We start from the raw sequence: 140,566 nt of genomic DNA, 5'->3' as shown, positions 1-140,566 counted from the left end.
TGTACAATGTACAATATGTCCCTGTGATTTGTTCATGTTTCTGCTGCTTATTATGGTATAGTTATTGATATATTCCTGTATCTTCACACTGGTACATTTGTATGCAAAGGTTTGGGCATCCCTGGCCAAATTACATATTTTGTTGGTTATTTGGAGTGAAAAGAAGTAAACATAACTTCTGCAGAAAACTTAAAGTATTTCTGCCAAAATAAATATAAAGGATAATTTATATTTGAATAACAAAAAAAAAAAGTTTTTGTGGCATGTGCAAAAGAGCACCATATGAAGTCAGTATTTAGTACATTCCCATAATGTTACTTATAGGATTATGAAATTAGATGATGCTGAAGTTCATCACACCATAATGCCAGCTAACCTTTATATAAAGCCATTGATTGTAAACCTTAGTTTAGACACTTTTTCACTTTTTAACTCTAGCAAAAACTCTAAGCATGAACCTGTCTGAAAATGTCTGAATTTGAGTTTTCACTTGTCAGTGATGTGAATAATGAAATTGTTATTGAGTTGAGATCACTTAGTTCATTTCATGCTCAATGTCAATATCCCACTGTGTGTGTGTGCAGAAGTGTGTTTATGTAATGTGTATCACAAGGTCACCTTCTGCTTATGCAAATCATGCTTGTGCTTTTTTATATGAGTATAAAAAAAAAATAGGCAACTGTGCAACAGTGAGACTTGTGCATTAATTAAGTGATTTTTGCTAGACCCCACTGAAGCATCATGGTCAAGTGGCCCACCTGACAAAGAGATTTTCTTATTATTGCTGGGAAATATTCTGAGTATTATTTCAGACCTCTGTGGCAATCTGTGTGGTGACAGCTGACACTAAAGTCGAGGAGCTGCTGATGCTCTGCTTAGCAGGGAGATTAATCCGATGAGATTGTTTGTCAATGAAAGGGGCACAGGAATTTCGACTGAGACTTAGAGCTCCAGAAAATGTGTTGTTGTATGTTGGGATGAGATAGGTTTTCATTTTTCATTTTTTTAGGTAAACATGTGCAGAATATTTAACATATACAAACCACTTTAAGCTTTACAGTTTTGCTGTTGTTGTTGTTGTTGTTGTTGTTGTTGTTGAGCTTCCAAAATCTGAGCAGTGAACACTGACCTTCTCACACTCCTTTCTAACTTAATGTTCTTGTCTTTCTGTTTCACTGTCTTCACTCATATGTGTTATTGAGGTGAATGCTCATCTGAGTTATTTACTGGTGGCTGCTATTAATGCAGGTTTTACACTGCAGAGACCTATCCTCGGCTTTCCTCTACTCAGTTCTCCTTCCTCCTCCATGCCTTGCACCTCTGACACTACCACTTAGGCCCTGGTGGGGGTCAGGGTTCACTCTCCCAGGTCGTGTAAGTTTGCGGTGTGGGGATGGCAATCAAGCATGAGACAACTTTTTACTTCCTGGGTGCCAGAGCCAACAAGCCTTTCTCGCCTCCTTTATTAATCCACTCAGCAATCTTAAAGTTACACGTAAAAGTTTAATGAATTTTCTTTTGCCATGTCACATTACTGCTGGCATCATTAGGGCTTAGGTCAGCAAGGGATGAAAGATTGCACCGCTGTTGTATTGATCCTTTTCATCCACCTCAAAGGACTGTGCTGATATGTCTGGTAATTTGTGTGAGTTTTTATGTATAATGTGCACTTGTGTGCCCTGATGTCTTTTTGATCAAAGTTGAAGCCAGTTCAGAATGCAGCCGTACTTAGCAGGTCCTATTTTGGCTGCCAGCATCATTCTGCATTGATTGTAAAGTCCTGATTAATATTGTATAGAGCCTGGTTTAGCTCAGGTATACAGTATAACCTGTATATCTCATGCACATCACTCAGCTGAGTGCAGTGTTCCAGAGAACATCAGGAATGCCTGGTTTTAAATGCAGATTACATTCTTATTTAACTTGATCAATCTATACTTTTTGAGTGTTTTTGTTATCTTTTATTACCTTATTATCTTGTTATATATATATATATATATATATATATATATATATATATATATATATAATTCATTATTTTACTGGGATGGGCAGTATGTTGGTGTATTTATGTATTCTGACACTTTTGTTTTTCTTATTTAATATAATACCTGTGGATATATCCACTCCAAATTTATGCACAAAATGTGTTTTGATGTCTTTTGACTACTTGTAAAGAGTATGCATTCATAGGCATATACAAAAATGTGTTTATCAAGCAAAATGTACAGGGAACAAATTATTCAGACACCACAATTTACCAACATTATTAATTTGTTGCAAACCTGTTGTTGGCAGTTACAGCTTCAAGATGTCTACAGCAAGACTTATCCTATTACCTTTCTTGCAGCATTGTGGTTTAATTTTGGCCCATTCCTCTAGCCAAATTGTCTTCAATTCCACAAGGTTAAAACAGTCCCTCTAATGGACTAACTTGCTAATGGAATCAAGTCAGGAGATTGGCTAGGCCATGTAAGTCATTCTTGAGTTATTTTGATTCTAAGTTTGGGGTCCTTGTCTTGTTGAAACATCTATTTTCTCCCCAGATTCAGTTTCTTGGCAGATGAGATTAAATTCCCACAGAAGTGCTACTGTAAGGTGTCAGAACACACAGTATTGTCGTACACAGGGTTGTTGTACCCACTACATTGGACTATTGAAAAAAGAGAAAGCGGGAGGAAAGTAAAAAGTTTTTATCAAAGCCTGTGAAGTGTTAATTAACAGATTTTGCCTTTGGTATGAAGGCAAGTTGTAGTTCTGCAGGAGCTGACTGCTCCAACACTACAGCCAAAGAACAGCGAGGCTGGGACAGGCAGCAGGCTCCATTCTCTCTCTCGCTCTCTCTCTCTCTCTCTGACTCTCTCTCTCTCTCTCGCTCTCTCTCTCTCTCTCTCTCTCTCTCTCTCTCTCTCTCCCTATTTTTGGGGGTAAAATGATTAGATGTGGATTCATGTTAGTGTTAAAATATAAAGTTTCAGTCCGGATTCAGGAGTTGTACAGCTGAGAGGTGCAGTTCTCCTACACTGGACCCAGATAATGCCCCCTGACTAGCTACCATGCTGTCTTCATTGGTTTATATTCTTTGTCACACTGTTCTTCTGTTTCTGTTTGCCTATTTTACAGACATGACTTGATATCTGTTCAGTGCTACTTTAAATAAATATATTTGAATAGCATTTATGTTTCTCTATTGTGTTATAATTTTATTCTAGTAACTGGTGTTAAAAATTGGTCTAACCATCAATGAGTCGGTGTGTTATGATGGGGCGTGTTGTGGGCCGGGTGTGGTGGTCCGCTCTGGCCCAGAAAGTCCAGGGCTACTTTTTGATCCCAGTTCACCATTGATTATTGCTATTAATGCTAAATAAGGTATGCTGAAAATTTAAATATCGATGATAAAACGCTGAAATGAGGGCCCCATTCCTACATTTTACCTAGGGCACCTAAATCACTAAATCCGCCCCTGGTTTTAATGTTAAATCTGATATTCAATTTAAATGAGCTTCTATTTAAATAAAATTATTATTATTATTATTAGTAGTAGTAGTAGTAGTAGTAGTAGTAGTAGCAGTAGTAGTAGTATTGTTGTTGTTGTTGTTGTTGTTCTTCTTCTTCTTCTTTTTATTATTATTATTATTGTTGTTGTTGTTGTTGTTGTTCCAGGTCACACATGTCTTACTAAAATAAAGTTGGAAAAGGAGAGGAAATGCACTGGTCAAGAGGCGTAGATTAAATGATATAGAATATGACAATATCGCCCTCTGGTGCTGAAAATAAGACAACATCAACTCTGGGTAAAAACTTTACATAAGACTACTCCATCTGCAAAACAGTTTCCCTGTCTCTGTTGGATTGATAAATTAGAAACATGCAGGCCATAGCCCTGGTATAGGCCTTCCATCCTAGCATTCCTTTCACTACTTTTAAGCCTTAGTTAAACACGTTTTCATGGTTTTACAATGAGCCTCATTTTGAATTTAAGCTATTATTAACCTCTTTTCTTTTACTTCTGCAAGACCTAAGGCCTATTATCCAGTACGCACATCAAAGCTATGTACAGTGATAATTATACTCATGAGATGTGGAACCGTCCACAGTTCCTTAAGACTAATTCTGTGTGATTACAATAAATGATCATATATGATTAAGTATACTCATATGATTTGGCGAATGCTTAAGGGTTCTTAGCTTCCTAAATGGATTTATTTGGAAGCCTTTCTGATAGAAACACAGTTGTAGAGATCTGTATAAAATCTTTAAGTGTTTCTTCAGAAGAACAAAAACACCCAATGGTACAGAAAGACAAGCAGTTTTAGCCTGAAGAAATATTATTTCTGGCATGGGCTTTATTATTATTATTATTATTATTATTATTATTATTATTATTATTATTATGTTTTACATTCAAAGTAATGACAACATCATATATTAGTGTCTGTGATGGAACATGTGAAGACACTACAGCAGCAATCACCACCTCAGCAGCAGAGGGCAGTGTGTTTCCATAAGCTGCCATTAGGTTTCTACCCGCTTACCCGTGGGTTATATTAATCATTACCAAACAAGTAATTACAAGTGCAAGTAATTGTGTACCTTTCTGCATTTACGTACTGCAAAACAATTCAAAATTTAAAAAGATTTTTTTAAATGACATTTCCACAACACATTCGAAAGCTATACTGTATTTCATTAGGAGATATATCTCAATATTTAACCAGCCTCTCTATAATTAAATTCAGTATGTGTCTATATTAGTGCATTGATTTATTTATTACTACACACTGTACAGTGTTGTGCAGAGTGCTTTACAGCATGGTCTGAGGTGGTGTCCTCGATGGGGGTGTCCATAGTACCTCCCTCGGCTGTTTTAATGAAAGGTTTCCTGACTGTGGCGAGGCCAGCAAGGCATTCTACAGCTCAGAATACCCAGCCTGTGACCCAATGCTGTGGCACTGAGCACAGGGAGGAACACCACACTGGCTCAGGAGATCAGTCGTTATCCAGAACAGTATGTGTCAATTTTAAACATGGAGAACAGACTGAAAGTGAACAAGCATGAATTATAAACACTGTTTAGATTTTAGATGCACTGCCAAGTTGTCTAGCATGACAGTGACCATGATGTGTAGCATTCTTTCTTAAATTTTAACACTAGTTATAAACATAGTTTATTATGAAGTTGGGCTGAAGAGCACCTCACTTGACCCTTGGGTCACAATATATGAAAAAAAAAGAAAATGCCTAGCTAAAAAAAAAATCCCCACAGGGGAGACGCCTCTGACAATAATAACCCGGAGTGGCAAGTCGGGTTCTGTAGCAGGCAAGCGGAGCAAACCGACCCAAACCAGTCTGATGCACAGGGCAGTGGCCTGGGTGCTGCAGCAGATGGTAGCTGGGGTTAAATTCAGCTCTGGGTGTAACCGTACATAAACAAGCAGAGCAGACCTCAAACAGGGCTTCTGGATGCACCACTGCCTGCTGTTTGGGAAGATGACTTTGGGAATAAATTTATCTGATTTACAACCTGCTGCCCCTCCACATAAATCCTATAGCTGGAAACTGCTGCCCTGCAGGTGTGTTCCCCAACAGTGGAAGATGGTGTGCACATGGAAGCATAGAAGAGGAAGCAGAAAGAGATGTATGGCTCTGTTGCTGTTGCATGGGTTAACATGCCCTATTCCCTAGCAATTGACACTCTTTGAAAGACAAAAGAAATGAGTTCAGTGTAGTATATGTACGTTGTTTCAGAATTGTCATGTTGAGGAGCATGCACCTGTGCACCTGTTCCACTAGCTCAGGGAAAGGCAAAGAACTAGTGTGTTCAAACATTAACATTAGCAGAAAGGGGGGTGTGTGATCCCTTCCTTTGTGGGATGTCCTCTATACCGAGTGGTCGCCTTGGAAACATTCTGTGGTCATCACAAAGAGACCAGTGTGTAGAGGCACAGACGTCTTGGCCCTCATAGTGATGTTCCCACTCCAAGCAATGATGTAATGTTTTGGAATGATCAGAGCATCTCAGTGAGAAGCGCAGCCTTTGTAATGCATGAGTGGTTGCTGTGGATGAAGTTTTGTGAGACAGTTTTCTTGTTTTGGACAGTGTGGTTTCAATATGGCTGTCTATGACCCATGCCAGGCGTATGGCTTAGACATCTTTTTTTTTTTTTTAAAGAAAAAAAAAATCCCTCACACTCTCACATTGTAATTTAAAACACCAAATTGATAGTTTGCAGCCAATCCCTGCATCCTCTATGATTTGTGTTCTGTCACTTTTTGTTCTGCTATGGAAATATTTATTTGTCTGTCCCCTCATTTCCCTTTACTCACCGACCTAATGAGGAGCAAATCCTTAGCCTGTATGAAGGGTTGAATCATGCAAAGTGGGACAGTCCCTGTGTCTGATGTAACACATTACATAATCCAAAAACCACAAATAAACATCCATATGGGATGCCAGTGTGGCCACTTGTAGTAAGAGAAACTGCCAATTTATGGCAATGGGAATTTTTACAAAATTGTAACGTGGAATAAAGTTTAAATAGCCTCTATTCCTGCCTCCCACAAACAGAGTCTGCACCAGGCAAATCTCACTTCACATAGGTTCTTTTCCGTGAGAGGAAGGATATGGATTTCAGACAGGTCAAGTCTCTCCTGTGGCCAGTAAAGCACTGGACCATTTCTTATGCAAATTAAGTTTTCTTGCATTTAAAAAAAATAATAATAAATTGTTGATTTACTTTAATAAAGTAATCTAAATGATATAATATTTAGAGGTCAATGGAAGTCAAAAAAAGTTTAAACAATTAAAAACAACAATAACAACAACGGTACATGAAGTTAACTTAAAAAAGAAAAGCAAGTGCTGTAATATTCAATAATTAAATAAACAATTATTTATAGTGGGGGGTACAGTGACTTAGTGGTCAACATGTTTGTCTTGCACCTCCAGGGTTGGGGTTCGATTCCGGCCTCCACCCTGTGGAGTTTGCATCTACTCCCTGTGCCCCAGAGATTTCCTCCAGGTACACTGGGTTTCCTCTCCCAGTCCAAAGACATGTAATGTAGGCTGATATTTCGGTATTTCCAATCAAGTGTGTGAGTGTGTGTTTGTGATTGGGACCCGCTATGGGTTTGCACCCCATCCAGGGTGTCCCATGCTTCATACCCCAAGTCCCCTGGGATAGGCTCCAGGCCCCCCGAGACCCTGTGAGGATAAGTGGTACAGAAAGTTGATGGATAGATTGATGGATTATTTATTGTGTGATTACACTTTTAATTATACTCGTGTTTGACTATTTGTCCTAGTTTTAAGAAATAATAAACTCATGAATTTAAGTGAATGAATAAGGAGTGTGTCCAATGAGAGGGACCATATTTATTTGTTTTTAAGACTTTGGACTTAATAGGTAGAAAAACTAAGTGAAGGTCTAATTAACAAAGTAAGAAATAGAATCAGTTCAAGAAATTAATCCAATGTCTGGAATAATGCCCTAATTTATTTTGCCTTTATGTCAAAGTGAATTGTGGGTATTATGTAATCTCATGGGTACATAATTAGAGCTGACACTAAGCAGTGCAGTGGGTGGATTTCATTACTGAACTAGACATTCTCTAAAATTAATGCTCTAAAATCATAGTGCACTAAATGGTGACTGGGGTGCAGTTACCAAACCCTACGTTTGTATTAGGATCATTATTCACATTATTGGTTGAAATCATTAATAAAAGTCAGTGGGTGGCGCTGTTAGGCTTGTCAATGTTGTTCTTTCTGTTTCATATGAATTTCTGTTTTAGGGAAGCATGGCACCGCTTTGCTTTTTGGATTATACGAGATCTATCTAAAGCACACGGACGCCTTGGACAAAGCCGCTTTGTGATAAGAGCAATTAGTTTCCAAGTGCTTCCGGTTTGCAGAATGACATGGGATATCTACGTCCTAAACCATATAGGTCTGTTGTCGCAGGAAATAGCACAAAGTATGTCAAAAGCCTCCATAGGAAAAGTTTCCAAGAGTCTCGGATTAGTCGGTAGGTGCTTGGATCCGTCTGTTCTATGCAGTTCCATAGTAGACTATATATAGGCGATATAAGGAGTAGCATTAGTAGTAAATTCTCTTGAAAGAAGCCTAGGTGCGTCTCTGAGTCACTAGATTACAGGAAATTTCAGAAAGTGCGTCGCAAAAACTCTACAATCCCCTCCCCTAGACCACCAAAACACTCCGCCTTGATCATCAAGCCCCTCCCCTGGAACAACTGTAAGGCATTTATACACATGTGCGACGCTCGCCAAAGCGCGACACTCCCCACACCCAGGGCTCACTGAGCGCTGAAGTGAACAGAGCAGTGCGGCGATCTATCTGCTCTCTCATCTCTATCCACTATAAGAATCTCCTAAGAAAAACAAAAACACAACACCAGCCGTGGATTTATTACTGCACACAAGGATCCCTCCCGGTCCGACACAGTTTTTTGAGCTTGAACTTGCTGAAGAAAATGTCGACTTCAGTACTATCTTCCATTTACGACTTCGACCTGTTGTACAGGGTAAGAAAATCGCTCCAAAAAAAAAAAAAAAAAAAAAAAAGGATAGTGTGTCCGTGTCAAAGTTGTTTTCACTGTGCATATCTCAAGCCTCATGTTGACGCTGTAACTTGAGAGCTGTGTGTCGGTAACTAATTTTGGCAATAGTGTAAAGACTAATACATCACTGTAAAGAACTCCTGACTAAATGATTGTGTTGTCTTTCCAGCAGGAGAAAAGCCAAGGCTCTAATGCAATGCACCTGAACAACGTGTTGGATAGGAGAACCGTGGGGATCCCGCTCTCCACCTCCAATAAAAACAATAACAGGTTCAACGCGGGCGGCTACTTCCGGGCTAACTCCATCAGCCACATGGACTCCATCAGCGGTGGCAAGGAGAGCCCTACACCAGCATATATGAATAAGGAGAACAAGTTTCGCGACCGCGCCTTTAGCGAGACAGGGGAACGTGGTCAACAGCTGCAGGAAATGCTCCAGCCCAAGCCCGGCTCTCAGATCAACTCCACCCGCTATAAAACCGAGCTGTGCAGGCCTTTCGAAGAAAACGGTTCCTGCAAGTACGGCGAGAAGTGCCAGTTTGCGCACGGCTATCACGAACTGCGCAATCTTTCCCGCCATCCCAAGTACAAGACCGAGCCATGCCGCACCTTTCACACCATAGGTTTCTGTCCATACGGCCCGCGCTGCCACTTCATCCATAACGTCGACGAGCGCAGAGCCGCGCCGAATACACAGCAGAGACTCCAGCGAGGCGAGTGCGCGCTCCCGACCGACAAGGAGTCCGCTCCGTTTTTCACGCACAAGGACAGACCCAGGTTGCACCACAGCCTGAGTTTCTCGGGTTTCTCAAGCTCTCACAGTGCCATGATCGAGAGCCCTACGTCTCGCACGCCGCCGCCGCCCACCCCCTGCGCGCTCTCGTTCTTCGAGGACTCACTGGCTCCGAGTCCACACTGCTTAAACGCCTTTGGGATCCCCGAACAGGACCTCAAAGCTTTCCTCGCCCCTTTAATCCCGCACGCCCAAAGTGCTTTCAGTGGGCAGGCCTCGTACGGGCCGCAAACGTCGCCTCCGTTCCCAGTGAGCTCGTTAGCGCCACTGCGCCTTATCTCCGACTCCCCGCCGGTGTTTGACTCCCCACCAAGCCCTCTGGACTCCCTCTCGGACCCGGAGAGCTTCGTCAGCGGCTCCCGCTGCTCGTCCGGCACGATCAGTGGCTCCGAGTCGCCCAGCCTGGATTCAAACAGACGCCTGCCAATTTTCAGCAGGCTGTCCATCTCAGACGACTGATTATTATTATTATTATTATTATTATTATTATTATTATTATTATTATTATTGATTTATTGTTGTTGTTTTTTATTATTATTATTATTTCATATTATTGTTATTAATATTTTTATTTTATAATAATAACTATAATAATTATAATAATCATCACAGATGGTGTTTGTTAAGCAGGTCACCCCAAGCTTGAGGGTTTAAAAAAACAAAACAAAACAAAAAAAAAACAACAAATAACCAAGAAGGTGCCTTATAATCAAGGGCTAATCAAGGGCTCTTGTTTTTGTCCGATAAAGTAGCTAAATCGGGAAAAACGTGTGATGTGCCTTGTTTTCACAGCGCCCCCATACGGCGTGTGTCAGTCAGTGCAGTTTTTTGCTGCTGGTGGAATGTCGCTGCATTTATTAATGCGTTTTTAAGTGCTATCATTGCGCTTTGCTACATGCTATGAAATTTATTTAACTTATTTATTGTCATGTGAAAAGTATGGCCTCTGTGGATCAATTGAGTCCGTGTAGTATTTATCAAGTCCAAAGCAATACATTTATATTTCTTTTTAAATTATGATTATGATCTCCATTGTTAATCTGGAATCACTTGTTTTTTTTTCTAACAATAATATATTTTTGTTATATTTGGGGGGGTAAATGTGTTGTAAATAAGTTAATAATTTATAAAAATGTATGCTATTTATTTCAGTTTTGTTTACGACGTGTTATAAGAGTGGGAGCATCTAAAGAGGCCTCATTTCTGGGTTAGTTTGGGGTTGTTGTTTTTTTTTTTTTGGGGGGGGGGGGGCAGAGGATCTCTGGGCATTTGATTTGTATAGGATGTATAGGAGTCTTTACAAGGTATAATGTTGAACTAGCCTTCACAATTCAAACCTTCACAAAACATAAGGACGATACAGACAACCAAAAAAAATCACCTTTGTTTGCACATAGTTGCACTATTTCAGTCAAGTGCCAGGGAATGTAGCAGTCACTTATTATCTTGATGTTAACCTTCTAAAATGTGCCTATGGAGTAAATGATCTCACATACTGTAGATCAGTTTAACTAAGGATTATGTTTTAGTGCCTATGTCAAGCAAATTCAGTTGAATGTAGTTTTTGTTTATGTAGATCAAGATGACATTGATTTAGACTATTTAAATGCTTTTATTCAGTTAAGATCGTTTTTGTTTTGGATCATTTTGAATACACCATTCCTTATAATATGATTACAAAATAAATACAGTTTGTATTTTTACTTCATATAGATGAACTAAACTTGCTGGTCGGGGAAGTACTTTGAAAATATGTTGTATAATGTAGTTAACTTGTGATGATCAGTTGGACTACTTGGATTGGAAGGTAAAAAAACAATAAGTTTGAATGTAAAGACAGGTAAGTTTGATTCATGAGGGATTGTGTATGCAGAGGCATCAATTTGTACTTTGAAATATTTTACATTGATATCCTAATAAAGATACCTTTTAAATAAAAGGAGGAGAGTTGAATATTTCTTTACGAATACAAAAGGGATGTGTTTTAGTGTCAGGATGGAGCTCGTTCAAATTGAAAAGAGCTCTTATTGGCATGGGAATGATGTAAATGATTGACCAATCTCTATTCTCTATTCTCTGTCTCCCTACCCTCCCTCATGCCTTTCTTTGAGAAGAACACCTCCTACAAAGTCATAGAGTTTGGTACACTTTCAAAAGGTTGAGAGAGCCAGACTGGTCTCCTGTGAATAGCAAGTAGTGTGTGTGTGTGTGTGTGTGTGTGTGTGTGTGTGTGTGTGTGTGTGCATGTGTGTGCATGTGTGTGTTTACACTCCAAAGTATGTGATCCGTTTCTAAACCACACATGCAGAATCTTGCATATTGTAGTGGATTTCAAAGTTTCTTCTGCTTCCTTATGAAGATTAAGAAATAAATAAATAAAAAACTGTCAGGCTAATGATAAAGATAAATTAAGTTATCAGAGTCAATTTATCACACAGGAGAGCAATTAGAAAAACAGTCAAATGGGAGTTTGCTTAAAGATAAGGTGGTCAGCAAATATTAACATCCTTAGACCTTCAGACAAAGCTCTTTAACTTTGTGCAAGCATTGCGATGGAGCTTTGGCCAGTGTGAGCTGAATTTGTACAAATGTTTGCTGAAGCTTGTGTGAGATTATGTTCGAATGTCTGCAGGTGTGTGTGTGTGTGTATGTGTGTGTGTGTGACTAAGTGCAGATGTGTATGTGAGGAAAAAGTGGCCGTCAGCCCTTAATGATCCTGGCATTACAATAGCAGGAAACATACTCTGTTCCCTGATTAGGGGCCCTTGGGAACAAAGCTGTTCTTCATTTTTCTTTCCATGGCTTCCACACAAGTGTTTCATCTAGCGTTGCTTTATTTTAGCTCTGCTTCAGTGAGAAGTAGAATATTCCTATTTGACATGCTGAAAATAAAGAATTCTTGAATCACTAGTATAAAACATTTCTTAAGACTCATTGTCAGTCCTTGGCAGTGTGTGCAAATGCCCACAAAGGTAACAGTTTAAAGTTTTCTGAACAATACAGATCAAAGAACTTCTCTTAAAATAGATTTCTCGAAGGCGCTTTGGATAGAAAAATGTTCCTAAGTGTTCTACTTGGAACCCCCATGAAAGGGAAAGCCTCAGTTTTTATGTTTTTAATTGGTTTTAGTGTGATGCTGAAATATTTTTACTTGTAGGACATTAACATAAAGGGTTCCATAATAGTACGTTGTCCAACTGGGAATGTTGTGTAAGCAACGTTGTTTGAACAGTCTGACATAAACTATTACATCATGTCATCATGCATTTTATTAGCACTACTTAAAACGTAACAGCCAAACTTACATAGAAACTTAATCGAATACATCATTGAACATTCTGATAACATTCTTTGTAAACCCTTAACAAGGGGTATAAAAGATGTGATGGTCACTTATTAGTACCTTATTCAAGGTACAGAACCATAACGGTAGACGTTGCTGACACAGCCTGATAAAAAAAAAATTAAAAAATCAGGTTAGTACTGGAGTTGCATTCCCACGCCTAGAGGATTGCGAAATGCATGCTTTCAGCTTATCTCTGAGTAGCCATATGTGAAGGTTTATTCAGAATATACCTCGTGTTTTGAAGTGCATAATTTGACATGGTGGCAAACCATGATGGGTAGGATGATGTCAGCAGCTTTTATTTGACCATACAGTGTGGATTATTTGCATCAGGTGGATGCAATCAGTATTCAAAATAAAGCTTACATAAAGTGGATCTAGATAAAACATGTGGCAAGCTTTCAGGACGTGAACATTATTTATGTGGGTAAAACATAGCATGGCAAGGTTATTTAGTGGAATGGTGGGTAAAGCATAACAAGGCATGAAAGATTTTCATGAAAATTAAGATTTGGGGTGTGAAATGAAGCAGCTATGAGTAATGCTACTTCATGCACTGTTAAGAAATTGAATAGCACACCAGTACCTATACATCACTACAAACAAGATAAGAATTGGAGCAGCAGTTCAAGAAGCTGAGAAATAGGCAGACTAAGAGTCACACAAGGCTTGAGCTAGTAATATGAGACACGTCGCCAAAAATTATTATTTAGTACCATGTTTTTCAAAGTGGGGTCCAGAGGTCAATAAAACATAGCCACAGGTCTAAAATTTTCTAGCTTTGTTACAGTTATGGAAACCACAACCCACCATTATAAAAGCTATGCCAATGAATAATGCCAAGTGGACTCTAATGAGAATCTTATTAAAATTAGTTCGATGAGTGGAAAGTTAATTTAAAATAATGACATATTATTACTATTATTATTGTACACAATAATACCCACTTAAACAACATGTCTATTCTTTTATATTTGGTTTATAAAAATACATCTGAACTGAGGGGGCCTGTGATTTTTGAAAGGGGGGGGGGTGTCATAATACTATGCAATAAAATCATAACAATAAGATTTAAAGTATTATTTTTAAACAATATATTTAGTATGTTGTATCCAACACGTATTTAAAAAGAATAATGTGGTTAAGTGGTGTATCTTATGATGATATTAATAGCGAGAAAGCTATCCCTTTCTGAATTTGATATAAATCCTGTGCCTTAAAAACTGCCCCCACCTACAGCGTTTGTGTATCCTCCCTGAAGCATCAGTTATACTCATAATATGCAGTTATTATTCATGACATCTCTGACCATTATTTGCCAAATCTCCTTGATATATCTGTTATACCTCTGTCAGATGTCACACACTGCCTTTCGTCAGAAGAGACTGAAATGGTCATGGCAAAACTTTTCAATTCAATTCAATTTTATTTGTATAGCGCTTTTTACAATAGACATTGTCTCAAAGCAGCTTTACAGAAATCCAAAAACACTGGATGATGCAAGCTCTGGTTCTTAAATTTGTATATATAATTGGTGCTGTGTAAACCTGTTTATTGAATTTCTTTCAAAATTGCAAGTCTTCTGAGCTACCTCCTAAAGGCTCAGATATTTACTCCAAATAGCAAAACGTGGACTTTGAAGGCTTTAGGAAGGTGGGGGAGTGCATGGGAGAATTTACGAGAAATTGGGAGTGGTTGTACTTTTAATAAAAGGCCACATTTTCAGGAACAGGATGGCTGTACTGAAGGCTAGAGGACCATGCTTCGGTCTGGCTCGAGCTTATCTTTAGTAGTGGTGCACCTGTGACAAACGAACTCGCTAACTGTGAGTTTCCTGTTTTGTTGACAGAAGTGTGTGCATGGTGTGATCCCTGGTGCCTCCTTGCACAAGGCAAGGAAGTTCCACCCTCCTCCTTCTCTTCCTCTAGTGTTGGAGTCATAGAGCCCTGTGTGAATATTTCCTCCCTTAAAGAAAGCACTGTGGCCATAACCAATTCAATGCAAACTGCTTCTGTGGCAGCCATACAGTTTAGTGATTGTCTTATCTGAAAACAATCAGTACAGAACACAATATAGCACACTGACTAATGTAAGACTTTTAAGAGTGCTTACTGTGTCCATATAGACATAAGGATAAAAGGTGAAATCATAAAGATAAAAGTATGACAGGTGAATGATAAAGCATTTTGCTCCCAGAATTTGCTCAATAAAAAGGAGCTAATGTTAATGTTTAAAGAGTGATAAACTATAACTTATGGAAGGGATCTTCATTACGTAGATATACTCTCACCAAACACTTTTATAGGAACACTTGTACACCTGTTCATTCATGTTCAAACAACAGAATGGGGTAAAAATGTGATCTTAGCGACTCTGACCCTGGTACGGTTGTTGGTGCCAGACAGGCTGGTTTGAATATTTTAGAAACTACTGATCTTCTGGGATTTTTAGTCTAGTCTAGAGTTTACACACACACACACACAAAAAAAACATCCAAAAACCATCCAGCAGTATTGCGGTGGAAACACCTTGTTGAGAATGAGAATGGCAAGACTTGGTCAAGCTGACAGAAAGCCTATGGTAACTCCAGTAACCACTTGTTACAACCATGGTGCACACATCTCAGAATGCATAACATGTCAAACCTTGAGGCAAATGGGCTACAACAGAAGTAGACCACATCAGGTTCCACTCCTATCAACCAAGAACAGGAATCTGAGGCTACGGTGGCCACACTCCCTGAAACTGGAAAGTTGAAGATTAGAAAAAGACCAGTTATTGATGTTTTCAGTTTCAGCGAGCCTGTGCCCACTGTAGCCACTTTTATGCATTGCGATGCTGCCACAGTTTTGGCTGATTAGATAGCATTCTGCTCCCAGATATTGCTCGGTAAACATGAGGAGTCAATGTTACTGTTTAAAGAGTGATAAAGTCTAACCTATGGAAGGGAACTGCATTATATAGATATATTTACAGTGCAGTGAATTCAGGTACAAACATTAACAGTTAAGTGCAATGAATCTGCCACGTCATGAGGCACAACAATGAATGCAAGGGCCACTCCAAGAGCAACATGCTTCATTTAGGTCTAAACAAAAGGAAATGAGAGGTCCCATCTGGGATTTGATTTGACTACTATAGCACAGAACAATTGAACAACCTGTTTACTATAAAGGCCATGTTTTCGGCCTGCAGATGTGATTACTTAATCTATTCGGCTGGAGTGAAATATAGCGAGCTAGCTGAATGGAGGAAAATGTTCCATGGTTGTTAGATGATTAGGTTAATTAATATGCAGCTGCACTTTGGCTGCAGAGACTTTCTTTTGAGTTTCTTTTTTCTGTGTGATGTCTCCAACTTGAATGCTAAATAGGTCAAAAGGCATAATATGCAGCACAGCACACACACTGCTAGGAGCGTACATTGACGTCAATGTGAAGCCTGCACAAAACTGACCTTGAGCTTGAGGCTGATGAGAGAGAATGGCTACTCTGTTTCACCTGACTTGAAATGAGATGTTCACGACCAATCATTAACTTCCCTCTCATATAGGTCAAAGAAAGAACTACTTGAGACCAGTGTTTGCAGACAAACATAGGAGATCAGTGCCAATTTCATGTTCAAGTTCCCAGTAAATAGATTTATTTATCAGTATTATGCTGCACAATTTTCTATTGTATATCTACTGTACTTCTGAATTTTGTTCAAACTTGAAACTCCTGCATGTTTCATGACTGAGTATTAAATATACGGCTCAAATGATGGTGTGTATCTCAATGTGATATGTGTGAGAGGGAGAGAGAGAATCTGGCAGAATGTGTGTAATCTATGACCATGTCAAGTTTAATGTTGTATAAGCATGAACCAGGAAACCTCCAATCAACTGCCTGAGGGCTTCACTTGAATAAGTCTGTTGATACTTGTTTAATCCTATGTTGGGCTTTCAAGGCATAGTTGCCATGTCAGGTAATTGTCAGGTAATAATTTCACAAATTATATATATATATATATATATATATATATATATATATATATATATATATATATATATATATATATATACACTTATGTTTGCTGTTACCTGTAGGAAAACAGCTGGTTTTCTGCAGTGGCACCTGCATTGACTGATCCCTTCATTGATGCATGGTCTGTGTTTAGATGTCTATCAGACACATTTCACCTGAAAAAACACTCTTTCATTCAATATTCTTACAGGTGCAAGATGTTTGAGGATTTTCCTGCACTTACTGCCAGTTTCAAATCCCCCCACAACATTTCAATGGGATTCAAATCCAGGTTTTGTCTAGACCATTCCATAACCCTCCATTTCCTCTTTTTCGCTTCAACTTTCAGACAGATGGTCTCACATTATCTTCAAGCACTTTTTGATATGATGCAGAATTCATAGTTGAATCAATGATTGCAAGCTGTCCAGTCCCTGAGACAGTGAAGCAACCCCAAACCATAACATTTCCACTACCGTGCTTCACAGTGGTATGAGGTGCTTTTCCTGAAAAGCTGTCTTTAGTCATCACCAAACATGTCTGCTGTTACTGTGGCCAAACAACTCTATCTTTGATTCGTCTGTCCAGAGCACATTATTCCAAAAGGCCTGGTCTTTGCCTATATGCTCATTGGCAAACTGTAGTCTTGCAAAGGCTTTTTCCTGGCACGCCTCCCATGCAGGTCAGATTTGTGCAATCTCTTTCTGATTGTAGAAGCATGCACTTTGACACCAACGGTTGCAAGACTTACTAGCAGATTCTGTGATGAAATTTTGGGGTTCTTGGAGACTTCTTTTTGCATCAGATGGTCTGCTCTTGGGCTGAATTTGCTGGGATGACCAGTCCTGGACAAATTGTCAGTCGTTTGAAATCTGCGCCATTTGTAGATGATTTTCCTTACAGTGGAATGATTTATTTCAAATAATTTGGAGATATTTTTTAAATCCCTTGCCAGACTCATAGGCATCCATAAGCTTATTTCTGAAGGCCTTACAGATCTTGGCATGATGACACCACACACCTCAATCGCAAAGGGAACACCAGACATTAGATATGAGAGGGGTATAAATAAGACAGGTTCCACCTGCACTCCCTAAGACACCCAATCTTGAACAAACCTGATTCTTTTATAGATTTGAAGGTGTGATAAATGTAGGTGTGTACTTACTTTTTCCATGTGACTGTTTTTGTTAATTTAAATTAAATGAAAATTACTACAACATGTCAATTTTATGTGTCATTTGATAGAGTGTATCACCTTTACAAATATGCCCTGCTGCAAAGAGGATCAAATGTTTGCTTGGCCACGTATGTCAAAAAGCCAACATTTTCCATGGGGTGTACATATTTTTACACATGGCAGTAATTGGAGGCTTAAAATAGGGACATCAACCCATTTGCAAAAGAAAATGCCATAACTACATATTAAAACCAGTAGAAAAGCAACTGTTACAAAACTATAATTCTTCCAGTATATTTTCAGCAGTGACAAAAGCTTGAGCTTTGATGACTGCAAGGCTAATGGTGTTCAGTTTGGTTGGATTTAATTTAGTCACCCAGTTTTTGTCCAGTACCAGGTGTTGTAGTGTAGTAACACTCAGTAATATTCACTCTGTGTCTGAGAGACCAGTAAACAAATATAAGTCAGGGAGAGCTGAACTGTGCTCACAGACACACCAAAGCATATAAAACAATATCCTGCCTTATAGTATAGGACTTTGTCCTCCATGAACAGCAAGATGAAGCACATCCACTGCACTATATCCTAGACAAATTGTATATTAGTGATAAACCTACTTATGCTCTAGGTTATTTTGCCTTTCAAAAAACAATCATGAGCTATAAACCCTTGTGATGAATTTATGTATGCAATAATTCTGTAGGGAAGATCCTGCACTGGCTTATGCAGTATATGGAGCATGTATATTTCTTTCACTTGTACTTTTGGACTGGAAGAGCTTTGTGTGCAACCTTTTCTGCCCCTGATCCTGGATTTCTATCTCCGGGTATGCGTGGGAGGTTAAAGGTTCATGCTAATTGAGGTGTGTAATTTGGGGGTGGGGGGAATGGAGGGTTATAGTGGAACTGACAATCAAGGGTGCCTATTAGCATTTTTAAACAGGCCAGTACAGTACTGCAGTAACTAATCCAAATGTAGAACTAAACGTACCCTGATGAACTAACAGTTTGTAATATAAGTGTGTAACATTTATTGGCACCCTTTTAGTCAATACTTTGTGCTACCTCCCTTTGCCAAGATAACAGTTCTGAGTTTTCTCCTATAATGCCTGATGAGGTTGGAGAATACACGGCAAGGGATCTGAGTCCATTCCTCCATACAGAATCTCTCCAGATCCTTCAAATTTCAAGTTCCACACTGGTGGACTCTCCTCTTCAGTTCATCCCACAGGGTTTCTATGGGTTTCAAGTCAGGAGACTGGGATGGACATGGCAGGACCTTGATTTTGTGGTCAGTAAAGCATTTTTGTGTTGATTTTGATGGATGTTTTGGATCATTGTCCTGCTGGAAGACCCAACCACGGCCCATTTTAAGTTTTCTGGCAGAGGCAGTCAGGTTTCCATTTAATATCTGTTGATATTTGATAGAGTCCATGATGCCATGTATCCTAACAAAATATCCAGGTCCTCTGGCAGAAAAACAGTCCCAAAACATTAAATAGACACCACCATATTTAACCGTGGACATGAGGTGCTTTTCCATATGGCTACCTCTCTGTGTGCACCAAAACCACCTCTGGTGTTTATTGCCAAAAAGCTCTATTTTGGTTTCATCTGACCATAGAACCCGATCCCATTTGAAGTTCCAGTAGTGTCTGGCAAACTGAAGACACTTGAGTTTGTTTTTAGATGAGAGTAGAGGCTTTTTTCTTGAAATCCTTCTAAACAACTTGTGGTGATGTATGTGACTTCGGATTGTAGTTTTGGAGAATTTCTGACCCCAAGATGCAACTAACTTCTGCAATTCTCCAACTGTTATCCTTAGAGATTTTTTGGCCACTTGAACCATCCTCTTCACAGTGTGTTGAGACAATATAGACACACGTTCAATTCCAGGTTGATTCATAACATTTCCAGTTGGCAGGAACTTCTTAATTGTTGCCCTGATGATGAGGATATAGCCACTTCCCAATTTGTGAGACTCAACAACCTTTTGCTGCACATCACAACTATATTCCTTGGTCTTACCCATTGTTATGAATGACGAAGGGAATTTGGCCTATATGTTACCTCATATTTATATCCCTGTGAAACAGGAAGTCATGGTTGAACAATTATTTGTTCCTAGTTTCCCGGGTGTACTGTAAATGTAAAATATTAATGGGAGCATACTTCAAATATAGTTTTCTCATATGAATTCATTGGGGTGCCAATAATTGTTGCACACATATATTTAACAAAGAAATATTTTTTGATAAACCTGTGTTGTGTTTGCAATTGTTTGATATCCATGAGAGCAGAGTATTGTAGTGAATTTTTTAAACAAAATATCAAAATATTAAACATTAAAGATCAGTATTATTATTTATATAATAATATAATAATAATATATATATATTTACCAAGGGTGTGAATATTAGTGGAGGACACCGCAAACAAACTGTTGGCAAGTGTGCTTAAAATCCAAAAAAAAAAAATCACCTGAACATGGAGAATACAGAGCCGGTGTTAAGTAAATATGATTAGATAAGTATATAAATCATTCATTCATCTTTGGTACACACTTTATTCTGGTCACAGTCATGGTGGATCTGAAACCTATCCTGGGAACACTGGGCATAACATAGGAATACACCCTGGATGGGAGGACAATCTATTGCAGAGCACCATGAGCACACATATTCACACCCAAGGGCAATTTAGCTTAACTAATCCACCTACCAGCACGTTTCTAGGAGGTGGGAGGAAAGCAGAGAACCCAGAGGAAACATACATGTTCTTTCTTGCCAAAACAAATAGCACCAAGGGAGAAAACGCACCATGGTTTTATTCGATTGGACTAAATGCTGCATATGTGAAAACACTCTAAGTTACAGCCAGAATGACAAAATGTGGGATCACAGATTTGTTACAATACTGCTGAAAAGTGCTAAATGCAGATGGGGTTTTCAAGGAGTTTGGACTGGATATGGGAAAAGGGCGCACAAGAAAGCATGAACACCTTTGTACACACACACATTAGCCATTAGGGCTGGTGAACTGTAGTGAAGTAGAAAGTTTGCAAGGTAACATATCATTCACTTAATTCTTGTTGACAGTCAGCTCAGGATAATGTTCAACAATAAATAACAACAGGATATCCAAGACCTACAAATCATTAATGAGGAGTCAGACTGTATGTAGAGACTGGAGACAGAGGAGTGTGTGATGATTCAGGAAAAAGAACAGATATCTTCAGGGCCTTCTGGGCTTTATCAGTTAATCAGAAAACCACACAGTTTTTGCGTGTAAGGCATGTGCTCACGTCATCTCATGATATGTGTGTGGGTGGTTGAGTTGGGGGGGGGGCAATGGGGGGAGGGGAGGGTTGTATTTATATCTTGGCAGGGACCAAATGTACAAATAAAAACAGCAGGTTTTATTTAAAACAGACCCTAAACGTTTCTATTTGGTTGCTGAGGTTAAGGTTTCAGCTACATTTAGGTGTAGGCAGAACATAAATTTTTCGTTCTTTATCCTGCTCAGGGTCACAGTGGTTCCAAATCCAATTCAGGTAACACTGGGCGCAAGGTGGGAGAATTCACCCTGGCTGGGATACTAGCCAAAATTGTGCAATGGAAGGTCCACACAAGGACAGAAAAAACAAATGTATATGTGTGTTTGCGGTTATGTATCATGAGCCACAAACCACATGCCTGATTCAGAAATAGATTTCTCACTTTCACATGTTCACATTGTATAACATGTGCTCTTGTTTTCATATGAGCTGTTTCTGAGTGTAACTCTACCCTGTGTGGTGAGTAAAATAAAACTGGTATTACAATTGCATGTTGTGTGTCAGTCTTTCCTAAATGATGGCCAGCAGGACCCTTTACAGTTTGTTATTCCCCTGTATGATAGGCTTCATGATTAGGTGATGCTTTGGCACGGGCATAGAGGAGTGAGTGCAAAATTACATTTTGCCATGCAGCAGTGCTCCAGAACTGAGACTGGAAAAGTACTGACATGCATATGCTGAAGGAGGCAAGGCGTCCATCCATGTTTATTCCATTCATCTGCTAGATAGTCATGCTAGAGAGAGAATGTTTTTTATATGCTTGACTCACAATGGAAAGTAAATCAACAGTGCATACTTTCCTATTCCATTATTACACAAGCGAGACTAAGGACAAGTGCATATTCATGTACATAAAAATACTAGGTTGCTTTGACGTGTGTCTTCTCGCTCCAGTGACTTGTTTTTTACTTGTTCTGACAGCCTCTCCCAATCCCCCACAGCAGATAACAGCGTAGGACCTGACTGACATGCTTCTGCAGGAGCATCATCACAGGGCCATAAAATGTTCAACTGCCATGGAAAAATTTCCGCTTTCACACGCACGCTCAGGCTAAAGCTGAGAAGGATTAGTGTAAATTACTGATGCCTTCTCTCACGTGAACTGTGGAAATACCCTCATGCACAAGTGTGAAGTATAAGTTCAGACAAGATGGCTTTCTAAGATGAGATCTCTTATTGTATATCCTTATCACTGCTACCACTGCTAACCTTTCGAATTAATGATTGACTGCATGATACTGTGAACCTCTGAAGTTCAACAGCAAGAAAATTGCAGCTGTTACTCTGTGAAATTTGCCATGATCTTAGTCAGCTCTGACACAATAACTCAAGTGTAGTGGCTAGCAGATGTGTAAATATTTGATTATTTACTTCAAGGAATCGGCCATGTTTAGTCTAGTTATATGTAAAAACATAATTCAAACCCAATTCCTCTCTCATAGCTGCACTGAACATGAGACCTTCTGCTGGATTCTTAGGTTCTCCTGGCCATCAAGCTACAAACGTCTAGACAAAGTAGCATGATTATCTGTCAGACATAAACTGACAAATGGATTTTGATTTGGCTGTAAGTTGCACACACAGTTGTTCAAAAAGATAACCTTAAAAAAGGATTTGGGGATTTTGGAAGGATGTTTGTACTCCTTTACAGAAAAAAATGGGCTCTTCAATGGTTCTTTGGATGGTTAATTGGTTTTACTTGGAATATTTTCTGAAAGGAAACCCCTCTTATTTTTTTCCATAGATTTTCCATAGAGCAAACTAGAGAACCAGATGAATAAACTGAAGAACCATTTAGAATGCTTTTTTTTCTACTTTTTTCTATTTATTATTTTTGACTGATGCTAATCAAACACTAAATATCAAAAATTGGTTTGTGTCTCTTTCTGACTTCTGCATCATTATATGCCAAGAACTGTTAATTAATATTGTACTATAAAGAGAGAAGAAATTTTAAAAGGATAAAATACCCTTTACCTATGTAATAACTTTATAATCATTAAGCAGAACTGGACCTTAAAGAAGACCATCAACCACCAGGTCTGTTTCTCCTATATCCTCACAAAAAACAGGTTCCTCAAAGGGTATGTGGATGGTTCAGGATTCTAGTTTTCACAAGGGGTTCTGCTTGGAATCTTTCCAGATATTGAAACAGTTGCTGTATTCCACATAGGACTTTTATTGGTTCCCCCAGATGGGAGAACCTAACAACCCTTTGTTATGTGTTGAACGGAAGAGCATTCACATCCAAAAGGTGTTGAGGCGAGAGATCAGAGACAGTTCTCTTTTTAAAAAATAAAAATTGTACTCTGTTTATACACCTTACTGGGAAAATTACATTTGCATTTATTCAATATGCAGATGCTTTAATCTAAACTGATTTAAAACAGAGAAGATACCAAGTTTGCTTAATGGTCTCTGGTGGAGCTTCGATTTGAACTCACAATTTTCTGAAAACTAGTACAAAGCCTTAAGGACTGAACTATCACTGCCCACATATCTGACCATTGACAATTATCTGTCTTTGAATCTTGCTTTAATGATCCATAGAAAAACATAGGTTCTTATGACAGGAGTTTGACAGGAGTGCAAAAGAGAACCAATAAGAAATACTTTATAGATTGATGTATGGCTCATTAAAGTGACGTAGAGAACTATGACTAGAATCGCATACCTTATCCAGCAACAAACCTTGGCCTGCATTATGGCCTACAGTATTAGCACTGCTGAATTAAAGGAAATATAAACCCCAAGTGTATCTGTGTGGTGGATTTACAAAAATATTTGTATTTGTCAAACCTCGAGGCAGGTTGGTGGATGCTGTGGCTGGCTCGAGGCTGATGGAGTGGAAAAGTAACGGTCTTCTCCCAGGAGGGTTTTGCTCATCTGGGCACGCTCTGTAGAGCTCTCACACTGAGCTGCCATTACTCAGCGGGCAAGCGCTATTTCAGCTAGCACAGCCACAAGGGATTGCAGTGCAAGCAGAGCATACCTGCACATCTCACCAACCCCCCAACTACACAGAGAGACTTTAGAGAAATTCCAGCGCAAGTAAATATCAGAGTCAGTATCATCACTCTATTAATCAACATAGAGTCTTACAGCAAAGACGTAAAAGCTTACACAGCAGGTTATTTAACTTTCCTTCAGAGTGCAAGGATTGGGCTTTGGTACATATTCAGCAATGTAGGTCAGTTTATTTACACCTGTGAGCATTCCCAGGAATAGAGTTACTGAGATATTTTCTGGCCCTGACATTATCTCTCAGAATCTAAACTGACGCAACACCATTTGTCAAAGTTTCATGCATCTGGGGATTGTTTTATATTATGTGTGACAGGAAACTCTGCATGAATTTAGAATGAAGTGCTTAGTTCACTCCCTTCAATTCTAGAAATCCCTCAGCAGTGTTTTATCTGTGGAACGTTGAACATGTGTGATTGTCGGACTGGGAACTGTGTCAAACTCCAGCCTCGGCCACACTGTCAGCACGTGAATGAATAAATGTGCCACGTACAGACCTTAGAACCCAATGAGGCAAGATACACTGAAAACAAAAGGCCAGACACTCAGACAGAACCGCAAAAGTTAGTCATTACAAAATTATTTATCCCCGCACCAAATATGTAAGATGTAATAAAAGATAATTTGACAAAAGTCTGATGCCTTTGTCAAGTATGTAATGTAAATGTTCCATTTTCAGAAAATGTGCCTTTCCTGTACCAGACAGACTAAAGAACAGTCTACTGTATGGAGCTTTTTTGATACAGGGGAGTGATGGAGGGGAGTACCACTCTCACAAAGTCCAATAGAGACATCTGCAATCTGTCGCCTCTAGCATACTTGCCCCATCAACCTTCTTTTCAAACCAGAACCTCTGCCAACGAGGGAATAAAAAAAAACCTAACCATGAATTCCCAGTGCTTGGCAGTCACCACATTCACAGTCTCCTTGTGTCTTTTGTACTTAGTCTCCAAAAGATTTCTTTTTTTCCCCTTTTCTCCCTAAGGCATAGAGGCTTTCCCTCTCTTTTTCTCGCATTCAAGGCCCTGGAGGAGTCACAGGCGCTCTAATGAACAGCATGACAAAAAACGGCATTTACATCTCCAGTGAATGTGGCCCCATCAAAATTAAATTCAGGATCCAGTCCATTCTTGCAGATGAGCGCCACATGCTGTATAAAAGACTGGAGGAATTTTTTTCATTCCATAGCATACAGAAGGCATTTGAGATGCTATATTGTTCTGTAACACAGGCATTTTAATTCCTTTAGTTATTTTTTTTAAAAAATGTAATATTCAAAATGATAGTAGTAGTAGTATTTGGACCATTTAAATGTTAATTCCTAACAGATTAGGAGGCCCCTGGTCCAGATCAGCATAAGAACACAGCCTCTATCTTAAGCATTCAGTCAGAAGGAAGACCTCTCTTGTGCCTCTGACCGGACCAGGCACACCAGCGGTCAGACGCAACAGTAATGTGCCAGTTGGCTGCTCCAGTCCTTGGAACTGAAACCTCATGGGATTGCCTAAAATTGCCCTCCCTGGCTGTCATGGTGACAGACATGCGAGTATTTACAGCTCTGTTTTCTCTTGCCTCTTGTTGCTCCTCCTGCTGCTCCTCACAACACACAAGGCTACATGGGAGGGGTGCTTAAACTTTTGTGGAGGTTTTTTTTTTTTTGTGGTTGGTATTCTGGGTTTATTTTCCCCTCATTGGGCCTGTCTGTGTTGTGAATCCCATTCAGTGCTTTATGGAGACTGACCAGGCAGGAGGTTTGTGCATTGTTTTGTTTGGGTCTTTATAAGGTCCATCTGGACAGGTCTGTTGCCCAGTAAAGCATCAAAAGCAGCCTGATATTTATACAGATACTTCCTTTAAAAACCTAGACATCCTTAATCATATTTGATACCTGTAAGCTGTGTATCATGTAAATCATCACCCTAATACTAGTTTCCTCAGAATCAGCATACTTGAATGTGTAATCTGTGTTGTTGTGGTTTTAGTGCCTGCCCTGTCAATGCTTCAAAACGTCATACTTCACACTTTTCAGTTTGCATGCATGGGTAATGGTCTATTAGACAATAGGGTCCTCTTTGTGTGATTTTGTTCTTGTCTAATACGAGACAACAGATTTGACATTTCACATCTACTTCATCATTTACTTCATTATTAACTTCATAACATCATTGGCCAGTACCTTGACCAAGCAATGTTTTATAGTCTTCAATTGTCCATTTTCTGTGAGCCTGTGCAAACTTTACTTGTTTGTGGCTGAAAGAAGAAGTGGAACCCGATGTGGTCTCTTTTACTGTTGTAGCCCAGTCACCTCAACGTTCAAAATGTGAGAAGCTTTTCTGCTCACCACATTTCTAAAGTGGGATTATTTGAGTTACTTTGTTACTTTGAGTTACCCCCCCCCCCCCACACACACACACACAAACACACACACACACACACACACACACTTCTGAACATTAACTGAAACCTTTGACCTGTATCTGCATAATTTTATGCGTTGTAGTGCTGCCACATGACTGGCTGATTGGATGATTTCACTAATGTGCAGATGTGCAAGTATTCCTAATAAAGTAGATGGTGAGTGTAACTGATTCAGTAAAAAGTGGTAGCATGGTACATAGTCAGTTGGGAGGCTGGATTATCTGTATATCAAACAAGCTAGATTTCTAGGAATTTCTAACTCACAATATACTAAACTTGTGTGTATGTGCTTGATTGACTACCTTTAAATGTATATAAGGAAGTTGAATTGTATTTCCAAATCTTGCGAAACCAACCATAGGAAAATATTACATCATGGCAAAAATTGATAACTCTATCAATCTCAAGGTAACTGCAAGTTTCTAGTGTGATTGTGGCTTTACAAAACATTAACAAAGAACTGTGAAGTTCATCAGAAGCTGGAAACCTCTTATTCGAGTATTATTCACTAGTGTATATAGCAGTATTTGAGTTTTTATGCTGAGAAAATCGTTCAGAAGAACTCAATTATGAAACTAAAATACAAGAAATATCCAGTCTACCCATACATAGTAAGGCATTAGCAATGAGTGACTAATTTCAGAAGGCCTATGTCTAAGATTAGTTACAGTCTCAACTGTGTGTAACTGTATAACTGAATTAACCAGGGCTTGATTGTAGAGTTTGAGTTGGTGTCATGCAAAACAACAACAAGCCAGAGTGGCCTAGCACAGCTGAGATCGTTAGGAATTGGGCTGCCACCCTGTACGTATGCAGATCAGCTTCACAGCTGATTGTGGAGCAGCAGGCATGCCCATGCGTGTCTGAAACAGGCAGATTCACTCCTAACAGCTGAGACATGCCTCCCATCCTCTCTCCAAAATAACCTGGGTGGTACTACTCCCTTCAGGGTTAACAGAATGACAGTGGTGAAGGTGATTGTGTGTAGTTGGTTTACTCATAAGTAATGAGTGACCTCCTAAATCAAACTGTCAAAATCAGTGGTTCCTAGAAAGGGGCGTGTGTGTGTGTGAGTGTGTGTGAGAGTGTGTGTGTGAGTGTGTGTATGTGTATGTGTGTGTGTGTATATACACTTTAGTAAATATCTACATAAGTGTGTGGTGGAATTCACACAAACTTGTATCCAGAGCAGCTGTGACAAAACAAAACACACACACACACATGCGCACACACACACAAACAACAGTTTGGTCTAGGTTAGTCAGGACAGCCTCTCATGAAGCCATTCCAGTCGTCTAACCAACCATGTGGCAAGTGCAAGGTCAAGACCTGTGCTGTGAAACCCTAGAACTCTACCCAATGACTGGTTAGAGGCACTGAAGTGAAAATGGTGCCATTATTACAGGCATGATATAAACGGAACACACAGACACAAAAATACCACAATAACAGGACCTTTACAATATTATCTTAAAGAAGAAATAAATAAATGAATACAGTCCACGATTAAGACCCATTTTCCTTTTTGTCTCCCAAGACAGAGATTAAGGTGCACTCTGGGAATAATGATCCACAGGAATGCAGCGCTAACCCCTGCATATGCTATTCACTCCTCCAGTGAAGCTTCCAGAGCCTCTTTTGATGTTCAGTTTAATGCAGACTAACAGCTGCATGCCTCTCATGAAAGCCCTTTGCTTTCTTTCTGGGAGAAGAGAAAAAGAGATTCTGATAGGAAGCCTGGCAGTAGCAGGATGAATAAAGCAATCCCTGAATTGCTCCTTCAATCATTTGCTAGGGAGAGAGGTTGGCAGCCTTACATGGATTAGGCACACACGAATACGTGTAAGAAATCGATTTACCTTCTAGTTCTTTGTGCACACTTACATTGTGTGGATGTAGAAAGCACAACTTTCTTGTGTTTAAGGTCTTACACCTCAGATTGAATTGATTTGATTAAATTATATATATATATATATATATATATATATATATATATATATATATATATATATATATATATATATACACATACATACAATGTGTGTGTGTGTGTGTGTGTGTGTGTGCAAAGAAGGCTGTGAAAAATTGTCTTTAATGTTTAACCTTTTGAAATTTTGTTCAAAAATAGTCTGCTGTCATGGATATCAAATAATTGTAAACACAACACAGGTTTAAAAAAGAAAATGTTTGTTAAATATAGGTGTGCCACAATTATTGGCACCCCTATGAATTCATATGAGGAAAAATATATTTTGGTGTGTGCAAAATGTGCCCACAAGAATAGGAAATATCTGAGAGTTTTGACCTTGTGGGGACAATATAACTGCTTTTTTTTCCACAAAAAAAAACTGCAGCTTATTTAAACAAAAATCTAAATTATGCAAAATGTTTCCTTTTGGTTATTGATGTAACCAAAGGTTACAGGATAGGGTTAGACTTAGGTGCAGGCATAGCATTAATTGGTTACAGTAATAATTATAATTATGTCAATAGAAGGTCCTCACAAGAATAGTAAAACAAACGTGTGTACGTGTGTGTGTATGTGTATGTGTGTCTTTCAGGAAATCTTTCAGGAAAGAGGATCTGTGTCATGATGTCACTGTTAGTGCTATGTTGATGTGTTTCAGTTCTTTTTTTTCCACTCTTACTGCCCTGTTCACTCCGCCCATCATCCAGCCTGCAGCTCTCCCCTGAGCCTGTTACATAACTAAGTGACGGCCCCTTGCCCCTTTCCTCCCATCTACACACACCCACAGAGAGAGAGAGAGAGAGAGAGAGAGAGAGAGAGAGAGAGAGAGAGAGTACTGTGAAATATTTCTTCTGGATAATTCAGCGGGAGATTAAGCAAGCTTTGGGTCAGAACCTTCTCCTGACTGGATTCTCTGTGTGGGTCTTTATAAGAGGTCTGGATTTTATCCTCCACTCCCCCTGTATCCTGCACTGACAGCAAGCACACAACTCCAAGCCTGTAAACCTCTTCCACTCTGCCTCCATTTTTGGCTTTGCTAGTTAGACACACAACAGAGCAAAAGGCCATGTCTCAGAGAGAAAAGCAGAAAGCAGAGAATGGCGTTTAAAAGGGAAAGCTGTAAACAGTTAACATTTTAATGCAGACACTGAGCATTACTGTAAGTCGGAGGATATAATAATGGCAAATCCAGATGGCTAACCTTTGTCATCATGCATCACTTTGTTCCGTTTTATTTATTATTTTTTTTGTTTGCCTAGGTAGTTGCTTTTTAAGCAATACTCAGTTCATAACTTAGTTCATAATGCAGAGACAGGCTCTTCTTTCTGTGTTTATATGCCTAATTAAAGTTTCAAAAGGCTTAGTAATTATTTCTTGTCACAAAAGAGCGCTGTTCTTCCCTAGCCCCAATGTTTGACATTTTAAATTGCTGATATTTTTTCTACTTCATTCCACTGTACCGTCTCTCCAGTGGCTGCTGGATCTCCAGAGTGATATGTGCGTCATCAGCAGGTTAATAAATCCCATTCTGAAATAATATTTATGAGAAAAGGAGTTTATATGCCTGTGGCAACAGAGACAGAGTGGGGAGTTGGAGGGAGGACAGGTCAAAGAGACGATCTTCTTCAGGTGGAACACATCTGGAAGGAAGATTCTTCAACTCTCAATGCTGGCCTCCACACAATGTACACTAGACAGAATGTGTACACTGAACTTCCAGGACCTGGAAAGGAAAACCACGAATGTAATCCAGGCCAGACATACATATCCATCCTCGCCTTTGAACTGCAGTAGTTTAATAGGATTTCACATTAGTGTATCCAACTATAATTTATACACAAGTAACAAAATATCATATCTAATTAGACTTTCGCTAACAGAAGTCATACTGTACTATAGCAACAGTTCTAAGGGATTGCAATATATGAAAGGAAATGTCTAAACTGAAACGTCAACAATTGTGGTCATTCTTTTTTGCAACTTCCCAGATGTCTCTCTGCAGATCAATCCATACCAAAAATAACTCTGAATTTACAAAAGCAGAGAAGGAAACAGATCGCTACAGATGGTACACGTTATCACAGTTTACAATAGCCAATTACCCCACACAACTTCACTCCAAACAAGTCAGGAGTGATTTTTCATGGAAGGGATTATGACTAACATACTCAGTATGCGCTTTATTTATGAACCCATGGGAGCCATCTTAGAGAAAGTATTTTCCAGCTTGAGTTTTGCCAGCTGTGTGGCACAGGCACTGGAAAGCCTCAGACTGCTGGTAGTCTTATAATAATCTGAGATCAGTCTCATGACTTCTCTCATAATGATACTGGTCAGGGTTTGGGTGCATGTTCTAGATTAACATGAAAGGGCATCTTTTAGCCAGGGAAAGCACCAGGCATCTCTCCCAGCTCATATCCAAACCAAAGAGGAGCTGTTTTAAGAGATTCATTCTCTTGCCTTGCCTTTGAAATTTTCTGCCAGAGCTTTTGGGCACAGATTCTCCTTTCTCATTGTGTTTGATTTTGAATTTTGACAACCGATTCCAGCGGTCTGCCAACCAGACACACAGCTCTGTGCATGAGCAGGACTAGGCAGGGTAGGGTCATCAGATGGACAGCTCAAGGTCAGGTGTGACAAAGCGAGGAATCTGAGCCAAGGGGGCCAAGTGAGGGCTTTACTGAGAGCAGTCATTAGACTGTCAGGGCTAAACCTCCCCCAATATGACAAACGATGTAAGAGTTGCTGGAGTCTGCCATTAGTCCAAATGATTTGACGTGCATTTTTGACCTGGTCATGATAACACAACTTCAAACTTCACTGCTTTCGTACAGGAACTATTTGAATTTTAAAGGGAACAAAAGTGAACAACTATAAAACTTTGTCAGTAACACAAAATAGTAAAAGGGTCAAACACTTCAACATATTCTGGCACTTAATTCTGGTATTGCTCTCAACACATTGTGGCTTTTCAATGAGCCAACTAAGGATAGAGTGCCGGGAACTGTATTATAACTCATAAAGAGTTTGGAAGCACCAGCTATTTAGTTTCCTGTAAACCTTTTACATAAATCAAAGACTTGTGCACAAATATCATAGATTGTAGTCAGTCTGATTCCTTGGCACACCATTCAAGTCATCTTTCCCTACTCTTAAACATATTATATGGTATTTGTCAATCCTTATATAATATAAATATTACATGTTGTGTTCTATTTTCTAAATTCTAAAAAAATATTTGTAGCAAGTGGAAGTTCATGAATGGCTAACTTGTAGCTTGTTTACATAGCCTGCAATCACCCTGTAGTCAGAACAGAAAGCCATAAAAGCCATGTTAGGTTAGTCCTGGTGGTGCTGACCTGCGTTTCTGCTGAAGAGGAGGACATGCCTGTCTGAACCCTTGTCCACTCCACTCGGACCCTTTTATTGTCCATCTTGTGTCATGGGTACGTTTGTTTACACTCACCAAGGCTTTCCTAGACAACACCCCTATGCATACTTGTGTAAAAGACCTCTCAGAAAAGTGAATTAATCTAAAAAACAACAACAACAACAACAACAAAACAGTTGTTTAAAAAAAAATTGAATAATAAGTTGCAGAAATAATTTACTGCATTGGATGCAACACTAATCTTGATCATGAGTCATGACAGTCTACTTTAATTCACTAGAAACCCATGAAAGCGGGGGAAAACAGTCTAATCTGGACTAACATATTCTCTGTGTAAAATTTTACTCACTCTTGTTTTGGGAAGATACATAAAACAACAACATGGATAAATTGTGATTAAGATATATGTACGTAATCATTTATGTATTTATTTGTTTGTTCATCCTGGTGAGGATGAACCATGGTAAATCTGGAGTCTATCCCAGGAACACTTGGTTGTGAGGTGGAATACGCCCTGGGTGGGATACCAATCTATCTCAGGGAACCATGCGCACATACATGCACACCTAGGGGCAATTTAGGGTAGCCAATCCACCTACTGATATATGTTTTAGCAGGAAACGGAAAAACCTGGAACAAACATGCAAACACATGAACAACATGATCAGAATCTCCACACAGACAGTAACGGGATCGAACCAGGGACCCTGGAGCTGTGAGGTGGCAACGCTACCCACTGAACTGCCATATCTATTTATCTATCTATCTATCTATCTATTTATTTATTTATTTATTTATTTATCTGAGATCAGAATAAATATTGGAAATGGGAACAGAAATGGGGTGCCAAGGCTTACTTTAAGGCTGACAACTTACTACCCTGTGACACCCTGAACACCCATGACCTTCTATATCAATGTAGTGAAAGAAAACATGCCTTTTTACATGCGCTGATATCCTTTTGACTGTATGGTCCATGGAGATCACACAGTTGACTCTAAATTTCATCCTTTTTGGAGGTAGAAAGTTGTGCTCTTTCTCCAGCATGGCTCCAGGAGATAAAAAGCCTGCTGTGACTCTGAGACTTTCTCCTCATCATTGTGGAGACTCAAACAAATATCCCTACGTCCGTAAAGAGACACACAGATTCTAGACCACAGACAACCTCACACACACACACGTGCACACAGAAACACACACAGCTGAAGCATCAATACACAAAGAGGGCCTAAGAGATGGAGCAGTGCGGCTCCCACAAAGCCCTCCAAACAGAGCTGTGATTCATCCTCTTATCGGCTTCCAGGGGCCCATGAATGGGTTGCTTCAGAGGAGCGGGGATTCTGGGTAATCTGACTCGCTGCAGTTTATCTCTGGGGTTGGGGGGAGTACGGACTCAGGAGACTCAGGCTTTGGATGAAGGGGTCAGGAGAAGGATCCAGGCTCTTTGGGGAAGGTGGCCTTGCTGGAGCTTGACAGATGCAGATGAAACTGTGTGATGTAACCCTGCTGGGCTGCAGATGTTTAAAGGCACAGGAAGCAGCTCAGAGATGGGGGATATGGACTCTTCCCATACCACCCCTTACCCCACCAGGTGGACAAACCTAGATCCCTGCTGAGGACCCAGGTTCAACACAGCCTGATCACTTCCTCTCTCAGGAATTGTGGCTCTGCACCCAGAGGTAATATAGGAAACTGGCCACAACAAAACAGCCTGGTTAAGTCAACAACATCCTTCTCTCTCATAGGCTTCTTCTGCTTGCTTCAAGCTTCCACTTTTGCTCGTGCCTTCCAAAAAAGCCAGTACCTATCTCTGTCTCTAAACCTGTTGAGTGATGCAGAAAACAGAGTTCAAGATGAGATGGGTGGTGAAGGATGGAAAGTCGGGATCTGAGGAGAAATCTTTCTGCCGCTCTAAAGGTGACAAGGACTGGGGCTGTTGGAGGGACTTTGTTGATAAGAACTCAGGAAAGAAGCAGGAATCCTACTGATAATCATTAGATTAGCAATGATGAGTGAAAAAGGTGCTCTGCTTCATTTCTTTGTCATCTGTATGGCTTTTTAAATACTTTTACCCAACCTAGACACACGTCCTCATGTAACAAACCAACACAATGGTCTAGTTCTGGTCTTCAATATCAGATTCACTGTCCATAATAGATGTTTTTATTCATAAGCGCTGCTCTGAGGCTTTTTGATCCATGATCCCTGACCCTGCTAGGATCTCTGCCCACTCTTAGAAAGAAGACTCGGGGAGCTCGAGAGTGAGAATTCAGGCTTCGGAGAAGAAAGAATCAGCTTTGCTTTAGCTGTTATGCAATTCAGACTCTTTTTGACATGCTACATTCCAGTGAAAAACATGAAAGACTGTCACGTTGAACATCAGCTCCTGCAATGTACTTTTCCTACATGTCTTTCACAGCAGATTCTCCTTCAAGCTCCAATGGACTCCATCTTGAATGTACTCTTAAAGCAATAGTTAGACAGAAAATGAAATTTACACAATTTCCTCCTTCAGCCAAGACACGCTGGCAAAGGTTGTAGAAGTATACAAAATTCCTTATTCAGTGAAAAAGTGTAAATACACATCAAAACAAATATTCTGGTAAAAACTAAATACAGCTTCAAAATCTTTACTTTAATTAAGGGACAATTAAGGTACAAAAGTACACACTCATGTTTATTCATAGCATGAAAGTAAAACTACAGGAAAGAATTACAAACCAGAAACAATTCTGTGCCTCAGTTTACACATGGATGTGATTACTGGCAGTACATGAACATGCCTTTCATAGAGAACAATGGCTAATGCTAACTGACAACAGCTATATCCCTAATCTCTAAAATGTTAGCTAGCATTCTAATAGCTCTAACAATGAACGTTAGTCTGCAGGCAAATTGAGAACGGTCACATTTTAGATAACTGCTCAAGTAAATAAAAATGCAGCTAACATTTAGATAGATTACACTGTCACATCTGTTACAGTTTATATTTGTTAGGAATGTTAATCAACTGTTCAAAGTGGTATGACGCTAAAATCAGGCACCTTATAACTCACAAAAATAAATATCTTACAGAGAAATATAATTAATAGAAAGGAGAAATCTTTCTTTTGAAATGTAGTAAAATGAAAAGTAAAAAAAAAATAAACTTCAAGTAGAGCTACTTGAAAACAGATGCGTAAAATAAAAGTCCTTTGTGTACCTTAGCTACCAAATAAGGGTAACTTATAATTACCAGTTTAGCATCATGAAAATTGCTTGCCTAAGTCATAACAAAGCTGAATCTGTGTCAAATTGTTCAATAATCATATTATAATATAGCTTCAATTTGGTTTGTAAACCACATTATCTTTAATACAGACTTGGTCTATGCATTTATAATGCTGTTTGTGTACAAATGATATTACATAGCCAGGCAGTTGTGTTTGAAAGTAAGAGTGAGTGAGTGAGTGCATGGTGATATTGTTTCCATGATATGTGCATGAAGCTGGCAGATATAAGCATTCTTACTTGTTAGCTATATTAACCATGTAGCTCCATTGCAAATCTAAAGAATTTCAGACATCAAACATTTTGGCTGATCGGCCACATTTGTCGTAAGTCTAAAACTATGCAAATTTAATTTTATTCCCAAACTGTTCCTTTAAGAATGTGCACCTTATTTTCAATTAGTTATTTGATACACCACCACAGAGCAGTCAGATCTCATTCTGTGCCATGTGTTTTGTAACTTTATAGTGTCTCACAATTTGAGCTGGTTTAGCTTTTGTTAAAAGTAAAATTTCAGTTGCTATAATAAAAATGCTTCTATAATACTAGAAAGGCAAGATAATGGCCAATGCGTTCCCACTGCTTGGTTAAATAGCCCCCGTTGTCCTATTCCTAATCGATCTGCATCAGTCAAAATGATGGAACGGACCAACATTCACAGGTTTCTGCAGTAAGTCACTTTTAAAGTCAGGAATGTGTGGGTCAAAATGATTTCCAGATGTGGTGAGGTTTTATTTTAAGTGAAACTGGCACTGCTCATAAATTAGGTTTGCTTTACAGGGGTTGTAATGGGTATAGGCTATTGCTTTGATTTGATCCAGTCAGCGCAGACAATATGTTCTCTCAGTGCACATCACACTGCAGTCCCATTACCAAGCAGTTCTATAGAATCCAGGGCCTTTTCAAAGTAGAAGGCCTCAGTGAAGCCCTCTCAACTTTCCACCCTCAGCATGTGGAGCACCAAACTCTGACATGCACCTTATGATCAAGGGTGTTGTTTGAAGGAAAGAAAATCACAACAGTTTTTCTTTCATTATTTTCATTTGATAAATATCCCAATGTTGCTTTTTGTCATTTAAGGCAGGCTTGTGATCTGCGTTGATGTCTCACATTTATATACACAGCCATAAAGAAGATATTTGGTCCACCAGTGTTCTCCACCAATGAGAAAGTCAAATCAATTGCAAAACCAACTAGTTAGGGAAATTGTAGAATTATTGCAACCCTACTGAAGCAAAACCAATTAGCCTGATGCTCAGCAGTGAACTGTTGCACAGCAGAGACAGTGGTACGGTAGGTAATGGCATAAGATGACATAAGGGGTATCAAAGGAGATTAGATTTGGAGATTTGGTTTAAAGAAAGAATTGTTTTGAGAAAAGTGTTCAACTTTTCTGTGTTTCTGAATGTTAACTTTGATATTGTCAATAATAAAAGCTAAAAATAAAATAAAATAATCATTGATTTTTGCACCAGTAAAGGTTAACTTTATGGTATGCTTAAGCTAGTAATAAAATAATAAAGTTGACTATTTTCAAAACAGCAAAACAAATTTATTAATGAACAATGCATCATGCTTTTATATATATCTTTTTTGTTTCGTTACATTTGATGTTGTGGAACATGCACGAAACATCCACAAGTTATAGCAGATATACCGTAGTTGTTCCCTTACCAGCCTCTCTTTTCCTCTCTCCTGAAATGAATAAGACAAAATATATCTTGTCATGTTAGTGAGACACTGGAATGTCCTCTATGCTTAACACTTTCCAATGATAGAAAACCTACTTACGAAGTGCCAACACTGGGCACTCCTACCACACATAATAACTAAATATCTCCGTATAGTAGACTTCACCATATTGATGAATATGCATTTTTCTTCATTAAATAACAATGTTTTTAATCCATTTATTTGCCCTAGATTATGAAGTCCATATGAATGAGTTGTTGTAGAAACAGTACAGTATTATAACAAGTGCATTAATGTAAACCTATCATATGAATTATAGCTTGCATTACTTTCTGGGTCGATGTTTTAGAAAACAAATCATCACTTTCTGACTAATCATAGTTGAGAATTCAACAATGCTGTGGTATAATATTGAATAATAGTAGCTTTGATATATTTCTACAGTATGTCCATTATTTGGGTTATGACAGCTTCGTGTAACAACAGATTTACCATAATTAGCAATTTATCTTATAACCGCTAGATAACCAGATTATGAGAAATTAGAGGTCATGTAGCCGTTTCCCTCCCCATTCCCAAACAAAACCTACAGTAGTGTAATCTACAACTGTGACAGTGTTAACAAACTTCAGGAATGAGTTACTGAAGGAGTGTCTGAGGATTTTTCATAGGAGTGTGAGTAATTTTGAACCCTGTGTCCTAATACTGGTCACCCAACAATAAAACTGAGAACACAGCTGGATTGACAGGGGTAATGTATACATACCTGGTCTCTGAAACATTGATTCACTATTTTAATATCTGCATGTTGTGTGTGAACAAATGAGTGTGAGAGCAGGAGGAATGGAGAATAACTACAACACAGGTCTGAATTAACTATGGGAGTGGCTGACCTAAATATTTCAAAATGAGATAACTGACGTATATCCCTAATGAAATCTGGAAGTTCTACTTTTATATAACTTTGCTATGAAAGATAAACATAATAAAGGCAGCAATTAAATATAATTCATGTAGACAAATGACAAATCTTCCAATTAGTGTTCATAACTCAGTCTCAGTGTTTAAGTCTTGGCTGAAAACACATTTGTTTAGTCAAGCCTTTTGTTAATAATTTAGGGGTGGGGGGTGCTCTCATATCTATTACCTTCTGGCTCTTCCATTTAGTTATGCTGTCATAATATGGCATAGTCTTGCCAGAGTCCCTGCTTGCACTCTGCACACAACCACACAACCCAACAACTGTCCTTAACCATTATGTGACTATGTGACAAGGAGGATACCTAATATACCTAATAATAATAATAAGAGTTTCTCTCTCTCTCTCTCTCTCTCTTTCGCTCTCGCTCTCAATCTCTCTCTCTGTCTATACACATGCTACTCTTGAGATACCAGTGATCCTGACCCCTTTTACTCTTCAGATTTGCCTGATCCATCCTGATGCCCTACTTCTGGTTCTAGTTCTCATCCATTGGAAATCTCTGTTGTTGAGCATGGCTCCATATGGACAGCATACAGATACATGAGATTATTGTGGATAGTACCACTTAGAAACCTTGAAGATGGCTTTGGACTGTAATTGATATGAACAGTTTTGCTATGATGGCTCAGGACTGCAATTGCCACAAACAAGTTTTGCACTAAGGTCTCCATCAGTGAAAAGTTGATAACTTCAACAAAATAGACTTCATGTTAAAACAATAAGGAATTTCCTTGTTACACAACTTTTTGACTACATGGTTATTAGAAGGGAATTATTTATAATCGCACTATCCGGTGTCACCCAGATGAGGATGGGTTCCCTTTTGAGCCCAGTTTCTGCCTCATATCATCTCAGGGAGTTTTCCCTTGCTTGCCACTGTCGCTTCTGGCTTGCTCTTTAGGGCTAAATTTATGCATTTAAAATGTTTATACGGAATTTATATATTTCTGTAAAGTTGCTTTGTGACAATCTCCATTAAAAACACTATACAAATAAAAATTTAATTGAATTGAGACCTGTATGTATAATTATATAAAGTATTCTAGCTATAGATGTTAAAGTTCCCTGAGGCCTTAAAGCATGAATGGCTGGATTATGGCTAATTAGCCAGCTGATTATGGTATTTGGGTCATTGTGTCATAAATAGACGCTTCAGCTTTGCACCTACTACATCTGACACGCAATTTATAGGAACTTATACTTTCAACTTAACATTAATTGGGAAAAAAAGGTTTCTAGGCTCTGGTATACAGTATTTTGCTGGCTTTAGTAAACAAAGCCGTTATCTATTTTACAAGCAGTTCACTAGCTAGTTGCGTATGTAAAAACACTACATATAGTAAATCTACAGTACTTGTTCTGTAAATGTACAGTAGCAAAGAGCAATATTAGTAAAAAGCAAAGTTAATTAATGAACTTACCCTTGAAGGAGTCCCCAATGTGGCGGGGGGGAAATTCTCTTCTTCAGACTCTGTCAGTTTGCCGTTCAGACCTACAGACTAGCATTTTCGCAACTTAGCTTCTTGCCATTTTGTACTAATGTATAATACTACAGTGATATCAGTACTTGGGGTAGCTGGAGTGAGGAATGGGGTTGGGATTGAAAAGGCACATGGGACTGTTTTCAATTTGCAGGTTCATAGATGCTTGTATTTTTAATGAGTATAAAATTGTACAGATGTCTCAAGGCCACTGAACAACTATTCAGCATGCAAATATTATTCAATATTATTATTCGATATTATTCAATCATGCTGGTATAGTATCATTAACTGTTTCCTTGTTTTCCACAATTTTCACAAACACTACTTGAGTGATAGCACCCCCTGTGGAGAAACATCAGGTGTTAAACACATAAAACACAGGTAAGGTACTTGAGATGCATTGAAAATGCCAAGTGAAAGGTGGAGAAATAGTATTGTTCTTTATTTACTGTATCTCACTTGCCATTTAATTATCTGCGTCATAGTGGTTTTTAATTTTGTCACCACTCATAACCAGACAGAGTTTCCTGAGACAGATGGGCTTATCATTACCTTGATCATAGATTAGAGAAGCATACCAAAAGAGTATGCTGTGTTTTATATCATTTTCTATTTTATATTCATTTTATTTTGAATGTACTACTGGGTTAAATTTTAATGTACTATATCATGTCGCTGTAGGGTGTAGCCTATCGATGAGGGCAGCTGTTAATATCTGTGATAATAGTTATAGAAATGTGAGATATTTCCTTTTCTCTGTGTCTCACTTTTTTCCAGTCTCAGGTGAGGCTATGATTCTGTTCTGGCAGGCAGTGTGCTGTATTTGGCAGGCTTGGATGGCTGTCCAGCTCCCAGCGCTCAGATAACACATGGCTCCGGAAAGTTCCACAGCCGGGCGCCTGCTTTGTTGGGGTTATAATGATCGAGGAGCTGATGGGCCAAAAACACAGAAGCCCCCAGTGAGAGAAGGCCACAGTGAGATGGAGCCTGTGTAGAGGCCCTAAGGCTGCCCTCTCACTCTCACCTTACCCAAGCCAGAGTGTCCCTGCTCTCATACACTGATCTGATGGCTGAGCACAACCATGAAGAGGTATGCGACAACAAAGCAGCCATGGCCAAGCAAAATGAAATGGTTCACAAAGATGTAGAGATTGTCTGGGGCTTTTTTTCTGTTTAATCAACACTATCTTCAGTGGCATGTGTGCCTGGTATTTTGTGCCAGCTTCTGAAAAGAAATCTCCATTGTTCACATTTCTCAAACGAGCTCTTAATGATCATTATGAAAGCGTAATTAACAGCCTGCCATGCGGTTTAGCATGGTAATGACAGAAGTTTTGTTTTTTTCATGATCAAATTTTAATGACCAGTGAGCACCCCCTAGTGGACGTGAACCAAGACCAAGACTTTCACATGGTCTGTATAAATAAGCACAAGTTACTCATTGTGTGTGAATAATTCATATATTGCATATGTTAAGTGGTAGTCTTTTATTAATCTTACCTCACTCCAAAAATAAACAATCCTTCCAAATGGGATGCCATTTTATTTGAAGTGAAAAGAATGCTTTCACTGTAGAACTCCTTAAATATTTGGAAAACTTACTTTGCCCTAGACTTGGCTTAAGCTTTCCTCCTCTCATTTCTTGTTTAAATATTTATCTGTCATCCTACAGTGTGCAAGTGTGATCAGTTCTGCAAATTAATTTCAACACACTCCTAAAGCCTGACTCTCAATCCCGTGAAAGAAACAGCTCAATGTGCACCTCTCTGCCTTTCCCTCTCATGACTAACAATGAGAGAAGCTATATCACATGACTAGGACTCATGCTCTGACTAACCACTTCAAATCCGTACTCAGCTCCAAGGCTGTCATGAAACTGGGAAATAGATATGGTACGAATTGAATGATCCAGATGATGAGGAAACAGTCAGCACTGGAGTTGAAGAGTGCACTCAGAAAGGGTCTGTATACACTGCCACCCAGGGTTCAGCTGGAGATTGAATCAGGCTGGACACAGCTTGCAAACGATTCTGCAAAAACAAACTTTAGTGGGCCCATGTTTGCTCAAGCCCATGCAGCTCCCTCTCTGCCTCACCCCACTGACCTGCTTCCTACAGTTCAAATGCACTTATTTAGCTGTTTCTATTTCTAAAAGCAGTTGTGTATTTTCATGAGGAGTGTCATTAGAAAAGGATTATTTACTTTCTAGAGTAGGGTATATGTGTGTGTGTTATTGATCAGAAGCAGGTTTCACTTGTTAGGAAATCATGTTAAGTTGAAGCGAGCCATATGTGTGTGTGCAGTCTAGTCACTTTTATGAAGGCTTGAACACACTTTCAAATGTACCGCACCATTCCACTGGGTCATAGAAGAACTACAAATCCAACAGATAGAAATGGCAAAGAAGCTTGTTTTAAAAAGGGTTGATATATGTGGAGAAAAAAATCATATGCTTTTCTCAGTGATAACTGATCTGTCTGGGCTACTGCCAAACTACGCAGTGTATATAAAGACGTTCTGTAGATCACACTATCAGTACAGGCCCAGAAAGCAAGTAAAGAAGGAGTTCATTTCAGTCTAAATTTGGGGTCGGGCCAAACCATGCGAAATAAATACAACTTTCAATTAGTCCATCTGCATAACATGAGAAACTCTTAACAGAGCTGTCCAAAGCCTGTCCAAAGAACAGCGTTCATAACATGGTAACTTAATTAAAATGTTTGGAAATGGAATCCAATATACAATATCCGACATTAAGATTTTGAACATACTCTCATAGTAACAGCTTACTTTTTGTCCAAACTGTGAACATCCCAACAAGGCATTTAATCCCTGCAGTGCAAAATTAACATCATGAGAAGTAATGGTTATTATAATTTGTGCATGCTGATCCAAGATCTCTCTTATTATAACAAAAGTCTTTACTTGGGTATTACATTGAACAATTCATGTTTTCATCACCCTTAAAATTTGGGTAAATATTTGGGATTTGGGTAAATAAAGAATAAAATGAGTTGGTGCATGCTGTTATAGGAAAATAATCAACAACAGAGTGGTGTGATGCAATCACACGTGAAAAGATGTGAAAGAGTTAGTGTTACTGCTGATTATTTTCCAGTAACAGAATGTCCTGAAGTGTTTTATTCATCGTATATAGTAGCACAGCAATTTGCCTATATGAACAGTTTTTTATTTATGTATTTATTAAAGAATGACAAATCAGACTTTTTATCTAAACAAGCTAGTTCCTGTTATTACTTCCATTATAACAGCTATAAACAGCCATTCCTTCACTAGCCTCTCTTTTTTCTCTATCTTGACATTAGTAAATCAAAAAATGCAGCTTGGCATGTTACAGAGAAACTGCAAAGCCTTTATCTCTGAAGTTACAAAGCACTGCCATGCCATCCAAAAATACCATGCCATCTCCACACAGAAATCTACTACCAGAGCTGAGCTGTTAGAGAAAATGATTCTTCTGACCAATCAGCATCCAACAGCAGTATGCTATAAAACATCATTCACAAATAGACTATTTGATGAGTCTTTAAGGGTACACGAAATTAGTTTTTATGTATTTAGAGAGAGAGAATTCTAAAACTGCTTGCAACCGAACAATGGACCTCAGTTTTATAGCTACATTGCGTGAGTGAAGCTGAATAGTTGAATATAATTTTGTTTAGAGATCTGTGTCTAATTTCTGACAGTAATTTGTGTTGTTATGTACATCCCTACAGAAATGCAGTTTGCGGTAAACAGACTGAGCTCCTGTTACTCCCCATGCTCTCCAGCTGCATTCTCCACACATCCGTATTACATCACTCCAGTCCCCCACTACTCCACTCTTCTTGGACTCCTTTCTGTTTTTCTCTTCTCTTTCTTTCCTGAAATGCTCCTTGTGTTTTTGATCAGTAACATTTTGGTGTCCATATGCCTTTGAACCAAAATATCCTTGAGAAATAACAGGCTGTTAATGTTAGTCAGAAGAGGAGACAGTCACCCCTATGATATTCATTTGTGTGTTACTGCTTGTAGCCTAAACCATGTCTGTGAACTAGGGACAAAAAGCTTTTTCTTTTCTTTCTTTTTTTTTTTGTTTGACTGCATTAAATAAATTTTTTTTAAAAAACATCAGTTAAATCAAAGGCATATAATTACTTTATTTTCCAATTTCCTTCTTCAGATTCCAACATAATAAATACTCATGCATCAGCGAGAGCCCAATGTGTTTTATATCATGTGACTGGAAAATGTAAATAATTCAGAATACATGTCTGACAATTTCCTCGATTTTAAATTCTATCGACAGAACTCAAAGACTGAAGACTGCCAAACTATGATGGGACACAAGCTTTATAATTACAGCCACTCAATTAGTCACTCAATCCTCAAAGGTCCACTAATGTATTCCAATGTATTTCCAAAAAAACTGTAATGGAAAAACATAACTGGAGCCACAGAGACAAACAATTTATACAACAGAGGCGATTGTTTGGATTATTTGAACATGGGGATGCAATTTGTTTAGAGAATAGATATTAGGAATACCCACAACTAACTGAGGGATCACATATAGCAGATATCTCGACAGTTAGAGGAAGTTGTTACTTCTTCTGTAGGTTTGTGGCATAACTGATTATGAGTTCAAATGACAGAACATGAGAAAAATAACATTAAATAATTTTTATTGATCATCATCTCTGGCACCTGTCATCCCAGATTTGATGAATGTAAATTGTGATGAATGAAACAAATGTCATTTCAGCCCCCAAGTTCTAAGCATGATGGGAAAATGACATGGAACATTAAAAACAAATGGTCACACACAAATTTGCCTACAGGAGCTTGTAATTCTACCTTCTTGTCTCTTCCTTAACAAGACGGATTTGAACTTATGTGGTGAGAATGTTAGTATTTTCGGTCAGTGATGCTTAATAACAGTGGTAGCCTATGACCTGTTCTTGTAAAGCATTTTTATAGTGAGCTGACTTAAGATTAGTTAAAAGTAAATGTGCAATTATGCATTTCAGGGCGTGGTTCTATAGTCACACAGTACTCAGGAATACTTCCAAAAGTTGCACAATGTGAAACGTTCTCAGTGCCATAAAAGGAACAAAATGTGCTCAGTCAGGATTCACTCCACTTCCTGAACTGGCGTCAACAGTCCATGTGACTTCCAGTCATCCCGCCACGATTAAAACTTTTTCCTTCACACAAACCAGAACTCCGTGTGTCCCCTGAGAAGGAGCTGATTGGTCCTCTGAGAGGGACGAGGGAAGCTTACGATTAATTTATCCAAGTGAAGATATAAATGACATGTGTGAGCATGTATGAGCTCTATAGCCTCAGGCTGATATGGGCTCTTACTGCACATCTGAAAGTGGAAAGGCAGGACGGGGCAGGAGGAGCTCTCAGAGCAAGAAATGAGAGCAAAGATACATACCAGAAGAGAAAGACAAAAGTGGTTTGTGCTGATTCATCACATGTTCCAGGACAGCACTCTGGGGATCATTGTCTATTATTTCCTGTTATTGCACATGAGGAACGTCATTTATTTGTTTTATTTATTAATATGGTGTCTAAGGAGATGCTTTATAAACAGCACTATGTAATTTGTAGCCAAAATAACAGTGGAATTTCCGATGGCTCATCATTTTATGTAGAATGGAAAAGTCAAAAAAGACAAGAGTTTACCAGCCTTTATTTATAATGACTGTCTGAGCAGTGACGAAGTAGCAGTTAGGAAGAACAGTCAGAAATCACTTCAAATGACAGCTCTGCTTTTGGTACCACATCAACTTTAAGTAGCAAGGAATTTAAACAAAACAAAACAAAACAAAAAAAAACATAGCACTACCACACCCATAAGATATTTACGACATGGTCCCATTTCAATAATTCTTGATTGTGGTTTTAAATAACAGTGGCATTTTTTTTTTTTTCTGCTTGGGTTACATGCATCCCAGCAGCCTTCCTGTGATTTTTCTCTTCACTGAGAATAATTAATCTCAACTGAATGTGATGTAGAGAACAGACATTATGTTGTTTTCTTTTCTGTCTGGAAATGTCATTAAGGCAGTTGTAAAACACACCATTCCACGTTCATCTGCATGTTCTTATAGGGTTCTGCCAGCCATACAAATAAGCCTATAGCTGTTCCACAGTGGAAACTCAGGGTTGTTAAAATATGGGTATGGACATATGGTGCTCATGAAACCGGTACAGGAGTTGGTCCATTTACTTCCTCAGAGTGTAACTACACCTTATGGACTTGGTTTGCAATGAATGGCAATCCAAGGTTTAACAGCATATGTGTAAACGTACGTGTTATGGTTACACACTTCTGAAAAGGGATAGTAGTAATGCGGAAAAAGTATGAATGCAACCTAATCTCATGAGATAATTAAACACATTTTAAATGACGGTGGTGGATTTTGTTCTATTTTATATGATAGATACTACATGGCCAAATGTATGTGCACACCTGACCATCACAGTCATGTGTGCTTGTTGAAAATGCCATTCCAAATTTATTCCCCCCCACTCTCCACTCTTCTGGGAAGGCTTTCAAAAGTGCATTAGTGAAGTCAAGTATTGATTTCAGGAGAGGAGGCCTGGTGTGCAGTGTTCCAGTTCATCCCAAAGGTGTTCAGTGGGGTTGAGGTCAGGGCTCTGTGCAGGCCACTTTTACATTCCAACCTTGGCAAACCATGTCTTCATCGAGCTTGCTTTGTGCACAGGGGCACTGTCATGCTGGAACAGGTTTGGGCCTCTTAGTTCCAGTGAAGGAAGCTACAGCATACAAAGACATCCTATATAATTGTGTGCTTCCAACTTTGTGTCAACAGTTTGAGAAAGATCCATACATGGGTGTGATGATCAAGTGTATGCAAACTTTTAGCCATGTAGTGTATATTATTTTATAATCCATACTGTACTGTACTGTACTAATGCTTACCCTATTCCTAATCCATCCCTAATTTTAGATAAAACCCTAACATTAGCCCAACCATAACTGCAATTAACCCTTACCTAAACCCTGCCCGAATCCTAATCCTAGACCTATAGTATTGATTTACACATACTTCTGCATTTCTTTAGTGGTAAATGAGCACTTACATGTGCAGATGTCCTCATAAATCTCTGCTCACATATTTGCACGTACCTAAAGAGTGGGTTCCAGACACTTCTGTAAAAACATTGCCAAGGGGTCCATGATTTTTTATTTTGTTATAATCATGGAAATCACCACTATTATCAAAGTTGTTGTATTAATTGTTGAGTTCTTAAAATTATTACATCGTTTGAATGAATTGAGTGGGTTTAAATCTATATCTCAATAAATCAAAACCAAGTAGCGTATAAAAATGGACATAGTGTGTTCTGTCAGTGGAAAATTCAGGAATAAAAACCTCTATGGCACCAATAAAGACAAAGTACTGTAGTACTGTACACATTTAAATAAATCTAATAGTTGAATTGTTTATAAGAGTATGATGTTCTTTAGTGTGGGGGGTCTGCAGAATTAATTTAACAGATAAAGGTGACCTTGTCTGCAGAAAAAAATGTCAGCACTCACTAGGTTACAGTGCTGCATGTACCAAACAAGAATAAACAGAGAATGAAAAAAAGAAAGTCTTGCTGTTTACTGTAGTAGAGAAAATATATATCAGAAATAAAGTGTTAGACGTGGTAAATATTTTTACACTGATTTTTAGAGCCAGTTGTGGTATATTTCCCTGAAATGGGTCTTGCATTGATTTGCTTTACTAAATCTAAGCCTACTTTAATCCTTATTCCTACCACAAATTATATAACATTTTATGCAGACTGAGTCTTGAGTCTTGAGAATTGTTACAAATTGGCAAGTGTGAGACCGTGTAGGATGAACAGTTGTACACAAAGTGTAGTGCAAATCTTATGCTGTAAGTAGCGTAATTATGTAGATAAACATTTGGTTAAAGTTTGGTTTAGCTCAACAGAGCCCCTTTTTCTCGCTGCAGCTTTCCTGATACATTCAGGACATTGAGGTAATTCCAGCAACTTCTTTCCACTTGGTAGTGATAAAAAAATGTTTGACATCTATCACAACGTGTCTTGTGATGTAATTAGTAGATGTAAAAGTGAGGGTGTTTCAAATTAAACTGAGAAGGGTTGAGAAGGGAAATGTATAAACTTCCAGCTGAACATAAACACTTCAGAACATGTTTGACACCTCAAGGTCCTGTTTAAAAAGGCTTTAATTTTAAAATTTGGTTGTGATTCTGTGTAACATCTTATGCGATATTACAACACAGAGACAAAATCATAACAATATTTTCTTTATGTTTTAAGGCGGACATTGAACACCGTTGTTTGATCTTCATCAAAGATGTATTATATATCAAAAGTGCTTTGAGCTTTAAGAGTTAGACTCTAGCATAGAGCAGTTTTTGAGCAGTTTAAAAGCTTTAGCTAAAATATAGTGCCATGTCCTCTTGTGGAGAAGTTAATAGGTAGCCAGAGGCCTGTGCACACCTGAACATGATCAGAGCGCAGAGGGAAGGAAGTCTCCCTATGGGGAATATCAGCACATGCCGACACACCCATTCTTATGAGCCCTGTGTTTACACATCTGTGCACCGTCTCGCCGCTGTTTCTCTCACAATCTCTGGCCTTTGTCGTCACAGAAAAGGAGGCAAATACGGGATGCTTGTTTAATCTTCTCCTGGAGTTTAGAAGAGAGAAAAAAGGAGGGCAAAAAAACTTTTCATGCCTATTCTAAGCCAAGATTCTCCCAGGTCATGCCAAAGTCAATATTTATGGAGCTCGGTTGATGAAAAGAAGATGTAGGGGGTGGAGTCAACTGGATGGCTTCTGACCCTCTTTCAGATAGTCCTAATATATTAAGAGAGTGCTAGACAATCAAAAAGCAAACTCACTTATCAGCCTTGCCTTTAGGCCAAGACTAAGTATGTAGCATGATCTGTCTCTGTCCAGAATGTATCAAACTTATACAATGAATGCCTTCAAATGAAAAATTGAAGGGAAGTGACAAAGGAAAGGATTAGAACATGCAGTGACAACGCTGTCCAAGTGGTCTGCTTATAGCATTTATTTTTCCTCCTCCTCCTTTCCACTTCGATTCCCAAGTACTACTCTGTCTGTACTTCCCTATAAAAATAAACCACAACCATGGGAATCTTGAATTGTTCATCCAAGCTATCTTCACTGAAGCAACATCACTCATGCTTTTGGAGCATGCAACCCAAAATCCTTGCATCACTGTACATATTTTCAGCTTTTAAAAGGGAAACTGGCAGAGCCATATAAAGCTCAGTTTTTTATAAAGTGCACAAGGCCATTATCAGCGGAACCTCACTCCTTCCTCATTTCAAATTGTGTGTGTGTAGCTTATGAAAGAAGTATGTCCCATCTATTATGGAAAAAAAAAAAGAAGACAGAGAAAAAAAAAGTACGTGATCTGTAAATTTGTGGTTGCTTATATGACCAACATTTTGTCAGATCTTAAAATGTGCACTCTGGACATTTCACCCTTCTGCCTGTTGCTCAGAGCCTCTAAAATTAGCCATAATTGCAGCCTGAAAAGGGAGAAAAAAAGAGAAATGACATCCAGTCATGGCCACAGCCTCGCAGCTACTCATCCTCCCAGCATTTGGAGGGCCAAGAACGGCCTGTCCTCCGCTGGAGTTACGGGGCCCACGGCTCAGGCAGGGCCGATGTGAATCCACTCTCTCTGACCACAGATACCACAGTCTTTAGAAACATCACCCCATTCACACGCTCCCTGTCTGGCCTCATCCAGTTTGATCCAGAGAGCTGCAAGGTTCGTCCATCATCTGACATGGGACACAACAGGAGTATATTATCCTCAGGCCTCTGCAAAAGAATCCCTGTAGGTTTCCGCTTCCTGAAACTTGACAACTGGTAAAATGAGATGTGCAAGGACCTTTACTTTCACGTAGTTAAAAATGTTCACGTCATCTCTGCCTGCATTTAATGGAAGGAAAAAATGTACGCTGAGTGAGTGTGCAGAAAGGTTCCTGTGTGGAAATACAGGTCTATGATTACACTTTAATAAGCACGAAACAGGCTGTGTCACAGGAGATAACAATGCTGATTGAGATGAGGGCCTGCAAAGATGACAGTCAGCTGGACAGAATCACTGTGAAATGTTAAATCCAGCATTAAGCACCACAAAGCTGCACTGCATGTGAGAATACTCTCCTTGCTACCCCACTGGGAGAGAAGTGCAGAGCAGAGATGACGCTACTCTCCAACTGTGTGCGTGACGCGGATCCCTAGAGTCTCCAGTCATGTACACACAATTACACTCCCTCCTGACATTTTGGAGCTCATATGATTTTATCATTCTCTCTACAGTTTGAGGTCATTTCCAGAGCCTGGCCTATAAACTAATTCTATTTGAATCCATGTGCATCCAATCAGCAACGACTGCACATTTCCAGTAAAATATGCAGTTTTGATTAAAAGACTGTATGTCCCTTTTTTCCCATTTTGAAATGCTGAAACATTCCTTAGGGATAGTCTGGGGGTTGTTTGGAGAGAGAGAGAAGAGAGAGAGGAGAGAGAGAGAGAGAGAGAGAGAGAGAGAGAGAGAGGATGAGTGGTAGAGTTGTGATTATAATTACAATGATTATAATACCATGTCAGTCCTGCCACACAGAAGAAGCCAAATGTACAGCTGTGTAATCCACTCAGCATCACATTTCACTTTTCTGCACGCTGAACGATTAGATTACTGATATTCCGCTTTATATGGTGCTATGAACAATGAATTTAGTGCTTCCAAATGAAATCTTTATGTACGTCATGGTGTCAGTTGCCTGAGGCAGATTTAGGTCAAGGCTGTTTTGAGAAATCTAGCTCTCTATGAAGGGCTGAATGTGACTATAGGCTGGGGGAAAAAATTACTCCACTGGTGGGTCCAGACTCACATGTACCTCTTGTAACTACAAACTTTTACTATTCGTTTTGCAGTAGTTGCTGAATATGTCATAGGAATTAGGAAGGTTTAAAAGGAGGAACTGAAGATTAAGCTAGAATTTAGGGGTTAGAATGTTAAGCCCATTAGAAATCTATTCAATGTTGTTTCTGTACGAATTCACATGTAATTGAAGCAGGGCTCCACTGATTAAAACATATAGGGCAAAAAAAAATCTCTTTGCAGACTTCTGACGTTAGGTTAATTAAAAACACTGCAATGTTTTAATCACACATTCCGTACGGTTTATCGTCCAATTTATTCATGACTCATTCCACAAACTAAATCCAGATGCCCCTTCTGGGCACGAGCAGTAGATACCCTAATAGCCAGATCAACAGCTAGGAAAGCCCTTAAAAAAAAGGTGATCATTAAAGTGTAAGGAAGTAACAAATTCACTTTATCACAGATACACAAAGAGCACACTAAAATCAATGAGAGCTCAAGTCATGGTGAAGAGTAGATGGACTTGTACTGAATGAAGAATCAATGGGAAGGAGGGGGAACAGAATGCCTCAGGCACCAATCGGCTCAGCAGCTGTAAGAGATTTACCCAAAGAAATAAAGAAAGGAAAAGATTGCGCTGCGGTTCCAACAGTTCTGCTGTGAGTTAGAAAGCACACAACAGTATTAATATTGAATGAATGTGGTTTAATGCTCTTTAATAAAAGGTGAATCTGGAAAAAACAACTCAACCATGCTAAGACACGTTAAACCTAAAGTGATATGCTTAAGACTATAAAATAACATGGTCTTTTGTTTCGTTTCTCTGTCAGTAAAAGAACAAGATTAGTGCCTTAGTAACTGATGACAGCTGGGTGCCTGTGTATCTGAGCTGGTGATGACGGCCGCTTTAAGGCAGAATGAGGTTGGAGTTGACTAGATCTTTCTGCACATGTAACTGTGACACAGCAATAAAACCTATAATGTCTTATTATGAAAAAGGTGCAAAAGAGCACAAGTGACCCTGACAAGAATTCACAATGACATCGGTAAAGTAAAACAGACGGATGAAAGTCAGAATCAAATCACTGGTGACCAGTTTAGGAGACGAGGGCAAGAAATTTACTTGTAAACCACCAAAGTACAAAAACTTTGGCCTCAGATCCCAGGCAAAGATTTAATACAATCAAGTCTCTACAGAGCACAGATGCTACCTCAAAGCCCTACAGCAAGCCTCCAGGTCCCAGCATGCTGTTAAACAGAGAGCAAGAGAGATGCTCGGAGGAAACGGTTGGCTCTGCTCCTGTCTGCACTTGCACACCAGATGCGCTGTGCCTCAGCTCTGGAATGTGTTTGTGAGAGCAGTTTAACCACCGACCCGCCCAACCATTACCACAGAAATCTGATCCTGTCAATCCACTCCACCTCCTCCTCACTGTGTTTGTCTCTAGGTTTATGTGTGTGTGTGTGTGTGTGTGTGTGTGTGTGTGTGTGTGTGTGTGTGTGTGTGTGTGTGTGTGTCTTGCTTACTCATTTTGCTTCCTCTTCCTCCTTCTTTCTCCTTTCTCTTCCCTTTCCTAACTTCCCTCATTTTGATTTTGTCCTGAACATCTCTCAAAAAATGTTACTTGACCTCAAACACTATATTTTAATGGTGCCCATGGATCATGTCATGGCAATAAAATAAAACTTGATAGAGCTTAAAGGAATTTCTTGAAAGATTACAAAAAGAAGTAAGCTTAAGAAAAAGGCTGAGAATGAAGCCAAACTAATTCTGTCTTCTTGCTGTTTCTGTTGTGAATTCTGTGATTCTAAATATGTCAGTTTGCTGGTTTTCTTAAAAACGTTTAAAATTTAAATACTGTTCGAAAACCTGGCCAAATGAAGATGATACCTGTCTCCCCTCATGGACTGCTTATAGATTCTATTCTGATCAGTTACTAAGGCAAACAAAACAAAAAAGGACAAATTTTAGTGAAGGAAGTTGATGTGGTTGGATTACATTTGATTTCATACAAATACATACAGAGTTGTAAGAAAAAGGGAAAACTGTTTTACTTGTACCGAATCGAGTCTTGGGGCGGATGCAAGTGCAGTTTAGGGTTTTATTAAGAACATGTCATCCATAGTGCAAGGCAAAGAACATAAACAAAGACAGGCAACGATCAGGCGATCAGAAAACATGCCTAAAGCAGGCAAAGCAAAGGACAAAACGAGAAACTAGAACAAGATTTTAAAAAATGGAAATGATTACACAGGACAAGCCTTGGTACGGTGAAAACACTCACTACTTCGCGCATGAACAAAGACACATGAGGGGTTTAAATACCAAACATAATAAATGGGAAAACACAGAACAGCTGAGGACAATAATAACACACGAGGGACACATCCAATAATATCATGGGGTGGAGACAGGACATACACCATAACAAATACACGTGTCAGGTAAAATTTTACAAGTAAATGTGAAATACAAACCCAGAAGTGTGCCGTTGTGCTTCGGGCTTCAGAACGCACTGCGTGCTCCAGAACTTTGTGCAATGGGAAATCCTAACATTACTGCTTTTCACACAGATTGAGCAAGCAGGGACCCCTTTAACTGTAAAGAAATTCTACAGACCCCCAAAGTACAGATTTATGTTATAAACAATAATCCAACTATTCAAGTATTAGGCACATTAGTATTATTTAAAAGTGTACAGTAATATTTTAGTTATTTATTGTCTTTTTATTGGTGAACTTTCCATACACAGAAAACATTTACATTAAACTTATCGTTAGATATAAGTTAAGATTAATTACAGGACTACTAGTTTTTGAGTTAATGAGATTTGGATTAAGCCTATTGAATTCAAGTGACCAGTCTAACAGGCTAACATAGCAACTATATGAATTGAATAATAAATAAAATAAGTTTGATAATGGTGAGTTGTGTTTGTTCCACTCCATAGCAAAATTTAAAAATCATGGCTCCCCCTTGCTATGCTTCACGAACCCCTGAGGATCCCCAGACCCCACTAATGAAAATATTTATGAGCAAAGGTTTCTTTTGCTAATTATACACTTAAATCAGCAATTTCAGCTATGTGTTTCCTGTCCTTAAAGAGGAAACCTCCTGAATTCTTTTTCATTCTCAGTTTTTATTTATTTTAATTTTTATTTTATTTATTTATATAGAAATTTCTTACATTTCTCAATACCTTTTCCCCTTTATAATTCACAACATACCAAGGAGTAATATTCATGCAAATAAAGATTTGTCTTATTCCACAGACATTTGAATTAGATGCAAACTAAGTCTGTTGTTCTTTATTTGTTGAACAGAAAACACCATGGATTTTACCTCAGTTCCAACATTTCAGTTGATCTCACCGTTATCTGTCTGAAAGCTCTTTAAAGTCCATCCAAGAAGAACTGTCACCCATCCAACTATTCCAGCCTCACATCTTTTGGCTCTTCTCACTCACATTATGTGCTGACTGATGCCACAATTTTATTAGGATGGTAGGAATCAAAACAGCTCAGGAATGTTAGCAAAGGAACAAAAACAACTATACATGTAAGATAATGTTCATAAACTGAGTAACCAACATCTAACACTCACGAGAATGCTTACAATTCAGCAGAGAAAATTCAGGCAACAAAATCCAAACAGGACATGTCATGGAAGAAAATATGTTACACTCTGGCTAATGCATTCTCAGTAGGAAAATCAAAAGAGAACAGCAGAAGAAGGTTGGAAAGACATTAATAGTTGTATGTGCTTTCCTGCCAAGTGGGTCTAAAGTATTGTGAATTAAAGTCCCAAGATTCAAGTTTAAGCTTTGTTAAGGTTCCCTAAATTACTTACACACTACACTGTGGTGGAATAAAGATGCTTGAGTAGTTATTTTCATTGCACTTAAATTTAATTTGAACATCTCCAGTCTGTTTATAATGATAAATCAGTGTATACTGACTCAATCTTAATTCTGTCCAATGTCTCTATAACTGAGCTTCATTTTAGGTGAAACCTTTAACGTTTGGTCTCAGGCCACAGCTCAACAAGGTTATAGAAAAGCAGCAAAACAGGATAATATTACAGCCCCTGAGGGTTAACTAAAATGATCTTCAACAGAACACTTGCTCTTAAGTATTTGTCTTGTATTTGGGGTGGCTTGCAATGTTAAAACAGATATTAACCTGTGCCCTATCAGTCAAACCAGATACTCTGGAGCTTGTCAGGGAGTGTGGGAGAATTTAAAGGATAGCAGAGGAAAACTGCTTTACCAAATGATCAGTACCTTATTTGACTACCTCTGGTTTAGCTGGGTTTAGTCCAATGCTACTGTTGTGATGTATGTTATTTAAAAAAAGAACATTAACTGTGGACATATCATTATTGTAAAGACCAGTCCATATCTGGTGCTCCATAAATGTCCCAATTGGGATTAGCAAAATCTACAACTGAATAATAAACATTTCTTCTTTCATTTTAGTAAATATCACATTCAAATTTGGTTAAGAAGATTTAACTTTTATTAGTACAGTTTTATCAATGTGCCATCTTTTTTTTACACATGAATGTTGTAACTCTGAGAACTGAAATGGAGATTTCTTACACTTAACAATACACTGATTTCTCAGTCCCTCCAAAAAGCAATGTACTGTATTAGTGTCGTGCCCTGATGTGCATGTGTCGACAGGTCTGTCATTAATATAAATGGTTCCTTGAATGTGTCTGGATGCTCTCCAAGTAGGTCTGATCATCAAAACCATCTATTATAGTTTTAATAAGCCTAATCACAGTGGGATACGGAAGTTCTACGGAAATCACAGCACGTTAAAGTCCAAATTACTGTCAGTAAATCAAATTAATGGAAGGCGAAGTTTAGATTACTACGAAGTTTACTGACTAGATTTTTACAGTTGTGAGAAATATAACATCAAGGATAAAGGGCCACAGGTCCTTGATGTTAGGTTAATGGGGTTAAGTTAGGTTAAGTCAAAACATCTAAATAAGCTATGCGGGTTCTAATCTAAATGACTGAAAACTATTTTGATATCCACTAAGTTGCCAGTAAAGGCAACAGTGATATTAAATGGGAGACCTAAAAGCTAATATCTACCAGTAGCTTGACAATAAAACTCTTAGGGTTGAGTAATTTTTATACCATGAAGTTACATGGATGGCACAATAAGAATGATATGGGCCAAGCTATTATACACACACGCACACGCACGCACGCACGCACACACGCACATGCACACGCGCACACATACACTTAAAAGCAGCTGTATTTGTGATTTCTAATTTTTTTGTGTTTAGATTCTGTAATGCTCTACTGGTTCATGCCGTATTTACTCCGAATAACAAACAGGGTTAACATACAAGTTTGTAACCCTTTTGATCTGATTAAAAAGTGCTAAAATTACGTTTTTGTCATCTGTCCTTCTGCATCGTGTCTTTGGGGATAAAAGTATGACATTGTATTTCACACTTCTTCTGAAATCACTGCTGATGACGTGTTACTGATACATCAGTGACATGGAATGAAAAATATCAGCCCAAATGGAGATTAACCTGGGGTGCATTTCACTCAGTGTAAATAACCCGACATGACTGTCAATGATAGGCTGCACCATGTACAGTCTGGGCTAGAAAGAAATCAGCCCCCACGTCCACTTCATACAGTTCTGTGGTTGTTCTTATGACCATTAATTCCACAAAAGTCCAAAGTAATCCACCTTCAAGAATTTGATGTGGAGGGCAAAAATGAAAGCTTATATTAATTTCTTTTCATTTTGAAGCACTTCAAGATCTTTTTTTTTTTTTTTTTTTTACCAGACCCCCCTGGGTGCCACTGTATAAGTACTTGATATCCACAATCATTTGCAGTGTCTTCGGGTAAATAAATAAATAAATAAATAGATAGATAAATAAATAAATAAATAAAACATTCATTGGATGGTTAATTGTTTTACTCCTTTACTTCTTTTCCACAGGTTTTACTTTCTCTGAAAGGACGAGGGTCAAATCGACAGTCTCTCCTCTAGTAAGAAGGGTTCATTGCCCAAATAATATCTGATTAGCAGTGGTCTTACGTTGGACCCTTTCCATTGTTGCATAATTAGTGTAGATAAATTGTACAGAACAACACATGGCCTACACACCACTGGAACTGTATACCAAAGTGAACTATATTGTAAGCACCTGATAAAATGGCCAGTGTGTGTACATAAAAGGTATATGCACTTTATAAACGGACACTGAGTGTGTTTTTAGTGATTTCTTTTTCAAAGTACCTTCTGGTCTTGCTGGTTGTATGGAAAACAGAACAATTTTAACTTTGGAAAAGTACTTTCTTGTAAACAAAGTCCACATCTGGCATAATTTGCTTATAAATAATTATTTCACAAGTGTAAAATAAACTGCAGCGTAAACGAAAACGTGCTGGTTAGAATTATCATTATTTACAACTGACTCATAAACTCTTGCCGCTTGGCCTCAGAATGGTTTCCGGCCCGTCTATTGAGGCGAATGTAAATGCCATGCTGCCCCCAAGCGGCTACATTCGGCATAACACCAATGTGAACTAATGAGCATGTGCTTTTAAAGACTCAGTATTCACATAACCGGGTGTTTTATACAGTAGTTTCTGTCCTGGGCCTCTGATTTTAAAATAATAATAATAATCATCATTTTTTAAGAACCTAGCCATGACAATACATCTATTTCAGCCTGTTACTTATTTAATTCGTCCAAAGCAGACTCGCGAATGAATAAAAATCAATATATTTAACACAAGTCCAACATGTCGATACTACAGTTTAGGAACTGCTTTTCTACTTTCAGCATTTCATGAGGATCTCTCACGGCGGCTTCAGGTCCGTTCCGATAAACTGCGTGCAAAACACTGCTCCAGGTGAGGCTCGAACTCACAACCTCGGCATTGCTCTGCTTCGTACTGTCTTATAAGTACCGCGCGCTAACCGATTGCGCCACTGGAGCTCGGATACAGCTGCTCAGGAACACAGCTTACAAACGTAGCAACACACCGTCCATCGGGTCCCTATACAGTTACATACATTAACCGTTTTAAAAGACTTGGTTTGTTCGACGGATCACCATTGTCGCTTTCGGGTTCAATTAAACAACAACAACAACAAAAAAAGCAAGATGGTTTCTGTTCGCCTGCTAGTATAATTTACTAGTAAACCTAGTAAAAAATAATAACCGCCCACCATGTTTTCCCTACTCTGCTGTTTTCATTTGCACGACTGGTCGTTAAACTGCAACCTAGCAGTTAAGCTGTGTTTCAGGCTACATGTGTAAAATAATATGACAATATTTGAGCAAACAGCCCTAAAATATGTATATCGTTTTAGTAAATATATTTTCATTTAGCTGTCGTAGCGACTCAATAAACTTGATTGATGTCCCTCCAGATTAAAAATTCATAATAAAAAAAAACATAAAGCCTGTATACTCAATACTATGAATTGCTGTGTTCGTTTTGTTGCTTGTTTGTTTTAAAGATCCCGTGGTGTTGTAGTTAAATTGTAAGCACTGTTACCGCTAAGTGTCTAAAAGCCGCGCACCTAAATTTTACCGTGCCGTGAGATTACGTTTCACGAAGAGCAGCTGATTTATTTTTTGCAGGCAGATTTGAGCGATGTAGAACAAATTAAAATGAAAATATCCCTGCTGAAAAATCCAGCCCCTAGCTGCCAAAAACACATACTGCTCTGGTGAGTTATTTTCCAGCTTCCTTATTACAAATAATACAGGTTTGAGATTTTTCAGCCACCACTGAAATAGGCCCAACGGTATGACGTTGGCTGCTGCTGTCATAAGCCCCACCAGTTTCTTGTAGAGACTGGAGGGGATGCTGAGATCCAGCTTTATCTTACTCATTGTTGATAGGATTGACGGCCCAGATCCGAGAGTCTCTGAAACCGAACTCCCTCCGGCAGAAAAAGAGAGAGTTGCGAGCAGAGCTGCCTAATTGTAAGGCGTTCACAATGCGCACAGTCAGACCTCTCGAGGGTTGCTCTGGCGTGCTCCATCCCTAGAAACTTCGCACAGAAAGTGGGTCCGTCACCTCATCACAGCAGGCCTATAAATAGGTATTGTGTATTATAAATAATACACAAGCTTCAGATACTGGTCATGCGCGAGGGCGCTTCCCACAGCGTGGAGCTCACACAACGGTGAGTTCCATTTGAAAGAGAAACATGCTTTGCCTTTTTTCTGATTCTGCTGTATTATGTAGCACTGCAGACCAACTGAATAAATGACGTAGCTATAATTGTGTGGGTGTGTTTGTATGGATATCAGAGTTGTGGTTTGTATGTGTGTACTGAAAAGTACGCACATTATAAAGTTATGTGTGTGAACAGCTTGAAAGAAATAAATTCTATTGTACTGGAAATAACAAATCCCACCCCATGTATATGAGTCAAAGAAGGTTAGTGAGCTTTCAAGAGTTTTGCATTATGTAAAGAAACCACTGTTTAAAGGGTTAAAATTCTGAAAATGAATGAATGTTTGGTAATTATGATCAGAACTGATGCTGGTAAAAAATCAAAGTCAGAGAAAATATATGAATATATAATATTTCTATGACAGTTTTTTTTACATGGACATTTTTGTCCTTTATGGACCTGAGTGTTTTGTTTTGGGGTTTTTAAATCTGACACTGCATAAAAAAATATGAATGCATCAAAATTAATGTTGTTAATCATTTACATATCAAAGACTGCAATAATCAAAGAAAAAAAATCTGCTTATCATTTAGTATATGGAAAATAATTACTATTTTTCTTTTTTTTATTATTATTTAAAAAAAAAACATCTGTGGCATTAAGTAAACAAAACAGAATTTAAAGGGTTACAATTCTCAGAATTAATGACTGTTTGGTAATTATGATTAGAACTGATCCTGGATAAAAAAAAAATTTTTTAAATGGACGTCAGTGAAAGTGGAAAAAAATATTATAATAACCATATAATATTTTTATGACAGTTTTTGGACATGGACATTTTTGTCCTTTATGGACCTATGTGTAACTTTTTTTAAGTGACACACAAGGGTTAACATCAAGAGTATTGGATTTAGGCCTACACTCTACAGTGTTTATATGGAGATAAATAAACACTCTGGGTGTTAATTCAACACTAGGGATTTTACTGTTTATTAATTAAATAAAAGCAGCAAAGGCTTTTGAAACTTAACACGTTCAATCGTATAAATATATATCATATAGTTTATTTTACAGTACAACACAGACTAGTGTTCATTCTGTAAATAAACTCCTTGTATGGAGATTAGAATATTGCCACAAAGCGGATTTCATAATATAGTGTTCTTCCTAATTTTCAACAGTAGGTGGGATTAACAGGAAATGACACTCAGTCAGTTCGAAGCAGTGAAGTCTGAATTTGTACAAGAGATTAGTTATCCTACTGCTGAACTGCTTGTTGGTGAGTTTCACTGTATTTTCTGTATTTGAAGACAAACTTAGTCAAGTTATAATTAGATAAACATTGTCTGAATACTTTCTTGATTTATAGTCATGTTCAGATCTGTGTAGACTAAAGGCTAAAATGACAGAGGTTTAAATTATCACATCAAAAATAACGATTTTTGAACCTTATTCATCAAATTTGCGTACTATTCATCAATTTGAGGGTTTCTAAGAAAGTTATTGCATAATTTCGTATCAACACTAAAAGTAGTGGCAGCTCACCCATAGGGGCAGAAAGAACAGAGCCCCACCATTTATATCAGCCATTCAACTAATATTAGTTCACATATTAACATGTGTTCATTTTCATAAAGTCATCATTCACAACTCCATACATTTAAAATTCTGTTGAAATACTAATTAACTCTTTGGAGTGACTGTTAATTTCTTTGTCTGATACCAATCAGAACCAAAATTTGAAAGCTGCTCTGGCTGATTTCCTCTCGTCTGAGCCCAGGAAGAAGTCACACCAACACCATTGTTCAGTGAAAGCTTCTTAGCTTAATGATATAGAAAGCATAGTGTGTGTGTGTGTATATATATATATATATATATATATATATATATATATATGTATATATATATATATATAGTATCTCACAAAAGTGAGTACACCCCTCACATTTTTGTAAATATTTGATTATATCTGTTCATGTGACAACACTGAAGAAATGACACTTTACTACAATGTAAAGTAGTGAGTGTACAGCTTGTGTAACAGTGTAAATTTGCTATCCCCTCAAAATAACTCAACACACAGCCATTAATGTCTAAACCGCTGGCAACAAAAGTGAGTACACCCCTAAGGGAAAATGTCCAAATTGTGCCCAATTAGCCATTTTCCCTTCCCGGTGTCATGTGACTTGTTAGTGTTACAAGGTCTCAGGTGTGAATGGGGAGCAGGTGTGTTAAATTTGGTGTCATCGCTCTCACACGCCCTCATACTGGTCACTGGAAGTTCAACATGGCACCTCATGGCAAAGAACTCTCTGAGGATCTGAAAAAAAGAATTGTTACTCTACATAAAGATGGCCTAGGCTATAAGAAGATCGCCAAGACCCTGACACTAAGCTGCAGCACGGTGGCCAAGACCAGCGGTTTAACATGACAGGTTCCACTCAGAACAGGCCTCGCCATGGTCGACCAAAGAAGCTGAGTGCACGTGCTCAGCGTCATATCCAGAGGTTGTGTTTGGGAAATAGACATAGGAGTGCTGCCAGCATTGCTGCAGAGGTTGAAGGGGTGGGATCAGCCTGTCAGTGCTCAGACCATACGCCGCACACTGCATCAAATTGGTCTGCATGGCTGTCTTCCCAGAAGGAAGCCTCTTCTAAAGACGATGCACAAGAAAGCCCGCAAACAGTTTGCTGAAGACAAGCAGACTAAGGACATGGATTACTGGAACCATGTCCTGTGGTCTGATGAGACCAAGATAAACTTATTTGGTTCAGATGGTGTCAAGCGTGTGTGGCAGCACCCAGGTGAGGAGTACAAAGACAAGTGTGTCTTGCCTACAGTCAAGCATGGTAGTGGGATTGTCATGGTCTGGGGCTGCATGAGTGCTGCCAGCACTGGGGAGCTACAGTTCATTGAGGGAACCATGAATGCAAACATGTACTGTGACATACCGAAGCAGAGCATGAACCCAGCATGTATTGCAGCATGATAATGACCCCAAACACACCTCCAAGATGACCACTGCCTTGCTAAAGAAGCTGAGGGTGAAGGTGATGGACTGGCCAAGCATGTCTCCAGACCTAAACCCTATTGAGCATCTGTGGGGCATCCTCAAACAGAAGGTGGAGGAGCACAAGGTCTCTAACATCCACCAGCTCTGTGATGTCGTTATGGAGGAGTGGAAGAGGACTCCAGTGGCAACCTGTTAAGCTCTGGTGAACTCCATGCCCAAGAGGGTTAAGGCAGTGCTGGAAAATAATGGTGGCCACACAAAATATTGACACTTTGGGCCCAATTTGGACATTTTCACATAGGGGTGTACTCACTTTTGTTGCCAGCAGTTTAGACATTAATGGCTGTGTTTTGAGTTATTTTGAGGGGACAGCAAATTTACACTGTTATACAAGCTGTACACTCACTACTTTACATTGTAGCAAAGTGTCATTTCTTAAGTGTTGTCACATTAAAAGATGTAATCAAATATTTACAAAAATGTGACACACACAGAAATATTGATAAAGAATGATTGGAACAGGGCGTAGGTTCGATTGATATTGGACTAAATACGTCTCTTCTACCTGAGGCAAAGAAAAAGAAGAACCGAGATAGAGTGAGGTCAAAAGGCAGGGTGATTAGGAATGCTCAAATCAACACATTTCAAGAACAGAAATCAATTCTGTTCCAGTACATCCTGCCACAAACCAGAGACCTTCAGCATTGAGACACAGAGATCATGCCTGAAACTTATCAGTGACCAAGCTACTTGACAGACATTAACCGATGTTCTGTTGATTTGCTCTCCTTCCTGCCCCATTTAGCTTCTATAAAGGGTGTGTCTCAATCAGTTCAATAGTTCAGTAGTCAGGGCACTGATCAGGGAGTCAGTCATTTTAAGGGCTGTCTCAATCCAAAATCCTTCCGGTGCACTGGAACATTCGCTTCCTAAAAAATCCCACAATGCATGGGAAATACCAGGGAGTATCAATGCTCACTATGTTCCCTTACTGGAAATGACAGCATATTTTCGGAAGCTTCTCATCTAGAAAAAAAATAGGGGACAAACTTTCAGCCAACTTCGTCTACAAATTTAAGTGGCCTGTTATTGTTGTTTTAGCTCTCAAATGATTACTTACGTTAGTGATTTTTAACTTTGATGTTCTATATACAGGTTGCTTAAGTCAACAACTTTTAAGTGTTTAATAATTTTTTAAAATCCACTAGCTAGCCTACATTCCTGCTTGAAGTACCATGACAGAAACTCATATGATTAAGCTAACAAATTTATATGACATATAAAATGTAAATTTTTCAAGTTATACATTTTTGGTGACATTTTACAATGCGAGTATATAGTCATGTGGCTGGAAATTGAGTTATCAGTGTCCCAATGTATAGTGAGCCAGGGTTCTTACCAGTGCCCGAACTCATGTACACGATATACTGATTCATGACCTAGGAAGCTGATCAAGACATACCCAAATTATTATTAAACCTAGTGGTCAAAAATAGGAAATTCAACAAGTGCTAGCAGAGGCTTACTGGGACAGGAAAAGTACTGCCCATGCTTGGTTTCCTTAAGTTTCCTTAAGCATGTAATTATAATAGCATGGTACAAATTATATTTCCTGCAGATGTCTAATCTGTTATTTGTTACAGTAAGCAACAAAGTTATAAAAGCATTGACCACTAATGATAACCACAATATTTAGAGTAGTGTATCATGACATTAATATATTTTGTTATGGATATCATATTGTCATATAACCCAGCTATTCCATATTGGTTTGGTTACTTCCCACAGCAGACTAGGAATTAAGATAATAATGTTGACAGAATATATGCTTATATACTTTTTTGCTTATTTATTATATCTTTTGTAATTGTAAGATTCAGGTTCATTACAAACATTATTGCTAATCTGTTAATATTTCCTACACTTACAAAACAGGTGAGGAACCAGGCCCAGAGCTTCGTAGGTGGTGTTGAGTCAGAATGCTGTACAACATGACCAACAACAGCACTTGCGTGGAAGCTCAGAGCCTTGTTGCTTCTGCATTAACTCCCATGTTGATCTTGGACTTAATTTTGGGCGTGCCAGGAAACATCCTAGCATTATGGCTCCTTGGCTTTAAAGCTCCCTGGAATTCGTCCAATATTTGCCTCCTCAACTTGGCGTTTGCTGATGTCCTGCTGCTTGTTGCCCTTCCCTTTCGCATTGACAGTGTGCTCCGTGGGGGCTGGATTTTTGGGGATCCCTTTTGCCGCATCAACTTCTTCATGCTGTCAGTCAACCAGTCAGCAAGCATTGCTTTCATGACTGTTTTAGTAGTGGATCGCTTCTACAAGATAGTTCACCCGCACCATCCTGTCTGCCACATGAAAATTCAGAGTACAGTAATGGTGGCCTGTGGAATCTGGGTAATTGTGGTGACTCTTCGCCTTCCTCTGCTCTTGACCCGACTACTGAGATCATCTGGAAACTCATCTATGTTACTTTGCCAAAATATTGACATATGGACAGACACTGGAGCAGGCATGAGGGTTCATAATTCACTTCATATGATTGAGTTTGCTATAGCTTTCCTGTTAGTGGCCATTTCTTCTGTGCGCATCTGTTACCACATACATGGTAACAAGAGGCTCAGAGAGCATCGAAGAGTGAAAAGGACCATTTACGTACTTTTGACTGTTGTGATCATGTTCAGCTTTTGCTTCCTACCCAATTACATCACAGGCTTTGTGGCTTTCTTCCTCACAGATGTCTCGTCTTGCTCCTCATACATAGTTGTGAGTCAGGTGTTTAGTGTTTCTTTGTGCCTTGTGTTTTCAAACAGTGCCCTGGACCCGATTCTGTACACTTTATCAAACGCATTCTACCGAGACATTCTAAAAGGAGCATCTAACTCCACAGGGCTCACCAAGCATCGACTAAGTGTTAAGGAAACCAGAACTCCTCGACGATTTTGAGAAAAACACCGTTACCAAGGAACATTCCTACCCACAGAACTTCATATCACTTTATCACCAGGACAGTCTCTTTAAGCCCATTTTGCACTGAAACCAAGGTGACACATGCAGCAAGCTGCAGACACTCTGAAACGTTTTCCAATTTTCACTGGGCTTGACTGACCTAAGTCATGCTTTTCCACTCTATAAGAATATAGTTTGTTAGCCCAATAAGGTAGCGCTTTTACAAAGTTATGACCATAACATACAGCCAAGGCCGCTGTAATAGAGCTACATGTTGTTATAAAATCTATGTTCTGAGCTAGACTACAAAATACAGCTTGAAAGCTGTATTTGTAAAAGGGTACTACATATAGATAATTAGTGATAATTAAAATCATTGTTCTAGCATAGCATTTGTTATCTTTTGAAGAGAGAGACAGCACTACCTTGGGCATTGTACACTGCTTGGATTTAACACTCCCCTGCACACCAGAGGAAGGATAAGCGGTATAGAAAATGGATGGATGGATGGATGCACACCAGGTTTAATCAGATTTTACCTTTAACCTTTTTGCCACTGAGCTTTTAGTGCAACCATTGAGATACACCTTTTATTTCACGTCATATTTCAGGGCAAGAAGTGATTCCCTTTGCATGTTGGTTAAATTACAACTGGTGCCACCAATGCAAAAAAAAGTGCAGTTACCACATGTGGTATAACATAGAGTTGTGTGAAAAAATAAGTAAACCCCATGGAAATTGTTGGCTTTTTTTTTTAATTATATTTGGACAAGAAAATGTAACTTTTATGGCATTTGATAGAGTGTATTAACTTTATTAATAGGCACTGTTTCAAAGAGGATCAAATTTTTCCTTGTCCAAATATGTAAAAATAAATAAATTTCCATGTGGTGTACTTATTTTTTCACATGATTGTATATTTCACTGTCTAATTTACTGTGGTTTTATTTGTATTCTTTATTTATCTATGTTGCTATTATTTAGTAAAGATGTCATAAGATGCTCACCTGAAATTATTCATGTGTAAATATCTATTTTTGTAGATTTTTTGTGTTTTGAATATAAGCTGAATATGTTTTGTGTGAACACAACTCTTTCTACTGTAATACTATAATTTCCCTCAGGATCGATAGTTTCTGTGTATATACTTATAGACTAAATGTTAAGGATTTACATTCTCATATTTCTATTGCATCCAAGCTTAAACAAAATAAATCGACTTTATGCTTTCAGTTTGTCAGTGTAAAATATTTATACAACCAGTTATGATACCTAAAAGACAGTGTGACTGTAATGATTCTAACAAAAAAAAATAAGAAGAAGAAGAAGAAGAAAGAAAGACACTGTTATCACATTGAGATATTTGGATTTGAAAGGCTGAAAGCCTTTAAAAACTAACTAGAAATTAGTGCAATTATATACAATCTTTTTTCAAATTTTATTCTGCATGTTTCACTTAACACATGACATACAAGTAAACACAACACAATATATGAAGCATTAAAAAAAGTAAGTTGCTGATCATTATGACTGTCACATGCAGTATAAACAGCCTGAATTTGCATTATGGTAACTCCCATTCTGCATTATTTTGTTTATTTTTTTGTCAGATCTGAAACGTCAGATTTGTATGGAGATATGAAGGAAAAATAACCAAATAACCATCTGTGGACAAATTGCTAAATTCAAGTTCTTTTTAAAGTTCTCAACACCTTTTTTTTTCTTTCATTATTTCTGAAAGGGCACTCAAAACTTTATGGACTTAGATCAAAAGAACAGTCATTTTTCTGGCATATGGAAAATGTCATATACTCAGTGTGCCTCATAATTTTAGCAAAATGTCAGATCATCCTTGCCAATCAGTGCTCCTGAATCAGTATAGTAGTCATCAAGAGTAACATGAACCTCAATCAGAAACACATTACACTGTCTGAAATACAAAACAAGATCATAATGAAGTGTATCAAATTGGTGGCTTCTCCAACAGATAAGACTGGAGGATAAAGCTGCACCTTGTATCCAGGTCCCATGCTATTTACATAATTCTGCCTTCCAGTAATGTCCAACACGTCAAACCTTTACTTCTGTTCAAACATAGTTTAAAACAGCTCAAGAACCTGTAGTCATAATACTCACAGAAGGTAAGAGAAACAAAGGACAGCAATGTAGTGCTAAATGAAATTACAAACAAAATAGCACACAAATACTTTAGAGTAAGAGTCTTTCAAGAGTCTTCAGCATGAGAAAGAAAGGCTTTGTACATTATAATGTCATTTCATCTGACCGCTGACTTACAGGACCGTGATGACTCGATCCATACATCCACAAAGTATTAGATTAACAAAGACGGTCAGTTGAGAATTTAGAGAAGCTTAACTGAGACTTAGAGTTACTGTAAGTGCTTGTTTATATGGCATAGTGCATGGTGTTAGTTAACTATGAATGCACTGAATTTTCTGTACTTCCAGAGAGAGAGTGGAGCTGCGGTGTGTGGCTTCTGTGTTGTGTGATTAGGGGCAGGAGTCAAACAGAAAGAGAAGAAGCAGGCAGGTGAAACGGCACAGATGAGGGTCAGTCGTGGATCACAATGGGACCTCGCATCCGTAGACTAGGGTGAGGGGGCGCGAGGATGGGTCCCTGCGCTGGCCCTTGGGGGACCCTGCGCAAATTAATCTGCTCACATGGCTGCCTACAGGCTCTTCTTAACTGGGAACGAGTGAGCAGTCTCCGGGCTTTCCTGTGACCACAACACAAGAGAACATGATGACTGTTCACTCCTGCAACATTATTGGGTCCAAGGCTGTGGTTGAAGACTGAGGTATAAAAATGATGCTACAGCAAAAGCAATAGTATTTCAGACAATACAGAGAAATATGGAGCCTCTGAGTTGACATGGTGTTTTTTTTTAATGGTGCGTGACCACAAATGAATATATTGCAGCCACAAGTTAATAGTTTGAAGTGTTTCAGCATCATAAATTGTGGCCATGAATTGTGTAATTGAGCCCATGAGTTAATCTGTCATATTTAATGTGTGTCCTCCATTTAATTATTTATATAACAAAAATAAACCTATTCGCATTGAGAATTCATGGGCTAATTGTATATACAGGTCACAAGTGACCAGTAACTCCAATATGTCTTTTATACATCATTCCAAGATTGAAGTAAAGTGTAATATTATCAGATTAGGTTCCTGTGGCCACACTGGTCTAATTCAATCGATTTCCCTCTCTCATTCATTTTAAAATACAATAGTTACCAAGAGCTAAGTCGTGACCATGAAATAGATCTCCTTGTGATTGTAATTCGTATCCACATCTTAATAAAAAAACACCATGTCACCTCAGCATTTCCATAGAGAAAGCATTATTACACATTTCCTCTTTCATATAGGAACCTAGAAGACATGCAGGAAGGATCTGGTTACATAACAGATCAACAATTCGCAATCTTAAAACACCATCGTTATCATAATTCCATTTTCCAATCGCAAACAATAGTTTGATGTAGCGGCTGTTGAAAGCTATATAATCTATTGTTTCGCTTTTGAGGAAAACATATGATTTGTTGCTGACTAATGGAGTAACTAAATATTCCTGAACACTAGTGGCGGCTCAGTAGAAAAACATATAAATCTTTCTTAGTGGAACTGGCATGCTGTTATTGTATTACTGCAAGCTAATGTTGCCATTGTGTTATCATGACGTGGGGCATTTGTGTTTGTCTAAACCACAGAAAACATCATTACCAACTGGATGCTAATTCTCTCCCTTGAGAGAAAGACCGCTCTATTCCAGAGGAAACAGGGACTGTAACATATGCACATGCACACACCATACACACATATACACTATCCTGCAGTTCCAGGAACATGATAATAGTAGATAGATAAAATGTATACAAATACACAAAAACTGTTGTTTTTTTTTTTTTTCTCCAATCATTGTGAAACAGGTTATATTATATACTCTGACACTATCATGGTTTAGTAATGGAATTAATGTGACTTTCCCCCTCAGGTAAACAGAAGACTGTGTACCAGTTAATTTGTGAGAGTAATGCTGCTCTGAAAGCACTGCCTTCCTAAGTGATCAAGAGCATTAAGCTTTGTAATACGAGTCAACGAGGACTGATTATATGAATATAATTTGATATAACATTGAGAGTATAACTGCGATAATCAGGGTAATGGACGTACCCCCAGGGTCCCATGAGGCTTATCGGCACGTTTGCCTCTGATTGTGTCTAATGAAGAAACCATGATCTGGGCTCCTAACCACAAATCCATGAGAAAAATATAAGATGAGCTAAGTGGGTTAGTGAGCACTTGAATTAATGCAAATGCATGCATGTGCATTTGTAATTTTAAACAGCCGTCCTGTGGAACAAAAAAAAAAATCTAGATGTCACTATTGTGTTCTGAAGACAGTCGATTTCAACCATGGAGTGGCTACATGTGGAAAGATCAGGAAAAATACCTACTCACAAAAACACAAGACCTAAACATCTTCAATAACACACACTTTGTTTCCTTTGAACATGTTCTACATGCAAGAAACATTGCAAGAGCGATACCACAAGCTTCATTTCCTGATCACTGTATGATGATGTAAAACATGAGTGCCAGGCCCAGCCTCAGAGCGACCCTCATTTGTCTCAGCCTCTCTGAAGCCAGTTACAGGCTAATCTTTCAGAGCAAGGGCTCTAAATTTAGCCTGGCATCCGTTCCAGCGAGCACAGACATGCCGGTCATGGCTCATCCAGACAGGGCCCTAATGGAGAAGCATTTTCCTCCAGCTTCCTCCCTATTCCAAACTGAACTTGGGACCACGTCATTAAAAAGTACTATCAATATGTTAGCATGACACAACTTTTTGAGCCACTCTGCTTAAAGTAATTAATAAATAGGCAACTCAATCCAAAGTTAACCTCAGTAACAGCAGACACTACGCAGGAAAAGTAACCACTCCGTCTTGTCTATGCTGAGTCCATTCAAAGTGTAATCATCTAAAAATGTCTAGCATAATTGTTTGTATTGCACATACATGTAATCTAATGCAGCCCCAGTCTCTGTGTGTGTGTATGTGTGTGTTTGTGCATGTGTTGGTGTGGATGCAGTAATGGGCCAAGGTCTTACCATGAGCAGATGTCTAACAGCTACAGCACTGAAATGAGACAAGCCTCCAGTCAATCATTGGAAGTCACAAACACACTGTGACCCACGATGTATTTGGGCATAAAATAGTCTTCCTGCTCCTCTAGTGCATCCCCCTCCCCCCCAAAACAGACTTTCCAACTCAGGATTCATTTTGCTGCCTTATTCATTTCTAGGTTTGTTCCCAAATAAAAAAAAAAGTATCATTTCAGACCTTTTTAATAATCACCCAGAAGCTGAGCACACATCTAGGCAGATAGAGTACTCTAGATCAAATTATTGCAGACTGAGAAATGATCATTAGGATTCAGAAGAGACATTTGTTGCTACAGAACATATTTGGTATGAAATGAGCTACTTAATTCTGGAGACGTTTATACCTCGGTGTCTGTTGACTAAAAATTAATGAATGAACAACAAGTACAACTGATCTACATGTTAAAGATTTGACACCAAAGTTGGAATACTGGGGAAGGGTGGATTCAGTCATTTTTCTGCTTATAATTAATAACTGCATTTTCCTTTTTAAGACGTTTGTGTGCAATGTTTATTGGGGGGGGGGAGAGGGGGGAGGGGGTATTTTTCTTGGTATGAACTTATGCTCACTTGCAGGTTACCTGTGGAGTCCTTCCTGTTGAGACATTACAGATAAATGAGCATTGTATTCGTCCCAGGCTACCACCACAATCCCACTAGTCAAATAAAGCCAACAACCATATCTGCATTGTTATTGATTTCCAGTTTGACCAACTTGAAGTTAAACCTTCTTGGTTCTGAGTGTGACCAATCCTATAATTACACATGTGCAGCTCCTGCCATTTGGATTTGTCACTGGTTATTAACTGATGGCTGCATGACTATGTGGGAAAATAAATGAGAGATTTCATGCCAAGTCAATCAATAATCCCCAAAGGTGCTAATCAAAGAGCAAACTGAGCATTCTGCCACTCTTTGACATGATGTGTGTTACACTTCTTTTATTTTTTTTCTAAAAGGGTGTCATGTTCTGAGGTAAGCCTCTGGATATACTAGCTGGTATCAGTGGTTTATTATTTTACAGCAAAAAAAAATATTATGTAACTTATAGCTCAGTATCCACATCAAAAGGCACACAAAGAGAAGACAATGTTTCACATTGGTTAGGCGTACCTGGTTTCTCGGGAAACAAGGAAAAAGCTGTCATCTGGCGCATCGATCCAGTTGGGCCGCCTCTTGCGCATTATCATGTTGCTGGCTCGTAAGCTGGGGTTGCCGCTGCTCCGTCCATTGTGCTGCTGAGAGACAGGGAAGTGTTAGAGGTGAAAGATGAGCACGATGGTGTGCAAACATGACGGTAACGACAAAAAATGAAGAAGTAGCTGTTAACTGAAACTCGAGGCAGCAACTATGTCAAAGTACCCAATTAACTGTACACACACTGTCTACCAATCTGCACTGCAAGTAAAAACATGGATCTGCTTTTGTTTTATTACTGTTAGTGCCACAGACAAATCAAAAGGGTACAGAATAATGTTTAAATAAGGACAAATATCAATCAGGTGTCCCAGAAAGGTCTTTTAAACTCTCTTTAAATTGCTTTATTCAAGTTAGGTGCACTTGAAGCGTAAGCCAATGAATAAAAACGAAACTAACGGTGCTGGTATTTAGACTGTTTATGTTTACTCATACCAATTCATGATTTAAATTATCTCATTTTACAGTGCTAAAAAGTAGCTTGAATTTTTTAACCAAAATTCTACAATTTATATTGTGGCAATGCAGTAACTAGTAAACTGAGAACTCGGCGTAAATGTTCGATTTCAAGGTGTGGATGAAAAACAGGATTAGCTACGAATAAGCAGTGTCTATAGCTGCAGGATTAGGAACAAACACAGAGGACAGAAATATAACTAAAAACATTGGAAATGAAACCATTTGAATATGTAAACCAGGAAGTAATGACCGGTAAAATGTGCTGACATGCCGACCTGCAGTAATGAACAATCGAGGCTGTTAAACTGTAATGCTGGAGAAAGATGTGGCCACTGGCTTCACACCTGATATATTTGTATGGTGAGGTAAAGATCTTCCCCTTTCATGGTTCCTTGTTTAAACTATATATTGTACTGTTAAGCAGGATCTTCTTGTCTTTAATATCCATCCAACAACACTCCAACACAAGTGAGAATAGTGCAGTAAGGTTTACTCACCAGAATGGGACCCACGATGTGACTCTGATTTTCTGTAATAAAAGCAAACATAAATGTGTGTGTTTATATTAAATATACATGGTTATATTGAATAGATAATACTGAAATGTTTGTGCATATGAGTTTGGCATCAGCACCTTGTCCTGGTGCGTTTGCTCTTCTTTCAGGGTCCATCCTGCTGCTATGGTGGTAACTGCGTTTTCCCAGCATGCCGAGAGGACCGTGGCTTGGCAGGGAGGAAAGAAGCCGGCGTGGTGGTTGGACCTGCAGGCCAGGCGTACGATGAGAGCGCTGGACATGGGGCGCTGGACGCGACTCTGAAACAACACAGCACAATCCCAGTCAGTGTTGCTCCCATCTTCCCTGCCAGAAAATCAAGCCAGCAGCAATAAAGCCCTGGTGTGACTCACCAAGGTACTGCAGGACACTGGTTAGCGTGCTCCTCTGGGAAGGTTTGGGCTTGGTGGATCGCCCTGCCGTGCCTTCTGCCACTCGAATCATGTCTACACATCAAACGGCAGCATTGGACACACAGAGAACAGGACGAAGTCAATATGTCGCAGCAAGCAAGAGAGAGACTCGTCATGTCGCTGTGAATCACCACCCTCTTTGATAGACACTTTGCACGATGAACCAGGCAAAGGGAAATTCAAAGGCAAATCAGTTGTGCTGCAGTCGTTTCTTCTGGCAAAAGCCATATTTTTGTTCTCCCTGAACTCTACCACATGGATCTGACCATAATGCTCTCATTAAATCCCCTGTCTAAACAACTTCAGCTCACTATAAAATTCATTAAAATCTTCAGGAATGCTGGTTCAAGATTTCTGAGACAAGCAATTCTGTTGCCTTGGCAAACGGAGGCCTGTCTTTAAGATGCTCTGAAATGTACTCGTGCCATTCCCTCTCTAACAATGCATCTAACTGGATCACACGTCACTGAGCTGACTGCAGAGGTAAGAACTGCATTGAGCAAAGAAAAGGCAATCTCATCAGAGATCTTTCAGCGCTGGAGAGAACCTTGTAAGGTACATGCTGATGTACTCATTAACCAATTGAATAATGCTATATTATCTTTGAAGCTGGTAATTTCTCGTCAGGCTTTAACAGCTTTTTCCCTCATTTGTCCAAACTGTCCTTTTAGATTCAAGTGATTCTTGTACACTACATTTAGTGGATATTATGTGATACCCGAGTAGGTACTGATGTTAAACGGTTACATGCATTCACTTTAGAGCTAAAGCACCACTTAACCCTTAAACAAAAAGAACTCTGGCAAAACTCATATATTAGCAGGACTGTTATATTTTCACAGGCAGCATGCTGATTGGTATGCAAAAGAATACAAATAGCCAACGTATGTGCTTGGCTAGAGGAAATCAAATATGAAGGAAAATGGGTGTATGTACATTCGCATTCACACGCCATAAAAAAGAAAGACAAAACACGCTTGATGAGGGCATGGACAGAGCAGAATGACAGGAGCTAATGGATCAGAGCTCATGCTGTCAGTGGAAGTGAACTTCATACAACTGCCGCTCCACTCAGAATATCAAGTGTGAGTGTGGCACAGTGATGGACAGTTACACAAGACACATGAAACTACAAGGACTCAGAAAGAATGGTTTCAGCCATGGTTTTATTTTTGTATTTTTTTTGATTGCCCACAGGACATTTACACCAGGAAAACAAAGATATGATAGAAAGGAAGGAAACAAATCAAAGAGCATGCCCCGAGGGTCACCATGCCTTATAGCACAGAGATGCCACAGGATCTTCTTATGGGTGCGACATAAACACACTTCTAGGGTGGGTGGAGAAAAGAGTGGAATGAAAGCACAGAATGAAAGAAAGTGGTAGGAGCAACTTAAGCTGAGGTGAGATGCAGAGGAGAGATGAGGGATTATGGATTTAAATGATAGGCTGTACATACTGTAAAAATTGAATGGATAAAAAGTGGCTGTCAGGACTTCAGTATTCCCACAGAAACAACAAAAAAAATGGATGTCAGCAAATCATCCTTCTAACTTGGAACATATTTTCAAAAGCTGGTTATATGAAATGATGGATTTCAATAATATCAGCAGCTGATTGTGCATATGAAATGAATAGATAAATCGGTATTATGCACAGTCTAATTAACCAAGTAAATGTTTATTTAGTTAAAGGCCAACATTTACATAGCAATTTGCTTCCTTGACTATTTGACACTCCCCCAGTGGAAGTGCATTATAAAATTGCTATTAATAATTGCTCCTCAATGTTCTTTTCAACATCACGTAAAAAAAATTATTTCAGGTTTCAGAAATTTACCAGAGGCCCAAATGCCCATCGAGTCTTGCCTGAAATCTAATGAACTATATTGACAAGTCACTGCCAGGAGCTTCAATGTCCAAATCAATGTTCACCACCACCATCATAAACCTGTTCCTTGCTTTTATTTGCTCATCTAAGGAACTATAAATAAAGCAGCAGAAGTCTACAATTGTTCCTAGAGCCAAATATTCCAAACCATTTCCACACAGTGAAGCTCACTTTGCTAAAGACTCCGATTTTCAAAAAACATATTTTGATCTAAAAGAGTTTTAGCTTTCTCTGAATTGCGTTTTCCAACCACATAGAGTTGTAGTCACACAATTTTCACTTTTCAGCCAAACCACTGAAGTAATGACATGATTTAAGATCCAATTACAAAGGCGTATAAGGCTTCAACAGCTTGTCAATGGCTTCTTCTTTACGCGAGTCGTTTGCTACATAAAAGTCATTTGAGCAGCTCAGCTTTTATACTGTATGTTTCTCATTTCTCGAGGATGAATGATTTTAGTGTTGATTATTTCTCCAACCACTACAAACTCATTTCTTAGGGCTATTGCTTGAGCTGTCCCATCATCCACAGATGATGCAAAGAACAGCCATACAAATGAGATGCTGTTCTAGTGAACAATATATTTTTTAGATTAAATGGCACCTGAAGAAAATGATCCCGATAAGCCACAATCGTTCCCTGACCATCATTTAACTACATCAAATCATTTCAGGCTGGAATTAGGTGACTTTACAGCCCTATAAGGCTAAGATTTCATGACTAAGAATGAAGTTTTCATATACTTCCTTGTCATAAGTATTGAGTAAAAAAAACAACAACAAAAAAAAACATTGTTGGTTTTAGCTAATTGGTAAGTTGTAGAAATGTTTTTTAAACTAACTTACCAACTGTCACATTGCAACAATAGACTTCTCATAATTGATCTTTGGACGTTTCAATATTATGAAGTAATCTAAAAGATTATTCAGTTTGATAGTCAATGCATTCAATTATATTTTGTCTAGTGCATGCACACACACGTTTTTTTTTTTTTTTTTTTTAACTTTCTTTCCTGAACTGTCCAAGCTGTTTCTCCTACACTGCATTCCTTAAGGTGCTTAAGCCCGCTAAACATGTATAAAAAAAATATTTAAAAAAAAAAGGGATACACAAGGGCATATTACTCTAACTATCCTTTCACTGTTTCATAAAACTCTGTTCAATAGACCACAGAGACTATACATTCACAAGTTCACTTGTGGATGGATATTAATTACAAACCCCCAGTGACAGCCTGAATCTGTTACAGATGCAGGACAAGGCACAGGTACTACATTCAGCACTATTTTATATAGGCTTTTAAATTTCTTATGCCTTACGTACATCTTGAGGTACAGCACAGATATCATGCAGAAAAACATGACCAACAAAAACAAGTGCTGCATATGACATCAAGAATGAAATGGAGCAAGCAACAGTAAAATGAACTGTGGCAGGGGAGGACAGGTTCACAGTGAGCATTAAGTAGTAAACATCATAAGGGGTGTGCAAAATACAGTTTCTTCTAGGCAAAATAGACTTAAAGGACTATCTGTAAATGCAACATTAATAAATACAAGTCTCACATTATATGCACTTGCAAGTACAACTACAAGCTAGAGTAAAGGCAATAATAATTGGGATCTACTTGATTTTCTCATGTGATCAAACCCTTCTTCACAGACATTCCAAATATATTTTTACTCTATTTTAAGAAATGACAACAGCAAGCCAAAATCTAAAGAAACAAATGTAACAAATGAAAAGATGATTGCAACCCAAAATGATGGAGGACAGGCTTTCTTTATTGGAAACGAGGTGGGGGAATACAAAAAACAAAATAATATAATAATATAATAACAACAAAAAACAGTAAAAGACAGAAATGAAGGGGAGGAATGACTGCGAGATGTTGAGAGGTGGTTGTGGGGAAGAGGGCAAAGAGGGTGCAGTGATGAGTGTGTGTGTGAGTGTGTGTGTGTGTGTGTTTGGTGTGTGTGTGTGTGTAAAGGGGCAAGATAGAGAAAGACTGAAGTTAGGAATTTAAAGAGCTCTTACACTCCGCCTTTATGGCGCCACAGTTAATGGGCACAAAGGGGCGGCGCGCAGCCCGGCGCAGCCTGATGAGGTCACGGCACATGTGACGCGCCAGCTTGGTGAGGCGCGTGGCCTGTAGCAGAAAGGCCTGCTTAGTCTTCATGGAGGATTTGGGACTTCCGCTGTTTCTCACGGGAACCATGTGGGAAGTCTGACGCAGGCTGTGGCCACGTGAACGCATCTCCTACAGACAGACGAGAGAAAGACGGAGACGATGAAGGGAAAGGTAAGCAGGCCAGAAACATGAAGGAAAGAGAACAACAGGAAAATCGATGCAGACAGATAAGGGGTCGAGGGAGAGACAAACAGATGAAAAGATGGAATAAGCAGCACTTTGCTTATTACACTGACCGGATGTGATCATTTTTGCACCATTATCTAAATCATCTTTTTATATGTCTTATGTCAATAATGCTAGTCACAGAGGAGTGATTAAGCTTCAGTCTGCTAATTACATTATTTTCAGTCATTAGGTACACTACCTAAAGTTTAGACACACTCATTCTGTATATTTTCCCCCACATTTTAGAATAATAAAGTCATCAAAACTCTGAATAACACAAATGGAACTATGGGAATTACGTCGTGATAAAAAAATCCCGAAATAAATCAAAATAATTTAACATTTTAGCATCTTCAAAGTAGACACCGTTTTGTCTAGAATTTCCAGAAATGTATTCTTGGCGTTTTCTCAACCGATTTCTTGAGGAATATCCCTGAGATGCTTTTTAAACAGTATTTCAGGAATATTTCACTCCATGTCGTCCATTTAAAAAAAAATCTTTTTTTGCAACTAAAATGTTTGTTTTTTTTTAATGAAAGAAATGAATATGTTGTCACGATTATATTTTTTGTCTACAACACCGATTTCAATCATTTAATCTTCTTCAGATCAAAAGGTTTTTAAGATCATGAGAAGCATTTTAATCGAGTGTCCACAAACTTTTGACCGGTAGTGTATATTTTCGGTTTATATTTTGTCTTGCACTACCACTTACACAGAACCATGTTTTCACTCTATTCCATGCTAGAAGTGTTTATTTTAGTCTTTTAAATCTTTTAATTATAAAACAAATTTCCAAAAAGTAGACACAAGAAAATGCACATTAATGTTTCCACCAACTATGGTCATGCAGAACTTGAAATAAAAAGCAAGTATGGAAATAAGATTATAATACCCAAAGCACACAGCTGTTTCTCGAATGACTTTTCCATTCAAGGTTTTTTTTTTTTATCTTTTGGGACAACCAAGTTTGCACTGTTTTCCAAACCTGATTGCCAACTGCACCAATACTTTCATATTTTGATGAGGTATAAAAGCACTTTTCAATCCTATGTGTGGTCCATATAACCCATCTATAGTTGTCTTCTGAGAGATCATCAGGTCACCTCCATCATCTATTCCTGACTCCTAAAACCCGCATGCCCTAATCCTTGACTCTAGCAGGTGCTTACATTTGAAGCAGGGCTTGGAGGTGTTTTCTCTTCTGTTCCCTCAGCTCGGCTTGGCATCTTCAGGCCACCGTATTTTTTCCAGTACATCCAGCAGGAGACACAGAGGCGACACTGCATGTTCGGAGGACCCCACGAGTACCACTGAGCAGACTGCATGGCTAGGGAGGCAAAGGAGATGGTCACCACAGTCTCATGCTGTCAGTGCCTGGCAAAATTTATGATTTTATTTTTGTAAAAAGGAGATCATTGAAGACTGTGGTACAACAATAGTTATTTCATACTACATACTCAATTTCAATTCATATTCAATGACCAAACCTTATAACAAACTTCAGAAGAATTTATAAGAAATAATTTTGTTAGATTTTAGGCAAGTGAAAACTGAAGGGAAAAAAAAAGACCCACTAAATTCACCCACAGACATGTGAACCTGTAAGGAATCAGCAACTGTGAAGAGCTGCTCTAAAGATCTTCTAAAGCTCCAAGTGCTATTAACTATATCTTGAAACATGTGAAGGACACATTTGTCCTTCTATTGAAGATTGATCACTAACAGTCACTATTGATTGTTTAAGATCCTTGAGGATCAGTTGGATTGCGCGCCACCTGTCAGGTCAATTCGATTAAAAAACGTGTGCAGCTCTCTTAAATGATTGAAAAACAAAGTTCTCAGTTTTTTAAGGGCACATGTTTTAAGTGAAATGTGCGGACTCTACTGATTGTAATTGAAGAAGGAAAAAAAAAAAAAGAAAAGTCATAATATATTCACCAAAACAGCTTTCACATGCACGCCCCCCGCTGGCTGCATGGTACCCGCCCGGTCCTGCCGCGCCATTCATGGTGGTCATCTTGCCATTGCTGACAGAGATTTGATTAGGATTTGGCTTATTACTGCAGAATAAAAAAAAACATCATCATAAATTTCACATTATGATGAGTGAATAAATATTGTCGTTTTTTAGAGAATAGAAAGCAAGAGGAATCAGAAGGCAAGGAGGAACTCACTACGTGGGGATATAGACTTGCTTCAATTTGCTCTCTGCTTCAGCTGCCTTCAGTCGCTTCTGAATCGACAAATAAATGATTTAGCACCATGTCTACGGTATATAATGTATGCAGTCAATATTACAACAGTAACATTATATTCTTTCAGTTCTTTTGTTTACCTGCTGCACATATCTGTCTGTAGTTTTCCACATGTAGTAATACTCAATAATGCTAGTCAGGGACTTCCATGGGAGCTGAAACACAGCAGAAAGACGGTACAAAGCAAAAAGTAAGAAATGGCATGAGAACTACCATGATAGTGATGCGCACGCATGCACGCACAGACACACACTTCATAAGAGTCCTTTGTCTGTCCCTGATGAACTGTGTGCCTGCTCTCACTTTAGCTCTGCACACCGACAAACTAGAACAACCTCAAAATACCTCCATATTTCGATGCTTATTCTGAGACATGGAATGTCTGGCTTTGCATACAGATGCACATATTTATTCATGAGCACCTGCCTTTGGCAGATGCCTGGAGGATGAATGCTAAAAACACTTCGATATGTCCTAATGTACATCCTTGCTTGCACTTAAATAACAAGGCAATAAGAAGATGACAACATAGAAGTTTCATTTGAAAGCCGGTGGTACGACTGCACACAGGATGCTGAAGCATGTATGTGGCATTTCTGTTCTTTTTTTTTCCCCTACTTGTATGTTTCAGGGGAAATGGCCCCTGCCTTCACTGTTCAGATTTGCCCACAAAACAAACTCTTACCTGTACTCTCACAAGCTGGACTTTAATGCAGCATCTTTAACAATGTGAAAGCCTAGAAAATTCTACCCATACAGCAGTCATCTTGTAGCCTGCCTCTCAAACTCGAGATAGAGAGTGCCTGATGTGGCAGAGTGCATGTTGAGAGGAAAGCCCTCATCAGCCTGCAAGCTTGATTAGGGACAAAACCCCTGCAGCTTCAAAATATCATCCCTGCTGTGTACCCACAAATATAGGCTTGGTCTGGCTAGGTGTGTACAGACATTTCATTTTCATACCTAAAAAAATATGATATGCCATTAGTCATATTTAATAAGGTGTCATTTTCTAAAGATAACCATTCCTCTATTGGGGCAGAGTGCCATTTGCCTGCCATTTTGTTCAACTCTCATTTTATGAACGGAATGGCCCTCATAGAGAATGAGAAGTAATGCTGCCTCCAAATATGCCAAAAATAATACAATGCATCCTGAGTATCACGGTACACTGCATGCATGCCTGATTATTGGCACATGCTCACTCTCTAATGACCTTTATCCAGGGATTGTCAAGCAAAAACAACAGGACAGAGGCCAGGTCTCTAGCATCCAAAGGCCATCTCATGCATATCCCACCAAAGGCCAACAGAGCTCTGTGGCAACAGCATCTCAGTGGGATTTTTCTTGTGAAAAATCACTCATGATTCTGTTTCAGGTATTGAACCATGAGTGTCTGAATAACCATTTACACTTGAGTTATCATCTGGTGCCTTGCTTCTCCAAGTGCAGTTCAATCCAAGGGCAGCTCTCCATTTAGATACCAAGTTTCTAGTGGAAAGAAAGTAATTTCCCAGAGAGCTAAAACATTACAATCTGTACTGATCAAAGCCTGACAGAACCACTCACACCCGACCCTGAAACTTGGGCACACTCCAGATTTTCTATCTGGTTTAAACTGATTGTAAAAGTTTAGGCCTGTTTCACTTTGAGCTCTAACTTCTACAGAGGGACAAGTTAACCAACATTCCGTCCCACACTTAACCACAACGGTCTGTGGTCTGGAAATCACGACTCACATTATCAACGTTATTAGATTTTGGGGTCCAAGCACCAACGTCAACTCAGACCTGTGTTCTCTATCAGTGAAAAATTCAGGAAGAGAAAGTTCTATGGCACCAAAAAAGTAATATTGAAACAATCTAAATAACGTTCACAAAATAAACCCATACTAAGGGGGATTGTTGGAATTGATTTTTATACTTAACAGGGCCCCTGGCTACAAAAAGTTTGACACACAGCTTTTGCGTTCTCTTTAGAAGAGGTGTATTGCTTTCCTATAACATCTCTGTATGACCGTCTATGATCTTTATGATTTGGACTCACAAAGTCTTGCCGGATGTCGTTGAAATCTTTGCCGTATTTCTCCAACGCTTCCTCAAACAGGTTGGCCTCTGAAGAGCTCCACTCCTCCATTTCGTCCCTGCAGAGCACAGGGCCTCCCTGTGGCACCAGAACACTCAGTGCACTTGAAAGGTCATAGCCATGCCGGTGCAGCGTGTCCATGGCATGGAACTGCACACGGTCAGCACAGGGGGACAAGAAAAAGAGCCACACACAGAAAGAAAATGAATGAGGCGAAAAAGAGAGAAGGACAGCTATAAAACCAAGTGCTGCTGATGGTACCAGTGTGATGTCCCGCGATGCCGCTGCAGCACTCATGTGTAAACTGGGCTGCCTGACAGAGCTGCTGCAGTCCAGAGCCCGAGCAAAGGTACCCACCGCCCTGTGCAAACAATAACAGCACTACTTTCATGAGTGGGAACCTCCAAACAGTACACCAATCAGAGACAATATAATTACAGTTATTATTATAAACAGCAGCATCTCAGTTTATAAACATACCATTCTATTTCAGGGCACACAGCTCTATATAATTAACCTTGAAACTTTTTTGAAGGAAGGCAGAACAATGACATGGACATATTTACTATGACTGTATGTTACAATTATTTTTAAATGAACACATTTTAACTACAGTTGTTTGGCATACAATACAACCAGCATTTCTTAGTGTTCAATCTTTAAGCAAAAGGATTTATTTTCATATTGAGCCACAACACATACCGAGCCACCACTAGGAACTGGTCTATCTGCTTATTGGTCAGCGGGCATTCTGGGTCCCACATCTTCACCTCCAGCTTGGACTGGTCCCTGTCATCTGCTTCCCCTGGTTGAAAGAGGACAGTTTCTTTTATGCAAATCAACAAATCGTAAGCTATGAAGGTTTGTACTTTTTCCAGAATCAAACCTCTCAAAGAGCATAGTAATAGCTTCCAATGACCAAATATTTACCCATTTTCATTCCAAACACTTCAGCAGTTCATTCCAGAAAAATTTAATTTGTGTCCTGAAGTGATTTATTAATCAAACTTTCCACAGTCAGAGTGTTGATAGACTCTCAGCCTTAGCTTAACTCTAAGGCCTTTGTTTACCAAGTCTCTTAAAGTCGATAAAAATGGAGAAGAGATCCTCAATCCCCCCACTAAGGAGAAGATGAGTAAAAATGGATATGACAATGTAGTACTGTTGCTGCAATAATTTTTCGGTATCGTGACTATTACAATATTAGCCAACTGCAATTACTGATTTCCCTTATTCCCTGGTAGATTATAGCATGCTTTATTAACCCCAGTACTATAGTAACCCATACTATTCCTGTACCGTGACCAGTCCTGAATCATGATTACTTTCTATTCTAATTAGATCAGTGGTTACACAACACCTCATGCAGCTAGCCGAGTCTAATAAACCTGATTATCAGAGTCAATGACATTTTAAATGATCTGAAACAGCAGCACTGCAAATTTAACAAATAAAATTTTGATATTTTTAGGTTTTCCTTCAGTTACTCTTAATTACCAGCTTTTTGTCACTTTTCATTACGGTTCACAAATGGTCACCCTCAAGAGACAAATGGCCACTGGGCACCACTAGAGTTCTGCAATCCACAAGCAATGCCCAATCCAACCAACAAATAAATAGGTCCATCACTCTGACTGCTACAATATTATGCACAAATGTAGTCCATATCCCAGCATCCCAAGAGTTTCAAAGCCTAGCAGCTATCAGAACAAGTGAATAATAGAGTTGTGGTTATGGGGTCACAAATACATTTTGGGAAAAGGTGGTGTGTATGAAATACAAGTGGGTCACATTCTCCTAGCAATAAAATAATCACCTTTGCAATACTAACAGAACACAGAACAGCAATAATTAGTGTGTTGGATGATGTTCTCTCCCTTATGGCGCTTTTCTACTGCACGGTACGGCTCGACTCGCTTTTGGGGGGTTCTGAGCGAGCTGAGCCGATACTAACTGTGAGTAGAGGGAGTAGGGAATTCTCCTTAACAAGTGGTTCTGTATTGTGCCTGAATAATGTGTATCATTTAATACATACTTTGCGTATGGTAATATTCTTTTAATTGAAAATTATGTATCGTTTATCTCATAACAGATAAAATTACAACAGAGGTTTCTGTCTTAGATCTTACATCTCGCTTGTAAATACCTGATTTCCAAACAGGAATTTATCGAAGTCGCTCCTTATCAAGCACTACGTAGGTTCTAGAACGCCGTTATATTACATCTTTAATAGGGTCCATGTTCAGTGAACAGGAAAGGCATTTGAAAAAGGGCCTGACCGTGTATTTGTACAGGGCTTCGATAATACAACATTATTCCTGCATGAAGGTGAGTGGAAGATGGCACCCGCGTTGAGGCGGCACTAAACTGCAGTGGAAAAGCAAGCTCAAGAAAAGTAAACCGAGCCGAGTCGAGTTGTACCATGCAGTGGAAAAATCCTTTTACTGAGGGTTTCTGTGGTTGTTTTGATTATTCTTGGCACATTACACATTACCAAACAATATAATGCAAGCCAGTCTTTAACTATTTACATCAAGAGTTCACCAATATCCTATAATAAATTTCAATATTAGGAATAAGAGGCCACCCACTTCCACCTCCATGGTACCATCTGTTACATAAGTATTAAGGACACCAAATTAATGTTAAAATATTTTAATAAATGTTTGCTATGCAGTTGTTTTCTCTCAGCAGGGACAATGTGTACAACACATTTGGCCTTCAAAATAGTGTTCCACATAGACATCCTAGGCACTGTTCATTTGTATGCAAATGTACCAAGAGAACAGGAAGAAAAGTGTTAAGATCTTTGCAACTGGGGATATAGCTGGGGAAACAGTATAAGTGGCGAAGTAACTGATAGTAAAGCAATTTCACACTTGACTGATTGTAACTGCTGATATAGACATCTATCCTGTTCCTTTTGTGATGCACCAGCAGTCACTATTCCTGATACTCTGCAAACACTAAGCACCATACTCAACCTCTCCCAGTGTCGAGAGAAAAAGTTCTACTATCCAACCTCACTCAATTTTATAAACAGAGGCTGGTGGTTAACCAGACTGAAGCTTTTTCATTCATTACATGTTACATTTATGGCATTTGGCAGATGCCCTTATTCAGAGCGACTTACATTTATCTCATTTATACAACTGAACATTTGAGGTTTAAGGGCCTTGCTCAAGGGCCCAACAGTGGTAGCTTAGCAGTGCTGGGGCTTGAACTCCTGACATTCTGATCAGTAAACCAGAGCCTTTAACCACTGAGCCACCACTACCCCATTAATTTATTTAATCCAAAATAAAATGAAGTAAAAGATCGTGGCAAAGATATTGAAGAAAGTGGTGGCTCAGTGGTCTGGGTTACTGATCAGAAGGTCAGGAGTTCAAGCTCCAACACCACCAAGCGGCCACGGTTGAGCCCTTGAGCAAAGCCCTTAAATATCTCTGCTTCAGGGGTTCTGTATCATAGCTGACCCTGCGCTCTGACCTCAATGTCTTAAGTTGGGATATGTACTGTTCCGTGTGTGTGTGTGTGAGAGAGACAATTATAAGCTTTCTTCTTCAAAAATAAGCAAAAAAAGTAAACAATAATAAAATCACAAGAGAGATTTGTTATAGTGTGTGAGACAGTATTCTGATCACCTTCCTGGAGCATATCAGGGACATCAGCCTGAAAGCGGGGGCCCACACGGATCTCCCCTTTGTCTGCCAGTAGGGTCTTCTGTGTTGGGTCATACACCAGGGAGTAAAAAAAAGCATCCTGTCAAAGAGAGAAAGAAAAAGAGACAGACATGAGAAATTAGAAACTGAAAACACACACACTCTGAAGTGCCCTGCAAAATATGACATCTCTGAATTCAATTATTTGTATAGCGCTTTTTACAACAGACCTTATCACAAAAATGCTTCACTCCGGATGTAGATTTAGATTCCTAATGAGCAAGCCGAGGCGACAGAGTAAAAACCCCTTGAGACGACATGAAGTTAAACGATCGTTTAATTTGAAGGGCCATTTCTACATTCTCTATCTACCCAATATGTGTAGTATGGGTGGTTACCACAGACCATAATTTTGTTACTTGTTTCCCTGTACTGAGGAAATAACAAGCCATGCCACTTACTCTAAACTGGCATCAAAGTCAATTTTAAGAACAACTGTTCATGTGAAACATTTTTCAGAATGCTTTAACACATTCTTCAGTAGAAATGTATTCCTAAATTAAGCTCTAAGACTATCAACATTGATCCTTTCAGAGATAGGACAACCTTTCAAGATGGAAAAATGTCTGGTTTGTTCATTTCTAATGCTGATCATGCATAAATACCATAAAATCCTTGGAAAGTTGTAAGTAAATATAACCGTTTTTAACAGTGTTGCTTCAGTGTTGAAAAGTTCAGCAAAAATCAGCTTTGATAAGACTTAACTCATATCTGTCTCATTCTAAAAAAAAAAAAATACCTCTTAGAACAGTGGTTTTCAAAGTGGGGCCACGGGGCCCTCAACAATTTGTGTAAAAAATAAATAAATGTATGTTTTCTCGTTCTCACTCTCAGACAACCACACACACACACAATCAATTCCTAATGTAATGTAATGCAAAGATGTAAGATGTAATTATTAATAAAAAAGGGGGATATATTCAGAAGTCTGTATTTTTAATGTGCTTTAAAGACATCTTGCAAAAGGGGGGCCTCGGTCAAATTTTAATGCCATTTGGGGGGTCTTGCCCTGGAAAAGTTTGGAAACCCCTGTCTTAGAATAACTCCGATCATGCATAAATCCCCCGAAAAAATTCTTTTTTGTTGAAATTCTTTTTTGTGGTACTCATTAGGGATGTTGCGATGCCAAAAATCTAGCAGTCGGTACCGATACCACCAAAAGTACACGATACTTGATACCAAAGTCGATACTACAGTGTAGTTTAAAAATAAAATTTAAAAAAATTAAATTAAAAACTCTCCTGGAGCACATCCACCTCTGGCTGATAGAGAAAGAGAGGGAGTGAGAGAGAGAGAGAGGGGTATTTTATTTATCAAACACTGTCTGACAATGAGTGGAGGTGCACTCCTACACACACACACACACGCATGCAAACAGACGAACGCATGCACGCACACAAACTGTGCACGTGCGCACACATACCCCTTATACTCTGAATGCAAGCATTAGTTTAAATTCACTGATATGGTGGCAGGACAGAAAGATTTATTAAAAGCATGAACGTTTGAATAATTATTAGTGACAGTAGCTACATTTAGCTGACAGGACACGGGCTGAATGGCGATACATGGTGGCCCATTAGGAGGTAGTTTATAACATTGCAATGTGTTAGCGTCGTTAACAAATGACAGGCTATCGCTAACATTACATGGAACATAACGTTAGCTGGTTTCATGGCAACAATGCCAGCTGCCTCAAACATCCATAATATAGGACCGTCTTTCAGGTGCTTCGCCAAATTCCAGGTGTTTCCTCGCTTTGTTTGAAATGAATGATAGCATCGGTTGCACACCGGAAACCGATGCTAGCTTTCCTCTCTTTTCCTCTCAACGAGTTGGGGCGCAGATAACCTTGTTAAGCTAAGCTAAACTTGTGTAGTTTTTCCGTGTGCTTGTAGGCGTTCTTCTTCTTCTTCACCACTTGTGGACTGACTAGAACACTTGCGCGTATTTGCTGCCCCCATCAGGTTCAGAAAAATTGCAACCTCGGTACCGCCGTTAGAACCGGTTCCAACGCTAGTGCGGAAAAACAAGTATCATCACGTTTTAAGAATGTTGGTACCGACTTGGTACTGAAGTATCGGTTCTCGTGACATCCCTAGTACTCATACATAGAATATATAAACTGCAGACAGAGGTTAGCTTGAAAAAAAAAATGTTTATGTTTATCATTTGGGCCACTTTTCACAACGCCATAAAAAATGCACTTGGGTACCTCTTTGTCCAGATAGGAGAGTACTGATTCAGTTTCATTCAGGAGGGCCACGCTGCACTTCCCCCTGGAAAAACAAGCAGACACAAAGCAGCTTTCAGAATCGGACACGTGCACACACACACAGACACGCGCACACACACACACACACCAAGCTCTGCACACAGATCTTGGCACAGCAGGGGGAGGAGGAAGTGACATGAGGTGCAAGATTGCAAAAAAAAAAAAAGTGTGAATGAAAAGAAATGAGAAAAGAGGCAGAATGTGAGGTGAGGTGGGAAAAGGTGAGGGGGGGGGGATCATCTATGGTAGGAGGACGGAGGTTGAAAAGGATCATGCATTTGTCAAACAGCACAGAAGCAATTACATAAGCTTTCATTCTTCTCCTTAAACTGGGTGAATGTGTAATAGGGAGACACGCCAAAACCGGTTCAAAGTGGGAACCCATTTTAAATTAGTAGACCAGGGAGTACAGATAACAGCAGCCATTATGCGATCTGTGACTGGAAGTGGCACACGAGTTAATACTGAATCTGTCATCTCTCTCTCTCTCTCTCTTTCTCTCTCTCTCTCAGGTCACTCGTATGAAACACAGGGTGAAGAGAACAAAAGAAATTACAGGTGCGGTTGTACATTAGTCATTAGTGGATGACAAGACCTTTGCTTGTCAGACCTGAATGCTATTCCTACAGTTCGCCTTCTCTCATAGCCTGATTTACGTTGTCGGTGATATACAAAGGTCTCTAAACTAATCACATTATTACAAATAGGTAATAATATATAAAAAGCAAGAGCTTGCGAAATAGTTTTTTAATCTGGAAACGTCTTATACATTGTCAGGTTAGGATTAAGAGTATAGTTAGTATTGACAATTTAACTTATTTTAAATAGTCAGTGAAATATTATATAGCCAACAATAGTTAAATTTTATTGATGCTGAATAATTAATATCTTGGCATAATAAAACTACACTGATTCCACTGTTGATGTATTTCAGATTTTTCCTAATATTAAGCTAATACCATACCAACCTGATAACAATATCAATCATGTGTATGTGAGACTGAGCATTTATACCCAACATCGTTGTTTTAACAACCACTGGAGAACCATGACACCTTGACTTTCCAAACAATACAGTTAAATAAAATAAATAAATGGAGCACAGAATAAAGGGTCATTACCTTTTCTTTTTTGAGAAATAGCAATTTTAGAGCACACAGCAAGCGTCAGCTAACTTTTAATGAAAATTTAGGTGTAACTTCATGCTGTTAATGAATTTATCACAAGCGTCTCAGAAGGATCAGGTGCTAGACAGTGTGACCATTCTTTTGCAGATTTTTATCAAGGGTTTCATAATAAAATACATGCAAATATATCTCAAGTGTCAAACTTAAACAATAACATTGCATCCAGTACTTCCTGTCTTCCATTGGCTGGAGAAGCTGGGGCCGTGTCCCCACCCCTGTCTGAAAAAGTATCCCGTGGACAGTGGTGGCTCAGTGGTTAAAGGCTTTGGGTTACTGCTCAGAAGGTCAGGAGTTCAAGCCCCAGCACTGCCAAGCTACTACTGTTGGGCCCTTGGGCGAGACCCTTAACCCTCAATTGCTCAGATGTATAACTTAATGTAATAAATGTAAGTCACTCTGGATAAGGGCATCTGCCAAATGCTGTAAATGAAATATAATGTAAATGTGGCCCCTTCAAAATCTCACACATTCAATCTTGACAGGAACTGACTTTACCAAAAAATAAAAAAATAAAAATTTACGGTTTAACTAATAGCTGATTCATGCTATTAGTTTCTTAGGGTGGTGTAATATGATAAAACTCTCATGAAGAGGTATAAATGAACAGTTTATATCAGGCTCCTTTTCATCAGACACAGTGATATGATCACATTATTGTATCACACTTTTTTTTTTTTTTAATTACAGATAACTACAATCATAATATTGTAGTATAAGGTAATATAAAGTGTGAGTTTTATACTGGTTGTACTGTAGCTCTCGTTGTACTGGCCAAGTTAACGCTTTCTGTAGGACTACGCACTTTAACCTCCCAACCTTCCAGTAAAGACACAATGTAGGTTATATGAACCACAGCATCTCATTTCTAAAAGAATTTTAAAGCATCCATCGTTCTGTAATTGCTAGAAATATGGATTTAAACATGAGTTAAATTGAAGCGTTTCAGTAAATGAGTCACTTGTTACAGCTGGATACAGACGAATAAAAAATGCTTCAGAAACGCTTTAAGCGCAAATTAACTTGGTTTGTAATTGATCTCAAGGTTTCATCTTTCGCACCATCATCATTCTTCTCCACAGCACAGAACAAGGTTACGCCCGTGCCGCCTTCTACACCTTCGTCTCTTTTTTTGCTTTCCGTTTCCTATAAAGTCTGGCTAAATTCACGTGACACTACCCCCGAATGTAAAGACAGACCTCTATGTGAGCGTCCACACATAAAGCCTTGACGTTGTACAAACCTGGCCTATGTTGCAGTAACCACTCTATGTATTCTCTATGCTGACTATGCATATAGTTTCTTGAAGAAAAAAGCTGTGTGTGTGTGTGTTTACCTGATGTGTGTGGCAGGGAGCGATTCATACTGGCGAGACAGAAAAAGCTCTCTGTGTCGGAGCTGGTGTTTCTGCTTCTCACTAAGCTCTGGCTCTGTAGGCATCTCCTTCTCTTCCTCCAAATCTTCTGCTCACACACACACACACGCACACACAGACACAGAGCATTAGAACTAGAAGTGCTGCTGTTACAAAAAGAGACATTCATATAAATTATCAGAAATGCAATGCAGCGAACACACACACTTTCTCCCTCTCTCTCTCTCAAAATCAACCACTGCACTAGATACTGCAGAAGTCTAACCAAAGCGTAATTTAAAACAAACGCCTGAATAACCAACATTCATGCAAAATTAAAAATTTAAGACAGTGAGTTATGAGGTTTCTAAAACCTCAAAAGTTTCTACCACATTAACAGAAAAGTCAAACAGATGCTCATTCATCAGTTCAAGCTATCTATTTGGCAAGTCAAATGATCTGGAAAATTATTTAGAGTACTAAGAAATTGTTCATTACAGTTGTAATATAAACCATCAGATGGTGAAATGGAAGACAAGACGCTTGCAATGATAGCACTGCATTAGGACATGAATCAAACTGACTGGCAGAAAAAGCACCACAAATGGTATCGGCATCAGCATTTCAGCCTTGGTCAATTTCACTATTGTTTCAGATACATTACTGCCAGCACCATTTCTCAACACTGGACGTGAGCTCTTCCACGATGGACAAACGTAGCCCAGTTAACCTTCTCCAATAAGGCTGCACAACATGCACAAAGCTAACATACTGCAATTATTCTACTACACCAGGGAATCTGTGATGTGTCGCTGTTCAAGTCTGGCATAATTTGGACCATGTTTATCACACCAAGTCCATGATTTATCAAAGCACCCACAGAAACTATATCAGGATCCTCCGCGATCAAACAAAGTGCTCACAGAACATTAATACAATGTTTGTTAACATACTCATGTCCATATGGCATGATTCTTCAATATTAGTATTGCAAGACCCTTAATGATTAACATCATCATTAACATCATCATCATCAAATGATACATCATGCAGCCCTGTGCTCCAGCAAAACATCTTAATTAAGCATTATTGAAGATAGCAAACCCTCAAACTGGCTTGTCGATATCAATGAGTTTAACATTCCTAAGCCACGCTGGATTAGGAAAGCCCAACATGGCTGTGTGGAATTTGCAACACTCTAAAGATCACAGGACCCCTGCTGACATGCAGGGATATGACACACACATCCTGGCTTGTCATCAAAAGGGACACACGGACACGGAGACACACACACACACACGATGATGTGCATGGATGGGTTTTTGTTTTTAGTAAAACATGGCCTCATTAAAACACATTTTCAACCGCCAACACAAAACACCACTCAGTCTGTCACAACCTCACTCACTCGCATGCTTGTCTGCCAGCTGGATGAGGCTCTGTGAGATGTCCCTTCTCCTGTAGAAACACACCACCTTTGCCTCCACATTGCCGCTCGCCGTCTGAAAGCAGTGACAAGCATGATCAATGGTGGCTCACGGTTTCACACTTGAACCACACCTGCTTAATGAAGATAGGGACGGGGGGAAAAAAACCTTGTAAAACCGAGCAGTGCAGTGCTGATGAGAGCACAAGTTACAGAAACAGACTCTGGGTGTCTATTTGTTAAAGTTGTCATGCTGTCGGCTTATTCAGCAAGTTTCACTAAATGAACCATTGGGGCACTCTCAACTCAACATAAGTACAGTAAAACCGATGCACTTTTCCTTGATTAGGATAGCACTATTTTTAAACCAAAAGCACTTTTGGTCGTTTTTGCAGTCTGACAGCAGTTGTGGAAAATCAGGTCATTACACAAAGACTGGTGTAGTATATACCTGGATCTTCACACTTTTGATTTCCCGTGAGAGAAACAGCCAGGGAGATCAAACAGCACAGTCACTTCTTGTTTTGTTTTATCATTGCACTTGTTCACTTACGAGAAAGACCCCTGTCTTTATGGGAAAGACCCACTGGCACCCTCTTCTATCCACTGAATAATCAGTCCTATCTAACAAAAATAAGATGGATGGTGATATTTAAATTTAAATTTAAACGCATGCAGGACTGTTCAAGCCAAACAGCAGACTGTACATTTAATCTGCTGGACAAGTGAATTCTTAGTTTCTCAAAAGATTAAAAGTCACATGAAAATTGAATGGACTGACTGGAGTCACCACAGATTTTTTATGATGATAACCATATATAAATATCTGTGGTAGTACTGTGAGCATATTTTATCAGCCACCCAATTATCATTTTGAGCCATTCCTTTACATTTCCTACTAAAAAAACAACAACAAACAAACAAATTACTCCATTCTCACTGTTGAATTTTTAATGTACACTGCGTAATTTAGTAAAATAATAAATAATAATAGTAGGGTTAAAGAGAGCACTATGTATTTTTTTTTCCATGTCGTACAAATTGGGCACTGTTGTAATGCCATTTATTGAAATATACTGAGATGAGAAAAAACAAATTGAGACGAATAATTAGATAGCAGACAACCAGCTACAGATGGCACAGGTGTGCACGACTTTAACCTTTTTCGTTACCATGGGAACAATACATTTAACACCTGTCACCAAATATTACGTTACGCCCGCATCAGAAATAAACATGAACAGAGATTGGAAGAAATAGATATATTTCTTATCGGGATCTAATATGAAACCTTGCCAACACAATCAGTTTGAATTGAACCATTTTTAAATTGTGTCTTTGCACACACCTAAACACATTAACTCACCCGAGCAAACAAATCTGTCGAGTTACTTATGAGGGACTCAGCATGTCTTTGATTCCCATTTTAAACATGGCATGAAGATTGTGGATCAGAAAAGAATAAAGGGCAGGAATATATGAGTCATGGAGGTTGTTTGATTTTTGCTGCTTGGTGAGTGTAAAGCAAAGCAGGACATTCTTTGCCTCTCTTTTATAAGCCTGTTCTAATCTATACTACATGTTTTATTCTAACACATCCATAGCTAAATGTATTTAGGTTCACAGTGCCCATTATCAAAGGGAACTGAAACTGTTGTGAGCTTCTCTGCAGGAGCCCAGCGTGACTCGATTACTCAAGCACCTGAATCGTTTTTGAAGACTGTTTAAATACTTCATGTTGTTCAATATTACCTATTATTCCCTACCACTGACTACCATTTTAGGCTTCCCCTGTAGTTTCTTTACCACAAACATCCCACAGTGGAGCCTCACACCTCAGAACTGTACCTTGTTCAGCTCCTCTATTCTCCGGATCAGATAAGGGTTGCTTGAAGAATTCTCAAAAAAGACATAATCTGCAACAAGAAACATGGCATTTCATTCTTGGGTGGTTTGCCTATTAATTCAAAAACAAAGAATGATCAAATTAGCTGGTACTTAAGAGGAAAAAGGCTGCAGGAAAATGTTGTTATGCAGACTACAACACATTTCCTGTCAAACTCGGGTGACATGCTTAACCATAATAACAAATTGCAAAATTGGATTTTTATACAAAAATTATTATTGAACGCTAAAAGCCACAGGGATCACAACAGCATGTTACGATCAAAATGATTGTACCTGACATGCTCAAATAGCACTACTAAACCTTTAAGCCCTATTACATTTATCATTTGGAATGGTTGTACAAAGAAAGACAAACTTATAAATGTTTTTGTTTTTTTGCATGTTAACCATGTTACCATCTAAATAATAATTTTACATGATATTAAAATTTATTCAAAAACTAGTTGCTATTAATTTTCCTGTTGTCTTTATACACTACATAGCCAAAAGTTTGTGGACACTTGACCACTCACACCCATATGTGCTTGTTGAAAATCCCATTCCAGATTTAGTCCCCTATTTGCTGTTAATGTCTACTCGTCTGGGAAGGCCTTCCACTAGATTTTGGAGCGTGGCTGTGGGGATTGGCTCATTCAGCCACAAGAGCAATAGTGAGGTCGGACACGGAGGTTGGCCGAGGAGGTCTGGGATGCAGTCCGTGTTTCAAATCTTCCCAAAAAGTGTTCAGTTGGGTTGAGGTCAGGACTCTGAGTTCGTCCATACCAACCTTGACAAACCGTGTCACCATGGACCTTGGTTTGTGCACATGGGAATTGTCATGCTGGAACAGGTTCAGGCTCCTTTACTTCCAGTGAAGGGAAATGGTAACGCTACAGCACACAAAGTCATCCTATACAATTGTGTGCTTCCAACTTGTGGCAACAGTTTGAGGAAGAACCACACAGTTGTGGCGCCAAGGTGTCCACAAACTTTTGGCCATGCAGTGTAAACATGAGCGTGGATGTCTGAAGAACCTTACTAGACTTTTAACAAATCACATTTCCCCCAATCTGTAAACAAACCAGCAATCTCCCATTGTACAGATATGCAAAACATATCAGATGGTGGTGTATTTAAAGACAAGTCGAGTCTGTCTGGTGTTCACGTCTACAGCTGTGTCAGACATCACCTCACGTATTCTCATCATAACACGCCTGGACTGGACCAGAATATCTACTGATGAGACTCCCTAAAGTACATCCCTAAAGTAGCCTACATGTTGATTTTAAAGATGTTAACCCAAACTGTTAAGACATAACCAAAAGGTGATTCCTATAGCACTTGACACGGTTGCACACAGGACTACAAAGACAACGTGTGAATAAAATCCTTTTAATAAATGCATTATTAGTGTACATTTTCAAGGAGCGTGCTGTCTGTATGTAAGGAGGTTTAGTGATTAGTGTCATCTGTATGTAGGACTGTAAGGGCCCTGGTGTTAAAAGGCCCAGACATACCGGTCTCATTCCGATACACTGGGACAAACCCAAAGCACTGGAACTATCTAATTGTTTGTAATTTACGTCGTGAAACAGATTAAATCGCAAACATTAACGCAATCAAAGTTCACCTACTTGTATTCCACAAACATGACGATTGTCTTTAGGTGTTAAATCTTTGCCACGATTTAACGGCGCCATGAAACAATGTCGGATTCACCGGCACGCCACGGCTAATCACTACAGAGGCTGGCTAATTGCATTAAACAATGAGGGGGAGGAAATAGCAAGACGAGGTTTAAGTCGATAAATGAGTTTGTATTGGAGAAATGCAAAGTTATTAACGTTATCCTCGAGGCTGTTTAGGTTAATTTCACTCGCAGTGAATAAAACCGACATGGCTATTCGGTGGTTAATGTTGGCGATAAAACTGAGCTATAAAATGCTAGTTAGCTAGCACGCCGTGAGGACTTATAACTAATGAAAATATGCAAAATGGTAAACATTACGAAGAAATATATCTGTGTGGAAACCCTCACTGTCCATCCCTCGAGGAAAAAAAAACCCTTACATGCTGAAACGTGGGTTTCCGACGAACGCGTTTAATTTGGCCCATTTCTGCGCCTTTAATAGCGTTAGCTAGCTAGATTAGCTGATGATGTGTTTATCATAGCTAGCCACGACTAAAACTAGCATTCTTTTGCTAGTGCGGCTAAAAGGCCTCACAGACATCCCAAAATTAATTTGGAAGAAATTCAATTACTGCTCGATTTCAAGCTCTTCGTTTGCACGTCCGGTGTTTTGAAAAGTTCTTCGCATACTGGTTAAAGTAAGAAATACAACTCAGAAGTCTTTCGGCTATCATTAAATCAGAAATACGGGTTGTAATAGCCTACCTCCGACCCGGTACATGTTGGCCGCCATTTCTGCCCTCCCGGAGTGGCAAAAAAACAAACCATAAACTAAAAAAAGATAATAAATAAGTACATAAAAAAATATGTAATAATTATAAGTTATTAAAATGTTGCAGAATGTTTTAGAAAGGGGATAAAGCACGAAATGAGCTTGAAATTTCTCTCAATCGTTGGGGTTTCTTTTTTTTTTTTCTTTTTTTTTTTTTTTTGGTGGAGAGCCCCTCTCTCTCGACACACACTCTCACCGAAACACACACACACAATACAGTAAATCAAGGGCGAAGGGGAGTAGTGTACAGGGGAAGTGAACAAACGGAGAGAACAAAACTTTACACGGAATACTGGAGATACAGGTGAAGCTGGTTTTGTCCACTTGGCTGATGTGTGTGTTTTTCTGTATGATCCTATACATTTCTCAGGTAAGCCTACCATAAAGGTGAACTTTCTAATGATACAGTTACCCCAGGTGCTCTGTCAGCCCCTACCCTGTTGAACATCTTTAAAAAAAAAAAAAAAAAAAGACCACCATAGCACTTTTTACATTTACAGTTGTTTTCATCATCATCTGTCACTTTGTCAGTGTGTTTCTGATTACAGCACTCCTTCTGGCTGGATAGTTTTGGTTGGACTGTTTCTCCATATAGCAGAAAATGTCACAGTTTGGAACAAAAAAGTAAAAAGTTATTTGTTGGTTATTTAAGGCTCAGCTGGATAATTAAGCTCTAGCTTTCAAATAGGGTCCTACTTGGAGGTCTTTCGAGTGATTGACTTCTATTGCACCTAATACATTCAGCACCAGGCACACAACCATCATATAGTCACTGCTATGCTGAGAATGATCCACCACCCAAATAATATCTGGTCACTGTTAGTCCTGTGGTGGAGTCTTTTATATTTAGATTTATCGCATTTGCTGGGTGCTTTTTTTTTAATCCAAGGCAGTTTACAGTTGAGTCAACTGTACTGTTGAGGGTTTAAGGGTTTTGCCCAAGGGCCCAACAGTGACAGCTTGGCGATGCTCGGATTTGAACTCACAACCTTCTTATTAGTAATCCCAATACCTTAACTACTGAGACACTACTGCACCTTTTCACTGATCATCAGCATAGAGATGAGCTGACAAGATGTCCACAGATGTGTAGGTGTTCCTAATAAACTGGCAACTACAAATAGGGATTTATTTTAATCTCTTTTAACTGAACTTTTTTTGCTTTTGAATGAATATGAGTGTACTTATATTCAGGAGAAAAGTTCTAAAGGGTTCTTTGGCTAGTTAAGGGTTCTTAGCTCCACAACGTATCATTTGTTGAAGGATGAAGTATGATTCTACATGCATAAAAACCTATGAGAGGTTTCCCCTTAAGGGTTCTACGTTTACAGCCCTTTTTCTGAAAGTGTCAGCTCGGTGAGGAACAAATTTTTACTAGTTTGTGGTGCACAAAAGGTACACAGTGCTGAATCAGTACTAGAATGAAATCTTCTGTTCATTAATTTCCTGCTGGACTTAGATATATAAACACAGTGTATGTTATTTCAGCCCTGGGCTTTTCTTTCTTTCTTTCTTTCTTTTTTTTCTTTTTTTTTTTTTTGCTAAACTACAGAATAAACTTTTGGTAGAAAACGACAAACAAGACCAAGCATGTTCAGTGGGATTAAATACGTCACTGCCAGTATTAGAAAAGCACCTGATTGATTTGTCACGCTTGAACTGCTGGAAAGGTCCCTTCCCCCTGGTGCGTAAAATGTGCGTAACTGGAACCGAGAGCCGCTGAAGGAGTGACGCGAGAGAGAGGGGAGAGAGAGAGAGAGAGAGAGAGAGAGAGAGAGCTGGAGTTGGGATGGGAAAGACAACGCTGAGCACATGAACGGAGCACACATCTACTTCACCTAAAAATCCCGACACTCCACGCAAAAGCTGTGCAACTCGTTGTTGTTGTTTTTTTCTGCAACAGTCCTGCCAAAAGTGCATGCAGCATCGCGATGATTCCTCAAAAGATCACGTTTTTACGCGGCTTCTGCTTTTTACCTGAATGAGAAAGGTGAGATCCATCTGTAGCCACGCCGAGATGAAGTTTGGCAAGAATATATGCATCTTAAACGTCGGCGGCACCAAATACGCGTTCACCCGAGAGGTGATTAAGGATTTCCCACTCCGGAGAGTGAGCCGGTTGCACAGCTGCTCGTCGGAGAAGGAGGTGCTGGAGGTGTGCGATGACTACGACCGCGAGCGGAACGAGTTCTTCTTTGATCGCCACTCCGAGGCGTTCGTGTTCATCATGCTGTATGTGCGCTCGGGCAAGCTGCGCTTCGTGCCGAGGATGTGCGAGCTCTCCTTCTACAACGAGATGATCTACTGGGGGCTGGAGAGCTCGCACCTGGAGTTCTGCTGCCAGCGGCGCCTGGAGGACCGCATGTCCGACACGTACACGTACTTCTCGGAGGAGGACGGGAGAGCCGAGGAGGACTCGCGAGTGGGCGACGAAGAGTCTGATATGAGGGGATCGTGCTCGGAGCGCGCAAACCCGGGCTGGCTCGAGCGCATGCGGAGGACCTTCGAGGAGCCCGCGTCCTCCGTGGCTGCGCAGATCCTCGCCTCGGTCTCCGTGATTTTTGTCATCATTTCCATGGTCATCCTGTGTGCCAGCACCCTGCCCGACTGGGACACAGCCAAAAACAACACAGTGGAGGAGCACAGGTAAAACAAAGGGCGCCGGCTCGGGGCGAAAGTGAAGTGAAGTGTGCAGTAGTGGTAAAAGTGCAAATCCTTATCAAGAGCAGTGCTGAAGGAAAGCTTTCTCTCTCTTACACACACGCGTACTGGTCTTGTGAGACATTTCTTAATGTCTTGTCTCTGTGTCCATGTTTGTGCCCAAACTGTGACATTTTCTGTTTTACGGTCACATTTTCATTTCGTTTGTCTTTTTTTAAGCAGTATAAAACACATTTTCCACATGTTACCATTATGTTAAATTATGTTATGTATAGGCTACAGTACTTTACTGCATATTGCTCGATCATAGACTATGGCATATTACAATAACCCTTAAATATAGGCCTAACATTTATATGTATATAATCCTGGCTCAATAATCCTAAAAGCTAAACAAATGTAAAAACATTTTATCCTGCATTTTATACACACACACACACACACACACACACACACACGTTTTTTAAACTTATTTTAAGGCGTGCTTAATGTACACTTTTGCACAGATTATTTATTTTATTTTTTTAATTTTTTTTAAGTTTCACAAACATACTGTACAATTTACAATTTAGACCTCAACCTGTTAGGCAAAATAGGCTGCAAGTTTGGCTGAGACCGGTCCTAAATTGGAGAGGAATCCTTATTATTCAATAGGCGGCGCTAAAAAAATCTTACATGAGCAACCGTGATTGTAATAGAGCAAAATCACACAGGTGTTTAACGCGAAATTTCTCCCTATATATACATATAGTGCACTACAAAGGGTGTGAAAACAGCATATAGTGTACTATAAAGGGAGTAGTGATCTACTGTTCAAAAAAGATGACTGTAGCTAGACATGTGGCTGGGGAAAATATGGAAAATATCAGAGATATTATAATATAACACAGTGATATAAATGTCATATGCATTGGATGCAAAAAAAAAAAAAAAGTAACTGTTCTTTGTTTAGTTTCTTGGATTCAGTTGAGCATTTCCACATCAAGAAAAAAAGACCAAACCCACTTCTTCTTCAAATGTAAAATCAAATACAGATTTTTATTGAGATATGCCTTGCATTTATGCAGTAATTCATAATAGGCTATAACATAATCAGTGCCAGTCTCCAGAGCTTTTCTCAATGTTGTGGTTCCGTTTCTGTTCTGTATCTTCCTCGTTTCAGCATGATTATCAGAAGATCTCTTCCAGCATCGCTAATTGATCTGGGAAAGCACAAAGTGACAGAGTGACTAATGAAATACTGAATCCATAAATCAAAACAACATAAATCGTTGCGCACATGAGATGCTTGATCATTTTTGTTTACACCAGGCTAGAACACTTTTACTCTGAGAGTTTGATTTGTATTTTGTTTTGTAATTTATTGATCATCCAGCATTGCACTGAAAGTTTGGTCTAAATCCAATTCCCCGCTTTGATATTATACACATAATTAATCTCTCTCTTTCTCTCTCTCTCTCTCTCTCTCTCGGTCCCCAATTGCACAGTAGCTGACTTCAGCTAGTTTATTTTTCTTTGCATCCAATAAAAATTGTAAGAAAATAAAAAGCTCAGATGGTGCGTTTTATGTCTTTGTATTTATGACACCAAGCGTAACAAGCTGTGTAAAAACATCCCTATTTCAACTGAGTTGACAGATTGTCCGAGAAGGAAATAAGCCATGTTACTCTCTATCACTGACTAATGTTTCTCCCACATTGTTTCCAGCCTGTATGTTCACTGGCATTTGTCTCTTTTCTAACGATGTGTTTGGACAATTTATGTGTCCTCATGCTTGTATCCTGTGCATTCTTGATTCCATGTCCTCCAGTATCACGAGGTCAGATATGTGTCAATATGTGTTTATGAGGCGGTTACAGGGGATAAATTTAAAAGTGTTGAGGTTTGTAATGCATGTGAATATGAATGATGCCAAAAATGCCAGAGATGGTGTGATGAATGGTGGCCATCATGTTTGCATGTGAGTATGAACAGCAATCATGAACAGCAATCATACTGATCCTAATATATTCAATACAATTCAATCTGTACCATTGCTAGTCACTTTAAACTGGCAAATTGAATGTAGTGTACTTTTAAAATCATTTTAACATATGACCTGGGTTTGAAAGGCACAGTACTTTTATCTTATTTCATAGGTAAAATACCTGTCTTTAAGGATACCGCCCCAGTGACAAGGTTTTTTTAAACTAGGATCATTGTTTCTCTTAGTTTCACAAAAATTTAGAGGAAGAAATGAATATATCCTGTGTTTACTCAAATCTGTTAAAGTGTTTATGGTTCTTTGATACTCTGGCATTTGTGAGCAGAAAGAAAAGTGTTTTAGTTAAATGTATCATTACTACACTCTCCCTTTTTCACACCAAAGCTTGATGTTGATGTGTCTTTACTACAGCATGCCATCGTGCTGCCAGTGTTTTGTCAATAGGCATGTGGCATCACTGGGGCATGGAAATATCAGAGACATTAAATCATAAGACATAATTTAATATAGACATTATATTATATATTTTTTCATTTGTATGTGAGTCCAATAGACATGTAAAATCATTCAATTTGAAAGTCTGTAATTTATAGCAACAATAAAATTATACTACAATATGGCATAATAATTCAGCAGAATTGGGAACCTGTGACTGTAGCTTCTAAGACTGTAATATACAATGGTGCGTGAAAGCTTGTGAACCCTTTAGAATTTTCTATATATCTGCATAAATATGATGTAAAATATCATCAGAGTTTCACACAAGCCCTAAAAGTAGAAAAGAGAACCCAATTAAACAAATGAGACAAAAATGTTATACTTGGTCATTTATTTATTTAGGAAAATGATCCAATATTACTTATCTGTGAATGGCAGAAGTATGTGAACTTCTAGGATTAGCAGATAATTTGAAAGTGAAATTAGAGTCAGGTGTTTTTAATCAATGGGATGACTATCAGGTGTGAGTGAGCACGCTTTTTTTTATTTAAAGAACAGGGATTTATCAAAGTCTGATCTTCACAACACATGTTTGTGGAAGTGTATCATGGCATGAACAAAGGAGATTTCTGAGGACCTCAGAAAAAGAGTTGTTGATGCTCATCAGGCTGGAAAAGTTCACAAAATCATCTCTAAAGAGTTTGGACTACACCCATCCACAGTCAGACAGATTGTGTACAAATGGAGGAAATTCAGAACCACTGTTACCTTCCGCAGGAGTGGTTAACCAACAAAGATCAGTCCAAGAGCAAAAGGTGTAATAGTCTGCGAGGTCACAAAGGAACTTCTAAGCATCTAAAGGCCTCTGTCACATTGACTAATGTTAATGTTCATGAGTCCACAATCAGGAGAACCCTGATCAATAATGGTGTACATGGCAGGGTTACAAGGAGAAAGCCACTGCTTTCCAAAAAGAACTTTGCTGCCTGTCTGCAGTTTGCTACAGATCACAGTGACAAGCCAGAAGGCTATTGGAAAAATGTTTTGTAGGTGGATGAGACCAAAAGAGAATTTTTGGTTTAAATGAGAAGCGTTATGTTTGGAAAAAGGAAAACACTGCATAACAACCTTACGCGGTCTGTGAAACATGGTGATGGTAGTGTCATGGTTTGGGGCTATTTTGCTGCATTTGGGTATGGACGACTAATTCTAAAGGAAAATGTCAGGACATCTGTCTGTGAACTGAATCTCAAGGGAAAGTGGGTCATGCAGCAAGACAACGATCCTAAGCACACAAGTCGTTCTACTAAAGAATGGTTAAAGAAGAATAAAGGTAATGTTTTTTAATGGCCACGTCAAAGTCCTGACCTTAATCCAATAGAAATATTGTGGAAAGACCTGAAGCAAGCAGTTCATGTGAGGAAATTCACCAACATCCCAGAGTTGAAGCTGTTCTGCACTGAGTAATGGACTAAAATTCCTCCAAAACCGTGTGCAGGACTGATCAACAGTTACCAGAAACGCTTAGTTGCAGTTACTGCTGCATAACAGGGTCACACCAGATACTGAAAGCAAAGGTTCACATACTTTTGTCAAACACAGATATGTAATATTGGATCATTTTCCTCAATAAATAAATGACCAAGTATAATATTTTTGTCTCATTTGTTTAATTGGCTTCTCTTTATCTACTTTTAGGATGTGTGTGACGGTCTGATGATGTTGTAGGCCATATTTATGCAGAACTATAGAAAATTCTATCTAAATTCACAAACTTTCAAGCACCACTGTAATCTTTGAGCATCAAGCTTTCCATATGTGTAGTTAGTCTAACTAACATCTGCATGATGACATTTAAACTTATGATCCTCAGAGTGCATGCTTGCATTTTAAATGCTGTAAATTAGACATAAGTTTAAATCAGGAGCAGACAGTAGTGCCATTAGCATGAATTGTAACCATTGCTGTTTGCTCACTTTTTCTCTGTCCTCTCTCTCCACCAGGATCATTGAAGCAGTATGCATTGGCTGGTTCACTGCCGAGTGCATAGTGCGTTTCATTGTCTCACGGGACAAATGTGAGTTTGTACGGCGGCCTCTGAACATCATCGACCTCCTGGCCATAACACCTTACTATGTATCAGTGGCCATGACGGCCCTGACTGGGGAAAACCCGCAGCTTCAAAGAGCAGGGGTCACACTTCGTGTGCTGAGGATGATGCGTATCTTCTGGCTAATTAAGCTGGCACGCCACTTCCTTGGTCTGCAGACGCTGGGGCTGACGCTGCGCCGCTGCTACCGCGAGATGGTCATGCTGCTGGTGTTTGTGTGTGTTGCCATGGCCATCTTCAGCGCTCTGGCTCAGCTTCTGGAGCACGGTCTAGACCTGGAAAGCAGCAATGAGGACTACGCCAGCATCCCGGCAGCCTGCTGGTGGGTTATTATCTCCATGACCACCGTAGGCTATGGAGACATGTATCCCATCACGATGCCGGGCCGCGTGCTGGGTGGTGTGTGTGTCGTGAGTGGCATTGTGCTCCTGGCTCTCCCAATTACCTTTATCTACCACAGCTTTGTGCAGTGCTACCACGAGCTCAAATTCCGCTCAGCACGCTGCGTGCGAAGTCTCTCAGCTGAGTTTCTCAACTGACATTGGTTTCTCTGGGACATAGTGGTCCACAGCCCAGCTCTGTTACCCCTCATCTGATCTTTCTGTGCCTTTCTGTTTAAAGCCTTTAACAGCCTCATGAATTGTAAGCTAAACGATAGCGATATGATCACGTCTACAGAGAAAATGACTACTAATGACTACTGAAATGCAGCATCTCTACATTTTGACAAGTTTAAATGATACCTCAGACAACTGTGATTCATATTTTGATTGTAAGTGACAGGAGAAAAATACTGTACAAAGAGCCCCAATCTGGATAGCACACAATAATCATAAGAACCCAAAGGAACTACATTAGCCAGTGTTCGCATTATAACCCCATCTCTGTGAAAACCAATGAAACTGACCCAAAGAGACAGAATTTCCTGTGTTTGGTGATATTTAAAAAGGACAGCTGTGGCAACATCCAACACCAGATGGCATGGCCGCCTATGAGGGGCATCTGGCAAGTCTTCTCGGGTCTTGACAGTTCTCCAGACCTTTTCCTCAAAAGCCCTGGTCTGGCTTTACATACAGAAACACTTAGTTCCCATGGAGAAATTTCTCCAGCCTGTTAGATCATTAAGTCAAATCAATTTGTATTTGAACGCGCTGCAGATATGAAGAAAGGAAGGACAGAGAGATTCCATAAAGGAAAACAAATATTTATAGCGACTGAAGGGATGTTGTGGAAAGATAAGAGAAAAACATGCAGCAAGGTGTAGTCCTAGTGGATAGCATTATTAATTCCCGTTAGTGTTGCAGCCACATGATGAAGATCAGATCCTTAACTTCAAGAAACAAACATCAGATGTTAAGCTACACAAGGATAAAGCCACCACCTGCCCATATCTCAATCGAAGAAGATGACTGTGTGGACCGAGAGGTGTTAACCAAATTGATTAGCAAACACCTCACCCACACACTCAGCAGTCGGAGAGCTGTCACTCTCCTCCTCCTTCACCATACACATAGCAAGCACAAAAGCTACCCTATCTCCATCACTGGCTCCTGTCTATTCTGTGGTTAGGGGTATATTGTAAGCAATTAAGCAGTTCATTCACCTGTAGATTTGTTTGCTTTATAGTATCAAATGTTATGTTGGGGAAAAATCTAAGAAGTAATGGCACTTCATTAATGACGCATGCAGTGGTTTGTCTAACAATAATGCTCATACCTACACAGGAAACCTTTATGAATGTTTGCATAGCTTTGTAGATGTAAAAATCTGAAACAGAAAGAAAGGAAAGAAAAGCTGGTCCTGCACAGGTAGTTAAAATTACCCAGTGAGCACCATCTGACCCAATACATTCATGCACTCTAAAAAAAAAAACTCTGGGTTAAAAACAACCCATATTGGGTCATTTTTATCCCGACGGCTGGGTAAACATTGGACAGAACACATTTTGGTTAAACTAACCCATGAAGTTGGGCTGTTAATTTTAACCCAGCAAATGGGTTGTTTTTCAACCCAAAGGATAATTTCATTTTTACAAAAATGCTAGGTTAATTTTATTTGATATATGGGTTAATAATTTCAGGGTTATTTTACCCTTTGAAAATGTGAAATATACCACATTATAAACGAATATGTCAACATGGTATCTCCTTTATTTATACACAAGAAGGTGTTCAGAAATGTATTGCTGTATGTATTGAAGTGGTGTTTATATATAGACTTTGAAGCAAATAAGTCATATATTTAAGACGAAAACATCAGATTTTGTTTAAAACATGTTTAAAACATCCAAAAAACTGAGTAACCAACTTACGATCCAGTGGGCATTACAAACAAGTAAGCCAACATGAACAAAGATTAAAAGCATTGCATTTAGTGTAATATAAACTGGACTGTTATCGCATACTGTTATACAGTAATGGTTTTATGGATAAATATATTGAACCTTCACTCAATCATGTGTTAATTTTTAACACACCTGCGTGTCTAGTTAAGGACAACACATTTTGTGTTGCTTTTTAACACAATCAGTGTGTTAGTACATTTAACACATGCTGTGTATTAGTACATTTCCACACAGAGATGTGTTTAACAAATAACACACAAATAACACAGATGTGCGGTTTATACTTTTTCCCCTAAAATGTAATTTGTTTGTATACTAAAATTCTACTAAAATGTTCACAAAATAAACAAACAATTGCAAGAAATTCAGGTGACATTTATTAAAATCATTTAAACATTTGAAAGATGTAAGAATTTGAGTTGATGCATCTTCTTACAAATCTCCCGGCCATCTGGGAAGACGAGTCCCACTCCCTTCCGTATGAAAAGCTGTAAAAGAGCAAAAAGAGTGTTGATTAGTTGTTAGCTACAAAATATGGACAAATACCTTTGGGCTTTAACTGAGAAATTGCATTACAGAATCCCAAATTGTTTAATTCTGGAAATGTGGCCTCCACTCTCCTAATGAACAAAATGGCGCTGTAGACTCACCAGGGAAATCTAGCTAACTTGCAAATATTTACTTTTCTGCCTTTATCACCTCACCGCCAATTGTCCTGCACAACCTAATTAATTTAACCAACATTACAGAGATAGTGGAAAGCATTACAATCAAAACCCCATCCTCTCTTTTTGTCACGTTAACCTTGTGAAGAACTTTTGGCCTCGACATTACTGAGCTAGCTAAGTTCTGTTAGCCACTGACTGTCTGTACCTATTAACAAGCATTAACATTCACCGAATACATGAAGAAACACAGCTCTAACCATAAGCGGAATTTGACATTAGTGCTAGGGTGGAGGCAAAATATTTTCAACTGACGTCACACATAAGCGCACACAACTGAGGCACACTGGCAGCAAGTTAAACTGTTAAAAGTTACATTTAAGAAGAGAGAACTAGCATCTAACATCTCACGTCACAACGTGGAATATCACATGACATGAGTGCTTAAAATGAATTTTATACAAAACCAAACAGAATAGAATTCAGATTTATTTCTTACAATTATTTTATTTTATTGCATTACTTAAAATATTTATATATAATACATACAAGAAATATTTTTATTGGACATATTTTAGACTCAATGTAGTGACATATTTCAGCTGCGCAGACTCCACCTATGGCCCTAACCCATCCTCCTAATGCTAATTACTACAGCAGAAAAAAATAACCCAGCAGTTTTTAGAGTGTGCCACTGGACCATCCTGACCATAAGAAGACGGTGTTATAAGTTAAGTTTATTTTGTTCCCTTTGTACCCCCTTCTATTAAAGATTTATGTCTTTTACAGTTGAGTGCAAAAGTTTGCATACATTGTGACAGAATGGACAAGCATGAGATATATTTTTGTGAATTTTCACAGAAGTTTAACAAAACAAAATAAAACAAAACAAAAATGTTAAGACAGTAGATTAAATAAAGATCAAAAGTGCCACCCTTGTAAGCCAACCCTTTACCTCTTCAGCTGTCTCTAACCTCTTTTATTTTCTTTGTTTTATTAAAAAAAATAAAAAGTCTGTGAGGAAATTGAAATGGGTGAGCTGTGTGCAAAATGGTGGAATTATTTTATTGTTTTTGTTTACCAACAGGCAGGTTGTTCAATAATAATAGCGTAGGATGTGCTGTGTTTAACCATTCACTAACAATTCATTTCTATAATGTATACATGTATATTGAGAATATTGTATACATATTTGAGCAGACAAGTTATTTTCCTTTCAAAATGTGTAAAGACCTATTTTTATACTCTACTGATGGTCAGATCTGCAAATATGTCAGTTAATAAACAGTAAATATCTTTAAGTACAGTTTTAGATAGATATGATTATGTGCAGTATAATGTGGACATGAACCAGACTTCAGACTGTATGCTAATTTTGTAAGAATTACAAATCCAAACATTTCTGCAGATCACAGTTAAATACCAGTTTTATACTCTAGAGTTCATCCACAATACTCTGGTTTTTGTGGTTATATTCTGTTTTTTCTCTCTGCCATAGGATCTTCTTGTTAGCAATATTTGCAGACTTTCCTTTGGGAACCTTAGGGAATACAAACTTTTGCAATCAATTATATACTTTTCCACTTGAACAGAGGGTATGATACAAACATTTACTCTAGCAAATGTTGCTTTTTCAAGCCTTTTAAAACATCTTTGTGCTCATTGGGTAATTATTCTCACCACATTTCACCTATTGAAGCATTCTGCTTTGTAACTGTGAAGCTATGAATATTGCAAAAGTGTCATAAAATAATTTATGCAGCTATTTGTTGTAGATTCTGAAAGATAAACCTGAAATTGTATGTTTGTTGTGTGAAAAATGTACTTGCCACTGACAAAGGAAACATTTGTACATATGTTTTATATTTAGCATACATTTTAGGCAGGCTTTATTGTAGAAATATTTGGACATTTAGAAAATAAAGTGATGCATTTGCATATTGGCTGGATATATGTCAGTTCTTCCACTTTCTACATTACATTTTGACCTTGAACATTGGATGTATTTCATTATACTCTCTCTCTCTCTCTCTCTCTCTCTCTCTCTGTATATATATATATATATATATATATATATATATATATATATATATATATATATATATATATATATATATATATATATATATATATATATATTATTTTTTAAAACACACAATCGGTGTGTGAATGTGTATGTGAGTGTGCCCTGCAATGGATTGGCACCCTGTCCAGGGTGTACCCCGCCTTGCGCCCAATGCTCCCTGGGATAGGCTCCAGGTTTCCCCGTGACCCTGAAGGAAGGATAAGTGGTATAGAAGATGGATGGATGGATGGATATTTACACACACACACACACACACACACACACAAACAGTATGTTTTGGCCAAAAGTCCTTCGTTAGCTGTGCCAGCAAAGTGCTTCTGAGGCCATAGTCTATAGACATTTAAAATTTGGAAGGAAAAAAATCAGAAGGTTTTAGAATTTTTAAATATTTAAAACAAAGAAATGAAATGTTCAATATCTTGAATATTTCATACTGGAGATTGTGCACTATTTCTAGGTCTCGTTTTAAATGAAAGCAGTGTGTGAGACTGACCATGTTAACCGCTTTGTACAAAAGGTCAGATTTTTCCTCATGCCTAATCTCCTCTATTGAAGCACGTGTTCAACATCCACACTCAGATGTATTTGATCTAAAATGGATCATAAGGCTTTGCACCAACTTGTGGAGTCCATGCCAGCTCAAGTGCACACTGTCATTAAAGTCACTGTCATGTAGAAGAAGACTCTACTTTTCACTCAAACTGTTGTCAGTTAGTATAACTTGTAATGAAAACTGTTGTATTACATTAGAAAAGACTGCGAAACACAAGCAGTTTCAAACATTCTTAACATTCAACCAATGTGTGTGACGTCATATTTGTTGGACCGCCTCTGGGAAGCGGAAGGAGAAAACGCCGGTCGGTCGCGTGCGACATACTAAGGTCGCGTTCATCCAGCCACTAAAATGTATTACAAATTCAGCGATTTCACTCAGAGGCTGACGGGGTCTGTGTCATCTACAGCGTACAGTCCTCAGGTAAGTTGTACAAACAATTATCCGGAAGAAAGGAAACATGTTGCTGGACTAAAAGAATCTTTGTGCTGGCTAACTGGAGCAGCGCGAGCTAGCTGGGAAAGCTAACAGTGTCGTGACCTGGGATGTGTCATTGGATCTGTCATGTTTTGTTGTGATTTTTTTAATTGTGATTTTTAAACTCGGTCAGTGCAGTTTAGCACGGATGTTTAATGAGCAGCCTGTCGTGAATCTGTCGTAAATCTGTCGTGAATTTGCACAGTACTCAGTTTTTGGAGAGTGGAGAGTACACTCAGGATTAAAGGGCACTAAACTGTGCCTTTCCTTGTCGCTGGGGTGCTACCTTCATACTGTGTCTCTATATAATTGCAGTTATCTTTCACCTGGAAGATTCAAGGTACATCACTGGGACCTCAACGCTTTAAAGATACACTAGATGCACCTTTCTAGGTAGAAGATGAATAATAAAAGTATAGAAAGTGTATGCTTGAGGATACACTTCAGCGACAAGGAATGGTAGGGGTTTTTTTCCTGAGTGTAGGGATGTACTGAGCTGACTTTTTACATTTGTGATATAGTACTGATATCAGAGCTCTCAGCATCGTCTCTTACGTGATGCTGATTTGATCCTGACATGCCCACTGTAACCTAGCTGACTTTTTGCATCATGACATAAATTGTGTCCTGCATTCTCCCCTACTGGAGATAATTGAAACGTTTAAGCAGAAACCAGGTTTTTACAATTAATAGCAAAATATGAATTATATTACGCAAATCTGTGTCTCATATAATAACTACTTGTGACCATACCACTCTTACAAAGCCTGATCTCGTCTGATCTTGGAAGCAAAGCAGAGTTGGGCCTGGTTAGTACTTGGATGGGAGACTGCCTGGGAATAACAGGTGCTGTAAGCTCTGGGCAGTGGTGGCTTAGTGGTTAAGGCTCTGGGTTACTCTTGGGCTCTTGAGTAAGGCCCTTAACTGTCTCTGCTCCAGGAGCACCATATCATGACTGACCTTGTGCTCTGACCCCAAGTCCCTGGCATGCTGGGGTATGTGAAAAAAAAAAAAAAATTTCACTGTGCTGTAATGTATATGTGACCAATAAAGACTCATTATCATTACTTGTTTGGCTAAGCACCGGTCCAGTCACCTGTTACTGGATACTTTAAGCCACTCTATTTATACATGTCTGTAATGATGTTTGGGTTTCTGTTATGGATTATATGTCAGAAAGAACATAGGATTTTTAACAAATCATGTAATGAAATGCCTAATCATGTATTAGACCAGTGATATTTCCAGCCTTATTGTTATATACACATCATTCAGTTGTGTTAAGGCTACATTTTGTGTTTTTGTCTGCAACCTTTTCCATAGTCTCTAATAACAGGTCTCAAGTGTCTAGATTTATCGTAAATGCATGATGCAGTGTAATGATGATCAGACTTGAAATTACCCCTAAAAGACCAAATTAAATTAAACTTGGACATATTGATCTATTTGCCAGAGCATTTACAAACACCATCTAGTTGAGTGGTTTTGACGGCAATAACACAACTGACTTAAACTGACTTGAACTGAATGTAATCTGATTCCAGGGTTTAAGGTCAAATGTACCCTCTGAAGCCTCTACATTGATCTTTGCTACCCCAACCAAAGTGATTTCTGAGTCTGGACCTTCTCTAGAGTACATGGGTACCAACAGGGTTCCAGACCTCCAGAGGATATTTCAGGTATGCACATTAAGGAAATGTTAGAATATTACTGGAGTGATGTATGTTCTGTAAATGATGGGGTTATTCTCTGTCTTTCAGTCTTCAGATGGTGTCCCGGTGCACCTTAAGCGTGGTGTTCCCGACCGGCTCCTGTACAGGACCACCATGGCTTTGACTGTTGGAGGTGCTCTGTACTGTTTGGTGGCTCTTTACATAGCTGCACAGCCTAAGAATAAGTAAAGGCTACCCAGCGTGTGCATGTCCTCACATTGGCATTTGTGAACTTTAAAAGAGACTGTAATGTGTTCCTGGATATATTTATCATCATGTGACAAATGGCAGTTATGTGTGATGATTATATGGAGGACTCTATTTCTGACCTCATTTACCTGCTCTGCTGATCAGTGCTCTGGTTAATACAAATGTTTAGCTTCTCTAACAGCAATAAGTGTGTTGATGAATAACGGGAAGTTTTTAGTATTCTTTTACACACATTTGAAAGTGAAAGTCCTTCCTGTAGTGGAGGATGTGAAGGTTTCTCTGCATTTAAATTCCATTCACACACAGTGGTCACGTACAGCCCAGACTAAATTTAAGTTGGGCTTACATGGAGGTGTCGGTGATTGAGTCTGTATTGAGAATGAGAATTTCAGAAACATCCGACAGATGAAAAAATGGTTGGAAACTCCAGTGTATCTCGCAGCTCTGTTGATTGCTGCTGCATTTTAATACAACCAGTCTCACCTGTGTGAATCAGTTCAATATAAATAGGATTGTATGTGCAGCAAATGCAAGAGAGGTGAGTCAGGTATAGCAAAGCACTTTCTAGTGAACTGAAATAATGTTCATGTTGGCGTAACGTGCCTTATCAATAATAATGTCCTTGTTAACTGAAAATGTTCTTATTATTTAAAATAATATTCTTATAAACTTTATTATGGATCACTGAAAATGATCTGTTGTTTTTTTTCCCCTTGAGCTTCCAAATGTGCCTCTCCACTTGTTCACATGGCAACAAGAGTTTGAAACACAGTTGTAAAAGTATTCAGTGACAAACAAAAGACTTTTGAATGTGCCTCTCTCCTTTTTTTTTTTTTTTTTTCACCAAAGCGATCAGCAACTTTGTATATACTACTCATGACAACACGGGTGCATTGTTCCTCTGGATCTTATTTTCATAAATTTCTTTGCAGTCAGTGGGAATAATACATGATGAAGCCGACAGCTTGCGTGACTGTTGGTTAAAGTTTGATAGGCTGTCACAATACAAAGCAGTGCAAGGCAGTCTATGACAATGAGACACGATAATTCATTTGCTGTGGCTTGACGTCTGTGGTAATGAAAGACCATTTATTCCCAGCCCTAGACAGAGTCATCAGCAGCTCAAATGATCCATCACACTAGACTTAAAAGCTACATTCCAAACCACAAATTGTATGCAGATACACACAAAGAAAGCATGACAAAGACTGAACTGGTGTAGTGATTCAATCAGACTACGTCCAGAATAGGCACGTGGATGGCTAAATGTGAATCAATAAACACTTTCGAGGTCGCAGTAATGAGCTGGAGATGAAGACTTTTATTCCTTGCCGATCGATGGTAATCTTCCTCGGTTTGAGATTGAGATGTAAGAGAAATCTTGTAACTATGGAAACATAAGGACTCTTTCCAGGTGCATCCTGATTTCCCAGAAATGTATTAATTCTAATTCAACGAATGACTTTGCCAATGATATTGACATCCAAGTCAATTTGTCAGCAGGCGCAACTGGTAAAGAGTGTAGTAGGTTAGGAGTGAGAAGGAAATTTATTTGAAACCCAGACATCTCACTCTATCCCTGTTTCTCTCTTTCTCTTCTACCTGTCTACTGTGGATATCTATTATCTATTATATCTATCTATTGTGGATAAACATTATGTGCAAAAAATATTCCCAAATGCCCCTCTCACCTAATTTATCGTTGCACACCACACTGACCTGGGATTCCACATCCAAAACAACAACAACAAAAAAAAAAAACAAGAATGAACCAGCGGGTGAGGAAAGAGCAGACATTGCGGGGGTGCGAGGAGCTGGAGTCGGATTGGTGTGAGACCCCCCAGCCTGTGGATCTGACTGGTGGAAGGAGAGCCATCGCTCTTCTCCATCTGCAGCCCTGCTGCTCTCTTGGCTCAGACAATCGTTCTCACACTACACTGAGGAATATGTGCTTGCGTGTGTTTTCCAGAACAATTTGTCATTTAATTTCCCCCATTCTCTCACGTTATTTCTGGACATTTCCAAATGTAGGAACCAGAACATGGATACTGAATCAGGTAGGGTTTTTTTTTTAGAGGATACACTGTCAGTGTAAACGGTAAAGCTCAGGGAGGTTTGTCTTCCTGAAGACGTGTCACCGTTTTGGCTTAAAAACATTCAATTCATTTTTTATGCAATGAAATAAATGAATCATTATCACCACAAAATAAGGAACTGATAAATAGCATCACTTCATGTCATGACGTACTCAATACAGTGTACAATCACACACAGTGAGTTTTGATTGTGATTGTTTAATGTTTCATCTATCAGGCTCCTTTCCATGCTCCTTTCATAACAATGTACATCATTTATCTGTATCTGTTTTGTGTACATAATGCCTTCAACGTGGTGTACTGTCTTTCTCATGGGCTGAACACATGGGTACTGAAAAGTAGTGAAAAATTAATGATTATTTAAGAGGTTTTTTTTTTTTCATTTCATTTTTAATTATTTCATAACATTTGTTGTAATCGTGTATGCTGTTCAGGATTAAACATTTTTTAAAAGAGTTCAGAGTCCTGTTTTCTTTGGCATTATAACAGTTATATCTGTGTCAATTAGGCATTATCTTTCAGTTATCGATTTGTGAACTGTAAAATGTACAACATAATTTATAAATAAAGAAAACGCATAATAAAATAACGTTTTATGAAAACGCATAATAAAATTTAGTTCAGTCAAGGCTAAAATTTTTGCCAAGTATGGACAAAAATGTATTGATTCATCTTCAGTAATTGCTATGTACTGGTTGGGATTATCCGGATTATCTGGAACCATCTGGAAACTTTCACAGGAATACTGGGTGTGAAGTGGGATTGCACCCAGGATGCATAGCAGGCAGTCTAACGGAATACATGTAACGGCGTTATGTAATCAGGATAGAAAAAAAATGGTAAATGTAATCTGTTACAGTTACATCAAAAAACAAAGTAATCAGATTACAGGCACATTTTGTAAAAATAGGAATAATATGCAGGATTTATTTTTTTTTTCATTCAAAACCAAAGAAATTAAGACTGCACCTAAAACAGTTGAATTTGCAACCAAAACTATTAATTTGCGAATTATATTTTTGTTGAGATCGCCACTGGCGACAATATAAATTTACGCATGATGATTTAAAAATGAAAAAGTAGTGTCTTTTTAATTGCATGATCTGTGAAGATTAGCCTGGCACATAATTTGTTGTGTTGATGTAATAAAATGGGGGGGGGGGGGGGGGTCGGGGAAGCAGTTTCACAATTCAATTCAGAGTTCAAAATCATCCAGAGAGCCAAAATATGCATGGGGGAAGTGAGGATCAGTTTCAGAAAGACATCAAAATGAAAAAATATCAGACTTTTCATGCAATCCTAATCTCTGTCGAGCACCAATGGTGATGACACACCTGCTAATAAAAAAACAGGCTCCAGTTGTGGCAGCATGAGAGAGAGAGAGAAAATGATGGAGACACAGAGGATCATCTTTCCGTGTCAGTCAATGAACACTCAAGTAAAAGTGCAGAAAGGTATTTTAAGACTTCTTGGATTCAAGAATTTGCATGGCTCAGGCATGATCATCACACAGAAAATGTTCTGTGACTTTTGTTCAAAAGCAGGCAGAGAAATAACAGGGAAAACGGATTTCATAACATGGTCTTTCTTGAAATGGTCCTGTTCGAACCATTTAAAGGAAGAGACTGTGAGAAAACAAGGCGATAGTCAAAAGCATAAAAAGGCTCATGACTGTGTAATTGCAGCGTGAGCCACAAAAAACACTGTTAGTACAAGCAGTGTCTTGTGCATATGAACTACATGACCAGACCGAATGGAAGGAGCTAAAAATAAAATTCAACACTGCTTATATGATTGCATGTGAAGAGCTGCCTTTCACCAAATTTATCTCTCAGATATTTCTAATGAAGAAAAATGGACTGGATGTGTGCAAGACGTATGACAATGACAGCATGTGCTTTAAGCAGAATGCATCTAGTTGAGAAACTGCTTGTCCTACCAATTTTGGCTACTCAGTGTGAATGTGGCTTTTCAGTTCAAAACAGGATAAAATCAAAAATATGCAACTCAACCTTGGAAGACTTGATGAGGATCAACACAGAGGGCCCATCACTTGAACAGCTTGATCCTGAACCACGTGTCAAACGCTGGCTTTCTACAAAACAGGAGGAGGCCAAACTGCACTCAATGGCCAAGTGCAGCTGATATAATTACGGTCAGTGACACTGGGTCGGATTCTGTGGAAAGAACAAGTCTTTGTGACTGTATATAGTTCTCAAATTGGAAAGGACGTTCGGTTCCCACTTTAAGTGAACTTGGATAAAAATGTTGACGCTGTAAAAGGAGGCCAGATGTACACACATGACAGGATGACTGAAACTAAGTGTTAATTTTTATGTGGCACTTTAAAAAAATCATTTGGCGCCAATGGCTCCTTAATAGATTTTTTTGTCTGGAGCCATGCATTTGACATAACACAATATAGACGGTATATTTATAGTTCTGGTTCTCTCTTGCCAGTTGTGACTCACATGAGCAACAAATTGATTTATTTTATTAAAACAACTCCAAACACTGAGCATGTTTTAAGCTTAAAATGCTTAAAAAGCTGTAAATAAAAGTATTTTAGATCATATTGCTTTTCTCTTGACTTTATTTACATATGTGGCCTTGAAGTATTCCAAAAGTAATAAGATTACATTACTTTCATATTGTGATACTTGGATTATGTTACTGATGACTTGTTTTATGAAGTCATTTGTAACTGTAATGGAATACATTTTTAAAGTAACCCTCCCAACCCTGATTGCAGGGCACCATGCACGCACACTTTTATAAATAGGGTCAATTTAGAGTCACCAATTCAATCATGTTTTTGGGAGGTGTGAGGAAACCCATATGGACATGGTGAGAACATGTGAAACTCCACACAGACAGTAACAGAAGCTCAAGGTCAAACTCGAGGGCCCTGGAGCTGTGAGGCGGCAATGCTACCCATGAAAAACAATGTTTGTGCAAAATAACAATTACACACACACACACACACACACACACACACACATACTGCAAAAACTGACATCTTACCAATTGAAAATATTTTGAATATCACATTCAACACATTCAATATCAAATTGATCTAGTATTTCCTGTTATAAGATGACCATAAACCAAATATAAGATTATTAAACATATTTGAGACATTTTTACTCATTTTAAGCTTTACATTTTATTTTTCTTTTGGCAGATAATTTTGCTTCTTTCTATAAATAAATCCTTAAAATGAGCAAACTTATCTGCCAATAAAACTATTTCAAGCTTGAAGTTAGTAAAAAAAAAAAAGTCTAGAAATAGGCATAATCATTTATTTTTGGTTTCTGGCAATCTTATAATAGGACATACAAAATAAATCTGACTACTGTACACTATATTCAAGATATTTTCACTTGCTAATATGTCATTTTTTGCAGTGCTAAGCAGTTCAACAAAGCACAATCAGGAGCGTAATATGTTTAAAAAGGTTTGAAATGGCTGAATTTTTTGCCAGAAAGAGTATCACTGTACATAGTGATATTGAGGAAGGCACAGAAGAACACAAAGTTGCATGAAAGAAGCTTCTCATTACATTTACGGCATTTGGCAGACACCCTTATCCAGAGTGACTTACATTTATCTCATCTTATACAACTGAGCAATTGAGGGTTAACGGCCTTGCCTGAGGGCCCAACAGTGGTAGTTTGGCAGTGCTGGGGCTTGAACTCCTGACCTTCTGATCAGTAACCCAGAGCCTTTAACTGATCCATGTTCTCCTGTAAACAGCTCACTAAATGCAGCATCTGAACTTTATCAGTCATCATTCTAACCATAAGTTTGTATAAGAATCATGCCATGGTCAGATGAGAACTTTTGGCCATGCACATCATTGGAATGTTTGGGGGAAAAAAAGTGGGATTGCATTCAAGGGGAAGCACCCCATAGGAATTGTCCAAATTAAACATCCAAATCAATATGACTGCAGGACACCAAATAAATGGCCATGCCAATATCTGGATTTGAATGATGGAAACAGCCTGGTCTGAAATGAAGAGCGGTCCAGGTGCACAAACCTAAGAATTTGAAGTCGTTTCGATCGTCTCGATCGTTGTTAGACATTCCAGGAAGAGACTCAGTGCTGTAGTTCTCTCCAGGAAGAGACTTCACGACATATTGTTTATAAGGTCTGCAATCATTCTGAAAACACTGTTTATCCAAAGATTTTTTCTTTGCTGAAAAGACTTTGTACACTCTACCATCAATAGCAACTTCTCATCATCTAGAGTTATACAAACTAAATGACAGGTTTGAGGCTCTGTGTGCATTTTCTCTCACTAGCTGCCTCCCACTGCTGAAAAATTCACCAGAGACCACGCAGAATCCCCACTGAGATAATACTTTTATAATCACAAATGGTTCCTTTTTCTCCTTTAGATATTTGTCATTTAGAAGAATCCATACATTCATACATTCAGAAAATACAAAATGTTCTGTGGAAGGAATAAAACACTATGGCGGATGCTGTTGCTGAAAAGAATCACCAACAGGGTGTGGATTATTTGTGTGATTTTTAGAAAACAACATGTCCCAAAGTTGTTCATTTCTTGTATACCATAGCGATTTGCCAGCGCTAACAATTTAAATTTATTAAAAAATTATGTGTTGTGCATTTTATCCATTGATAGTTATTTTAATGTTGTGGAACATCCATGAAAATGAGTTAACTCATCTTGGCTCAAATCTGATGAAACTCTTGGTAATTTTTAAAAATTGCAATCCTCTCTGAATATTGTGGAGTTTGCATTAATTTCTGCAATTGCAAAATCGCAAAATTATGGAGGCATTGTGTTATAGTAGCTATACAGTCATGTGAAAAAATAAGTACACCCCATGGAAATTGTTTTTTTGACATATTTGGACAAGCAAACGTTTGATCCTCTTTGAAACAATGAATATAAAGATGAGACACTCTATCAAATGACAAATAAAACTGATGTTTTGTAACAATTTTCACAATTTAAATGAACAAAAAACAGATCAGTCACATGGAAAAAGTAAGTGCACACCTATATTTATTACACCTTCAAATACATAAAATTAGAATCAGGTGTTGAAGATTGGGTGATAGTGATTAGAACCTGCTCAGGGAGTGCAGGTGGAACCGGTCTTATTTATAGCCCTCTCATATCTAGTGTCTGGTGTTCCATTTGTTATTGAGGTGTGTGGTGTCATCATACCAAAAAATCTAAAGAGTTGTGTAAGGCCTTCAGAAAAAAAGGTTGTGGATGTCTATGAGTCTGGCAAGGGATCTTAAAAAGATCTCCAAATTATTTGAAATAAATCATTCCATTGTAAGGAAAATAATCTACAAATGGTACAGATTTCAAACGACTGCCAATTTGTCCAGGACTGGCCGTCCCAGCAAATTCATCCCAAGAGCAGACCATCTGATGCAAAAAGAAGTCTCCAAGAACCCCAAAATTTCATCACAGAATCTGCTAGTAAGTCTCGCAACTGTTGGTATCAAAGTGCATGCTTCTACAATCAGAAAGAGATAGTCCAAATTTGACCTGCATGGGAGGCGTGCCAGGAAAAAGTCTTTGCTGTTTAAATAGAACATTAGAGCAAGGCTACAGTTTTCCAATGAGCATATAGGCAAAACAACAGGCCTTTTGGAATAATGTGCTCTGGACAGACGAATCAAAGATAGAGTTGTTTGGCCACAGTATCAGCAGACATGTTTGGTGCAGATTAAGACGGCTTTTCAGGAGAAGCACCTCATACCACTGTGAAGCACGGTGGTGGAAATGTTATGGTATTGGGGTTTCTTCGCTGCCTCAGGGACTGGGCAGCTCCCATTCATTGATTCAACTATGAAATCTGCACCATATCAAAGAGTGCCTGAAGATAATGTGAGGCCATCTGTCCAAAAGTTGAAGTTAAACCAAAAGGACTTTTTCAGCAGGATAATGATCCTAAGCACACTAGCAAATCCACCAAGGAATGTCTCAAAAAGAAGAAATGGAGGGTTATGGTCCTCAAAGAAAACACACACACACACACACACACACACAGCTTGTTTAAAATCAGTTTACATATATCATATGTTTATGTATAGCCTCTGCCGTACAAGTCCTTTTGTATGTTGTTAATATAGAACATATAGAGCAATAAAATATTTGAATGAGCGCATTGATGTAAATTTATATAAATTTAAATTGGCCTTGCAGCTGGAAATACTATAAGTACTGACAGTAATTAACCAACACCTTTCCAATCAGATTTGAGAAGTCAGCAGGCCTGTCGTAAGCCAATTTAAATTCTCAGTTCTATGCTTATTTCAGGATGAGATTAAATCTCTGAGATTTTTCCAGTGACATGCCTTTTGTCAGAGCCTCAATCAAAAATTCACACCTTTTCTAGCTCATAACGAGTACTCTGTGTTGACTTTACACAGATATGATGCTTTAAAAATGAAATTTTCAAAAGTTGATTCAAGTTATTCAAGGTCAAATTCATGAGTAATGAACATGAAACTTCATAAAGCTCCTAATTTACAATGTATGGTTGAGTAATAGTTTTGAGTATAAAGAACACATCCTTAATTCCTTAATTCACTCTTTAGCAGAAATAGTAGCATGGCATTAGCACTGAAAGTCGTTCAGGAATAGCCTTCATTAGCTTGTCTCCACACAGTGGGGTAGCAGGAGGGAGCAGAACAGCATTTGTACTGGCTTAAAGCCATGCCAACCGTTCCACAGACAGACACCCACCATTATAGACACAGCAAGCCAAGTCTGTTCTCCAACCGGTCTCCGTGGGACATTATATGCCAGATTGTAACCTGTAGAGTGTAACTGGGGATAAAATCACTGCTCCAGGACCAGTGAGGCTGGCAGAGAGCTGTTGAGTGGTTTCAAATCGACAGCCTCTCAGGATTGACACGGCTCTGTGAAACTGACATGAGTGAGGGGGGAACCATCTGCCTCTGCAAGAACAGTGCCAGATCAGAGCATGTACTGCAGGCCAATTCACAAAGTCAGGATTGCCCTTTTACTACTTAACATTTCAGAGACATCCACTGCATCAAAAGTCTGAAGTTTTACTTCAAAGGCAATGCGAGAAAGTGAGAGCTTTGACTTTAGGCTGGTGCACTCTGGAGTTTAAATGATGTTCTCACATGTAAGATGAAATTATAACACATTTTCTATAGATTAGAGTTTTCTTTTCATTGTAAAAGAGGTTTTAAGTATAGACTTCGATTCTAATTATTGGAGTCTAAATGTCTGTACTGGTCATTAACATACATTGGTCATTGTTAAACCCTCTTCTGAATGTTTGTAATTTTTCTTGACTCAGCACAAAAGATGCTGAAACTTTGGTCTGCGCTTTTCACTATATTTTCTATTTTTCTAACATGTCAGGAATCGCACAGGCTTGGAATATAAATGTAGAGTTGAGTTGTTCGAGCATGGGCAAGGCAAACAAACCAAAAGGGCAAAGCAGTAATAATCAGGAAAAAACATCCATAAACAGGCGAAACTAGTTAGAGACAGGATTAAATATAAAAGCAAATCGAAAGTCAAACTTAAATATCTAGACACAGAACAATAGGCTTTATTAACATCAGCTGCAGAATGCATTGTAGTTTGCTAGCTGAGGATCCTGGGGAGTATAGTTTGTAGTTTCAGTGGCAACAGATATTATAATCAACTCTAAAATGATTGATACCTTTCATAAAAATCAGCAAAAATTAATATATAAAATAAAATAAAAAAATTTAATTAGTGACATTTTGAGCTTTATAAATGTTGACCCTGTATTTATGACAATATTTATTTTTCCATACATAAAATGTTTCATAAATTTTGTGATAATGAGTCCTGGTGGTGGACTCATTATCATTAACATTAGTCAATGTGAGAGGCCTTTAGTTGCTTAGAAGTTACCCTGGTTCATTTGTGACCTTGCAGACTTTTACACGTCTTGCTCATGGACTGATCTTTGTTGGTCAGCCACTCCTGGGGAGGAGAACAGTGATCTTGAATTTCCTCCATTTGTACACAATCTGTCTGACTGTGGATTGGTGGAGTCCAAACTCCTTAAATATTGTTTGGTAAAATTTTCCAGCCTGAAGAGCAACAACTCTTTTTCTGAGGTCCTCAGAAATCTCATTAATTTGTGCCATGATACACTTCCACAAACATGTGTTGTGAAGATCAGACTCTGATAGATCCCTGTTCTTTAAATAAAACAGGGCGCTCACTCACACCTGATTGTCATCCCATTGATTGCAAACACCTGACTCTAATTTCCCCTTCAAATTAACTGCATATCCTACATAATCCACATATTTTTGCCACTCACAGATATGCAATATTGGATCATTTTCCTCAATAAATAAATGATGAAGTATAATATTTTTGCCTCGTTTGTTTAATTGGGTTCTCTTTATCCACTTTGAGGATTTGTGTGAAAATCTGATGATGTTTTAGGTCATATTAATGCAGAAATAGAGAAAATTCTAAGCACCATTGTAACTTGCAGTGAAATGGAAAAGTATTACATAAGGTTTTCTTGTCACTGTGTGGAAAAAAGGGTGAGTATCTGTCTGCATGTGTCATTTCAAACCATGTAATTTTCAAGATGTCTAGTTGCCCTGCATAGTCCACAAAAAAAGCCTTGAGGTCTGCCTTTGCCCCAGCAGGATATTATTTAATAAGGGTCAGTAAGTGGATAATGTGTCCATGTCCAGCAGACTCATGGGAATTTAGTTCCAGGAAATTGCCAGGTTGGTGCCACAGAGGAGGACAGCTGGAGTGCATGGCCTTTTTTTTCTTTCTTCATCTTTTTTTTTTCTTCTTTTTTTAAATATAAATGACCACACAGAGGATTTGTCTTGAAGTGTTTTTTTTATTTTTATTTATTTATTTTTTTATTTCCAGTAGTTGTCTTGGCCAGAGACGAGATGAAAGCAAGTGTCTCTTAATGATACATGAACAGATGTACTATTCCATCACATCACGTGGGATTGAAAATTGATACACCATCATACAAATCCAGAAATGCATTGTCAACATGTAGTGCCCCTTCATTCATCGTGTGTGTTTATGAACAGCAGAAACAACACTGCAATCAAATAACTTAGCCATTTACATGCAGGTGAATCACTGCAGTTAAAGTGCTTTATAGGCTAATGACTATGCATTTGTCTTTAACTAAAGGAGAACAAAGAATCCCACCTCTCCAGAGTGTTATTGATCATGTGCTGCATCTATCTCTATTCTATGCATGGTTTTCTTCAAATCTGCTGTAAAGTGCAGCTTACCACTTACACTTCTCCTTGCGCATAGTAAACACCTGAGGGACTTTGCAGGCTTTTCTAACTTAATATTTCATAGGACATCAAATTTGGAATTACATCACGCTGCTCATGCCCCACTAAACTTTCATTATTTCATATAACTCACTCAGAGGTGTAGGTGCTCTGATGACGGCAATACAGCGCCATCCATATGTCTGTTCAATAACTCACTCGGTGCAGATGGGATTTTCCAAAAGTGTGATTTCAAGGATTTTTCTTCACCACACAGATGATGAAAGCTCAGATGGAAGCATTTTTGAGCTCCATGTTTTCTAAATTACTCTCACCTTGAAGGTTGTTTCAGCTCATTCCATGCAATCTTGCTGTATCCATTATTAGTTTTTTTGAACCTAATAACCCTCTACTCTGGTCTGCTACACGTTCTTATTTTTTTCTGTGATACAGAACGATGCTACGGTACTTTTCTAAATGCTCTAGTTGTAAATAACAGTACTCAGTGAGATTATACCTATGTTCATACACCTTATGGGCTGTCTGGACATTAAGTGAGGTTTTTCTTATTGCTTTCAGTAGCACACTGGAATGGAGCAAAGTCATTACATCATGGATGGAAAGTCTATGGTTAATTAACACAACTGCAAGGAGAGGTCATTACTCACATTTCCCTAAGGTGTCATGTATGTATAGCTCAGCTCACTGGAGTTTCCTAGACAGAATTAATTTTGCCCTGAGTAGACACAATGAATATTGGTTCCAAAACTGTAGAAGGAAATGACAGCGAGTGGGCTGAAAAGTGATTGAAATGAATCAGCAATACATTCATTCTGTTTTTATTATGATTCCTCCTACGCCTTCAAATACTATGTCCTGCTTTAGAACAAGACTTATATACAATAACTGTCATTCCAGATTGTGTATTCTTTGTGATTAGTGTGTATCATGATGCCTCTGGTGTGGCAAGGCAAACAAACCAAAAGGGCAAGGCAAACATCCATAAACAGGCTAACCAAGGTAGAGACAGGATCAGGCACAAAAGCAAATCAAAAGTCAAACCGAAATATCTAGACACAGAACAATAGGGTTTAATAACATCAGCTGCAAAACACAGGAGCAAGACTTGTTAATGTAAGCTTGTTAATGTAATATGGTTTGTAGTTTGCTAGCTGAGGATCCTGGGAAGTGTGGTTTGTAGTTTCAGTGGAGACAGATATTATAGTCAACTCTAAAACGATTGACACCTTTCATAAAAATCAGCAAATATTCATGTATAAAAATAAAAACACATGCAGTTTGTGACATTTTGAGCTTTACAGTCCCCACTGATACACTATAATTGCACACTATAATTGAATCCAATCTGTGTTTCTTCACAGAACCATTTTATTTGCACCCTGATACTCTATGACCTCACCACATGTGTGCAGAAGATACACAGATATGATACTGAATGTAATTAGATACTACAGTTTGCATGCCTATTATTCTTATATTTAACTGACCAGCAGTGAGATTATTACTGGATAATTAGGATGCATGTAAACATAGCTTTTGTGACGTAAATGTCACATGCCGCACTCCGGCAGTTAAATTAATATAGAAAGGTGACAAAGACCAAATTTCACCGCATGCATTTGGGAGGGTCAATATTTTTATGCATATACCCACAGTTATGGCCTCTTGTAGGGAGGACACCACACCCAAGCCCTGATTTACCTAGAACCTGTATAAAAAATTTTAATTGAGTGTTCAGAATTTTTCAGGTGCAAATGACATCACATGCAAAGTAATGGAAGGAGCAATATTTAAACTAGTTTTTTTTTTTTTTTTTTTTAAATGAAATATAAAGCACATTAAAGGCAGTTGTCTTTAGAAACTGTAGAACTGTGAAAGTGAGAAATGTGCGTTCTGCTCGTACAGTCTGTGCTAAAATAAACTTAGCAGAGGATGTCATTAAATGAAGATACAAATATGTGGTGAGTATCTACAATGAAACCAGATTTACTGTGGTAATAGTAAGTAACAATTTCAAGAAATGTTAATTACAATCAATAAATAGTTTTATGTTGTATTAAACTTCTTCCTCAAATTTAATACTTGCCCTATCGGTTGTATTCATTTTAGTATTTCCATAGTGAGTTTGAGATAAATCACACAACATTCTAAATTAAACTATTTGCATTAACACTACATATTATTTGGTAGGAACGCCCTGAATAGCACGCCTTAAATGGATATGGTGTGATTTTTGTCTCTGTAGACCCTGTTTGCTGGTATTATTAAGAGTGTACGTGCTTTCACACACACACACACACACACACACACACACACACACACACACACACACACACACACAATCCCTTAGTAAATCAGGGAGCACTGTTGCTGCAGGGGCATGTCCAACACGTCTCCATTAGTACTTCAGACAGCACCTTTAATAACAAGCAACATTGTTGTTGTTGGGGGTGGGGGGGTGGGGGGGGGTCATGTGTGTATGTGTGTAATATATACGTACACTGCATGCTGAAGATGGGGAATGTCAAATGTGTTGCATTGCCTTCTTACCAAATATTGACATATATAAACTGATTACACTCAGAGTATTTGTGTTCATACTACACTCCTTCATTCTTCACCACATCATAGTATCTTCAAGCTCTTGTCTTTTCTTTCATACAATGAGCTCAATGAGAGCAGATATTCTTTTTTTCAATATTTTAATATAACTTTGATGCTCACCTAATTTTTCAAAGACCTCACAACAAACATAACTTTCTTCTTTCAAAATAGATTGTGAACTTTAATAACATTATGCACTGTCTCTGAGGCTGAGCTGTGCGAAGGAAGTAAGGATGGCCATTAGAATATGCTATTACACTACCAAATCCCTGGGGAGAGCAGACAGAAGTGTGATTGCAGCTCTGATTAGCTCCACTACTTATGTTTCCTGTGTGACCTGTATTCAGGAGAGCCCAAGCAGTATTATGCACACCACAAGAAGTTCTGCAAAGACCCCAGCAGCGCTCAATCACTCTCTATCTGTTCAAAGTGAGAATCCTAATCCCGAATTATGCTGTTCTGCAAGGATATCTGTGGAAAAAAAAAAGGTCTATAAAGAGAAATATGTTGTTGATGGCATATGATCCTTTTGGGTGTTTTTAGATTTAGATGTTTTCCACATTAGAAGTGCAGTATATGACGAAAAGTTTATGGACAACATCACAGACACATGTGGTTCTTCCCCATACTGTTGCCACGAAGTTGGAAGCACATAATTATATAGAATTTGTATGTTGTAGCATTAAGATTTTCCTATGCTGGAGCTAAGAGGTCCAAATATGTTCCAGCATGACAATGCCCCTGTGCACAAAATGAGGTCCATGAACACATGGTTTGCTGAGGTTGCAGTTGAAGAACTTGAGTGGCCTTCACAGAGCTCTGACCTCAACCCCATTGAACACCTTTGGGATGAACTAAAATGCTGACTGCACACCAGGCTTCCTCGCCAGACATCAGGGCCTGACCTCACTATTGTGCTTGTGGCTGAATGGGCAAATCCCCACAGCCACACTCCAACATCTAGTGGAAAGCCTTCTCAGAAGAGTGGAGGTTATTATACCAGCAAAGGTGGGACTAAATCTGAAATGGGATTTTCAGCAAGCACATATGGGTGTGATGGTCAGGTGTCCACATACTTCTGGCCATATAGTGTAGCTTAATATAACAAACAGGAGTACCTTTTCAGAAAATAATATATCTTGAATTAAATGGCCAGGGAAAATGAGCCATGAGACTTTCAAAAGCATAAATTATAGTATGTCCTCAGAATTTTTAAAAATCCAATTAGTAAAGACCTAATTACAATTACAGTCCTGTATTGTATTGACTGTTATCTAGTGCAGTGTTTCCCAACCTTTTCTCAGTCATGGCACCCTTTGAAATTAATTTTTTTTTTTTTTTTATATAAACACTAATGCTAGCTAGCGTTGGCTACATGAGGATGAAGTTGATGGTCCAGAAGCATCTGGAGCTTTTCTTTTAAGAAATCCCTGCATATTCTTTTACACTACACAAGCATCGTCACACGCTAATTAGGATAAAACACATGCATACCTTACGCATACTGATGTTGACGTGCTGCTGACAGGTCAGCGAAGGGGGTCGAGGGGAGGGATTTATTATTATTTTTATATATAATTTTATAATAATAATAATAATAATAATTATTATTATTATTATTTTTATTATTATTATTATTATTATTATTATTATTATTATTATGTGTGTGCGTGTGTGTGTGTGTGTGTGTGTGTGTGTCTTATTATTTCAGACATCAGATACTTATCATATATATTAAATGTTTTATACACATTTTAGAAATGTTTGAAGGATTTTTACATGGCACCCCTCCTCTCATTAGACGGACCCCGGTTGGGAAACACTGGTCTAGTGTCATGAGATGAGATCATGTTCTAGCACATTCTATGTTGTGTAATTTGTATGTAGATTGTGATTTTCCAACGGCTTATATTATACACAACACATATTCTTAAGTTGTAGGACTAGCCTATATCTAAAGAATGAAATTCAGTGGGGCATGTTTTTGCTGGAAAATGATCAATTACAAGGTGATGTGATTTTTAGTTATATCACATTATAATTTCTACCAGTTGTATTGTGGATGTCTGCAAGCAAATTAGATCCTGTTATAACTTTTACAAAAGCTATAAATATTTGTTCCATTACCAGCCTCTCTTTATTCCCTCTTGACATTAATACGATGGAAAAATGAAAATGCAGCTTGTCATGTTACTGAAAAACTGGAAAACACTCTGGAATGTAAGCTGTCCTGAAGAGTTTCTCATAGCAGAAAACCTACTGATACTGTGATATCAACAAATATATTAACTGCTGATGTATTTTTTGTCTTTTAAATTTAAAATTTTCTTAAGCATCGGCTCATCATTTGGGAATAAAATAAGATTAGGCTTATTATAATATTTGTCTGTGAAATGATCCCTGCAGATCAATCTGCCTTTTTTGAATTATAGCAGTAAAAAAACAAACAAAAAAAAACAAAACAGAGAGAGCAATGTTGTGCGTTATGTTCAATCTATTTGATTTGTACTTTAGTTTGGTCTGGAGAGATTCTGTTGTTCAGCTCCAAGACCACTGGCCTAATAAGTATTCCTCTCAGAGTTGTACTTCTAAGGCAATCACTAATCACCCTGTACTTCACCAATGGGCCTTTCTGACAAGAGAAAGAAGGAGAGAGAGAGAGAGAGAGAGAGAGAGAGAGAGGAATAAAGAGTGAGATACATTATACAAAAAAGGGTGCGGGGTAGTTGGTGCAACCTATAAATCAGAACAAGGTCCTGAAGTGTAAAGAAAGCTGGAAGGCTATGCCACACATTAGTGATCAATCCTTTGATGTGGGGTGGCACAAAAGTGCACACTGTATGATAGAGCACCATCGAGCATCCGCTTTTTAGCATCAGCCTACAGAATCCCATTATACATTCTAATCCTAACATCAAAACCACAAATCAGTCTTGTTGTATTTCCTTATACACAGCCAAATGGAAGGAGCTTTTACATAATTATGATGCAGAACAAGAGCTATTTCCTCCCACTTGTAATAGAACCTGCGGATGTTGATGATGGGCGTATAATAGACACATGGTATAGCCATGCAGCTTTTCTTTGGACACTAAGCAGTTCCATAATGGCCCTTGAGCCTGCAGATCTGCTCAATTCCCCAATCAAATACACACAGTTTAAAGCCTAGAAAGGCTAGCGATTAGACATATATCAGCGTTGAACAGAGATGTTTTGGGCACTGTATTGCATACGAGGATATGAGGCTTATGATGCTGTTCTTTGTACAGAAACAATAACAGCACAGCAGTGCAGAACACAAAGTAGAACATCTGTCACAGTATAAAAACCTACAATAAACAATTTATTAGGTACACTTGTCTTGGGGCCATTTTATCATGTACGCCTACTATATAGGTCACACTGTAGGAAGATAATTACTAAATATACACCATCTGTTGCTCTGCACAATTTGTCCATCACTGAATAGGGACACTGTTAATGCTTATCTATTGAGTGATGGACCATTTTCAGCAGAACAACGCCACTGACATTGATGATATTCTAACAAAAATGTGTTTCAAATATTTATAACATCTGATAAGTTTTTAAGGGAAAAAAGACAAATATTTACCTTATTTTTCCATTATTTTTCAGACATTCCTTTGACATTTTGTTGAGTCAAAGCCCTGCTCAACCAGTGCTCCATGTGATGAGCAGATGTAAGCGCCATCTCTCCTCTGTGGGTGTGAACAATGGTCTGGGGCTAAACTTAAAGCTCTCAATAAAATATGACTCCATATTTCACGCCGAGATAAAAAATTCATGGTCCTTCCCTCATAATGCCTACAGAGTGTGGTGCCGGGTGCAGCTCTAATATTAAAATGGCCTTTTGTTTCTTTAGTGGGGACTGCTTCAGACAGAATTTTCTGACATCGCACCGCATGATGTTACAGGATGATGTATAAGTGCGATTATACCTAAGTTCATTACAGCAGTCTTTTTCTTCTAGAAAAAAATAATGGCTAAAATGAAGTAATACTGTGCAAGCTTTTACCCTGCTACTACCTTTAATAGTCCGTGCCCAGACATACTCATAATAAATGTATTTAACCAACAAAAATCAGAACAACAAACTGATATTTGCATCATAATTTGTGGTTATATAGTTCCCGAAAGTACTAACATGGCTGTTACATTCATATGTTAAATCACTCTGAATGCTAAAATCTCGCCTTTAATAGGAAATAACAGTTTATTACTGTATTAAGTCAGCTGTGTTATTGTTGCCCAAACCACTCAACTAAAGTGTTTATGGATTTGTTATATAATGGATTTGGAACATCTCTGTCAAATAGATCAATATGGCTGTGTTTAATTGAATTCAGTCCTTTGGGGAAAATTACATTCATTAATTTTTCAGTCTGACCATTGCTGTATTTGTTGCATGTCTTTTATTTACAGTACATTTAGACTCGTAAGACCTGATATTACAATACAGTCCTCATGGACTATGAAATCAGTTGTAGATAAACATATAGTTCACTCAAAACCATGTCAATGAAGGTGATACATGGGCTATGTTACTCCCAAGCAGACTTCCACAGACCCTCATGTGTATTTTTCTTTTTGTGTAGCAGAATCAAAGTTGTGTTTTTTTCAAAGACCATTTAATTTATCTTAATATTCTCTTAGAACATATTAAATAATACCTCTAAAGTATGAGTCCAAAGTATATTGTTACCTCTGTTAAATCCATTGGAACTACAGCAAAGTTTTTGCCCAATTCAGTTGAGCCACCTTGCTTGCTTCATTGAACTTTAAATGAATTCTCTATAATAGCAGCCTAAGACAGCTAACTTATGTTTACAGAGACAATTGTCTGGTGCAACCTAATGTTATTACTTCTTGTAACATTTAAGGCAATGACAAAGAACTTTTACACATATTAAGTGTCTTGGGACACAGCTCTGCATTTTCTAGGAATATGTTTGCTGTGTATCTAATGATGTCATCAGATCTGTAGTAGATGTCTACTGAAGTCCAAAATGACATAAATTTTGTATGAACATTAACTGTGACAGCTGATTTACACTCCCCAACAGATGGGTGTTTGATGCTTTAGAAGACATGTTGGCTGATGTCTCTCATAAGGGGAGATGCAAACTTTTGAACTGATTTTTCTTTTCACTAATAATTTCGTAGCATACACTATTTGACCATTATTTTTGCTACTTGTGATAATGAAGGAATGTCTGAAACCTAACACATTAAATGTCCTGTTGCTGTAAATGCAAAATGTATAGTATTTATAGTAGCTGCTGATCATTGCAGCATTGTGCAAATGATGGGATCCAGCACACAGGTTTTGCAGGACAAGAGAAGCTACAGGATTTCTACTGTAAAAAAAAAAAAAAAAAAAAAAAAAAAAAAAAAAAAAAAAAAAAAAAGGGGAGAAAAATGTGTTAAGGAGATAGGAGAGAGAGGGAAATTTTGCAGTGTAGGAATAGGGGTAGGAGGGAAAGATTGACAGATTTTGTTAATCTTCTCATCAAAGGAGGTGGCAAAGTCATCAGGGAGGAGAGTGAATGAGGAGGAGGGTTGTGAGATGCCAGTTTCTCATGGATTCTGAGAGAAAGCATAGGCAGAGGACAGAGAAGACAGGGTTCCTGCATTAGCTGGAGTGATCCTGGTCTGAGTCAGCATCTGGAAGTGGAGAGAGTGAAGGGAAGCTAGAACAGTTCAGTGCTCACCTACCACCACTGTTTGGGATTGAGACAACAAAGATGAGTAGATACAAGGATATTGGTAGTACAGTCGCTGCGTTGTGGAGGATGACTTCGGGGTCTGTGAGATGTGAGGACAGAGATTGGAATAAGGCACATATTAGAGGAAGAACAACCATATCTGAAGGTAAAAGAGTAAGTGTAATACTTAGCTAAAAGAAGGAGAGTTGTGGTAATTCTGATAGTCAGACAGAAGGGACACAATGTGTCTATAGTGGATACATCCTCATCCACAATCAGAGTAAGCCCTGCTCACAATCCACAAATGCAAAAGATTTTTATCCAAAGCATCTTACTGTACAATTGAGCTGAGCAGATGAGGGTTAAGGGCCTTGCTCAGGGGCCAACAGGGATGGTACTTGGATTCAAGTTCACAGACTTCTGACCAGAAGTCCAGAGCCCTAACCACTGAGTCACCGCTACCATACTAACAAGAAAAATAAGCAATTTACCGGCAGACACACTAAAATAATACTAAAGTAAACAAAGTAAACTATGCAGATGGTACACTAACCACCAGAAGTCTACCTTACCAAGTAGAAACTAGACCCACTAAAGAAATAGCTGAGCAAGAGCAAAAATGGAGTCTGTCTGGGGTGGTCCCCAAAGTCTGGTATGGGAAGCATTGATTTAAACACACTCTGTGTGGAAGCAGTTACTCTCATCAGGTAATCAAAGGAAACATATATTTGTGGGCCAGGGGAGCAGTTACTAAAAGGAAAAAGAGTCAAATTTCTTCCAGTAAATTAAGCAAGTTATTTTACCCTGTAGCTATAACCCTCATCCTGCATATTTTTGTATTTTTCCTACTCTAACAAGCCCACGTAAACTCAGGAAGGTAGATTAGTTGGATCAGGTGTGTTAAACCCTATTCACATTGGATTTTACAAGGTAATGTAATATTTGTGTCCTATCTGAATTAGTATTTTTTACAGACTAAGCTCCTACAAAAGGATCCATATAAAAAGCCCTGGGCTTAACACACACACACACACACACACAGACACACACACACACACACACATTTATATATATATATATAAATATATATATTTTGTGGTAATATATATATATATTATATTATATATATATATATATATATTACCACAAAACAACAACAATGCAGGGTATGGGTAGGAAACCATAGCTTAGACCATGGTGCAGTTTCCTAATCGACAGTTGTTTAAATTAAATGAGTTGCTGCTCTGTCTACTGTTAATAAAAATTTACAGTATGCTTCCATGTTGTTAAAGAGTGTTAAAATACATACTGAGGTCCTCATCATGCTCATAGCAGCTGGATATTCTAGTGTTTAATAACTTATTGTGCTGTGGTTTGTATGTATTTGTGAACAACAGATTAAAAAGTCAGAAATTAGCATGGAAATGCTGTTTCTCACTTGTAGTATTAATAAGTCTGCCCTCAGCCTCCCTCTCCCTCTCAGTTGTCATATTACTGCCACATCCTGGGTGATCATTATTTAAGCCCAACCAGTCTGATCATTCAGATCTGAGAGTATTGGCACAATACATACAGAACAGATATGTAATCAAAATGGTCCTATACAGTACAATTCATCTGCAGTTTATCATTTTCTCTTTCTCATTCTTATTCTCTCTCTGTTTTTTTCCATCTCACTCCTCTCAATCTCATAAATATCCATGAGAATGAGAAACAAAGCCTTGAGTCTACACTTGACGGCTGTTCGTGGAGATGTGTAATAAACACACTGGGCACATCCATCTGTTGTTTAAAGGCCAAGTGGCACTCACCGTGGCCTCATGAGTACTCGAGCCTTGCCTCTTACCTGATCTCTCACTCACCTTCTCTTTGTCCTCATCAAGTGTCAGAAAAGAGATGACACACAAAACTGCATTGAGGAAGGAGAAACAAAGAGAACTCAATTACAGCCGGGTGCATGGAGGATAGAGAATGGAGCTGAGGGAGCAAAGAGTGCAAACAGAGAGAAATGAATTGGAGTGGAGTGCTGAGATGTGTACAGCAAGAGAGGCTTGTGAATGTGAGATGAGATGAGTTTCAGGCAGACACTGGACTCCTAAGCCTCAGGCGACCAATTACATCCCAGAGAAGAGGAAAGGCCATGTTTCAGTAATGCATGCATTATTTATTAGATCTTATACTCATTCTACATCTCTCATTTATACCCCTCAGGGTTAACTGTCTTACAAAGTCTCTCCCAAAGAAATCTCTGATTCAGCAGCAGTACAAGGTCCTCAATGGCACACCAACCCAGACCTGGCAAAACGCTTTTACAATGCTGTTTGACCAGTTAAACCATATAAATTGCCTAAGGCCTAAACTTTCATACTTAATAATTAAAATTATAATAGAGGATCCATTTGGAAATAAGGCAGAAAACCTGGTAGAGTAGATATCCTAATTTGTCAAACTCTACACTCTTGACCAACAGCACCACCTTGTGAGTAAAATACAAGTTAAGGGATGAAGAATATCCACTCAACTAGAAATATTGGAAATTTAATCTGTGGTAGATAACAGGTACATTGTCCAAAAAAGAGCACTTCATGCTGAGGAAAATGGAAGTTTATGTGGAAGGCTGAAGGATGTTGAATGTTTTCAGTAAAAGTAGTGTAGCAAGAGTAAATTCATGCTGGCATCTCTGTCACAGTGTTGGAAATCACAACCAACCACTACCAAAGCTATTATATTTATCACTGAGTACGTATAGTTATGGCCTATTTAGTCACTTGTATTGGATGGGTGTAATCCAATCCCCAACAAAAGGCAAGTAGCCTATGAATAATGTCAACTTCCGTTGATCAGGAGTAAAAAGCTCTATTGTGCCAATAAATAGACAGTAAGACAATAAATGTCTGTAATTTTGCTCTATCTCAATTTGTAATGTTATATTATTGTATACCTTTAAATAATGTTGTTGAAATAAATCTGTTCTGAAGAGGTGCATGGAACTTATTTTGCAATTAAAGAGATCCCTGACTGTAAAGCTTGAGAACCCCTGCTCTAATTCACTACCCTAAAACAACAACAACAACAACAATAACAACAACTCAATGAATTCCTTGTTTTGTTGGCAAATCTATTTTCAACTATTTTGTACCCATTTGTAACTTATAATTTTTATGTAAACTATATGATGTATACACTTACACTATATAAAAATAAATAAATAAAAAAGTCACTGCACATTTTTAGAAAATTTGCAGCTTTGCCAACTATGGCCTTTACTTCCCATAGTGGTTATTAAGACTCCAGAGAGAGCTGAAAAAAAATTGATTTATATTTTTAATTAAAATTAAAGGAAATTACATAACTGCCCACTTAAATTTTACTCACAGGCTGGATTTGGCCTGTTGGCTTCATTTTGAATATTATTCCCCTTCACTGTCCAAGGGTAATTCTACCACAGCAATGTCCAGTATGTGCTTCACACTTACTCACTCTGCTCTGTTTGCAAACTCTGGGCTCATCCTGATTGCTCTGTTTAAATTAAAACAAATGCTTTTTAATAACAGGGAGAAATCTCTGGTTCACCCTATGACATGTTTCCATCTTTAAGTGCTCATATTTAATGATATCCACAAAGTTAGCACCCAGTGCCCGTATGATCTCACTTTGTAATGTCATATCAGTGGACAAATGGCAGGGTATGAAGGGGTTAAAGAAAAAACGAAAGGGGTTATCAGAAAGATCATCCCTTATTATTAAGATAAATTACACACAAGTCATTGCCACAAGAGGGAAGCAAAACACTAGGAAACATTGAGCTTACAATTTCAAGTCCAGGCATTGCAGCAGGTGGAAAACGTCTTTATGTACCATCCAATATTAGAATGAGGTAACAAAAACAAAACAAAACAAACAAACAAACAAAAAAAGCCTAATATGGCATCAAATGATTTTTTTTCTTAATCCTCAAATTTAGACTTAGTCAAATCAGGTAAATCTGGTTTTATTTTTAGTATACAGTGTGTCAGTATAGTGAAGTAAAGTGGCAACTTTCCCTTTACTAAACAATTCAACCAAGCTAATTTAGATCATTTTACACTTTTACTAATCCGGAACCACTAATCTCTTCCAGTGCAGCCAGTATCATTTGTGCATCCGCCCTTTTAAGAAGTCTTTCTATTACAATGGATGTAGCTGTTCATGAGTTCAAATTATTGTTGTTGAATAATATATTGTATCTTGGGTAATTAAAAATGAAAGTGTCCTCAGAGAGGAAGTTTTCTTTGGTATTTCTAATGGATCTGTACAGACTATGTACATAATAATAATTTTTTTAAAAACCACGCACTTGTATTCTGTGTCAGAGAGGTGCAAAGTGTCAGATCAGATTCCTCATATCCCCCATAAAATACTATAGTCAGCCCTATCTACTGTACTGCAGAGTTTAGTTCCAACTCTAATCTAATTCACCTGATACTGAGAATCAGATCCTGGGAACACTGGGTGCTAATTGGGAACACACCCTGGACACCAGCCCATCACAGGGCACCATGAACAAACACATTCACTCCTAGGGGAAAGTTAGAGTAGCCTGCTGTGGAGCAACACTGCCTGCTATGCCACTGTGCCGCCCCAGCGCAATCCAATGCTTTGTAATAATATGTATATGTATTGGTTAATGGAATTCACTGTTCACTAATGAAATATTCACTCTTTAGAAGCCTTTATTTGTCACATATACATTACAGTACAGTAAAAGTCTTTTCTTTGCATATCCCAGTTTGTTAGGAAGTTGGGGTGATAATGCAGGGTCAGCCATGATACGACAAACTCTGGAGCAGAAAGGATTAGGGGCCTTGTTCAAGGCTGGTACAGTGATAGTAATCACACCCATACATGCTTATTGAACATCCCATTCCAGATTTAGTCCCCATTTGCTCTTACAATAGCCTCCAGTCTTCTGAGAAGGCTTTCCACTAGATTTTGGAGCGTGGCTGTGGGAATTTGCCCATTCAGCCACAAGAGCATTAATGAAGCCGAGCACTGGTGTTGGACGAGAAGACCTGGCATGTAGTCAGTGCTCCAATTCATCCATAAGGTGTTCAGGGAGGTTGAGGTCAGGGCTCTGTGGAGGCTATGTAAGTTTTTCCACACCAGCCTTGGAATACCATGTGTTTAAGAACTTTGCTTTATGCTTGGGCCCCTTAGTTCCAGTGAAGGGAAATCTTAAAACTACAGCATACAAAGACATTCTATACAATTGTGTGCTTCCAACTTTATGGCGACAGTTTGGGGAAGAACCACATATGGGTATGATGGTCAGGTGTCCACATTCTTTTGGACACCTGCAACAACATGAAATATAGTAATACCAGAGGTATAAACATGCCAAGGCAGCATTGTAAGTATAAAAAACATGCCATAAGACAGCATTGTAAGTATAAACATGTCATAAGACAGCATTGTATGTAAGTGATAGGTAATGTTGAAGACCTGCCCCTCTGTTCAGAGATGATTGTTCCAGACACTAGTGACACACCTAATCTGAATCACACAATGTTTACATAGAGCATATTTCCCAACCAGTACAACAGATGTGTCAAGACATCTATGTTAACAGAGTAGGTGAAAAAAATAATTAGCTAAGCTGCATGTTTAACACAATTTAAGTCCATCATTCCAGCTGGATTTGGTTGTGGGTTTGCTGTTGATGGAGGCAATATGGAAAATAATTAGAAATGGCTCATTTGTGCTACTGTTACTAGTGACTCATTGGTGAGTTGAGTGGTGAGTACACTCATAGGAAAAAGGTTTCCTTTTTGCGTGGTTAATGGTTCTTGCTCTCTAAAGAGGTTCTACTTGGAACCTTTCCTGAAAAGACAGCCCTGTTGTAATGTTCTATATGGAACCTTTAAGAATTTTCCCCAGAAGGGTAATAGCATGCTAAGAACATAGGCTGTGTGGCAATAGAATTTCAAGTTTTAAGAAATTGTGATTTATTACCAGGACACCTGCCATTAGGACTACAAGTTGAAATATAGACTAAATAAATATATAAATATGTATATAAATGTATATAAATATGTGAAATAAAGGTGTGCTGTTTTGCTATTGGACCTAGATTGCACAATATAGCATGGGTAATATGTATCATATATTGAATAAGATAGAAGTGTATTGCCATAGCATTGTGTTGACCATGTCTGGGATTCTGGTGTAAAACAGGCTTCAGGCTGTTTTTTTTTTTCCGTGGTTGGTCAGTGACTGAAAATTTGAACTTGACCTTTTTTAAGGGCAATTGTGTGTTAATGCTGTGTAATGTAACATGTTTACCCTGCCCGATTATGTTAAAATTTTTTGTCTGTTTTTAGCAACACTAAATGTGCATTTTCTATATATCACAGGTTCATATACATATACATATATACACTTGTTATATAATATACTAGGAACACTATAGTATAATTACAAAAAAAAAAAAAAAATTCTGTGTACTTTTCTTACTATACTACCTCTCCAAAAGACTTTTTAGACTGATGATATTCTTAGTCTGTGACCTAGTGAACCAGTATCAGGATGTATTTACTGACAGAAACTTCAAAGCGCTTCTATAAGTCTCTCTGGATAAGAGCATCTGCCAAATGCTATAAATGTAAATGTAAATGTATACTAATACTGGGTAACGCCTCCCTTTGCTCTCAAAACAACTTCAATTCTTCATGGCATGGATTCCACAAGATGTTGGAAACATTCCTTTGAGATTCTGGTCATGTTGACATGATTGCATCATGCAATTCTTGCAGATGTTCAGGTGCATTTTCATGCTGCCAATCTCCCGTTGTTCCACATGCCAAAGGTGTTCTATTGGATTTAGATCTGGTGACTGGGAAGGCCAGTGAAAAACACTGAACTCACTGTCATGTTCTTGAATCAGTTTGAGACGATTTTTGCTTTGTGACATGGTAGATTATCATGCTGGAAGCAGCCATGAGTAAATTGTGGCCATGAAGGGATGCACATGGTCAGCAACATTAGTTAAATATTCTGTGGCATTCAAGCGATGATTGATTGGTATTAATGGGCCCAAAGTGTGACAGAAAACATTCCCCACACAATTACACCACCTCCACCAGCCTGGACTGTTGACACAAGGCAGGTTGGGTCCATGGATTCATTCGGTTGGTACCAAATTCTGACCCACCATCTGTGTGCCTAAGCAGAAATCGAGATTTCTCAGACCAGGCTATGTTTGTCCAATTTTGATGAGCCTATGCCCACTGTAGCCTCAGCGTTCGTTTGTTCTTAGCTGACAGAAGTATAACCTGATGGGGATTTCTGCTGTTGTAGCCCATCCGCCTCAAGCTTCATGTTGTGCATTCTGAGATGCTTTTCTGTGCACCACAACTGTGCTTAGTGGTTATCTGAGTATAATCACTCTGTCAGCTGGAACCAGTCTGGCCATTCTTCGTTGATCTCTCTCATCAACAAGGCATTTCTATCCGCAGGACTGCCACTCACTGGATGCTTTTTCTTTATTGTACTATGCTGAGTAAACTCTAGAGACTGTTGTGTATAAAAATCCCAAGAGATAATGAGTCTTTATTGGTCACATATACAGTAGAGCACAGTGAAATTGTTTTCTTCGCATACCTCAGCCTGTCAGGAAGCTGGGGTCAGAGCGCAGGGTCAGCCATGAGCTCAGCAGTTATAGAAATACTCAAACCAGCCTGTCTGGCACCAAAAATCATGCCAAAGTCAAACTCACTGAGATCACAATTTTTCCCCATTCTGATGATTGATGTGAACATTACCCGAAGCTGTTGGCTCGTACCTGGATGATTTTATGCATTGCACTGCTGCCACGCGATTGGCTGATTAGATAATTGTATGAATGAGGAGGTGTACAGGTGTAATAAAGTGTTCAGTGAGTGTATGTTTGGTCAAAAGCAAAAGCAGAACTACTGGATGGAGTGAATAAAAATTTATTTATTTTCAAGGATGACAATTTCTTTGCATTTATTAAAACATTCTTTACGAATGTCAACATTCTCTGCATGTATTTTTTTTTTTTTTTTTTTGAGAGAGAGAAAATTATATTTGTTATAGAAAACTGTTTGGACTGGAACATTTAAATGACTGCGTGCCCATTTATAAATTTATTCTAGCCTATCTTTTGAAAGGTGTGGATAATACTAGAGTTCACTGTATTATCCTACAGAATGATGTGCAACACGTAGCATACCAGTAGCCCATTGTGAGATTCTAATAGTAATGAATAAATGTCACTTATATATGTTTCCTCATGCTCTGCTGAGTGCATGTCAGGTAGACGATGTTCAAACGAATGGGTGCGTCTCGAGACTTGTACGCCTGCGCGCGCGTCTCCAACACACACACACACACACACACACACACACACGGTATGAGGTAATTGTTTGGTCACGTGACTTCTGCAGTAGCTGTCAAAAGTGATACAGCAGCGCATCCCTACCCAGCCCACCGACTCCCAGCTGATTGGACTGCAAGCAGGAGTTAGGGATCCTCTACAAATTACACTGGTCACAGATTGCCAAGACTGAAGAACAGCCACTGGAATTTTAGAAAAATGAAGATAAATGAAACCATGAAGCACAAATTAGCATCAAAATCGTGGAAACATTTTAAAAAGCTAACTCAGGATAAAAATAGTTAATAATACATTCATTCAATTCACCAAGATTATAAACTCAGATATTATGGTTTATTAACTCTGAACATCTTTTACTGGTGAACACTGGCCACAGTTAAATATGTCAAACACTCCACTGCATAACTGCTGAAAAGTGTGTTCTACATTACCACTCTGAATGTCTAGACTGTCACCTGTTTGTTTGAGAGGGTGAACACTGCTAGCACAAGACTTATATAAAATTATTCACAAACTGCATAGTCTAAAGGCCATGCAATTACACCCTGTTTAACAACCAGATAAAAAACCTTGATTTGGGGATGGTTAGCACGTTTGCTTCGCACATCTGGGGTTGGGGGTTCAAATCCTGCCTCTGCCCTGTGTGCGCAGAGCTTGCATGTTCTCCCTGTGCTTCAGGAGTTTCCTCCATGTATTCTGGTTTCCTCCCCCAGTCCAAACACATGTGCTGTAGTCTGATTTTCATTTCCAATTTGTCTGTAGTTTGTGAATACATGTGTGATTTTACCCTGTGATGGGTTGGCCCCCATGCCTTGTGGCCTGAGTTCCCTGGGATAGGCTCCAGGCTCTCCCATGACCTTGTGTAGGATAAGCAGTATGGAAAATGAATGGATGGACCTTGAACTGATTTTTAAAATTCTGTGAATTACATGAATTACAATGAAACATAACAATGATTCCCTGGTGGACTAGTGGCTAGCATGCGTCACTATTATCACCATGGCCCAGGTTCAATTCCAGGTCAGGGAACCAATCCCAGCCACTGGAGGGTTGCACAAGCCAGTGTACTCTCTGTCACTCACCTGTCCCAAGCCCGGAAAATGGGGAGTGTTGTGTCAGGAAAGGCATCCATTGTACAACTGTCAGTTACACATAACAATGAACATGCACAAAATACATTTTCTTCAAAATGAATGTATTCCAGCTTTTTTTTTAAACCAAGGGATGATTAGAAAAGGGAATAGTATGCAGGAAGATGCAAAGCCAAAAAGAATAATGTTCGCTGCTGCTCTAGAGCAAGACATGTACATTCTAGAGAGCATGTCAGTGGATAAACACAAGACTAGGATCATAAAAAAAACATTGTTCTGGAAGTGATGATGTAAATGATTAAAAGAAAATGTATCCAAAACATTATTTTGTATTTCTTTTAGATATACTCTCTTATGGGTGTCTATAAAACTAAGGGACAGGTACAAAAAGCTCTGAAACACAAAATTCGTTTTCAGGGGCACTTTAAGCACTGCCCCATTCAGTACGTTTACATGGACAACAATATTCCAATAGTAACCTGATTACGACAATATTCTGATTAAGAAACTACCATGTAAACAGCGATTTCTGATTACCTTAATCCGGCTAAAGTCATACTCGTAATAAACACAAATCGAATTAAGACATGTGGAGTATTCCTGTTTTAGTCGCATTATCGACGTACGTTACAGACATGTAAACACCTTAATCACACTATTAACATCGTGTGGGAGTTTTCACCGCATTGTGCGACAGGACACGATCACACACGGCAGTGCTCAACCGTTTGACGGCAAACAAGAGAGCACGGCTGTGTCCGAAACCACGTACTTTCCTGCTATATAGTAGGTGAAATACATGTGCTTCGGCTAC

At 38.6% G+C, this 140,566-nt stretch overlaps 5 protein-coding genes, 1 long non-coding RNA gene, 1 other non-coding gene and 1 pseudogene across 11 annotated transcripts; 5 read left to right on the top strand and 3 right to left on the bottom strand.

Annotated features, from left to right (window-relative positions):
- Window positions 1–8,270: 8,270 nt before the first annotated feature.
- Window positions 8,271–11,311, top strand: zfp36l2 (zinc finger protein 36, C3H type-like 2). Of its 2 annotated transcripts, none has more exons than XM_053640528.1 (2): window positions 8,271–8,543; window positions 8,749–11,311. In XM_053640528.1, exons 1-2 carry the CDS (start codon window positions 8,493–8,495, stop codon window positions 9,829–9,831), a joined length of 1,134 nt encoding a protein of 377 aa, XP_053496503.1. In that variant the 5' UTR covers window positions 8,271–8,492; the 3' UTR covers window positions 9,832–11,311. The 2 variants fall into 2 exon arrangements, with proteins under 2 accessions (XP_053496503.1, XP_053496502.1); XM_053640527.1 differs by having other exon boundaries at window positions 8,386–8,543; window positions 8,752–11,311.
- Window positions 11,312–28,876: 17,565 nt separating this feature from the next.
- Window positions 28,877–32,224, bottom strand: LOC128617217 (uncharacterized). The gene is made up of 3 exons (XR_008387547.1): window positions 32,009–32,224; window positions 30,110–30,372; window positions 28,877–29,685 (listed from the first exon to the last, which is right to left on the bottom strand). It is a non-coding gene; the product is annotated as an uncharacterized LOC128617217 (long non-coding RNA).
- A 25,092-nt stretch (window positions 32,225–57,316) lies between these two features.
- Window positions 57,317–57,410, bottom strand: trnai-uau (transfer RNA isoleucine (anticodon UAU)). Its single transcript has 2 exons — window positions 57,373–57,410; window positions 57,317–57,352 (listed from the first exon to the last, which is right to left on the bottom strand). It is a non-coding gene; the product is annotated as a tRNA-Ile (tRNA).
- Window positions 57,411–59,394: 1,984 nt separating this feature from the next.
- hcar1-4 (hydroxycarboxylic acid receptor 1-4) lies at window positions 59,395–65,862 on the top strand. The gene is made up of 2 exons (XM_053639518.1): window positions 59,395–59,885; window positions 63,555–65,862. Exon 2 carries the CDS (start codon window positions 63,599–63,601, stop codon window positions 64,571–64,573), a length of 975 nt encoding a protein of 324 aa, XP_053495493.1. The 5' UTR covers window positions 59,395–59,885; window positions 63,555–63,598; the 3' UTR covers window positions 64,574–65,862.
- A 1,283-nt stretch (window positions 65,863–67,145) lies between these two features.
- On the bottom strand, window positions 67,146–95,978 carry mta3 (metastasis associated 1 family, member 3). 4 transcript variants are annotated; one of them, XM_053639516.1, is made up of 20 exons: window positions 95,227–95,978; window positions 92,793–92,860; window positions 90,927–91,020; window positions 89,501–89,627; window positions 86,921–86,984; window positions 84,628–84,745; window positions 81,686–81,788; window positions 81,245–81,344; window positions 80,945–81,133; window positions 78,982–79,056; window positions 78,821–78,879; window positions 78,585–78,706; window positions 77,816–77,973; window positions 76,322–76,544; window positions 72,333–72,425; window positions 72,060–72,239; window positions 71,923–71,954; window positions 70,883–71,007; window positions 69,716–69,743; window positions 67,152–67,313 (listed from the first exon to the last, which is right to left on the bottom strand). In XM_053639516.1, the coding sequence occupies exons 1-20, from the start codon at window positions 95,252–95,254 to the stop codon at window positions 67,266–67,268; spliced, it is 2,034 nt and encodes a 677-aa protein (XP_053495491.1). In that variant the 5' UTR covers window positions 95,255–95,978; the 3' UTR covers window positions 67,152–67,265. The 4 variants fall into 4 exon arrangements, with proteins under 4 accessions (XP_053495488.1, XP_053495489.1, XP_053495491.1 ...); XM_053639513.1 differs by lacking the exon at window positions 69,716–69,743 and having other exon boundaries at window positions 67,146–67,313; XM_053639514.1 differs by lacking the exon at window positions 69,716–69,743 and having other exon boundaries at window positions 67,146–67,313; window positions 70,883–71,004.
- Window positions 95,964–104,240, top strand: kcng3 (potassium voltage-gated channel, subfamily G, member 3). The gene is made up of 2 exons (XM_053639517.1): window positions 95,964–97,939; window positions 102,380–104,240. The coding sequence occupies exons 1-2, from the start codon at window positions 97,275–97,277 to the stop codon at window positions 103,023–103,025; spliced, it is 1,311 nt and encodes a 436-aa protein (XP_053495492.1). The 5' UTR covers window positions 95,964–97,274; the 3' UTR covers window positions 103,026–104,240.
- Window positions 104,241–108,380: 4,140 nt separating this feature from the next.
- Window positions 108,381–111,900, top strand: LOC128617496 (cytochrome c oxidase subunit 7A-related protein, mitochondrial). Its single transcript, XM_053640627.1, has 3 exons — window positions 108,381–108,557; window positions 110,156–110,290; window positions 110,372–111,900. Exons 1-3 carry the CDS (start codon window positions 108,486–108,488, stop codon window positions 110,510–110,512), a joined length of 348 nt encoding a protein of 115 aa, XP_053496602.1. The 5' UTR covers window positions 108,381–108,485; the 3' UTR covers window positions 110,513–111,900.
- Window positions 109,351–109,469, top strand: LOC128617570 (uncharacterized; annotated as a pseudogene).
- Window positions 111,901–140,566: the final 28,666 nt, after the last annotated feature.

The sequence above is a fragment of the Ictalurus furcatus genome, chromosome 13 (genome assembly GCF_023375685.1).
Source record: "Ictalurus furcatus strain D&B chromosome 13, Billie_1.0, whole genome shotgun sequence".
Lineage (NCBI taxonomy): Eukaryota > Metazoa > Chordata > Actinopteri > Siluriformes > Ictaluridae > Ictalurus > Ictalurus furcatus.
This window is presented reverse-complemented; position numbering and strand designations above follow the sequence as displayed.

Excerpts from the sequence above, each read along its gene's own strand:
- kcng3 (XM_053639517.1), top strand. The coding sequence starts at position 97,275 with ATGAGAAAGGTGAGATCCATCTGTAGCCACGCCGAGATGAAGTTTGGC. Across the intron at positions 97,940-102,379 it reads AACACAGTGGAGGAGCACAG|GATCATTGAAGCAGTATGCA; the intron begins GTAAAACAAAGG and ends TCTCTCCACCAG.
- mta3 (XM_053639513.1), bottom strand. The coding sequence starts at position 95,254 with ATGGCGGCCAACATGTACCGGGTCGGAG. Across the intron at positions 81,345-81,685 it reads CAGTTCCTAGTGGTGGCTCG|GGCGGTGGGTACCTTTGCTC; the intron begins GTATGTGTTGTG and ends TTGTTTGCACAG. Across the intron at positions 72,426-76,321 it reads TGGCGCCATAAAGGCGGAGT|ACATGATTCGAGTGGCAGAA; the intron begins GTAAGAGCTCTT and ends TTTGATGTGTAG.
- LOC128617496 (XM_053640627.1), top strand. The coding sequence starts at position 108,486 with ATGTATTACAAATTCAGCGATTTCACTCAGAGGCTGACGGGGTCTGTG. Across the intron at positions 108,558-110,155 it reads CTACAGCGTACAGTCCTCAG|GGTTTAAGGTCAAATGTACC; the intron begins GTAAGTTGTACA and ends ATCTGATTCCAG. Across the intron at positions 110,291-110,371 it reads ACCTCCAGAGGATATTTCAG|TCTTCAGATGGTGTCCCGGT; the intron begins GTATGCACATTA and ends TCTGTCTTTCAG.
- hcar1-4 (XM_053639518.1), top strand. The coding sequence starts at position 63,599 with ATGCTGTACAACATGACCAACAACAGCACTTGCGTGGAAGCTCAGAGC.
- zfp36l2 (XM_053640528.1), top strand. The coding sequence starts at position 8,493 with ATGTCGACTTCAGTACTATCTTCCATTTACGACTTCGACCTGTTGTAC. Across the intron at positions 8,544-8,748 it reads ACTTCGACCTGTTGTACAGG|CAGGAGAAAAGCCAAGGCTC; the intron begins GTAAGAAAATCG and ends TTGTCTTTCCAG.